The sequence below is a fragment of the Scyliorhinus torazame genome, chromosome 18 (genome assembly GCF_047496885.1).
Source record: "Scyliorhinus torazame isolate Kashiwa2021f chromosome 18, sScyTor2.1, whole genome shotgun sequence".
Taxonomy (NCBI): Eukaryota; Metazoa; Chordata; class Chondrichthyes; order Carcharhiniformes; family Scyliorhinidae; genus Scyliorhinus; species Scyliorhinus torazame.
The window spans coordinates 7,109,199-7,211,837 of record NC_092724.1 but is presented as its reverse complement, the minus strand read 5'-3'; the positions used below and the strand labels follow the sequence as shown (position 1 = coordinate 7,211,837).

The window sequence follows — 102,639 nt, the reverse complement described above, 5'->3', positions numbered from 1 at the left end:
GTGGCAACTAGGGGATTTTCACAGTAGCTTCATTGTAGTGTTAAGGTAAGCCTACTTGTGACACTAATAAAGATTATTATTATTATTCCTGAATGAACATGTTATATTAACACTTCTGCCTTAGAATGCTTACAAAGAGACGTAGTGCTGTCTTAGTAAACATTTTTGCTCATGAGTACTGACCTACATCGATAACCTTAACTTTAGTGACAAAGGCAGCTGTTGCTTTCAATATAGTCTGTATAAGAAATTGATATAGAAGTCACAGTTTCTACTTTGGAGACTCCTTAGTTATGTTTGGACAGCGACTTGACCATTTCCCATCGGTCAATTTCTGAAAGTACGAAAAGAAAAACATGCAAAGAAAAGAAAGAAGTAAATGAGTAAATCAATAGATAAATAAGTATATAATTGCATTGTGAACAGTGCTATGTGATCTGCAGCCCATACAGTATACAATGTTGGACGTCGTAATGCTTGGATTCAATCAGGCTCTGGGAAGAGAATTTTTCAATGCTTACCACCATCAGCTACTATATATATATCTGAACACATAAACAAGATGACCAGCATGCATATTTTGTCAAATTGCTTTAAACTAATTCCTATAACTTTCACTCTTGGTCTTCTATTGCCATTAATTATGCGGTTATTTTCCTAAATGCAAGCAAAAGTCTGCATTTGGCACACATGCCCATCGTCACAATGCCTCCAGTTTATTCACTGATATAATGAATTCTTGACAGACTCAAAATAATTCAAAAAACATGTCCTCAGCTCCATCGTCTAGTCTTCTTGTTGCTTGTTCATACTTCTGGTGACTGTCTCACACGCCTTGGGAAGTTTGGAAAGATGCTGAAAAAGTCCATTTGACCCCTGAAGCCCACTTTTGCAGTGGACAATGCGTGCTGTTGTTGATTTTTCTAATTTCTTTAATCCCATAAAGCGGGTGAGTAACCAGGCGTAGCTTGTTCAGGGGGAATATAAACTCTTCTTTGTCCTCAAAGTCAATCAGATGGGAAACTCCAGGATATTAGTTTGACCTTTTAGACGTTGAGCCATTGTATCCACAATTGACGCTCCCATCGACAGAGAATGTAGGTATTCAATATCCCATGCCTACATTCATCCCTATGACTCTCTTTCTGTTTCATAGTCAGTTATCAATCCTTTTAACTGAGTTGGTCAAAACAACACCAATTAGCTATCCTTTATACCTCAACTCCAGCAGGTTAACAGAAAGCCCAGTATAGAAAAGCATTAGTGATCATTATTTTTAAAGCACCTAATTCTATACCAATAATGAGATGCCTACTTGCCTGTGTTTTGGTTCAGGTAATGAAGATGTCTATGGGGGAAAATTAAACTTTAATCAATAGTGTATGGATTGATAATGGGTCAGGTGCATGTCTTACATCTCACTCTTTTAATTCCCATGACTGGTGTTAAACTCAGAGCCCAATAGTTACTTAGCTTGTCCTTTCCTCCTTCTTCAAGCAAAGTGTGATATTTGTTGCATTTGAATGCTTTGGTACTGTCACCTAATGCAATGAGTTTTGGAAGATTATAACTAATGCAGCCCCAATTTCCTTACCCTTTTAATATCATGTCAGGAAACCCTCTAAATCTGGGGATTGTCTATCCCAGTCTTAACTGTGTTCAACAATGGAGCATTCACAAGCCTCTAGGGTAGAAAATTGGAAAGGTTCACAACCCTTAGAGTAAAAGAATCCCCTATCTATCACATTTTTTCTGTTTGTACCACTGAAATTAAGATTCTTCCCTTCCCTAATCAATAGTCTTTCTTGAACTTGGATACTATATCTTCCTCCTCTATTGCAAAAATTAAAGCAAAAACGTTCATCTCGCAATTCTGCCACTTACTGACCATCTGCTATTGCTACATTTAATGTAGTTTTAAGAGGTCTACCTCTATTCTTTGTCATTACTTTTCTTGATGTATTCATAGAAATATTTGCTTGACATGTGGTGTATGTAGAAATTGTTACATATTATATTTTATGTTCTGTCACAGTAATGTTATTAAAAACCCTGGTTTAAAATACATACAAGCAGTATGTTTACTAAAGCTGTAATTAAAGAGTTGTAAAAGGTGAGGCAATCATTCATTCTACTCACTTCCTTAATTATAGATAAAAGGCTAATGGGATAATGTTATGATTTCTAGAGATACCCTAGAGAGTAGATAATTCATGAGGCATTATATTTAGTCCTAGCTTAGCAGTTCATGGAACTTAGTGGGATATATATATGACGTAATTAATGCGAGGAGCCAGGCCTGTCTGTATTTTTGCATGATGTGGAGATGCCAGCATTGAACTGCACATTAGGAAGTCTGACACCAGATTAAACAGGTTTGTTTCGAATCACTAGCTTTCGGAGCACTGCTCCTGCCTCAAGTATTTTTGCAGTCAGTAATAAGATTTTAAATTGAACAGCAAATATGACAAATGCTATTATGTTGTGAAGAAGTGTACTGGATCTACTCTAGAAAGGATCCCTCTCCAAAGGTCTCTATACAGGTAAGCGAGTAACGTGCTTTGTTAACTTTATTTATAAGTGGCATTTAAATTGCTTTGAGTTGTTTAATTAGAATTAGTGGCAGGTGTAGATTGTGCATGGTAGCACAGTGGGTAGCACTGTTGCTTCACAAAGCTAGGTCCCTCTGTTCAATTCCCTGCGTGGGTCACTGTCTGCGCGGAGTCTGCATGTTCTCCCCGTGGCTGCGTGGGTTTCCTCCGGGTGCTCCGGTTTCCTCCCACAAGTCCCAAAAGACGTGCTTGTTAGGTGAATTGGACATTCTGAATTCTCCCTCAGTGTACCCGAACAGGCGCCGGAGTGTGGCAACTAGGGGCTTTTCACAATAACTTCATTGCAGTGTTAATGTAAGCTGACTTGTGACAATGATAAAGATTATTATTATTGAGTTTACTTTCCTTTTGTTTAAAAACGGTTCAACTGATAATTGTAAAGCTACTTCTTTGATGTTAATGTGGTTAATTCTGTGTTTAAATTGAATTTTGTTTTAACATAAAAGATACCTGTTGTTCAGAGTCAATACTGCTGGGGTAAAGTATCCTTTCCATGTTTTACAGATAGGAACATTGTTTGGGGTTCCCATCTGGTATCCTAACAAACGTTGACGTCTGGTCGGTATACTAACAGACGGTTTATAAGCTAGGATTTTACGGATGGTGCATGATTGGAATAATGTAATGTAATATGGCAACGCTGACTCTTGGCAGTGGGCGGGACTTCCATCCACCCTGGGAATGACGTCCCGCCTCAGAGAGCAGTCGTGCATTCAGATTGGCCAACAACTCTCCAACCCAGCCAGGCACAGCGCTGCACTGGCCAGAAGTGGTACTGTAGCACTCGGCCTGGAACCAAGTCCTGGGACCGGGGGCAGGAGAGTAGGGGACACCCTGGGGGAAACGAGAGGGGAGCGATTGTGGCATCTGGGGTAGGCTAGGCGGAGGAAGGTAGGTCCGGAGCTCCAAGGTCCCAGAGGGGAGCCCGCTCCAACTCTGAAGTGGGCTCCCTCTGCCAGCCTCAGACCCCACCTTGGGGAGCGTAACATTTTGCCCATAGAGTTGGCCAAGTAGAATATCAACACGAGAACAAAAGGAATAGGAGCAGCCACACGGCCCATTGAGCCTGGTCCACCATTCAATACAATTATGGCTGACCTTAGACTTCAATTCCATTTCCCACCTCTTCCCCATATACGTTGATTCTCTGAGAGACCAAAAATCTATCTGTCCTAGTGCCATGTGAGAGTACCTTTAAGAAATGGGTGTTTACTACTGTAGTGATGTCAGAGAGTGGGTGGAGCCTGACTGTCTGTCAGCTTTTTACTTTCGTTTTAGACTGTTTGCTGCAGGGTGTGTTTTAGTTTCGTTTTCAGTGTTGGAGCTGAAGCCAGACAGAGCAGGTGTACTGCTGTTCTCTCTGCCATGAAAAGACTATCTCTTGATCATTTGGTGAATTCAGAATTATAAATGTTCTCAGTAGTGAAAGTAAACTTAATGTACATCTGTTGAAAGGTGTTTCTTCTGTCTTCTGGATGTTGTTTGGGAAGTTATTAAGGATTACTTAGTGTTGTATTCTTTGGGGGTTGTATCTGAATTAATGGTTGCTAAGATGTTCACTGTGTGTTTCAAAAAGGTTAACTTGAGTTCATAGAATAAACATTGTTTTGCTTTAAAAAATACCTTTCCATTTCTTCTGTACCACACCTGTAGAGTGGGCCGTGTGCCCCATACCCAGTGTGTTCCCCATACCACAATCTATTAAAGGTTGTGGGTCAGGTTAACTCCAGGATACACTTTGGGGTTCTCTAAACCCTGGCCCATAACCCTAGCCTTAACTGTATTCAACCATGGAGCATCGACATCCCTCTGGGGTAGAGAATTTCAAAGATTCACAACCCTTTGAGTAAAATACTTCCTCCTCATCTCAGTCCTAAATATTCGGCCCCTTTATCAGAAACTGTGCCCACCACCCTTCGGTGTTTTAGATTTCCCGACCAGCGGAAACAGTATCTCAGCGTCCATTCTACCGACCCCCTTCCGAATCTTGCCGGTTTCAATGCGGTCGCCTCTTTTTATCCAGAGCTTATTCACCCAAGAGCTTTATGGCACGATTCAGAATTACACTTGAACAGCTTTTCTTCAAATATGCCAATATTTGAATTCCGTTCATGAAAAATAAAGTACCTTCACATTGCAAGTAATTTCACGATTGGAGAACCATAGATTCCTGCTGTGATCATTGCTAGTGACAGCTGGGAATGGCACAAAATGATTTGACAACATATGTTTTGTTTTCCATGTTGTGAAGGTGCTGCAAATATGTAAAATGGTTCTTGTTACAGACGAGCAGAGTTCCTTTGCTAGTGATTCTGGGTAAATTGGAATATATCTAGACAGGTGGTAACTCGCAGCACATAATTCCCACTATCTTGCATGCCTTGATGTTGGGAAATGCTATACAGGATATCTCTGCCTTCAAATTAACATTTGGGCAGTAAGAGACGGGAGTCAAGAGACAGTTTGCCGATGGAAAACCACACCATTCTTCCAGCCCAAACTAATTAATTACGCAACGGGGGTTGTTTAGCGCTGTATTCTGCATCACGGCGAGCTTGTTTGTGCAAGCCCCTCTGTCATACCCTGGGTGCCATATTTAAAATGCGCTCAACAACACAGACCCACAGTTGAACAATGACGATGGATCTTAAGGAACACTCAACAGGCTGGATGACGGACCCCCTAGATGACACTGAAACTGATAGTCATTCCCCCCACCCACTGCTGTGTTGTTCCAGGGTGCATGGTTGCTGGCAGCCTCCATCCCGAACTCTGGAGGGCCCACCACCAAGTCTTCTTCAGGCAAGTTCCAACTTTTGCACGTCACATTGTTTTGGAGCGGCCTGATTTCCCATTGGGATGGCAGAGAATTGGGCGTGGCGAGCAGATTCCGGTCAGGTCATCGTCTCCATTCCATTAGCGGGATACAAATCAGTTTCACACCGGTCACCAGCGGGTTTCCCAATCCGCCATGGCAGGCACCAGCAGATGATCCAGTGGGAATTTCACACCAACATGAATTTGATGTTTGGGGCTCCCCGCCCATCATTGAACCTGCCAAATGGGGCATGGAAGAATTCCACTCATGGGTCGGGATTCTCCAACCCCCCGCCACTTCGACACTGACTGCCATATTCTCCGGCGCCGGTTTTCGGGCGGGGGCAGGGTTCACCCCATGCCAGTCGGGGGCCTTTGGCAGCGGCCCCCCCAGTAATTCTCCGGGCCCCGATGGGCTGAGCGGCCGCCCGTTTTTGGCCAGTCCTGCCGGTGTGAAAGGGACATGGTCCATCACAGCGGGACCTGGTTGGTAGGCCATCTACTGGGGTCCTCGGGGGGAGTGTGGGGGGGCATCCGGCCCCAGGAGGGGCCCCCACGGTGGCCTGGCCCGCGATCGGGGCCCACTGATCTGTGGGCGGGCCTGTGCCGTGGGGGCACTCTTTCACTCCGCGCCGGCCATGGCGGAGCCCGACAGAAGAAACCCCCTGCGCATGCGCAAGAACATGCCGGCGGTTCTGCGCATGCGCGGGACAACGGCAGCCCTCTGGCGCTGGTTGGCGAGGTTCCAACCCCTCCGCCACCTGCATCTTAGCAACCATTAATTCAGATACAACCCCCAAAGAATACAACACTAAGTAATCCTTAATAACTTCCCAAACAACACCCAGAAGACAGAAGAAACACCTTTCAACAGATGTACATTAAGTTTACTTTCACTACTGAGAACATTTATAATTCTGAATTCACCAAATGATCAAGAGATAGTCTTTTCATGGCAGAGAGAACAGCAGTACACCTGCTCTGTCTGGCTTCAGCTCCAACACTGAAAACGAAACTAAAACACACCCTGCCAGCTCTCTTGCTCCACCTGGTGCTCACTCATTCCCTTCCTGCCTGTGACCACCTCTCTATACGTATTATCCACGACATTCTCTGTCTCGTGGATGCTCCACAGTGTCCCCAGCCGTCGCTCCAGCTCTGAAACCCAGGCTTCCAGGAGCTGTAGCTGGAGAGAATTCCTGCACACATGCTGCTCCTGGGCACTCAACATGTTCCCAGCTTCCCACATGGAGCAAGAGGAGCAAACCAAGACTTTGAGCTCTCCTGCCATGACTTACCCCTTTAATTTAAACCTTTGGAAAATGCTTGATATTAAATTATACACTTCTTTCCTTGTCCTCATTACTATCAATTATAGCCCGTACAGATTATAAACCACTTTTCAAACTATATGCGTTAATAATTGTAAAAACCTACCAACCTTACACACTACTTACCAATCAGCGCTCTCCCTTGTAGCTTCAGCTGCAGCAGGGCAAGGCCACTCTCTGAAGATTTAAAAATTACAAAGGAATGAGAAAAAGCAAAAAAAACACCCCTTCCCACTCTGCACCAAATTCCCACTCTATTTCAAATTCCCGAGTTTCTAACTCACTCTGGTTTTGTCTCACTCTGGATGTGGACTCTCCCACTGCTCGTGCCAAAGCTCACTGTGAGAACGCTTTAAAGTCTCTTCCTTAAATAGAGCTGAGATGGGCGGAGATGACTCAGATGACTCCCACACCAGTTAAACTTTAATAGTATGGAATCAACACCTCCTGTCTCCAAATCAGGCTTCAGGTCATTGACAGATCACTGACTCTCAACTATCCAGGTGGGGCAGCTCATTATTAACTTTTAACTGGACTGCTAAACTTATAAAAAAGGAAAGAAGACTTACCAATTCAATTCCCACTCTGCTTCAAATTCCTGAGTATCAAACTCACTCTGCCTGTGTCTCACTCTGGATACAATCTCCCCCACTGCTCATGCGCAAAGCTCATCTCTCCCAAAGGGCAGCTGACCTCTTCCAAATGCATATCTGGACCTCTCCCGGAAGGTATCTCTCCAAATATCTCTGGCAGTTTTTGACTTTTGTTCTCAAATGAATCATGCTTTGGACATCCCACTGATGAAAATTGCACCTGCTTTAAAGGCAGCTGCTGACATGAACTATGGAGGTGCAGACTACAACCTGTCCCCATTCCACTTCAGCCTCGCATTGCACCATTCCATACTGACGGACAGGAGGGAGAAGGTAAAATTGGAATTGAGGAGAGAGCGGGCTAAACAACTAAATATTGAATTTGCCCTGTGACATTAGTGACATAATGGGACATTCAAACTTAAGGAGTGTGTAATATTATTTGCCAGTTTATTTTCCTGCTTAAAGTGTGACTGCCAAGGGAATTGCTTAAGTGTAGCTTCTTGGGGTACCTTGTACTAGCCGAATGTGTGGAAATTGGGTCACTCTCGAGGATGACAGGCCCGTGCAGTCCAGTCCTGCTGTTGCAGCATTTTGTCCTTTCGATGAAGCTTAAAACAAAACGTCCACCCACCTACCCTGATTCATGTGATTGTTAAACATCCCAATGCGCTATTAGTGGAAGAACGTGGAGCTCTCCAGGTGCCTTGGCCAACATTCCTCCCTAAATCAACAGCATCAGAAATCATCATCAACTTCACTGTTGTTTGTGGGATCTTGCTGTTACATGATGCTTGTCGTCTTTGCACGCATAATAATAGTCACTGAGGGCAGCACGGTGGCGCAGTAGGTTAGCACTGTGGCCTCACGCCGCCGAGGTCCCAGGTTCGATCCCGGCTCTGGGTAACTGTCTGTGTGGAGTTTGCACTTTCTCCCCGTGTCTGCGTGGGTTTCGCCCTCCACAACCCAAAAATGTGCAAGCTAGGTGGATTGGCCACGCTAAATTGCCCCTTAATTGGAAAAAATTAATTGGGTGCTCTAAAATTTTTAAAAAAAAATAAGTCACTGCACATCAGATTAATTCTTTGTATGTGAAGCACTTTGTGACATTTCTCAGAGTCATGACAAGATACGATGTAAATGCAAGATTTCCTCCCCATTGACTCTGGTAATCCCCTCACTTGAATTAAGTGTGGGTCAGTCCAGCTCAGTGGGAAAGCACACCAGCTCACTCTTGCGCATTGACTTTCAAGACCTCACTATGGTAGTAGAGCAGGTTTGGAAGTCAAGTCTCTCTGCCATTCATCACAGTGTGGCCAGCAAAAAATGAATAAATAATTGGAGCAAATAGAGGCAGATTATAACAGATAAAGAATAAGTCTTTAAACCTGCCTTTTATTTTGAATGTCTTGAGTATAAATACATTTCCAACGCATGACCAGCAGAGTCCTTCTGACTTGTAAAATCGAAGGTCTGATTACAGTTAGACATGCGTTATCCTTTTTTCCCAGCTTGACATTTTCAGTGTGGAAGTGTTATTTCATTTGAGTGAAAACTGCTTAAAGGGATCCACTGCAGCAAAGTAACACCCAAATGATATGCAATGTAACCTCACCATAGAAACCAAGTCAGCCGTTAGCCAGAAATGCTGTCAAGCCAATCTGTGGCTATCCTTCAGCATTGACAGCAATTCACTAAAACATGTCATTGTTCTTTATTGAAAAACAAAATACCGCCGATGTTGGAAATCAGAAATGGAAATAAAAGTTCTCACAGGGTAAGGCAGCATCTGTGGAGAGGGAAACGGAGTTAAGGGGGTGACAATTCAGTGTACAGCTCTGTGATTTGCCTTTTTAATGTGTATTGTATCACCTATCAACACATTGAAACAGGCGGTCCATACAGATGGCATCAAGTTGTGCACCTGAATCTGGTACCTATTCCATCCCTAAACGATATGCTGTGCCACTGACATCATCTGTGCATCCATGTTGAACCCTTGCCTCCCCATTCGCCCCACCCTGCCCGCTGCTTTACTCACTGTCCCACTCACCACCCACTTCCAACACTTGGCTTCTGTGCTCGCTGCCAAACTTGCTGCCTAGAGACGTCGAGGGGGCAGGTCTGTGGGTGAGAAAGGGACAGTCAGGGGTCGGGAACAGGGCAGCCAATGAGGCAGGAAGCAGAGCGGTGAGGAAATTGCAGTCGTGATTCCAGGAGTTTCAGCCGATGTTTTGGGCTTTAATAATGTGAAGGCTGAAATCCTTAACCGTGGTGGAAAGGGTAGCACATTTTATTGATGCTGAACTTGTTTAAATATCTTTATATTGCTCAGTATTATTGGTGCTCCTATTCTTTGATGCAGGCAGCTGTGGCTGGCTGTCATGTCACAGGAACTACGACCTCGTTTTCTAAAAATTAATTTACGGGGTGTGGGTTTCACTGGCTAGGCCAGCATTTATTGCCCATCCCATATTGCTCTTGAAAAGGAGGTGGTGAGTTGCCTTCTTGAACCACTGCGGTTCCTGTGGTGCATGTCGAGTGAATGTATCTCCCGCAGTTGTTGTGGCAGCAACTGCAGCTTTTAATGCAATCGGTGTATCGATGCACCATTACCCTCTTCTGCCATTAACACATCCTTTGCATTGCGACCTACATATCTTTGTTGCAATTTCTCCTAGCTCCCAGTGGTCACTGACCTTCTACCCTGCTCCAACTGTTGCACCCCCTCTTATGCAGTATAAAATCCATCACATTTCTATCTCTCTTCAGCTCTGAAGAAGAGTCCATATGGACTCGACACATTAACTCTATTTTCTCTCTCCACAGATGCTGCCAGACCTGATGGGTTTTTCCAGCAGTTTCTGTTTTTATTTCAGATTCCAGCATCCACAGTCATTTGCTTTTATTAAAATAGTTGTTTAATTGCTCTGCTATTTCCTTGTTCTTTATTATAAGTTCTCCCATTTTGGACTGTAAGGGGCCTACATTTGTCTTCACTCATTTTTTCTTTTTCATAGAAGCCTTTTCAGTCCGATATGTTACTTGCAGGTTTTTCTCATATTCTATTTTTCCCCTCTCAATCAAAATCCTGGACCTCCTTTGCTGAATTCTGAACTGCTCCCAATCCTCAGGCTTGCTACTTTTTGTAGCAACTTTATAAGACTCCTCTTTGGGTCGAATACTATCCTTAATTTATTTTGTCACCCATGGTTGAACCTGTACAAGATTACCACTCTAGTGAAGGAACAGCGATATATTTCCAAGCCAGGATGGTGAGTGGCTTGGAGGGGAATTTCCAGGTGGTGGGGTTCCCACATGTCTGCGGCTCTTGTCCTTCTAGATGGTAATGGTTGTGGATATGGAAGATTCTGCCTAATGAGCCTTGGTAAGTTCCTGCAGTGCATCTTGTAGATGGTACACACAGCTGCTACTATTTGTCGGTGGCGGAGGGTTTGAATGTTCGTGGAAGGGGGAGCAATCAAGTGGGCTGCTTTGTCCTGGATGGTGTTGAGCTTCTTGAATGTTGTTGGAGCTGCACTCATCCAGGCAAATGGAAAGTATTGCATCTCACTCCTGACTTGTGCCTTGCAGATGGTGGACACGTTTGGGGATTTAGGATGTGAATTACTTGCCGCAGGAATCCTAGCCTCTGACCTGCTCTGGTAGCCACAGTATTTATATGGCTTGTCCAGCTCAGTTTCTGGTCAATCCCTCATAGTGGGAGGTGGGGGTTGGGGTGGGGAGAGGCGGGGGGGGGGGGGGGGGGGGGGTGGTCAGTGGGGGGGGGGGATCAGTGTTGGTAATACCATTTAATGTCAAGAGGAGCTGATTAGATTTTCTCTTGTCATTCCCTGGCACTTGTGTGGCATGCCTGTTTCAGTATCTGAGGAGTCGTGAATGGTGCTGAACATTGTGCAGTCATCAGCTGAGATGGATCATCTGCTCGGCATTTTTGGCTGAAAATTGTTGCAAATCCTTCAGCCTAATCATTTGCACTGATGTGCTGGGCTGGTCAGGGGCAACATGTGCCCTGAGCCCCTTGCCTGATGTGTCTGCTGGGGGGGTGAATAAACAAAGGGGTAAGAGTTGCCCTCACTTTTTACCAGAGTGGATTGGGACATTAAATCTTTCTTCACACTCGATCTGATTTCTGTGCTCTCGCTTCTCCTGAATGTGTCAGCTGTTTCCATCCGGGCCTGCTTAGTCTGGTTGGGTGGCCTTCTCCTGGCACCCTCAGTAAAGAGGACCTCTCTCCTCTCGCTTGCTGTCTCTAGGAGGAACTGAATGGATGCATTCATAATCGAGGGGCTACCTCCCCCAGGTTCCAATCTTTTGGTCCCGGACATTCCAGGATCTTGCATGTACGGCAGCAAAATATAGTGCTGCTTCCGACCCCCCCCCCCCCCCCCCCCCACCCCAGCTCTACCACCAACAACACCCTCCCACAATTACCACCACCCCCAACAACCCCCTTTCCTATTGCATCGCAGCTGCTAATTGGCCACAAAATCCATCTCTAGGACAAATACAGTGGGAGCCTTCAGTGAAACCTAGGGCCAGTGACTATTTTCCCCTTTGAAGTGCTAGTTTGGGAGCTGGACATTGTCTTGACTTCTGTTTATCACCCCCCCCCACCCCCCCCCCCCCACCCCCCCCCCCCACCCCCCCCCCCCACCCCCCCCCCCCACCCCCCCCCCACCCCCCCCCCCACCCCCCCCCCCCACCCCCCCCCCCACCCCCCCCACCCCCCCCCCCCCCCCCCCCACCCCCCCCCACCCCCCCCCCCCCCCCCCACCCCCCAACATGAGGGAACTTCCTGCCCCAAGCACACTAACAGATCAGTTTGAGTAATCACGATCTGGAGCAGGAAATTGGACGTAATTTCTTTTCATGAACCTATTAGCAAACATGGGCAGGACAGGCACTCACTGCGAGTATTTATAAACTGACTTTCAGAAGTACAACAGAAGTTGAACACTGAACCTCATGCGTGTACATTCCTCACCGAGATGCAATACCTCTGAGCACCAGTGGGTTCTACATGAAAGGGTTCAAACTTGGTACAACCTGTTGCTGGGTAACGGTCTAATGGAGACTTTGATGGAGGAAGGAAAGATGTTCTCGGAAAGTGAAAGATCAACATTGAAGACATCTCACACAGGCCAATCAACAGTACAACTTTAGCTATTGGCTTTGGACAACTTGTAGCTCAGAGAGGTATTTTCATGCCTGATAAGAAACATTTCAATTCAGGATTTGTTGCTCAGAAAGGTATAACTTACATAATGAGACTTCTGATTCAACTTGGGAAGGTTTGCAGTAAGAATTCTACACTTGATAAGCCTCATTTCTATCCATCTCATTCACCTGATTTGAAGGATTAAACCTTGAATAAGTGAAACTTCTGAAGTGTGCACCCTCATTCAATGAACTAACCCAAGAGCAGTGAGATATCCAAGAGTGATAATACAAAGTACTAAATTAATCAAGATGAGAAACACTTAGGCAGGATGACTTTATCAAAGTTTCTTGCGCGTCACTTTTCGAGGGAGTGGAATAGCAAGTTTTTCAAGTCTTGAAGTTGCAACAGCATTTTTAGCAGCCTCTGAAATGACGAAAGGATCTTCAGCCTTGGCTGCTGCAATGCGGGACTTTGGTTTAGCAAGTTCTTCAATTCTTTCCGTGGCTGTGTAGCTCATAACAGTTTCTGATACAGGTTGATCCAATGGCCTACTAGGAACATAGCCAGCATAATCACCCTTCGGCTCTAGAAAATATAAAGTATTACTTCTGTTATGGCATAAGCACTGGAAAAATAACTACACACAGCTGATTGACTCAGTGTAAGTCTAGTATTTTGCCTTCTTTCATCCATTGTAAATAGGTATTTCAATTGCTAAACTCACTTAATGTATGTGGTTTAAGATACTAGCCCTGCTCTAGTTTGTCTGTAGAACCCTGGATGGAGCTGCCCTTTGCTTTGCAGATGCAGATCTGGAGGTCCTCCTTCAGGTAGTCATGGAGATGAGGGATGTCCCCTTTCCACAGGAGGAGGCCACCCTCCCAAACCAAGCAGGCCTGGATAGAGGTGGCTGAGACTGTTAGCAGATGGAGCGTGAGCAGGAAGAACTGACTGCAGTGCCAGAAAAGGCTCAATGACCGTGTTCGCTCTGGCAAGGTAAGCACAATGCCAGCCTCTCATATCAGGCCACTGGGTAGTTAAACTCCAGCAGGTACTCCAGCTGAGGAACCTCTGGACACAAACTGCTCCTGAGCATGGGAGGAATGTGTGCCAGAGTACATACTGACCCCTCAGCAAGGCTCAGAGCCGTAAGATGCTGAGGGCCTGCTTACACTGATAAATACAACTTATGACATAGGGCATTGCTGGCCTCCATGGCCAATGCCAATGTCCAAGGTAATACCTGATACTGGAGAAGGGGTACCCATCCTAACATCATCACCGCTATAGAGGACGGAGCGGTAGATTACCAGGATGGCTGACCATGAGCAAGCCATGGTAGGCGGGAATAGCATCCCTGGTGGAGACGATGAATAGAAACTGCAATGCAGAGATGACGTTCTCCTCCAAACCACCCACCATCCTGACTTGGAAACATATTGCTGTTTCTTCACTGCCGCTGGGTCAAAGTCCTGGCACTCCCTCCCTAACGACACTCTGGGCATACCTATACCACACGGATTGCAGTGGTTCAAGAAAGCAGCTCAACACCACCTTCCCAAGGGCAATTAGGAATGGGCAATAAATGCCAGTGATGGCCACATCACAAGAATTAATCTTTTTTTAAATTAAAGGGTGCAGTGCGCTCCACACTGTCCGACAGGATGTCAAGGACTCAGTCCAGCTTGGGGAGTCTCTACTTACCAAGGTTTGTTCTCCTGAGCTCTTCTTCTGTCCCCCACAAGGTTAAATGGCCAGTGGTAAGTACAGAACCATGTCTATTGAGGAGAACATTACCAGAAGAGACCTCAGAACAATCACCATCAGCTCTGACTTGTTACCTTCCAGCAGCTGAGATAAAGTCACCTCGATGAGCTGTTGTGTGTAATTAGATAGGGTGGTTTGGGTCATCAGCACAAACAGGAGAGAGGCCATAGCAACTGCAGACAGACGCAGCCCTGGACACAGATACAAGGCCTCAAGAGTCACACAAAGAGGCTTCTTTGTCTATTTTTGTTACATGTGATTGTTACTTGTCTGCAAGTTTTTAATCTGATTAGTTTGCATATGAATTTTTCAATGTAGGCCACACTGCAATTCAACCTTTGGGCTGTGAATGTGGTCCTTCAATTACACCTCAGCCGCTTTCAAACGATGAACTTTAAGTTGTAAAACTTAAATATTGTGTCCAGTTCTGGTTGTCTCATTATAGGAAGGATGTGGATGCTTTGGAGAGGTTGCAGAGGAGATTTACCAGGAGGCTGCCTGGATTGGAGGGCATGTCTTATGAAGAAAGGTTGAGGGAGCTAGGGCTTTTCTCACTGGAGCGAAGAAGGCAGAGATGTGACTTGATAGAGGTGTGCAAGGTGATGAGAGGCATGGATAGAGTGGATAGCCAGAGACTTTTCCCCAGGGTGGAAATGGCTGTCACGAGGGGACGTAATTTTAAGGTGATTGAAGGAAGGTATAGGGGAGATGTCAGAGGTAGGTTCTTTACACAGAGAGTGGTGGGTGTGGAATGCACGGCCAGCAGAGGTGGTGGAGTCAGAGTCATTAGGGGCATTTAAGAAACTGTTGGACAGGCACATGGACAGCAATAAATTGAAGGGGTGTAGGTTAGGTTGATCTTAGGTAGGATAAATGATTGACACAACATCGCAGGCCGAAGGGCCTATACTGTGCTGTACTGTTCTTATGTTCTATTAACTATACTTACTGTATTCAGTCCATCAAAACTGAGGTTGCACTGAGGCCTTGTTTGACACATTCTGCTTCACTATATTGTTACTGAGCCAACACTGTCCCAGGGCCTGGATTTTATGTCTTACCCCCCATCTGGTGTTTAGAGATGGGACGGGGAAGCGTGAAACTGCATGGACAGAATCCCACCAGAATCCCCCCTGCCATCATGGTTTTATGCTGGGGTGGGAATGGTCTTGCATGGGAAGCCAGCCCTTGCTCCTATGAAGGCTTTTCAGTGATAAATTGATGGCTACTTCAGGGCCTTTTCATGCCCAGCCTCAACTTTCAGGCTAGCTGAGGGTGAGAAATTGAAAATAATCTCTGGCCTTAATCTTGGGCGGGAAGTGGGGGGCCTCCATTGAGGTACCAGACACCTACTCACCTGTCCCCTTACTCACCTACTTTTCACGAATGCTATTGAGCCCTGGATAATTACACTGCGACCTGTGGAGATACATGGGGTATTATATGGGGTGGAGTCGAGCAGAAACTCTCCCTAAATTAGGCTTCCTCTCTCCCACACACTTTCTCTAATCTTGAGCGATTTGATTATCTTTCAGGTATGAAAATGAATTTGCAAAAGAGTGAAATATCTCCTATTAACTGTATTGCCAAGAATGATCTGCTTTCTCCCCCTCCCCTTCAAGGTCTCAGTGAACAGGTTTAAATGTAAATCTTTTTATTAAGGGGCTCTTTAATGTGACCGATCCACCTGCCCTGCACATCTTTGGGTTGTGGGGGGTGAGACTAATGCAGACACGGGGAGAATGTGCAAACTCCACACAGACAGTGACCTGGGGCCGGGATCAAACCCGGGACCTCGGCCCCGTGAGGCAGCAGTGCTAACCACTGCGCCACCGTGCCGCTCATCTCAGCAAACAGCTTTAAATATTTAGGAATTTTAATTGCTCGGTCCCTTGGAGACCTTTTTTAATCTCAACTTTGGCCGTTTGTTGGAGTGTATGAAAAAGGAATTAGCATGTTGGTCTAGTTTACCCCTTTATCAGGCCGTATAAATTCTGTTAAGGTTATGAATAATTTGCCAACATTTCTCCACTTATTTCAGTGCATTCCATTGTTTTTTCTTGCAATAGATCAATTAATTTCTTCCTTTATTTGGAATATGAAAACACTCAGAATTTGTAAAATGTTGCTACAAAACACCAAGCATTGAGGTGGATTGGCACTGCCAAATATTCCGTTTTATTATACATCTGCTAAAATCCATAATATTTTCTGTTGGCTTCATTTGGACTTGGCTGGTTTAGCATGGGGTGCAATTGAAGACAGCCTGCTGTCAATCCACATCTCTACCTCCTCTGGTGTGCTCCTGCACTCCTTTCTCAACCAGCCACTCTTCTTCAAACCCTATCGTTAACACAGTCCCTAAAGGTTTGGATCCAGCTCAGAGCACACTTTGGGTTACAATCTCTCTCTTTACGCAGCCCTATTGATGCACATCATTTATTTCTGTCTTCATTGGGAGATTCTGCCAAGTCTGGCACGATAGAGGCGTCCGAATCCTTGCTATCTTATATATTGGCCGGGATTTTCCTGCTGCCCCGCGGCAGGTTTTCCAGCATTGGAAGCGACTTGCCGGTGACCGTTGAAGGATCTACCATCCCGCCAAAATCTCTGGCATTTTGTACGGCCCGCCCACCGCACTGATGGGGAAGTTGCCTGGAGTTTCCTTTAGTGGCACCAGAAGATCCTGCCAGCCAGGCGGGCCGCAAAATCCCGCTCACTGAAAACAGTTTTGCTGCTTTTGACTCTCTCGGTTGGAAATATGATCTGCCCCACACGCACACTTCTGTCGTCACTTACAAAACAGATTTTGTGAGCAAAAATATCACTCAGTTTCCTTTATTTTTTTACCCAATCTTTTTTTCAAATTGAGGGGCAATTTAGCGTGGGGGTGGAACTCACGCAGACACGGGGAGAATGTGCAAACTCCACACGGACAGTGACCCAGGGCCGGGTATTGAACTGGGTCCTCGGCGCTGTGACACTTTCCTTTATTGCCCCAAAATCACTCATTGTTGTTGGGTGAAATTAAGCGGCTTTGTTGCATCCAAATTGGTGTGGGGGCGAGGCCATTGAATCACGCAAGGGGGGCCTCTCGCGAGATGAAGCTACAGAGGTACGCTGGAGACCTACTATATTTGCCGGGCAAAAACATAGTGATTGCGGATGCCCTTTCCAGAGCAACCGACAATAAGGAGTGGACAGACATCTCGGAAATATTACAGGGACAGGTCGATCTGGCGATGGAAACCCTTACTGTATCGGACAACACGTCCAAATTGATGAAGGCTTAGACTGAGAAGGATGAAACCTTGCAGAAGGTAGCCCATGATATGAGACAGGGATGGCCTACAGGCTCATGCTCCAAGTTCTGGAACGTCAAGCATGAACTGAGCTATATCAATCGCTTTGTGCTCAGAAAAAGCAGAAGAGTCATTCCACAATCACCACGGGACATGATCCTCGTGCAGATTCATGAAGGGCACTTGGGGATGGAGAAGTGCAAGAAGCGGGCCAGAGAATCAGTTTATTGGCCCAGGGATCAATCGGGACGTTCAACGAACAGTGGAACACTGTGAAACATGCCAGAGATATCAGAACCATCAACGCAAGCAACCCATGACTGAAAGTGAGTTAGTCAACAAACTATGGATGAAGGTCGGGGTTGATCGTTTTCACCTGGATGGCACTGAATACATGCTGCTAATTGATTACTACTCCAACTACCCGGAGGTAATGAAACTCCTGAATTACAGCAGTACCAGTGTGATTCTAGCTGTAAATTAAATTTTTGTACGTCATGGCACACCGCACATTGTCATGAGCGACAATGGTCACTGCTCTGACAGTTGGGAGTGGCAAGATTTAGCTAGAAGGTATGATTTCAAGCACATCACCTCCAGTCCGCACTACCCTCAATCCAATGGGCAAGCAGAAAAGGGGCCCACATCGCTAAGACTCTGCTCAAGGAGGCCATTGCTTCACACAGTGACCCGTAGCTAGCCTTGTTGGTGTACCGTACCACACCACTAAGTAGTGGATTAGCTCCGGACCAACTGCTAATGGGTTGGGAGCTGAGGACAACACTCCCCAACATTCCTGAAAGACTCCGTAATAAGTCCAATATGCAAAAGAACGCTGTTCAAGGACAGAAACAAGCGATTCCAACCGCTCCAGCAGAATGTTGGGCGGTTTGGGACCAGCTGATAACGTCAGGCTTGAGAAGGTCCATGACTGCTAAAGTCAGAAGACAGACAGGCCCCAACTCCTTTGTCGTTCTCACTGATCAAGACTCAATATTGAGATGCAATCGCAGAGCGTTGCTGATGCTCAAGGCGAATCACCAGTTTACTCTTCAATCAAGACTGGATGATGGGGTTGCTCCTCCCCATATGCCTGAGACTACACACACGGCTGTAGAAACGCGGAACATCCAAGCAGCCAATGGGCAAGTTGGTTGCCGGAGAATAACCAGACTACCTCATCTTCATCTCAAGCACGGCGACGATCCACCAGGATTCGAAGACAACCCGATAGACTCAATTTATGAACATAAACAGCCTGATCGATTGAATTGATGAACAGTCACGTTGCATGATGCAGTTTTACATGACTAAAATCACTGTATACTTGTATCGTTTGAATGTACACGATTATGATTCAAAATCATTTTGAAAGATAGGCGGATGTGATGATAGGTAGACTATCATCTGTATATAATATGAGTAGTTCATCATCTGCATCTGTATTATAAGTTCTATGTTTTACTGTTAAAGTTCTAGCATCCGACCAGCCGGTGGGGCAAGTATGCAGGTACGGGACCCGGATGCACCATGTGTTTCATCAGAAGGTGTTTGTGAGGAGTTGATAGCAGTCGCACATTAGAGTAGCTCTGTAGTATCTTAGTGTAAGTTAGTGTTAGACATTTATTTCCCACTGTATTCATCTTAGATATTTTAGTTATTTATTAGTGTAGTGTTAGTAAAAATAACTTTGTTTACAATACAAAGTCTAATGTTCTTTGTTCACATGGCAATATCGAGATTCCACATCAGCCCGATCAAAGAACATTACATCGGGAGGTTTTCTTTCTTTTTCCTTTTTATTCTTTCCTTTTTCTTGATCCTACTTCTATTTCCCTTTCTCTTCCAGGGGTGGGTACCAGAGCAATAGGTCAGAAGGTGAATAAATTGAGGGAGAGCTAGGGAATAGGCCCAGTATGGCTCTGAGGAAGAGCAGACAGGGAGATGTTGCTGAAAACAGCAGGTCTGGTGGCCTGAAGTGCATATGTTTTCATGCAAGAAGTACAACAGGTAAGGCAGATGAACTTAGAGCTTGGATTAGTACTTGGAACCATGATGTTGTTGCCATTACAGAGACCTGGTTGAGGGAAGGACAGGGTCGGCAGCAAACATTCCAGAATTTAGATGTTTCAGGCAGGATAGAGGGGGATGTAAAAGGAGTGGAGGAGTTGCGCTACTGGTTAGGGAGAATATCACAGCTGTACTGCGGGAAGACACCTCAGAGGGCAGCGAGGCTATATGGGTAGAGATCAGGAATAAGAAGGGTGCAGTCACAATGTTGGGGTTTACTACAGGCCACCCAACAGCCAGCGGGAGATAAAGAAGCAGATAGGTAGACAGATTTTGGAAAGGAGTAAAAGCAACAGGGTTGTTGTGATGGGAGACTTCAACTTCCCCAATATTGACTGGGACTCACTTAGTGCTAGGAGCTTGGACAGGGCAGAGTTTGTAAGGAACATCCAGGAGAGCTTCTTAAAACAATATGTAGATAGTCCAACTAGGGAAGGGGCTGTACTGGACCTGGTATTGGGGAATGAGCCCGGCCAGGTGGTAGAAGTTTCAGTAGGGGAGCATTTCGGGAACAGTGACCACAATTCAGTAAGTTTTAAAGTGCTGGTGGACAAGGATAAGAGTGGTCCTAGGGTGAATGTGCTAAATTGGGGGAAGGCTAATTATAATAATATTAGGCGGAAACTGAAGAACCTACATTGGGGGCGGATGTTTGAGGGTAAATCAACATCTGACATGTGGGAGGCTTTCAAATGTCAGTTGAAAGGAATTCAGGACCGACATGTTCCTGTGAGGAAGAAGGATAACTACGTCAAATTTCAGGAACCTTGGCTAACGAGAGATATTGTAGGCCTCGTCAAAAAGAAAAAGGAGGCATTTGTCAGGGCTAGAAGGCTGGGAACAGACGAAGCCTGTGTGGAATATAAGGAAAGTAGGAAGGAACTTAAGCAAGAAGTCAGGAGGGCTAAAAGGGGTGACGAAAAGTCATTGGCAAATAGTGTTAAGGAAAATGCCAAGGCTTTTTACAGGTACATAAAAAGCAAGAGGGTTGCCAGGGAAAGGGTTGACCCACTGAAGGACAGTGGAGGGAATCTATGTGTGGAGCCAGAGGAAATGGGCGAGGTACTAAATGAATACTTTGCATCAGTATTCACCAAAGAGAAGGAATTGGTGGATGTTCAGTCTGGAGAAGGGTGTGTAGATAGTCTGGGTCACATTGGGATCCAAAAAGACGAGGTGATGGGTTTCTTGAAAAATATTAAGGTAGATAAGTCCCCAGGGCCTGATGGCATCTACCCCAGAATACTGAAGGAGGCAAGAGAGGAAATTGCTGAGGTCTTGACAGAAATCTTTGGATCCTCACTGTCTCCAGGTGATGTCCCGGAGGATTGGAGAATAGCCAATGTTGTTCCTTTGTTTAAGAAGGAGAGCAAGGATAATCCAGGGAACTACAGGCCGGTGAGCCTTACGTCAGTGGTAGGGAAATTACTGGAGAGAATTCTTCGAGACAGGATCTACGCCCATTTGGAAGCAAGTGGACGTATTAGCGAGAGGCAGCACGGTTTTGTGAAGGGGAGATTGTGTCTCACTAACTTGATAGAGCTTTTCGAGGAGGTCACAAAGATGATTGATGCAGGTAGGGCAGTGGATGTTGTCTATATGGACTTCAGTAAGGCCTTTGGCAAGGTCCCTCATGGCAGACTGGTACAAAAGGTGAAGTCACACGGGATCAGAGGTGAGCTGGCAAGGTGGATACAGAACTGGCTGGGTCATAGAAGGCAGAGAGTAGCAATGGAAGGGTGCTTTTTTGATTGGAGTGCTGTGACTAGTAGTGTTCCGCAGGGATCAGTGCTGGGACCTTTGCTGTTCGTAGTATATATAAATGATTTGGAGGAAAATGTAACTGGTCTGATTAGTAAGTTTGTGGACGACACAAAGGTTAGTGGAATTGCGGATAGCGATGAGGACTGTCAGAGGATACAGCAAGATTTCGATCATTTGTGCGGAGAGATGGCAGATGGAGTTTAATCCAGACAAATGTGAGGTAATGCATTTTGGAAAGTCTAATGCAGGTAGGGAACATACAGTGAATGGTAGAACCCTCAAGCATTTTGACAGTCAGAGATCTAGGTGTACAGGTCCACAGGTCACTGAAAGGAGCAACACAGGTGGAGAAGATAGTCAAGAAGGCATACGGCATGCTTGCCTTCATTGGCCGGGGCATTGAGTATAAAAATTGTCAAGTCATGCTGCAGCTGAATAGAACCTTAGTTAGGCCACACTTGGAGTATTGTGTTCAATTCTGGTCGCCACACTATCAGAAGGATGTGGAGGCTTTAGAGAGGGTGCAGAAGAGATTTACCAGGATATTGCCTGGTATGGAGGGCATTAGCTATGAGGAGCGGTTGAATAAACTTGGTTTGTTCTCACTGGAACGACGGAGGTTGAGGGGCGACCTGATAGAGGTCTACAAAATTATGAGGGGCATAGACAGGGTGGATAGTCAGAGACTTTTTCCCAGGGTAGAGGGGTCAATTACTAGGGAGCATAGGTTTAAGGAGCGAAGGGCAAGGTTTAGAGGAGATGGACGAGGCAAGTTTTTTACACAGAGGGTAGTTTGTGCCTGGAACTCGCTGCCGGAGGAGGTGGTGGAAGCAGGGACGATAGTGATGTTTAAGGGGCATCTTGACAAATACATGAATAGGATGGTAATAGAGGGATACGGACCCCGGAAGTGTAGAAGATTTTAGTTTAGACGGGCAGCATGGTCGGCGCAGGCTTGTAGGGCCGAAGGGCCTGTTCCTGTGCTGTACTTTTCTTTGTTCTTTGTTAAACATCAGGTTGTTGATTTATTGCTGTACTGTAAACTATTTTCTGTACTGTTATTCATTACATTTGTTGTTAAAACTTAATAAACAGAAATAAGAAAAAGAAATTGATGACAGCTGCCTTTAATTGTTTGTGCAAAGTCTGCGCGTTCTCCCCGTGTCTGCGCGGGTTTCCTCCGGGTGTTCCATTTTCCTCCCACAAGACCCGAAAGACATGCTGTTAGGTGGATTGGACATTCTGAATTCTCCCTCAGTGTACCCGAGCAGGCGCTGGAGTGTGGCGACTTAGGGGCTTTTCACAGTAACTTCATGGCAGTGTTAATGTAAGCCTACTTGTGACACAAATAAAGATTATGATTATTATAATTCCTTCACTTGATAACTTTCTGATGTCAATTTATGACTTAAAAATCATGTTTGAAAACAGAATATCTCACCCAAGTGCAAATTAGCACTGTTGTGCACAGAATTCTGTCAAAGCTTTCAGGTAGGCAGGGTACCTGCTAACTTCATCTCTCATGATGCAATTTTGCAAAACCACTCGTACTGTAGAGGTCATCACTGAACACCAGGATAGCTACTGAGAGAGCTATTGGTCAGGAAGGTCCCTGTGGTGGCTGTGAACGTATTGGACAGAGTGCAGAAAGAATTGGTTTACAAGAATGCTTCCAGGGATGAGAAATAGTGATGAGGATAGATTGGAGAGGTTGGGACTGTTCTCCTTGGAGAGAAGAAGGCTGAGTGGAGATTTGATCGAGATCTCGAGGGGGCTGGGCAGAATGGATAGGGAGAAACTGTTCCCATCATAAAAGGATCAAGAACAAGAGGGCACAGATTTAAAGTGATTTGCAAAAGAAGCAATTGTAATGTGAGCAAAATCTTTGCCACACAATGAATGGTTAGGGTCTAGAATGCACTGCCTGGAAGTGTGGTAGAGGCAGGTTCAGTTCAAGAGGGTATTTGGTGATCACATGAACAGAAACAATGTGTAGGGGTACAGTAAAAAGTCTGGGGAATGGCATTAAGTCATAATGCTTCATAATGCAGACACGATAGGCCACATGGCCTCTTGCTGCACTGTAACATTTCTGTGATTCTGTTTAGGTCTGGTGGTGGCGAGTTGGTTACCTCGCAGCATGTAACCAGTACTATCCCATAAATTGTAGTATATTGTGTGCTTCAAAATTTTGCAATCTAGTAGATTTCTCAGAGGGATCTGGGAGTGCCTTCTCCTATTGAAGACCCAACCCATGAAGAACTTCAAATAGATGAAATAATTGGCAGCCGCTGTGAGGGAGCTGAGAGACTTCTCAGGATTTCTACAATTGGAGAGCCTCATGGATATTATCATTTTTACTGATATCAGGGCAGCACGGTGGCGCAGTGGGTTAGCCCTGCTGCCTCACGGCGTTGAGGTCCCAGGTTCGATCCCGGCTCTGGGTCACTGTCCGTGTGGAGTTTGCACATTCGCCCCGTGTTTGCGTGGGTTTCGCCCCCACAACCCAAAGATGTGCAGGATAGGTGGATTGAACACGCTAAATTGCCCCTTAATTGGAAACAAAATGATTTGGGTACACTAAATTTATAAACAAAAAAAAAACAAAAAAGTTTTTACTGGTATCAACTTTGTAGTCTTTTTTTATTCGTTCATGGGACGCTGGCATTGCAGGCTGTGCCAGCATTTATTGTCTAGCCCTAATTGTGGGTCTGCAGTCACATGTCGGCCAGACCAGGTAAGGACAGCAGATTTCCTTCCCTAAAGGACATCAGTGAAGCAGATGTGTTTTTCCGACAATCGACAACGATTTCATGGCCAACTTTTGATTCCAGATATTTTATTGAATTCAGATGTCACCATCTGCAGTGGTGGGATTTGAACCTGCGAACGGAGAGTACTCAGGATTACTAGTCCAGTGACAATACCACTAAACCACCCACCTCCCCTAGTGCTGGATTTCACTTTTATTGTACCAATTTCGAATTCGCAAACCGCCATAGTGAGAATTACTACAGTGCAATAACATAATCACCACACAAAGAAACTCCATGACTTGGAGGTTAGAGACAGGTGCTTCCACCTCCTTTCCCGAATGGCCCATGTCATTAGACGGGGTGGTTTTTCCACCCTGCTTTTATGATTCTGCTTTCTCTAATCTGGACAGATTGCATTTCAATATCATTCTTGTAGAACAATTAATGTTCATCTTATCCCTTTTTACAGCACCAGTCTTCTCAGCCCGTCTGCCAGGAGCCTGCCAGCCCTTCTACCTCATGTAGCATTTTAGGTGAGCACGCTGCACTCTTCCTTTAAACCCTTCCCAAATCTTCCACCCCTCTTTCCCACCCGGCCTGGAGCATGCAGCATTCTGCTGGAGGGGTGCCTGTCCTTGTCCCACCAACATTATTAAAATGATCTCATTTTTGAAATTGCAAAAATCCTGCACCTAAATCACCGATACGGATACAGGAATAATCCAGGAAAGTGTACTTAAATCTCAGGGTAAGAATGCTAGAAGCAGAGCCAAGACAATTCTACTCAAAACTACTGACTGCGCAGCCAGCCCCTTAACTGGATTTTAACTTTCTAATCCTCACAATTGACATATAGGTGACAGAAATTAGAAAGCCAGTATTTTTTTCCTTCCAATTGCTATGTCGATGCTGCGTTAGAAAGTTTCATTTTCACTGTTAATCATTACAATTACTATGACAAATAAAGATCTTTAGCATTTGCTCACACACATGAATTCAATCATTTCTTACTTGCTAATTGTACAATCCTTTCGGTTGGAGATACGGTTTTTGCTTCTTCGCTTATCTCATGGTCCCAGTACGGGTAGTCCCATAGATAGGATTTACGGGCAGGTGGATCACTGTGGATTTTATGCTCAGCGAGCTGGTCCGTTCGAGTTGAACTTACAGCAAATAGAATATCGTCATTGATCTGATTCAAAAATTGCAGAATAAAGTAAGACCAGAATGTAAACGCTCAGAATGCAATGCTAATGATAGTACATCATGAATAACTAAGACTATTGGAAAGATTGTGCATTATGTTTTGGAGCATGGAGTCAGGCTTCAAGACAGCAGGACCAAATGAGCTGCCTCATCTACACCACATGGGCCTGCAGTGGTTCAAGAAGGCAGCTCACCACCACCTTCTCAAGGGCAAGTAGGGATGGGTAATAATTGCTAGCTTGGCTGGCGATGCCCACATCCCAAGAGTGAATAAAATATGTCTACAATTTCTGTGATTCTGTGAGTTACCTGTGATCTTCAAAAACTGTTTGCACTCAGTAGAAGTCATTTTTACATGCACACGTATACTTTGCAGTCCCACCATATTATTGCAGAAATCGAGCTTCTGTCAATCATGTGACTTTTTATAAGCTTAATGAAGAAAACAAAGGCTGCTCTCCAAATGTTCCTGCCCCTCCTACGGTGATGCCCGCCAGTGTCGTGGTCAGGAGATCCCACACAAAGACCTCAGGATATCCCAAAGTGATTTACAGCCACTGAAATACTTTGAAGTGTAGTCACTGTTGCAATGCGGGAATTGCTCATTTACGCACAGCAAGTTCCGAATTACAAGAATTTAATAATATCAGACAATGTTTGAATGGTAGCTGAGGGATTAAATATGGTCAGGACCAATGTTTTCCTGTTTCTTCAGTGTAACGCATGGCTGAATTATTTAAGTGTTTGAATGTTTTAATGGAGCTGTGCATGCATGCTACCTTATAGGAACTGTCTTGTGTGTGGCTTGAATGGGAAATGTGCCTTGCCACATGGCCCCATCCCATACAGACGATAGGACCAGGGCATTCTGAGAACTTTCATGTTCTTTTTCAAGACAATGCGGTGGGAACTTTTACATCCACCCCACGGTGGATGGGATCTTCTCCAAAAGACATCTTTGGCATAATAGCACTCTCTTTTTACTCGAGACTAGATTATGCTCTCTAGTCTCGGGAGTGGGATTTGAACCCGCAACCTTCTTACTCAGAAGTGAGAGAGAGGACTACCACTGATCCCTGACTGGTACCTAATATTTTCTTGAGATACTGAGGTAAATAGCCCACGGCCTGTCATGTAAATGATCACCAGGGTTGAAAGAAGCAAAAGGGAGAACAAGGTAAATCAAAAACGAATGGCTCGGACCACCATTACTACGGTGTAATGTCTGGATAATGTGTGAAGAAGGAAAGGCTGACGAGGATCAGGAGTTCCCAGTTGCAATACCAGGGAAATAATGAATGAGACTGGGAGGATGTAGACACGGGCAATATTTCAATCATGTTAAACTGGCAGTCTAAATGCTTTAAAGCAGCAACCAAGCAGTTTAGGTCTCAGCTAAAGTGAGAAGATGCGGGCAACATTTAGTTAAAGAACGGTTCAGCCTTTAGAATTAGAAAACAACAAAATGTTGTAATCTCTGAAGAGGAATTTCAGGCTGCAGTTGAGTGACTGTGGTCGATGAGGTTCATCAGTCCCTTGAGATCTGATGTCTTCGTTTTTGATGTTATCAAAACGCTCCAACTGTGTTACAAACTTCAAACTCCCTCACCAGCTTCCATTAGTCACCAATTTCTCAATTCTGGCCTAGCAATGTTACTGCAATTTATTGCTGCATTCAACACTTTCACCCAAAATGAACTCAGCTTCTGACTAATTAAAAGCAAGGCTATTAAATAATTGAATAGTACAGGCATATGAACAGATAGCCACACACTTATTTGACCTGTATTATACCTCCCTTTCCTGACATACCGAACAGTTTGCGGCGGTAATGTGCAAAGCAGAATATTTAATTTAATTCTCAGACCCACTTTGGTTTCATTACATTAATGATATTTGGACTTCAGCATTGCACATCACAGTGAACTCTCTTGAGTCTATGACCTCAGCCCGCCTGCTGATTTCAACAAAATTATTAAGCCCGTCAACCATCATTGCTCCTCTGAACCCTCTCGAAGTAACTGTTTTAAACTTGGGTATCAGTTTTTGTAATTGTACTGGTCATTCATCAGTGATACAGGAAATGTAGATCTCTAAAATGCCTGTTTTCAGGATGTACTTTGAAAACAAGAGACCTGTTGTTGTCTGCTACAAGACGGGGAACAAAGGCATGTGATTATAAATGGCCCAGTGGGTAAAGATGCGACTCAGTTCTGGCACTGAGCTATACTAGACTAGGAAGATCCCAGGTTCTGGTGCAGAAGATGTCGAAAAGGATACCAAAACTGGCCTCAGTTTCTTTGGGCAGAGAAAAAGAGGGATTTGATGGAATCCCTTGAATTCCACATGCTTCTAATATCTGTGAGGGCAGGTTGTATTCTGCTGCAGCCTATACGAAACCAGAAAGGATATAATGTTGAGCATGTTGCCCAAAATCACATTACAATCCATTTTCATCTCCGACTTGTCCTAGTTTCATGGAAAAGTTTTTGGTTGTAAATCCCAGCTCATGAATTTAAATTTCGTAACACATTGGAAAAGACTTATTACTTTTTTTAAAATTTAGAGTACCCAATTAATTTTTTTTTTCCCAATCAAGGGGCAATTTAGCGTGGCCAATCCACCTACCCCGCAGATCTTTAGGTTGTGGGGGCGAAACCCACGCAGACACGGGGGAGAATGTGCAAACTCCACACGGACGGTGACCCAGAGCCGGGATCGAACCTGGGACCTCGGCGCCATGAGGCAGCAGTGCTAACCACTGCAGCAACGTGCTGCCTGTGGAAAAGATTATTACAACAATTTGTATTTGATGATCAAAGTCTCAGGCCCTCTGCATCCTAGGAAGGTAAACCCAGTCCTCAACCATCCAAAGCCTGCCACCATTCCTGGTGTAAAACTGGCCATGTGGTAAACCATGAGAACTTTCTCTGTATTCCACAGTATGGTTCCATTTTGCATTATTACCAGTGCCCTCGTTTTCGGTGGGAATATTGAAAACCCTTACCACCTTTCAGAGGAGCCATTTACAGGATATTTGCTGACAGAAGTATAAGCCAACAATTTCCGCTGGGTGGGAGGAGCGAGGCAAAGCAGTACAAATATCTGCACAGGTATGAAACCACCCTGAGCTGGAACTCAATTTAATTTCAGGTCGAGCAGGCCACAATGAGGTTGTTTCCATTGATTTATATTGTTTTCGACTGGACTGTAAAATGAGCTGCCGATTCTCTGTCACCCATTCTGCGCTATTGCCCAAAGCGAGTTTCATGCTAAAAATGAATGTGTTCACAATCTCCTGGTGGCTTTCAGAATAATTTTCTTTCCCCCTTTTTCTTCTATGGTCCCAACCACAAGCCATAATGATCTCTATGGTGCTTTTCTTTTAACTCTTGGCCTCAAGCTGTGTTATTCCCTGCAGAGAATTTAGAGAAAGGTGAACAGCCTGACTAATTTGCTTTTAAGAGGCAGACGATCTCCCATATCTGGCAACGGTTCTCAAGCTGGTGTAATAACACAAAGTTGATGCCTCTTTCACATAACCTGTCATATAAACTTGCTTACATGAATGTTAAAAGGCAGGAGCTTCGCATAAACATAGCCAAGAGTCTGCACACCCTCCACTGAATATTACAAATCTGTGTATGGGCTTTTCAAAGCAACCTAAATTCAGCATTCATTCATGTAATCTTTAAACAGAATGCCAATCTGTATTGGAGCTTTTGTGCATCCTCCTGGTGAACTTGTTGTTTCTACAAAGGTTTGTTAATAGTTCAAACCTTTTCAGAAATCTCTACTTTTCGAAAAACTGCAAATTTTCATTTGTAACTATTTCTTTACGAAAGCGGGTGGTGGGATATTGGCAGGGGAAGATGGGGGGGCGTGGAGAGTGCATGTAAGGTGGAGGACGAGCGAGATATTTAAGTATCGAGCTTACTGCTCATTTACCTCTGCCAGGTGTAATAAGATAGAAAGGATCAATGAAACTGTGAGTAAGATAAATATTCTGCCTGGATGGAGATAGAATGGAGGATCTCGATCGGAATGGATCAAACATCCTTTCCATCTCAGTTTGAGAATGTTCGTGCAGGTATAGTAATCTTTCCTTTTCCAGTATGTGGGGTTGAGGAGTGGAAGGGTCACCTTTGGTTATTTTATTATGGTAAGAAGTCTTACAACACCAGGTTAAAGTCCAACAGGTGAATCTGAGGAAGGGGCAGTGCTCCGAAAGCTAGTGATTTGAAACAAATCTGTTGGACTTTAACCTGGTGTTGTAAGACTTCTTACTGTGCTCACCCCAGTCCAATGCCGGCATCTCCACATCATATTTTATTGTGGGTGTGGGTGTCCTTTTTCATTCCCTCCTCCACAAAATTCCCACTTATATTTGCCGGTTTGCCATGAGGCTTGCTTTTTAGTGGCCCAGAGTAGGGTGCCACTGCTCTGTATTGCCTGTCTATTTTTAATAATAGCATTCTGTCCTCTCTATTTAACTCCTCAATCCTTCTATTCATTTGCTCTTCTCCTAGTTTCTGATAACCTTCTTTCTGCTTGCTGGGCTCGGCTGTAATATTTTAAATTGCTCCAAATGGACATATCTTGATAACTGATGAGAAAAATGCTGTGTCTTGATTGCTAATCTTTAAATGTTTCATTGCTTTCTTTGTTTACTTGAAATGATTGGCTTTTACGCATAATAATTTTAGCATTTTATTCCCGCACAATTCTGTGGAAGAAAGGAAAAGGCTTGCATTTAGTCAAACTAAAAGACCTGGAGAATGAATCTGCTTTATTTTACACATTCATTCTTCTTAACTCCTTCACTAGTTTACTACAGTAAGATCCTATTTGAACTTCCTTCCAATATAATTTTCACCACAGAAACTCTCTATTGTCCCACTGCCAATGTCTTGAACTGTATTTCCATTTATGGTGTTCATCCATCATCGTTAATGTTCTCAGTAGTTGTGCCAATGGTGTTCATAGCTCTTCATATTTCCATTCAGGACCTCACAGAAATGCTTCAAGCCATCCTTAATGGACAGGCTGTCAATATTACAAAAGAAAGAGGTTAGAGCAGTATTGATATTCTGCCAATAGAGGTCACTAGAACACTTTGTACAGAATATCTATGGGGTGAAATTACTCAAGAGTTAAGCATGCGCTAATGTGGGGTAATTTGGTCGGTTAGCATTGATAATGCATTCATGCATTTTTGCTAATTTTACCAAGATTTCTCCTGTGAGTAACTGCATTTATACACATTAACACATACACCTAATATTAACAGGTGTTTAAAAATGCAAACTTGTTAAGCATCAATTGAAGGGAAAGGTGTAAATTATTGCAGCCTTTCCCTCTAATTATTAGCATGGAGTATTAACAGGCATCGGGCCAGATCTTTGCTCCTGAGATAGGTAGCTTGAGATGGGAAATTTCCCAGCTTGGTACACTGACCTTGGGAAAACATACACTGAATGGCGCGATTTGTGCTCCGGGGAATAGGATGGAGTTGGACCTACTTCCCAGCGGCAGAGATTGGAGATGGCCACATGGGATGCCAGATGTTAAGGCAGGCTGGTTAAAATCCCCATCTCGGTTCCTGAGATTTTGTCCTAGTTTTTCTGATACATATTAGGCCCACTAACCCTTGCCATCTCCTCCCACCCTAAATTCCCCCCTCATAATCTTCCATGCCAACGCATGTGGTTCCGCCCCCCCCCCCATCCCCATGGCTTCTTATAGCCCAATGACAGCTTATTACCACTTCACAACCTCCAACTCATCCCCATGACCCCTTATAGCCCTACTTTGTACCAACTCATTCCTTTCACCCACCATTCATTGCCCTTACACCCTCCATGCCAACTCACCCAGTATCCACCATAGGCAGATCTCAGGAGCCAAGATGAGATGAAATAAAATAAAACGTTAAATATTTATTACGGAGTCCATTATAAACAAAAATTCCCAATCATGAAAGCCTATTCAATACATTTGAATCCCCTCAAGTGCTTAATCTTTTATAAAACAAACATTTGTATTCATAGCCCACCATCAAGGCCAGCTAATCCTTTAATGACTGATGATATCAATGAAATCGTGAATTTACAGCCCCCCACTGAGATAGTGATAGTTTGTGGAAAGCAGTCAAGCATTAATAATGCTATAAAGATCACACTTAGGATTATGTCAATAAATGGCTTTGAAATTGCATTAACAGGGGCAGCACGGTGGTGCAGTGGTTAGCATTGCTGCCTCACGGCGCCGAGGTCCCAGGTTTAATACCGGCCCTGGGCCACTGTCCATGTGGAGTTTGCACATTTTCCCCGTGTTCATCCGCACAACCCAAAGATTTGCAGGGAAGGTGGATTGGCCACGCTAAATTGCCCTTAATTGGAAAAAATGAATTGGGTACTCTAAATTTTTTTTAAAGCATTACAAAAAAAAAAAGAAATTGCAAGAACAAATTTTTTCAATTCACACGCACTGGCAAACACTTTTTTTCATTTTTAAAGGGAAGGGGATTTAAATAACTTGACAGTTTTGAAAGTTCTACATACCTTATCTGCCCTTCATGAACACCTACGATGCCACCTTTAAGTCACACACTGTGGGTTGAGGATATTCTTGGAGTGAAAATCGGGTCTGCTTGTCCTGTGTACTGAATTGAAATAGCCCAGCTGATTTGTAATTCAAGCCTGTATGCTTCACAACCCGCCCCTTTGCCCAATCACAAAAAATAAATCTGCTGGAAACAGGGGTAGGACTTCTGGATCTGGGTCCAATCCACTACTTTTAAAGATGATGTGGAGATGCCGGCGTTGGACTGGGGTGAGCACAGTACGAAGTCTTACAACACCAGGTTAAAGTCCAACAGGTTTGTTTCGATGTCACTAGCTTTCGGAGCGCTGCTCCTTCCTCAGGTGAATGCAGAGGTCTATTCCAGAAACACATATATAGACAAATTCAAAGATGCCAAACTATGCTAGGAATGCGAGCATTAGCAGGTGATTAAATCTTTACAGATCCAGAGATGGGGTAACCCCAGGTTAAAGAGGTGTGAATTGTAGCAAGCCAGGACAACGCCTTGGAGAACATGAGTGCGTGTTGAAGGCTGTGAAGAAGATGACTACACGATGACATTAATAAGTTCCATCCAACCATCAGACTCACCATGGACTACTCTCCAAAATCAGTTGCATTCTTGGACACACTCGTCTCCATCAAGGACGGTCACCTCAGCACTTCGCTTTACCGCAAACCCACGGATAACCTCATGATGCTCCACTTCTCCAGCTTCCACCCTAAACACATTAAAGAAGCCATCCCCTCTGGACAAGCGCTCCGTATACACAGGATCTGCTCAGACGAGGAGGAGCGTAACAGACATCTACAAACGTTGAAAGATGCCCTCGTACGAACGGGATATGGCACTCGACTCATCGATCGACAGTTCCAACGCTCCACAGCGAAAAACCGGACCGACCTCCTCAGAAGACAAACATGGGACACAACCGACAGAATACCCTTCGTCGTCCAGTACTTCCCCAGAGCAGAGAAACTACGTCATCCTCTTCACAGCCTTCAACACGTCATTGATGACGATGAACATCTTGCCAAGGTCATCCCCACACCCCCACTACTTGCCTTCAAACAACCGCGTAACCTCAAACGAACCATTGTTTGCAGCAAACTACCCAGTCTTCAGAACAGTGACCATGACGCCACACAACCCTGTCATGGCAATCTCTGCAAGACGTGCCAGATCATCAACATGGATACCACCATTACACGTGAGAACACCACCCACCAGGTACGCGGTACATACTCGTGCGACTCGGCCAACGTTGTCTACCTCATACGCTGCAGGAAAGGATGTCCCGAAGCGTGGTACATTGGCGAGACCACGCAGACGCTGCGACAACGAATGAATGGACATCGCGCGACAATCACCAGGCAGGAATGTTCCCTTCCAGTCGGGGAACACTTCAGCATTCAAGGGCATTCAGCCTCTGATCTCCGGGTAAGCGTTCTCCAAGGCGGCCTTCAGGACCCGCGACAACGCAGAATCGCTGAGCAGAAACTTATAGCCAATTTCCGCACACATGAGTGCGGCCTCAACCGGGACCTGGGATTCATGTCGCATTGTATTCATCCCCCACCATCTGGCCTGCGAAATCCTACCAACTGTCCTGGCTTGATACAATTCACACCTCTTTAACCTGGGGTTACCCCATCTCTGGATCTGTAAAGATTTAATCACCTGCTAATGCTCGCATTCCTAGCATAGTTTGGCATCTTTGAATTTGTCTATATATGTGTTTTTGGAACAGACCTCTGCATTCACCTGAGGAAGGAGCAGCGCTCCGAAAGCTAGTGACATCGAAACAAACCTGTTGGACTTTAACCTGGTGTTGTAAGACTTCGTACTCTACTTTTAAAGGTCAGCAGAGTCTCCATGACACCGCAAAGATCTGGTCCATCCTGTATGGAGCGCAGCAGGAGGACAATATCGCCAAGAACTTTAAGTTTCAGTATCTTTTTCCAAACAATCCAGATAGCCTCACTGACTCTCCTGATGTGCAGATTTAATTTTCTTTTTAAAATGTTTTAATTGGCGTTTTACAATTTTACAGAATGATATTTTTAACAAACGGTGTACCTGGTATTTACATGTTGTACAGTTTCTTATGTACATACATATTTCTTGACAAACATTCTCCCCGTCCTGCCCCCTCCCTGTTCCCTCATTGGTCGCCCCCTCTTCCGCCCTGGGTGTCCTACTGCTGAGCTCCGCTCCTCTTTTCTGCGACTTTTGTGGTTGACCTTGTTGGTTTGGGGGGGTGGGGAGGCTTCCTGCCTCCTCCCCTCCCCCCTTTTCCCCCCATGTTTCTCTCTGTGGCTCCCTCCTCATCTCCTCCCCCCTTCCCCCTTTGTACCTCCTCGGTATATGCGTTCTCGTCTGCTCTCCCCCGTCTCCCCCGCTTTCCCTAGTCGCTGTTGGTCTCGAACAGGTCTTGGAACAGGCCGGCGAATGGTGCCCACGCTTTGTGGAAGCCCTCGTCTGACCCTCGGATGGTGAACTTAATCATCTCCAGGTGGAGAAATTCCGCCAGGTCTGTCACTCGCCAGCCGAGCAGGATTCTCCGGCATGCGAGTAGGGATGCGAAAGTCAGGACATTGGCCCTCTTCCCCATATGTAACTCTGGCTGGTCCGATACCCCAAGACTGCCATTCTCGGGCATGGCTCATCCCCACAATCTTGGACATCGCCTCAAAGAAGGCTGTCCAGAACCCGACAAGTCTGGGGCAAGCCCAGAACATATGGGCGTGGTTGGCTGGGCCTCCCTGGCGCTGTTCCCATTTATTCTCCACCTGCGGGAAGAACCTGTTCATTCGGGTTCAGGTCAGGTGGGCCCTGCGTATCATTTTAAACTGCTGAGGCTAAGCTTTGCACAGGAGGACGTGGAGTTAGCCCTGCTCAGTGCTTCGCTCCAGAGTCCACAAACCCACTTCCGTCCCCAGTTCATCCTTCCATTTTCGTCTGGCTTCGTCCAGTGGTAGTCTTACCTGTCCAGTAACCGTCCATGTATGTTCCCACAGTTTCCCCCCTCCTTACTGTCCTTGTTGATTAGTTCCTCTAGTAGAGTGTCTCTCGGGGCCCTGGGGTATTTTGCCACCTCTTTGCGGAGAAAGTGTTTGATTTTGAGGTGCCGGAGTTCCTATCCTGTCGGTAGTTCCAGGTCTTCCGTCAGTTTGCCTAATGCCGCTAGTCTGTCCCCCATGTAAAAGTCCCTGACTCAGGCTAGGTGGATTGGGGTGGCTAGGTGGATTGGCCACGCTAAATTGCCCCTTAATTGGAATAAATGAATTGGGTACTCTAAATTTATTTTAAAAAGAAAAAGAAAGTCCCTGACTGTTAGCATCCACCCATCCTGTCTCCATTTTTTTAAGGTGGTGTTGAGCATGGCTGGTGGGATTTTGTGGTTTCTCCATTTAGGGGCCATGGAGGACATCTCGGTTAGAGTGGCTACCACCACTGGGCAGGATGAGTATTTCGTCGGGGTGGATGGGAGCACTGCAGTGGCAGGGGTCCAGAGGGTTGTTACCCTGCAGGATGATTCCTCCACCCTCACCCATTCCATATTGGTGTGGAGATGCCGGCATTGGACTGGGGTGAGCACAGTAAGAAGTCTTACAACACCAGGTTAAAGTCCAACAGGTTTGTTTCGATTCACTAGCTTTCGGAGCACAGCTCCTTCTCCTTTAAGCTCTCTTGGGCCGTCACTAACCTTTTGACTTCTGCTTCCAGAGCGACAATCCTGTCACTCTGGTTTTCGAGGCTCTCTCCAGGTTTTGGATTGCCCTCTTTTGTGCCTCCACTTTCTTCTCCAACCCGTGGATTGTTTTTTGTAAGGTGATCATCACCTCCAGCCAGGGTCCCAGGTTCGATTCCCGGCTTGGGTCACTGTCTGTGTGGAGTCTGCACGTTATCCCCGTGTCTGCGTGGGTTTCCTCCGGGTGCTCCAGTTTCCTTCCACAAGTCACGAAAGATGTGCTGTTCGGTAATTTGGATATTCTGAATTCTCCCTCTGGGTACCCGAGTGTGGTGACCAGGGGATTTTCATAGTAACTTCATTCCAGCGTTAATGTAAGCCTACTTGTGACAGTAATAAACATTATTATTATTACCTTGACCGCCACCTGGATTTCAATTCTGATCGCCTCCTTCATGGCAGCCAGCTCCTTCTTGAGGAAGGTCTTCCATCCATCTCCAGGTGGTGGTGGGGGGGGGGGGAGGCTGATACTCGGATTGATGGTCTCCCTCTCTCTTGGGTGGCTGGCGCCCCATCGCCTCGTGGGACCGCCGGCTTGTCCGCTTGCTGTTCGTGGCCCTTTCCGCCACTTCTGCCGTCACTTCGACCCCTCGGGCTCCTGTTTGCTGGCATTTCTTTTTGCGGTCGTTTTCTTTTCTCCATTAAGGCTGATTTGCCTTCGATGTTTCAGGCAAAATTCGCCTAAAAGTGCCTATCTGGCTCTGGTTGGGAGACGAGCCTCGTGATGTGTGTCACCAGAAGTCGCAGATTTCATTTTCGATGACACACTGTTTGCTTCATCCCCTCGATATTGTCGGGTGTACACATAACATTGACCCTGATCTGCAGATCTTCACCCTTAAATCTTGCTCTGAGCCTTTCTGTGCTTTCCCTCTATTTCTCACAAATGCTTGTGCACTCCACACATGGAATGGGCCACAGTGTGCCATTTATAATTGGTAAGTTGCTCTTTAGCTGGTTAAGCAGGACATTTTCAGCAACTTTTTGACTATCTACTTGGTTATGAAATTTATTATAACTTCATCCTAATGCATCTATGATGCACAGAGTAAAGTTAGGTATCCTGTCAACGCATTAATAAAGGCAAATGTTTCAATTCCCCAAATTCCCATTTAAAACATTGAGTAATTTCACCTCCATCACAGATATGACATCTGGCAAGCACACCATCATTGTTCCTTCATCAGCGTTTTCTGAACCTATAAAATTGGATAGCACTGAACTCTTGAGAGTTAATCATCGGAGTCTAAACAGACTCCCTTGTTTTAATATTCCAGATTCAGTCGTGAATTGTGGGACATGTTCGTGCACTTATCTGGTCTTGGCATCAATCTTCTGTTTATTTAGTACAGAAGTTAAAAGAACGTTATCAGCTGCACATCATTGGACGGGAAAAGTGCATCACCAAGCGTTCATAGATTATAAACTTGCTGCCAGCAAGCGATGAGATTCTGTTGGATCTTTAACTGATTGTTTCCTGTGAAGCAGGAAGAATATAGCAAAATACAAACAGAGGGAACATTGAAGTTTCCTCTCAGCAACTGGAGGATAAGGGTGAAGAATTATATTGGGCCTTGATGAGACCACATCTGTCGATTGTGTACACTTTGGCATCCATACCGAAGAAAAGATATATTTTCCTTGGAGGGAATGCAAAGAAGGTTCATTGGACCAATTCCCAGGATGGGAGCTTGTCCTACGAGGAGTAATTGTGCGGACTAGGCCTATATTTCCGGGCGTTTAGAAGAACGAGAAGTGATCTCACTGAAACATTTGAAATGTGAGGCACATGATGGGAGGATGTTTCCCCTGGCAGGGGTGTGCAGAACCAGGGATCACATTTTCAGAATAAGAGTTTGATCATTGAGGACTGAGAAACTCCATCACCCAAAAGATGTTGGATCTTTGGAATCCTCGATCCGACAATGCTGCAGATTCTGAATTTCTGAGTATTTTAAAGATAGAGATCGATAAACTTTTGAGTGCTAATGAGATTAAGAGATTGTTAATTGTATATTCATTGTATTTAATTGTATGCAGGTGCATTAACTGAGGATTCACATGTCTTCCCATATGTAGGAACAGATTGAAATTGTGGCAGTTGAGTTAGGGGATGTATGTTTGTAATGTGCATCTTTGTGAATAAAAACTTATACAATGTGTAAAGATTAGCGCCAGGTCTATCCTTCGTTGCCTGGCTTTCTGGAGTAGAATAGATATGGGGAGTGGGCAGGAAGGTGGAGTTGAGGTAAAAGCTCAGCCACGATTTCATTGAACGATGGGCTGAATGGCCTTTTCCTGTTCCTATCTCTTATTTTCTTATGCTGAGAGTATGGTTCTCAACCCATTACAGCTGCACATCTGGATGGAAAACCTCCGACTAGGTGTGAATGTTTCATGTGTACAGATGTGCTTTGTGCCAGCAATTGAAGCCATGGAGGTTCAATTTCCCCCAGTGTCCCTCAATATCCTGCCGCACGTTTGGCAGAATTTGCAGAGAAATGCCAGTTGCAGGGTTTCCCTGGGATTTCCGCCAGATTTCTGCTAAAATTACAATGAGAGATTGGGAGGAAACCCCCCCACCCCCCCATAACCTTTGTTGGAACAAACTGCTGATGGAATGCAAATCATGTGTCAAAATCCGATCTAACCGTGGGGCAACACCAGAGAGATTTGCTCCTTTTCACTCAAGTCTGGTTAGACCCTAGCACTAGATTCCAGATTTGTGCCAATGGTAAAAAGGTGTAAACCATAAAACTCTAGAATAAAGGCCATTCAGCCGATCGTGTCTTTGCCGGCTATGTAGCGTGAACGCAGTTTCAATCTAATTCATAATTCCTATAATTGTGGGTTTGATTAATTGCAAGTAGTTGCCGGGTTTAAAGAAACAAAAATAAACCACCTTCTGCATCAGGACCTGTGTCTCACCAATCTGGGTATAGCGCCCCTGCCTCTCACCAATCAACCCTCATAATAACTGATGAATGACCAGACATCCAGAGATTGAGAGCCAAGTTTAAAATTATTCAGCTGTAATTCTATTGAGAAAATGGACTTCCTTAGTTCCAGAATGAATGGCAAACTCAGTATCTTATTGTCTTCTTGGGCATGATTTTTGAATAATTATCTAAAAACTCACATCAGATTCTAAATCCAATCAGATACCACACAATCTAAATGCCCTTTAGGCACTTTAAATATTTTGGAAGCTGATACCACACAAACAGAGGCGGTCATGTGGTGAAGTGGGTATAGCGCCCCCTGCCTCTGAATCAGGAGTTCTGCTCTTGTGTCCCACTCATGGACTTGATGGCTAAGGAACAGGTTGAGCATCATAATGTGATAGAAAGAAAGTTGAAGCCTCCACCAGCACTATCCATAGTTGCAGACCAGAACATGCATAAAGGTGTATGCTACCATGGCAAATTGGTGACCAGGGAAGTATTGGGGTGGGGGTGCACGTATTGCACACCCCTCCCAGAAGTTGGTGCCGCTCCCACCAACGCTCAACAAGGCCACTCCACAGCAATAAAGCACTGCTGGTGGGGGGCATGAATTAGGGGGAGTGGGCTTTCTGCCACTCAGTAGTGGGCGTTGCTGGGACTGCAACTGAGCCCCGGGATGAGGAGAACTTGGACTTCAGAAGCCGAGGGTATTGGTGCAGAGGGATCGGGGACCCTGTGATGGGCGAATGTGGGTTGGGTTTTGGAGGCCACGTGGGTGGAACAAAGTGGGGAGGCTAACAGCTTGCGTGGGGGGGGGGGGGGGGGGGGGGGGGGGGGGAGGTTCCGTTTGGTAGAGCACCAATCAACATAGCCCCTTCCTTCCTCTCTATGATGCAGTTTGCTTGAAGAAAAGCCCACCCACTCCTGCCCACCTGCCATGCCATCTGTTTTATGGCATGGGCAGTGTAACATTTGGGTCATTTGGCATGGTAAGAAGCTCAGTTGCCCAGTAGCCATTTATTTAGGAGTGGCGGGCAGTCTGCCACTTTCTGCTCCCAACTGCATTATAGGGACTGAGCCGGGGGTGGGCAGGAAGGTGGGGGCTAGTCACCCATCATATTTTATGTACCCTCCCCCCAACTTTGCTGAAAAAATGTCTGACGGGGGAACCATAAAATCCGGGTTTACGAGTGAACTGTAATACACCACTAAAGAGCACTGAATCCTCTTCAAATTTAGTAGGCATATTTTAAGAAACAAATGATTAAAAAGCAATATTCTGGAAGACACTGTACCAGGTTATGGTCTCGTAACACATTCTTCATAATTTTAACAAAGATTCTAAACAGATCAACACTTCAGCTAAAATAATGGAGTGAGGAATTTCAGAAAAACACGTCAACATTCATACAGTTGTGTTTCACAGCATAATTTTGGGTCTGACATATAATAAACAGTGAATTAAGTGAAGATGTGCAAACCTACCAAAGGATAAACAGATTTGCTTGGCCGCCAATCCTTGTGCAGCTGCTTTGGCCTGGCTAGTTCCTGGATTCGAGAACTGGGTTTAGCTCTCATTGTTTTATGACTCACTGGCCACATGGGGGATGGCCTATAACACAAACACCCATGTTAGCATTGGATAGCTCTGAATATAATGCATTCACATATTGATAATCTCAGTCACAATACAATCGGAGCACAGCACCTCAATCACCAAGGAAATATTCGATGACCAAAGAATGTATGTTTGGCCATATTCATTCACATGCACTTGAACTCACATATAAATTTATGCATACATTGTCAATCTCGCTGTAAAGTACAGAATAAAGGTTTATTTAAGAAATTATCTGTTGTTGGTGTCCAGATGTATGCCTTACTTCTCAATACTCATCAAGGTTTAATCGTCAATTTTATTTGATGAGTTTATCAAATTTTTCTTCAGTCGTTTTACAAGTAGCCATCATACACTCAAGTTGCTATGTGTGTAGAATGTTTAATGAGGCTATTTTATTTATAAACATTTTCTCTGCCTGAAGGCAGGCCCTTGGCTCATTGTCTGCTGTTGCTTCATCCTGTTTCAATGTTGGATGCCCTTCACGGTGTTGATTTGCTATTGCCTTCCAATTCTATTCATTGTTCTTTGAAGTGCTGAGGGTTTTGGCAAAGGTTGATATCATGGCCGGTACTTGCTTGGAGGGCTGAATGACCTGTTACTGTGCTGTATTGTTCTTTGTTCTAGGGGCAGGGCGAGGAGGCAGACCCCAGCCTACCCCTGCAAGAATTGGAATTGAACTAGGACTGTTGGTATTACTTTGAACTATATGCTAGTCATCCATCCAACTCCAAGCAGAGATTCACAAGCATAACATGTGCCATAATATCATTGATGTGGTTGGCAGCTAACTGTTGGAGTGACCATGTGACCTATTTATAAGATCACTTGGACACCTAAGCTGCATCTTCTTTCCTGGGTATCCGTGTGGCTCACATCTGTCCTATTACCTTATAAGCATGTTGGGTTGATCCTTTTCTCAGGACATTTTGAAGCAAATTTATGCCACTGAAATTGCTGGAGTTGGGGGTAGGGAGTTATCGCTGCAACGGAGTGTGGGTTCGTCTGACAACATACCATCTGCTGATGCACAAGGATTTCCTTGAGGATTATGACAGCTTTACCATTCAGGCTGTTCCATGAGCTGCCAAAAAAGTATATATATTTCCCATGCCTAGAGAGGCTGTTGTATAGTTTCAGTCATGCATTCTTTGGCAGATGCAAGGAAAAGCTTATCAGCTGAGCGTCAATTCTTCTCCCACCTCTGGCTTCACAATCTTTCCTGTCTTTGTTTCACCTGTGCTGCTTTTGTCACTGTTCCTCGGATCTTTCTTTGCACATATCTCACATTCCATATATTTTGTATTTTCAATTTGGTATTTTCAATTTTTACACAGTTGCACTTTATGTTTAATATTGCCAGTATGCGTGGTTCTTATATACATCTCGACATCTTCGGGGTTGGTGTGCCTCCCTTTCCCCCTCCCTTCTCCCTTATCTTTTATCCTTTGCAGTGTTGATTTGGGCACTCATGGATTCTTACCCCCCCCCTCACAAACACCATGATCATTCTGTCTATGTTTTGGAAAAAGGCCTTGGTGACAAAGATTGGTATTGATCTGAACAGGAAGAGGAACCTTGGCATACTTTCATTTTGATCATCTGCACTCTCCCCGCCAAGGAGAGCGGGAGTGCATCCCATCTCTGCAGGTCCTTTTTGACTTCCTCCATCAGGCTGGTCAGATTCCACTTGTGGATCTGTGTCCAGTCGCTGGCTATTTGGATCCCCAGGTAGCAGAATTTGTTTTTCTATCGCTCTGGTCCGTCAAAGCTTTTTCGAGGTCCAGGATTGTTTTTTCCTGCGCCTGCACTTTCTTACGCAGGTCATTGATCGCGCACTGGAGGGAAACCATCGCCTCCGTCACCACCTCCTTCACCGCCACCTGGATCTCCGTTTTTATTGCCTCTTTCATGGCGGCCGGTTCCTTTTTGAGGAAGCTTCTCCACCCATCCCCTAGTGGGGAGGGGGAGGTTGTTGCTTGTGTCGGTACCAGTGCCCGGGTCGCCGGTCTTACCTGCTCTTAGGCGGCCGGGGCTTCCACCCCACCACGTGGGTCCACCGGCTCTTCCACCTGTTGTCATGTCCCTTTCTGCCACTTCTGCCCTCTCGTATGCCCCTCGAGCTACCATTCGTTGGCATCGCCTCCTCTTTGAGATGTTTTCCTGTTGGCTTTTCAGGACAACTTCCTCTGAAATTAACTTTTTTGGTTCTAGTTGGGAGGAGAGCCACCTGATGTGGTAATCATTGATTTTCAGGTGAAATGTTCTGCTAATCGATCTTGAGAAACATTTACTTGTTTACAGATTGCTAGCTGATGGAATATTGTTTAAATTTTAAGGACCCTGGGGTGTAGATAATTTATGAGAGGTATTGAGTTTGGTCCTGGCTAAACCAGTCAAGGCACATCTTTTAAGAAGAGACAAAATAATGCCTCAGCACATCACAGTCACCGGAAGTCCACGTCTCACATTCCATATATGATGACCTACACTCAGGTATTAGGATCCTGAACAAGAACCCAACTATTTTCAATTTGTAAAACTGTGAGGAATTAGTACTGCACCACATGAATGATCGCACTGACCAGTAGGCATCTTTTATATTAAAACAAACTGTAATTTAATCACAGAATTAACTACGTTAGCAACAAATAAATATATTTACAGTTAATAGTTACAACAGTTCTCAAGTAAAAAAAGAAACCTTAACTTACTTAACATCGTGGGCCGAAGGGCTTGTTCCGTGCTGTATTTTTCTATGTATTTTTCTAGATTCTATGTTACTTCCCAAACCTGTCACTATATTCCAATTAAGCAAACCAATATACATGAAATACCACTCACGAATAAAGGTAACAACCAGGTTTCTACTTGCTTTTCACTGTGCAGAAACTTTGGAGAGAGAACCTTTCAGGACAAACTGAAACACTTCTGTTCAGATTAGAGTCCTAGGACCTATTGACTCTTCAGACAGGCCTGGTTCCTCCCATTAACTGCATCACCTGCACCCAAAGCATAAGGCATTCTTTTGTCCCTTCTTAAAAGATGTGCCTTGACTTGTTTAGCCAGGACCAAACTCAATACCCCTCAAATTATCTACACCCAGGGTCCTTATAATCTAAACAATATTCCATCAGCTAGCAATCTGTAAACAAGTAAATGTTTCTCAAGATCGATTAGCAGAACACTTCACCTGAAAATCAATGATTACCCCACTTTTATGACACCTTAATGACCATTCTAGAAGTAATTTGCGTGTATGCATCTTCACCCAGGTTTTAACAACATTACTGCTAAAAAGATAAAATATGACAATTTCTTACATTTATCACACTGACCCAAGAATTTAAATCACCCATTTTAACTGGGAATAGAAATTGGTCAGGTGGGGTGTTAATGAATGCCCCAAGCCTTCCTTCTCCATGCCCTGACTTCAGTACTGTGAGGTTGGAGTGATCCTAAACCCAGGTCCCAATGTCATTCCACCAACACACGCAAATAAGATGCTTCCTCACTTAGATGCCTCTGAAGCTGCCAATACTTGGTCGGACCAATAAGCTAAGTGACTTATTTGTAAGCCTTCTGGTACTATACTGGAGAAACTAATCATGGCCATCTCCCTCACCAATGCTGCTGCCGTCCCCCCATCCCCTCCACTTCTAACCCCCAACTGACATTGCCAATTGTCACTGGTATCAGCCCTTATTTCCAATCTGTCCCATTCTTACAATAATAATAATCTTTATTATCACAAGTAGGCTAACATTAACACTGCAATGAAGTCACTGTGAAAATCCCCTAGTTGCCACACTCCGGCGCCTGTTCGGGTGCACAGGCAGAGAGTTCAGAATGTCCAAATTACATAATAGCACATCTTTCGGGAATTGTGGGAGGAAACCGACACAGACACAGGGCGAACGTGCAGACTCCGCACAGACAGTGACCCAAGCCGGGAATCGAAGCTGGGACCCTGGTGCTGTGAATACATAGTGCTAACCACTGTGCTACCGTGCTGCACATCTCCTGGGGCCAAATCCTAATGTCTACAATCCCTCTTCCTGACTAACCCGATTCACAGCTCTGTTCTTCTCGCTAGGCTCCCTCACCTGACCCTTGGCTCTGATCCGAAGGGTATACCCAAGTCGCAAAGGAGAACACTGCATCAGTTGTCACGACTAGGCAATGCTAAGATGTCAGCAGTACTGGACAAGAGTCCTGCTAAAAAAATTTCAATAGCAGTAAATGCAGAAATGATATACATAAGGAATTATTATTTCAATTTAAATTACTAAATGTATTTACCTGCTTGTCCTATAACCTTCAGCCAGCTTTTTGGGCTCACTGAGGTAAATGAATCTTGGAGTTTCAGCTGAAGGATACAAAATTGATCGAATAAGTGAAAACAGTAAATGATCGCTCCCACCCAACTGATTAATTTGGCATCATTTTTAAAAAAGCATGGGGTCAAACTGGCCTTGAGATTATTCTCAATGGAAAATAAAATTGGACAGGATGTAAAACCTACTGCTGATTCCATATGGCCCATTTTACCCTACAGACCAAGATAAATTTTATCCTACCAAGATTTTTCTTTCCTGGCTTATTCTAAGGCCATGGGGAACAATGTGTCTATTTCAGGTATCTTTGTGGGAGGCTTTTGACAGGAACTCTACTGAAAAATGCTTGTGTAGATTTCAGGTGCAAAACAGATTAGGTCCAGTCGCAATGGTCCCAATTGATGTACAGTTTGCCAAACGTGCTGGCCTGGATTTTGCATTTGTAATGACAGTGAAACTTCAATATTTGCCATCATTACTCCAACATGCTGTCAATGGTTCTATGCTTCTCCAGAGAGTGCACTATTGAGGCATTTCTAGACTACAATCAGCAGGAAAACAATGAATTGCACAATTACACAGTTAGTCTTGTTGCGAAACATTTGAAAAAGCTAAAACTTGTTGAATGGGTTTCCTTTTTTAAAAAATTTAGAGTACCCAACAATTTTTTTCCAATTAAGGGGAAATTTAGCGTGGCCAATCCACCTACCATGTACATCTTTGGTTTGTGGGGGTGAAACCCACACAGACACGAGGAAAATGTACAAACCCCACGTGGACAGTGACCCAGGGCCGGGATTGAACCCGGGTCCTCAGCGCCGTAGGCAGCAGTGTTAACCACTGCGCCACATGGCGCCCCCTTTGAATGGGTTTCTAACGGAGAATTGCTACTGCTTAACACCCTTACTGACTCTTAAAAAGCTGATATTATATTTGTGGCATTTCATGTTTCTTCATCATGAAATAAAAGACCTCATATATTAAAATACCTTTTCTTCTATCTTAATCCAATTATAGTCATTTATTTCAATATATGAAATACTGAAATAAAATAAAAAGAAATCAGAGTTTTAACTTCCTGGTTTTCTGTCTGTGTGAATATTTCAATGTGATTGGCTGCTTACTCTGCTTGCTGACATCACTGCTGCTGCATGCCCGGCGGTCCCTATGACATGCCAGGTTTAACCTGAAGGGGAAAAAACAAGGCACAGAGGGTTTTATGGGCAGCTTTCTTCGCGGTCCAGCAGTGAGCCGCTTTGCCATTTCCTGATCACCAACTGCAAAATCCAGTCCATCGCCTATGCCCAATATGAGGAAAGATCCCTTGGGTAAAATATTGAGCGAGTGGGAGACGAGAGGATTGCATCTTCCTTCTGTTATTTAGGGGCTTTTTATGGAAGCCTGATGCTCAGGTTCTTGTTAAGTCTTCATTTTCGTCAAGATGCAGCTGACTGGAAGTGAAGCCGGGTACTTTCCTCAGCTATCGAAATTCTGCATTTCCTTGGAATCTGACTGAGGTAACTAAGGGTCACCTAAGGAAAAACCTTAATAAAACCATAGCAGCACAATTTGGTTCACTGTGGTGAGCAGTCTAAAGCGAGCAAGTGTTCTGGTCTCTCCTCATAACACTGTAAATTTCTCTGCTTAAAATATTTAAATCAACTTCTCTCGAAAAATGAACTTATTTCTTCCTCAACTATTCCCTGCGGTAAAGCTAAAGCAGTACTCTGAAGTTTCTCTTTAGCTTTCTGCTTCTTCTCTTCATGCCTATTTTAAATGGTTCTCCCCTTGCAGTTCAACAAAATTATGAGGGGCAGAGGCAGAGTGGATAGTCAAGATGCTTTTCCCCGGTGTAGAAGGGTCAATTACTAGGGGGCATAGGTTTAAGATGTGAGGGTCAAGGTTTAGAGGAGATGTACGAGGCAAGTTTTTTTACACAGAGGGTAGTGGGTGCCTGGACCTCGCTGCCGGAGGAGGTGGTGGAAGCAGGGACAATAGTAACGTTTGAGGGGCATCTTGACAAATACATGAATAGGATGGGAATAGAGGGATACGGACCCAGGAAGTGCAGAAGATTTTAGTTTAGATGGGCAGCAGGGTCGGCACGGGCTTGGAGGGCCGAAGGGCCTGTTCCTGTGCTGTACTTTTCTTTGTTTTTTGTTCTTTTGCCCAACCAGATGAAATAACATTTTATTATTCACCACATCAAACTCCTTTATTGAATCATAGAATGATCACTGCACAGAGGCAGTTCAGCCGGTCATGTTAATGCTGGCTCCCTGCAAAAACAATTCAGCTAGCTCCACTCCCATGCCCTTTCTAATTTAAAAAAAATTCAATAAATCTTCTCTGATGGTGTGTCTATTACCGCAAGGGAAATAATCCCACAATCTCAGGTCAGTCTTCAGAATTACAGTTTCCTATTGCTGACATCATCTGGTTGAATGAGGGCAGCACGGCAGCATAGTGGTTAACACAATTGCTTCACAGCTCCAGAGTCCCAGGTTCGATTCCCGGCTTGGGTCACTGCCTGTGCGGAGTCTGCACGTTCTCCCCGTGTGTGCGTGGGTTTCCTCCGGGTGCTCCGGTTTCCTCCCATAGTCCAAAGACGTGCAGGTTAGGTGGATTGGCCATGCTAAATTGCCCTCAGTGTCCAAAATTGCCCTTAGTGTTGGGTGGGGTTACTGGGTAATGGGGATAGGGTGGAGATGTGGGCTTGGGTAAGGTGCTCTTTCCAAGAGCCAGTGCAGACTCACTGGGCCGAATGGCCTCCTTCTGCACTGTAAATTCTATGATTCTACGAATGTTCCCTCTGATTTTATTCTTTCCAAAATGGGACATTAAGCAATGAAAACAGTACTTTACCTGCGGTTTTAATCATTGCTTTGTTCAAATCTATCATTAATCTGCCCCAATTTAGAAAACCTGAAATTCTGCTGAAGAGGAATATTTTGATTTGAGAGCTCTGGTGAAAGAGTCGGTTATGTGATGGTTACATTATGAGAGGGGGCATGTCATTATCGCATTGAACAGCCTCACCACAGATTGGGCACTGAAGCTTTTCCCTAAATGTATTTAGTATCAAAAGATTGACGCCCGCTTTGAATTGAAGCAGTATCTTCTGAGGCTGAGGACCAAACAGTCAAAAGCATTTGTGTATCACTTAAACGCATTACTGCTTGCCTAGTACATGGAATCTCATGAAAACAAAGTGTAATATATAACCTCAAATTGGAAAGGTGGAACAGTTATCCCATGGGTAAAACTATCTACAAAAATAACTGTGGTTACTTGCTGTTTATTTACTCAGTTCGTCAACTCTACATATTTACTTCCCTCCTGCCCAGGCAAGAAATATGAGTGAATTCACCAATCTAGCTCGCAGCAGGGATTGATGCAAGAAGGGAGTGTGGCTTGAAGAATTGTTGCTGCAAAGCCATCCATATCTTTGTGGAGTTGAGGTTACAATCAAATCAACCACACTCGTTCTGAATGGCGGAGCAGGTTTGAGGGACCAGATGCCTACTCCTGCTCCGGGTTTGTATGTGCATACTGCCCTGAGGAACGCACAAAGCTGCTGAATTTACCCCACTGCCTCTCTGAGTTACTGACGAGCATCCTCTCATGAGGGACCTATTTTTAATTATACAATTTAAATAGCATCATTGGTTTAACATTCATTGAATCACTTAGCTTTTGGTTCTGCAGTGTACCAAGCAAGACCCCGTTTATCCTCCACCCACCTTCCCATCCTCCCCACCCACCTTCCCACCCTCCCCAGTTTCATTTTGCTAACGTACCGTAAACAATGGGTTCTTTTTTTCTCCTGGATCTTTTGCCTCTAGAATATTGGTTGTTGCAACAGGGTACATATTTTAGTGAAGAATGACAGTAAAAGAAAATATCATCGATCAGTAACATTCTGCTCAACGCAGATAATACATTTTATTAATTGCCACAACCTTTGCCATTGTATTCCATGGTCTAATGCCACTTTCTCTGTCGCATCCTTGGAATTGGTGGCACGTGAGATAGACAGAGAAATGGGAATCTTTTGGGAACCTAGGCCTCGCCCCCACCTTCCTGCCATCATTTGTATTTGGAGGGCCAAGGAAGGCAGTGACAACAGGGCAGGGGTGTCTTAGGGGTAGGTGAGCTGATTCTGGAGCTCATCTGCACTAATTTGTCCCCTTCTCTGCTGTGCTCTGTTAATATTTCATAGAATTTACAGTGCAGAAGGAGGCCATTTGGCCCATCAAATCTGCACCGGCTCTTGGAAAGAGCACCCAACTTAAGCCCACACCTCCACCCTATCCCTGTAACCCAGTAACCCCACCTAACCTCAGGGCAATTTAGTATGGCCAATCCACCTGACCTGCACATCGTTGGGACTGTGGGAGGAAACTGGAGCACCCGGAGGAAACTCACGCAGACACGGGGAGAACGTGCAGACTCCGCACAGACAGTGACCCAAGCCGAGAATCGAACTTGCGACCCTGACGCTGTGAAGCCACAGTGCTAACCACAATGCTACCGTGCAGCCCCCAACTGTCCATATTTGTCCCATAAATGCACTAAGGTGGACAGTACAAATAAAATAGGAACTTTTTTATTTGCAGTCTTAGCTTATCAAATCATTTGGAGTCAGGCAAACCTGGCAAATATCATCGAATGGGCGAGGAAACACTGGGGTGGTATTTGTCATACCTGCTGGAACAGCCTGCCCTGTCAATTGGATATAAATTGAGGGTGGGGTATAGTGGCAAGGAAAGCTCCCAAGGACTTTGCTCCTGTCTACCTCACTTGCATGGTAGGCAGTGCTAAACTCCAGAGAGCAATAGTAAATGCCCTGAGGCCCTCCTGTGGGGGAGATAGCATTGCTGCAGCCTCGTCTCCCTCCAATTGGCTCCCTAAGCTTACTTTCTGAAAGCTCTGGTCTCAGTTCATCGTTTAGTTGGAACCCTGGATCCAAACTTTAGGACGCTTCTTTCCTCTTAAGGTCCTTTGGTAGCAATCGCGTGGTTGCTACGTTGGTTGCCTCATTGCAGCATCATTAGATACTCTGTCCTCATACAGGTGGGATCTCTCTTGATGGCCCGAATCCCACCAGGAGCCCACTGTACAGACAAGATGGTTTAGAGTTGGGCTCACTGGATGGGTAGGTAGGTCAGCTACCTTGCTGGAATTCAGCTCATGGACAAAATGCTGGCAGATTGCATCTGATTGTTTTAACATTGACTCACTCACTCCTTCAGCATGCAAACAGCAATGGTATTACAAAAATAAACTCTTATTACAAAACGCATCAGTGCACTTCACTGCATCTGGACTTCAAACTCAGAATTACTTTTGCACAATTGGAAATATATATATAGCGCAACTCATTTCTGTAGCTTCATAACAGCTTTAATTATTTGAGTTCTCTCTTGCCTACAAGCACAAATGTCTCACATCAGTGTTGGATGGTGTCTCACGTCCAATGAAATGTTGGTTTCTCTTGGTATCTATTCTTCCCTGTTCCATTGGCTCCTATTAAAGTCTTGCATCCAGAGTAAATGATGCAGCAAACTGAGGCGCCTTTTCATTACAAGTTGATGACTGGATTATATATTAGTTCCTTATTTTAATATATTTCACTTTAACCGAACCTGTAACTTTCCTTATACTGTTGCCACCCCCTGGCCTCCTGCCCCACTTGACCCAGAATCGCAACACAATTGAAACTAATAAAGATTTCTTCAAATAACACCCAAAGCCATTGGCCCTTAGCTGCCCAATAACTACATTCACCAAGTTAGCACATTTAAACACAATTAAATGTCTTAATAACAGCAACTATAATTAAATATACAGCAAACATATTGGGCGGGATTCTCCAATAATGGGGCTATGTCTCCAACGCCGGCGTGACAACCGGTGCCGACCACTCCGGCATCAACGGCCCCCGAAGGTGAGGAATTCTCCCCTTTCTAGGGGGCTAGGTTGACGTCGGAGTGGTTCCCGCAGCTCCAGCCGGCGCCGAAGGGCCGGCGCGGGTTCGCGCATGTGCAGAACGGCCGGCGTATTTCCGCGCTTGCGCGGGGGTTCCCTTCTCCGTGCATGCAATATGGCGAAGCCCTACGGGGGCCCGGCGTGGAGGAATGAAGGCCCCCACGGAATCAGCTCGCCCACAGATTAGTAGGACCCGATCGCGGGCCAGGCCACTGTGGGGACCCCCCGGGGTCGGATACCCCCCTCCCCTCCCCCAGGATCGCCCCCGCCCACTTATCTGCCAGGTCCCGTCCAGTGTGAGGGGAGTAATCCACGCTGGCGGGACTTGGCAAAACATGTTGGCCACTCAGCCCATCGGGGCCCGGAGAATCGCCGGGGGGGCGGCTGTCAACGGCCCCCGCCCGGCGTGGCGGGAATCCCGCCGGTGCCCGAAAAACGGCGCCGGAGAATCGGGAAGCCGGCGGCGGGGCGGGATTCGCGCCTCCCCCCCGGGATTCTCAGACCCGGCGCACAGGGGAGAAGAGGGGTGTGAAGATAACAACGAAAGTAAAAAGGTACGAGTCGTTGTTTCAGGTGGTTGGTTCGAGCACACCTTTCTTCAAATTAGACTTTCAGTTCGAGGTTTTCTGTTTCTAGTCTGTAATGGTCGTCACTGGAGATTCATTCAGGTCTCTGCAGTTTCAGAAATACAACAGCTTTTCTGGAGAAACATGAGGGAGAGAGACAGAGAGAGAGAGACAGAGACATAGACAGAGAGAGACAGAGACAGAGAGAGAGACAGAGAGAGAGACAGAGACAGAGAGAGACAGAGACAGAGACAGAGAGAGAGACAGAGAGAGAGAGAGACAGAGACTGAGACAGAGACAGAGAGAGACAGAGAGAGAGACAGAGAGAGAGAGAGAGAGAGAGAGAGAGAGACAGAGAGAGACAGAGAGAGACAGAGAGACACAGAGAGACAGAGAGACAGAGAGACAGAGAGAGACAGAGAGAGAGAGAGAGACAGAGAGAGAGACAGAGAGAGAGACAGAGAGAGAGAGAGAGAGAGAGAGAGACAGAGAGAGAGAGAGAGAGACAGAGAGACAGAGAGAGACAGAGAGACAGAGAGAGAGAGAGACAGAGAGAGAGAGAGAGACAGAGAGAGAGAGAGAGACAGAGAGAGAGAGAGAGAGACAGAGAGAGACAGAGAGACAGTGACAGTGACAGAGACAGAGAGAGGAGAGAGACAGAGAGACAGTGACAGTGACAGAGACAGAGAGAGGAGAGAGACAGAGAGACAGAGAGAGAGACAGAGAGAGAGAGAGAGAGAGACAGAGAGACAGAGAGACAGAGAGAGAGACAGAGAGAGAGAGAGAGAGAGACAGAGACAGAGAGAGAGAGACAGAGAGAGAGACAGAGACAGAGAGAGACAGAGAGAGAGAGAGAGAGACAGAGAGACGAGAGAGAGAGAGAGAGAGACAGAGAGAGACAGAGAGAGAGAGAGAGAGACAGAGAGACAGAGAGACGAGAGAGAGAGAGAGAGAGAGAGAGACAGAGAGAGACAGAGAGAGAGAGACAGAGAGAGAGAGACAGAGAGAGAGAGAGAGAGAGAGACAGAGAGACAGAGAGAGAGCAGCTCGTTTTCGCCGAGTGTCCAGGTCTCCAATTGTGTTTTCTGGACCAATTTGCAGGCATGGGTTTCGCGCCGTATTGTTAACAGGCGGCCTCTGATCCATCTGCCCATCACCTCAGTGCTACAAAGATCCGGGCGGCGTATTTAAAGGCCATTCCTGCACACAGTTAACACACCTCGAGTCTGTGGCAGCTGCTGCCAAAGCTAAGAAGCATATTGCCCCACAATTCACCGCTGCCATCTGGCCTGGCACATGTCCTGCTCACACTTTCTCCATCGGTCTTCATGCAGAACAAGCTGGCACACAAAAGGAAGAGATCCCAGACTGGTGAAGAAATGACTGAACTAACAGTCCTGCCAGTCATTGAAGACAGAGCGCTTCAGCTGGCCGGTGTGGGCGTGGCACTCGAGCAAGTGAGGATCCAGCACTGCAACATGCATCAGACTACAAAGCTGTGAATGATGTCTCCTGTTTCTCAGGACCCTCCATGCACTATTGACCTCACCTTCAGGAACATCTGGGAAACAGCCGAAGGGGTCACTGAGCCAGGTCCTCGACTCCAGCTCCAACAGCAGCGCAGAACAGGTTTCACAAACCCTGAAATAGGCGACCGTCACAGCTTTCACCCACACACTCCGCCATTGCAGAGGATCACAGCTCCGTGGGACCCAGTTCTAGAGCATCCTCAGGGTCACAATCTGGTGAGCGCGTCACAATTTCTAATGCACAGTCAGGTGGAGGCAGGATGCCGGCACTTTGAGGATTGCTGGAGGCCAGGAATCTGCTGACGCCCAGTCAGATGACGAGCTCTGGACTTGGTCATGCTTCAGTTGCTGGATGTCCATCGGTAAACTTGGGAAATCAGGAAGGGATGTCAGTCTCCTCAGACTGCAAGGCTCCATGGAGGAGTTTGTCCACCTTCAGTCTGAATAGGTCAGTACTGGTTGCAGTAGAGACTTTGGTCCAAGTCTCCACGGCAGAGACACTTGCTGGCATCCATCTGTGTCTATGCCAGAGGGTGGGGGAATAGGACTTCTCAGGCCCACTCCAGTTGCCCCTCCCTCTGAAAGGAGGGAGCCAAGAGCCCTCTGGTACCCACAAGGAGGAGGATCAGTTGGTGCGCACCCTTGGGCCATTCACCCAGGTGAGTGGGAGTGCCCTGCACATCTGAGCCCCTCTTCCTGTGGCCACATCAGAATCAGCTCACTTTGCAGATCTTGGGCGAGCACCATTCAGTGCCGGTCTCCGCAAACAGGGACCAGACACAGCGGCACACGCGTGATCTACCCGGATGGGAACAGAGTTGCGGAGTGCACGATTAGGTCTCCCAGGTGCTTGCCCTCTGGGCGGGGTGGCACCCTGGCACTGCTCGTGTTACCCAGGCACCTTGGCACTGCCACCACCAAGCTGGTATTTTTCCCGCACATTAGGCCCGTGGTGCTTGGTGCAGGTGCGGGGATCTGGGGACCACCTTATGGGCGAGTTGGGGCTTGGGGGTTTTGTGGTTTGTCTTGGGAGGTCGAGAGATCGGGTCGGCGTTTGAAAATGGCGTCCTGATCTCATCCTGCACTGAGGAGTTCCAGTGAGCGGAGCTCGTCAGTGCGGATAATGGGACTAAGTGCAGCTCCGCTGCATGTTCCCTGCCAAGGGTCCCAATCTACCTAAATGACTGTTCGATTGTGTGGGGTTTCTCTCTTCCCTTTTGGGTAGATCGCACCCACAATGTGTGCCAGAATGTGCGGGGCTGGTATCACAGAGTTCAGTCATTCTCCGTGTGCTCTCTGCACCTTTGAGGTGGGGCTGGCCCCCATCCCATCAGTTTCTGTCTCCAGTGACACTGTGGTCGTCAAGGGTTCAATTCATGAAGGATGCTATACGGTAAGGAGAAGTTGAACTTTCCCCGCTGATTTGACCATGGTCACAGCGAGAGCAAGTGCGCTGCCATCAGCCCAATAGGAATCAAACAGTCACAACAAGATCTGTGATGATCTATGCACTTTCTCCAATGCAAGTCGCTATCATCCGCCTGGAATGTAGGGACTATAGACAACAGCTTCCACGTGACAAGTGTCCTATCACAGAGGATAGGTGCACTGCCAACATTTAGATGTGAGTGAAATACTCACAGATGCCATGTGAAGCAAAGGGGGTGCCCTCATCATTCTCTATGAATCTGGTGGCAATGAGGGCATCCCTAACTGGTCTGCTCATCTGGACATCGCTATGGCCTCATAACTGACATCCTCACTTTTAAGGACTTGCTCAATCTCATCCCCTAGAATGTCCTCATCGGAGGAAACGGGCCGCTCCTCCATTTCCTCCTCAGGCAGCTCCTCCCCTCGTTCCAGCGCCAGGGTGTACAGGGCACAGCAGGTGATGATGATGCATGACACTGTTGCTAACGTTTGGTTGGTTCAATTAGCTCTGTTTCATAACCTTTGCTCGTGAGTCGCCAGGTATCTTTATGATAACGCCACGAGGTTCCAGTTCAAGTAATGATTAATAACTCAAAACACCAATTAGTAAGATTCAAATCAAAGCACATTTATTATACACCGTGATCGCTACTCATGCATAAATTCTACTTCTAAGCTACTTCTACAACTAACAGGCCTATACTTAACTTCGGACTGGCCCACCAGGTCAGGGGAACAAATGGTCTTTCGTTCGGGTTCTGAGTCTGCGGGATTCAAAGTTGGTACGGACTGGTAGCTAGGAGCGAGTGTTGACTTAAGACTTACTGGATCTCGGTGGCAGCTGCACAGGTCACTGTCAAGGGTTGGTTCGCGTTACTGAGTGACCCTGTCAAGAAGAACGATTTGAACTTGGGGGCTTAACTTTATAGTCCCCAGGGGCTTCCCGCCTTTCGGGGCGGACCCTGTACCTGGTTCCATGTGATTGGACTTCGTTCCAATCGCTTGGTTCGATTTCTCCAATACTGGAGCGGTTCCCCGATCGATGGGCGGTCTTGAGGTGTCCGTTAACCTCTTTTGTGTTGGCTCCTGCTGGCGCCGAGGAGTCTGGCTTGGCTTTGTTTACCTTAAATATTTCGATTGTTCCCAGGGATCGCTCATTAGTATGTAGATGGCCGCTACATTATTATGCAGATGGCTGCTTGTATCGATGCTGTCTGGGCTTTTGCAGAGTTTAATACACAGTAAACTTGCACCTGCTAGCTTATGCCGGTGTTGGCTGAATTTCCCTTCGGCCTTTGCTGTTCTCCATTTTACATCGGGAATTGGCCAACCCAGGTGGCTACAACACCCTCTGCAGATTGTATTGCAGGGCTCCACCTGACTGGTCCAGGCTCCGGCACCTCACCTTCAGGATCCATATGGCTTGCTCAACCAAAGTGCGAGTTGCAGATTGAGCTTCATTGGCTTGTCTCAGCTGCACTCAGTGGCCTCTGCACAGGCGCCATCAGCCACCTCCTCAGTGGGGAGCCCTTGTCCTCGAGGAGCCAACCCTGTCGCCTGTATGCACCCTGAAAGATGTCCGGGACTGGGGAGTGGCTGAGAATGTGGGAGCCGTGCACACTCCCTGGGAATCGAGCACACACATGCAGAGTCCATTTGTTGCGGTCCCAGACCAGCTGAACATCAGCGAGTGGCAGCCTTGCCCTTCACGTTTTTGCCAGCTTTATGTGATAAAGCTCCGAGTACCACGTGAGTGCAATCGATGGCACCCTGCACCTCTCACAAACCAAGCATCTGCACAAATCCAACTGCTCTTGCTCCCTGGCTTGTCTGATCTGAAATGGTCAATGTTGCGCTCCCTCGTGAATATTGCATCCATTACGTCCTGGATGCATTGGTGTGTGGAGGCTTGTAAAGTCCCACATTGGTCAACTGTGGAGCGCTGGAAGGGACCACGGACGCAAAGACTGAGCAGCGCAGTCGCTTTCAGTAACACTGGCCGTGGTTGTCCTCCAAGTCCCTGTGACACCATATCCTGCAGATGGTGGTCGATGTGACCAACCAATTCACTGGACATGCCTTTGGCAACACTGATTCCCGGACATCTGCAGATATGTCAAGCGCCGTCTGTTGATCCTGGGTCTAGTGATGCACCTACGAGTGATGGCTCTCTGGCATTCATCCTCCTCCTCCTCTTGATAGTTCTGCCCCTCCCTTTGATGAGCCCAGCGTTAATGTTGGCATCTTTTTCTTCTCTCCTGCTTATGAGTGAGTAGATTGACAATGAGGTTGTGGTAAACCACTGTGTTCTGATATTAGGGGTTGTACGATAGAACCTGCACAACAGGCTCACCTGGGTCCCTGCATGCTAGCTCCGCCCAGGAGCCGGGTTATAAATATGCGTAGCCTCCAGCTCGCAGCCATTTCGCCAGCTGCTGTGGGAGGCCACACATCTGATAGTAATAAAGCCTCAGTTTGGATTCAACTGCGTCTCCAGTCAGATTGAACGGCAGCAAACGCAGCCCGCCACTCATGGACGGAGGGGCCGATCTCGTCCTGCATTTATCCCACCAGGAAATGTGTCTAGGGCCTTCTCACGGTATTTTCATTCCCGCTGCCAAACCTGTCCATCGCGAATTGGCGAGTAAAATCCCAGTTTACGTTTTAAAAGATAATTAATTTGATATATCTTCATGCACCTTACCTCTTAGCAGTCTTTGACTTGTCCTGCAAAGTAACCATGAAATTTGTTAACGATTCAAGCAAATCATGTGTTATACTTATGGCTGAAATTTGTAGATTTTATGCCATCATTTTTAGCCATGTTTTACCCCAGTGTGATTAAGATTACTCTTATCGGAGACTGAAGATCCTGCAGGAACGTCACCAAACAACATGGGGACAGAGAACTGAGAGCTACAAAAAGTCCTGTTTGCTTAGAAATAAAAGCCACAGATCTGGACATGCAAGCCTGTCATGCCCAACTGCACTGCATGATAATGCTAACATGCATCCCTAGTCGCATGCATTTTAAACAGTCAGATCCAATGAGCAATATTCTTAAAATCTTCAAATTTCATTTCCACTAACATCACCTTCACAAAAAGGCTATCGGCAAAACACAAGTGCATGTTTGCAAACACATGACATGGTGTTAGAAATCAATAGAACATTGATGTGACAAAATAACTGTCCACTGATATCATCACGTCCTCGTGTATCAGGATGCTTAAAGGAGAAAATACACAGTCAAGAGAAATAGTGTTGCCTAGCAAAAATCAATTCTCGAAATTGATTTCCTGTCTTGCAGGTCTGGTCACCATGTGCAATGATACTTTCAAGGGAGATTTGTGACAAAATTGTAAGCACTTTTTCTGAAAGCATTTATGTTCACACTCAAAATACCAATAAGGGGACATCTTCATGAACCACTTATGAGGGCAGCACAGTGGCGCAGTGGATTAGCCCTGCAGTCTCGCGGCGCCGAGGTCCCAGGTTCGATCCCGGCTCTGGGTCACTGTCCTGTGTGGAGTTTGCACATTCTCCCCGTGTCTGCGTGGGTTTCGTCCCCACAACCCAAAGATGTGCAGGCTAGGTGGATTGGCCACGCTAAATTATCCCTTAAATGGAAAAAAAATTAATTGGGTAGTCTAAATTTTTTTTTTTTTTAAAATGAACGCACTTATGATAGACGTGGTTGTTAGGCGAACTGGACATTCTGAATTCTCCCTCCGTGTACCCGAAGATGCGCCGGAATGTGGCGACGAGGGGCTTTTCAAGTAACGTCATTGCAGTGTTAATGTAAGCCTACTTGTGACACCAATACAGGGCAGTCACTCTCACCTCACCTCTGGAGTTCAGCTCTTTTGTCCATGTTTGAACCAAGGCTGTATCGGGATCAAGAGGCGAGTAGCCCAGGCAGAACCCAAACGGAGTGTCAGTTTGCAAGTTATTGCGAAGCGTGTGCCGCTTAATAGCAGTGTTGATGACCCCTTCCATCATGTTACCGATGATCAAATGTAGATTAATGGGGTGGAAATTGGTCAGGTTGGATTTGTCCTGCCTTTTCTGTACAGGACATACCTGGGCAATTTTCCACATTGTTGGGTAGATGCCAGTGCTGTAGCTGTTTTGGAACAGCTTGGCTGGGGGCACGGCAAGTTCTGGAGCACAAGCCTTCTAGTACTATTTCCGGAATATTGTGAGGGCCGATAGCCTTTGCAGATGAGACACAGAGAGAAAAATACTAAAGTTTAAATACTTATTGAATAAGTAAATTTAAAATACATGCGGGATAGCAATTGTAAACCAGAAGAGAGCTAAAATAATTGGACTTGTGCCTTCTTAATCATTTAGAACCTGGTGCTGTGGGAAGAAAAGAAGAGTATCTTTTCCTGAATTTAGCAGAGGTGTTCTCTGAAATAATAGCCAATAGTTGGTCAATAGTTTTTCTTTCACATGCTTAGTGGAAAGATTTAAGCAAGCAAATAAGTTAAACGTATCACATTTCTCATTAGTATTGTTAATTATTTTGGTGAAAATGAATGGTGTAAACCAGGCTAGCCTAGCAATTTACAATAAATTAAAGTCAAATCATACACATTTACCTCAACGTCAATTGGGTCTTTATGAATTGACTTTGGCTTGGCTAGTTCTTCGGTCCTGGGTGAGAGCTTAACTCTCATTGTACCAGATTTCACAGACCAAGCGGCTGGTCTATATAACAAGCAAAGATGTTAGTTTTAACTTTAAGAATAAAAAATAAAAAAAATCTTTATTGTCACAAGTAGGCTTACATTAACACTGTAACAAAGTTACTGTGAAAACCCCCTCGTCGCCACACTCCGGCGCCTGTTCGGGTACACCGAGGGAGAATTCAGAATGTCCAATTCACCTAACAAGCACGTGTTTCGGGACTTGTGGGAGGAAACCGGAGCACCCGGAGGAAACCCACGCAGACACGGGGAGAACGTGCAGACTCCGCAACAGACAGTGACCCAAGCCGGGAATCGAACCTGGGACCCTGGAGTTGTGAAGCAACAGTGCCAACCACTGTGTTACTGTGGCACCCCTTGTTGATTCCACAGCACAATACATGTATAGAAAGAATAAAATACAGACAGTGCCATTCCTCACACAAGCAAAGCATGGCTTCTGTTCTTCACCATGAAAATCTGAAACAAACACAGCGACGGATGGATAAAATAAATAAATACCAGGAGATTTAAATAATGGGTGAGGAAATGGCAAATTGAATTGTAATCTCAATTAAGTTTGAGCATGTGCATTGTTGGTAGAAAAGGTAAGGAGGCCACATTCTCCTTGAAAAGTAAGAGTTGAAATGCAGCAGAGGAACAGCACGGTGGGCAGCACGGTCGCACAAATGGATAGCACTGTGGCTTCACAGCTCCAGGGTCCCGGGTTCAATTCCCCGCTGGGTCACTGTCTGTGCGGAGTCTGCACATTCTCCCCGTGTGTGCGTGGGTTTCCTCCGGGCGCTCCAGTTTCCCCCCACAGTCCAAAGACGTGCAGGTTAGGTGGATTGGCCATGATAAATTGCCCTTAGTGACCAAAAAGGTTAGGAGGGGTTATTGGGTTCCGGGGATAGGGTGGAAGTGAGGGCTTAAGTGGGTCGGTGCAGACTCAATGGGCCGAATGGCCTCCTTCTGTACTGTATGTTCTATGTAATCCATGTAAGGAACAAAGAGTAACAGGTACAGGTAAACCTCTGAAAGCAACAATACAAGTTTACTGATAGAATATTTTTTTTACAATATGGTGCTGCACTGTTCTCCTTGAAAGTTGTACAAGACAAGTCAACTTGATTTATAAAAATATCATACAATATAAGGCAGCTGTCCACCATGGTGCCCTGTATTAAATGTTGACTGATTTGTTTAAGAGAGAAAACAAGAGAAATCAGTGAAATGGCTCTCACTGCGACCAAAGGCAGGAATAGGCTCCACCAGCTGTGGCACAAAAGAATCATCACAGCTTTACCAAACAGACTGTTTCACAAACGAGGTCTATGAGCATACCGCCACCCCAACAGAACATTCACACTGAGATACATATCTGGTTATGTTTTTGATCAATGAGGGAGAAAGTTAACGCCTCCATTGCGCAACTCAGAGTTCTACAGGAACGACAGCAATATCTTGTATTTACAGGAGCATTAACAAAGGAAACCACTCCAAAGTACTTCACAGAGGAATAATTTAAACAATGGACACTGAGCGAAATAATTAATTAGGGCAATTAATTAAGAAGAGCATTGAATTGATGTCTTAAAGTAGGAGGAGTTGAAGAGGCAGATTGATTTAGGAATGGAATTAGTTGGCAACTGAAGACATGGCCACCTATGATTGGCTAAAAGAATTGGATTGGATTGGATTTGTTTATTGTCACGTGTACCGAGGTACAGTGAGAAGTATTTTTCTGCGAGCAGCTCAACAGATCATTAAGTACATGAGAAGAAAAGGGAATAAAAGAAAATACATAATAGGGCAACACAACATATACAATGTAATTACATAAGTACTGGCATCGGATGAAGCGTACAGGGTGTAGTGTTAATGAAATCAGTCCATAAGAGGGTCATTTAGGAGTCTGGTGACAGTGGGGGAGAAGCGGTTTTTGAGTCTGTTTGTGCGTGTTTTCAGACTTCTGTATCTCCTGCCCGATGGAAGAAATTGGAAGAGTGAGTAAGCCGGGTGGGAGGGATCTTTGATTATACTGCCCGCTTTCCCCAGGCAGCGGGAGGTGTAGATGGAGTCAATGGATGGGAGGCAGGTTCGTGTGATGGACTGGGCGGTGTTCACGACTCTCTGAAGTTTCTTGCGGTCCTGGGCCGAGCAGTTGCCATACCAGGCTGAGATGCAGCCAAATAGGATGCTTTCTATGGTGCATCTGTAAAAGTTGGTAAGAGTCAATGTGGACATGCCAAATGTTCTTAGTTTCCTGAGGAAGTAGAGGCGCTGTTGTGCTTTCTTGGTGGTAGCGTCGACGTGGGTGGACCAGGACAGATTTTTGGAGATGTGCACCCCTAGGAATTTGAAACTGCTAACCATCTCCACCTCGGCCCCATTGATGCTGACAGGGGTGTGGACAGTACTTTGCTTCCTGAAGTCAATTACCAGCTCTTTAGTTTTGCCGGCATTGAGGGAGAGATTGTTGTCGCTACACCACTCCACTAGGTTCTCTATCTCCCTCCTGTATTCGAACTCATCGTTATTCGAGATCCGGCCCACTATGGTCGTATCGTCAGCAAACTTGTAGATGGAGTTGGAACCAAGTTTTGCCACGCAGTCGTGTGTGTACAGGGAGTAGAGTAGGGGGCTAAGTACGCAGCCTTGCGGGGCGCCGGTGTTGAGGACTATTGTGGAGGAGGTGTTGTTGTTCATTCTTACTGATTGTGGTCTGTTGGTCAGAAAATCGAGAATCCAGTTGCAGAGTGGGGAGCCAAGTCCTAGGTTTTGGAGCTTTGATAGGAGCTTGGCTGGGATTATGGTGTTGAAGGCGGAGCTGTAGTCAATAAATAGGAGTCTAATGTAGGAGTCCTTGTTTTCGAGATGCTCTAGGGATGAGTGTAGGGCCAGGGAAATGGTGTCTGATGTGGACCGGTTGCAGTGGTATGCGAATTGCAGTGGATCAAGGTGTTCTGGGAGTATGGAGGTGATGCGCTTCATGATCAACCTCTCAAAGCACTTCATTACGACTGAAGTCAGGGCCACTGGTCGGTAGTCATTGAGGCACGTTGCCTGGTTCTTCTTTGGTACCGGTATGAAGTTGGTCTTCTTGAAGCAGGTGGGGACCTCGGAGTGGAGTAGGGACAGGTTAAAGATGTCTGTGAATACCCCTGCCAGCTGGTCCGCGCAGGCTCTGAGTGCACGACCAGGGATCCCGTCACCTTCCAAGGGTTCACTTCCATGAAGGCCAATCTGACTTTGGAAGCTGTGATGGTGGGTATGGGTGAGTTATGGGCTGCTGGGGCATTCGACAGCGGATTGTTGGTTGCCTGCTCAAACCGGGCATAGAATGCATTGAGTTCATCGGGGAGGGGTGCGTGGGGAAGGGAGAACATGCAAGAATCCAGAGTCACGGTAATGCAGAGGCCAGGGAGGGAAATTATGTGGCTCACGGATGTCATGGAGATAAAAAGATGCAGGGCCATAGAAGGGTTTGAATTTTAAATTTGAAGTACAGTAGGCATGAGTGGGACTTGGTACAAAAAAGGATGTAGGCTTCAAAGCCAGTGCGGCAAAAATGTATTTTAATAATTGCTTCCAAGGTGATTTCATGAAGATTTGTAATTTTGTTGCTAACTTTTGGTTGGTTCAATTGGCTCTGTTTTATAACCTTTGCTCTAGTGTCGCCAGGTATCTTTATGATATCGCCACGAGGTTCAGGTTCAAGTAATGATCAATAACTCAATACACCAATTAGTAAGATTCAAATCAAAGCTCATTTATTTACACACAGTCAAATCTACTCATGCATAAACTCTACTTTCTAAGCTATTTCTATCACTAACAGGCCAATACGTAGCTTCGGACTGGCCCACCAGGTCAGGGGAACAAATGGCTTTTCGTTCGGGTTCTGAGTCTGCGGGATTCAAAGCTGGTATGGACTGGTATCTAGGAGCGCCTATCTCGTAGCGAGCGTTGACTTGAGACTTACGTTCTTTTGGCGGCAGCTTGGACAGGTCACATTCAAGGGTTGGTTCGCGTTGCTGAGTGACCCTGTCAAGAAGGACGATTTGAACTTGGGGGCTTCACTTTATAGTCCCCAGGGGCTTCCCGCCTTTCGGGGCAGACCCCGTACCTGGTTCCATGTGATTGGACTTCGTTCCAATCGCTTGGTTCGATTTCTCCAATACTGGAGCGGTTCCCTGATCGATGGGCGGTCTTGAGGTGTCCGTTAACCTCTTGTGTTGGCTCCTGCTGGCACCGGGGAGTCTGGCGTGGCCTTGTTTATCCCAAATGTTTCGATTGTTCCCAGGGATCGCTCATTAGTATGTAGATGGCCGCTACATTATTGTGCAGATGGTTGCTGATATCGATGCTGTCTGGGCTTTTGCAGAGTTTAATACACAGTAAACTTGCACCTGCTAGTTTCTGCCTGTGTTGGCTAGATTTCCCTTCAGCCTTTGCTGTCCTCCATTTCACATCGGGAATTGGCCAACCCAGGTGGCTACAACTTCATCTGGAGTAATAGTCGACAACTATGAGGAATGCCTTCCCCTAGAGTTTGAAACGATCTATTCTGAAATGTTCTAAAGGTCTGGATGACAGTGAGGATACCATCAGTGGTTCGAGGCAATGGATTGCACCTATATGACCCTTGGCCCTAAGTTGACAGTGGGTAGTCAGCGTTGTGCGCAGCTGCATGGCTGACTTTCCGGCTGCGGCAATGGTGTTCCATGCTCGTCCACCCGACCTCGTAGCCCGCCTCCTGGCCGCCCACTGCTACCGCCCCCCCCCCCCCCCCCCCCCAGCCTTGGCAGAAGCCCCCGGGCCAACGGCACAGTTGTCAGCAAACTATGGCGATGTTGGCCACTTTCCGGAACCATCTCTCTCCCTCATCAGCGACCGCATCTGTTTCACGATTTTTAAAACCCACAAGTGAAAGTCACCATCGGGACTTCCCCTCAGTGGAGGTGGAGGATCGCGGTGGACCCGAAGAATACCGTTTCAGGCCCATTAGTGATGTGCCAACGATCTTTACTGTACATGCGGAGTGGAACACATTGACGCCACTGTCGAAGCACCGGAGAATTGCAATTTTGCATGAAACCGACGCCTGTCACATTTTAGGCGTCAAAACTGATTCTCCGCCCTGTCATGATATTCAGGTAAACATCATGGTGCAAACATACATACATACTGATGGACAGATCAACGGACCAATCAATACACACGCAACACCACAGCCAATCACAGGCAAGAGCATACACACTATAAAACGGGGAACACGACACTTCCCGCTCATTCCAGCAGGAGACAGCTCAGGGCACAGAGCTCACAGCAAGCCACTCAGACATTCACCATGTGCTGAGTGCCACTCCAAGATAGTGTTAGGGATAGGTCCACAGATTCAAGGGTAATGAACGACCCACAGTAACCAGTTTATCATTGTAAATATTGTTAGTAATAAAACTGAGTTGTACCATCCGCAACCGTGTTGGTTCGTCTGTGTAACAGAGCATCCAACACGACACGCCCAATCGCATTTCCCGATTTTAGTGTCGGCCGATGGAAAATCCCGCCCGCAGTCTTTTGAGCAAGGGTTCTATTCCGGGATCTTTCCGTTCAGTTACAACATCAACTGGGATCATAATACTTTAATAAAAAAATTAACTAACAAAATTTAAATAACAAATCTGACTGAATTTTCCGAGGTGATTCGATGTGTAGATGAGGATAGTGCAGTTGATGTAGTTTATGTGGATTTCAGCAAAGCCTTTAACAAGGTCCCACATAAGACCATAAGACATAGGAGCAGAATTAGGCCACTCGGCCCATCGAGTCTGCTCCACCATTCAATCATGGCTGATATTTTTCTCATCCCCATTCTCCTGCCTTCTCCCCATAACCCCCGATCCCCTTATTAATCAATCTATCTCTGTCTTAAAGACACTCAATGGTTTGGCCTCCACAGCCTTCTGCGGCAAAGAGTTCCACAGATTCACCACCCTCTGGATGAAAAAGTTCCTCCTCATCTCTGTTTTAAAGGATCATCCCTTTAGTCTGAGATTGTGTCCTCTGCTTCAAGTTTTTCCTACAAGTGGAAACATCCTCTCCACGTCCACTCTATCCAGGCCACGCAGTATCCTGTAAGTTTCAATAAGATCCCCCCTCATCCTGCTAAACTCCAATGAGTACAGACCCAGAGTCCTCAACCGTTCCTCATACGGCAAGCTCTTCATTCCAGGGATCATTCTTGTGAAGCTCCTCTGGACCCTTTCCAAGGCCAGCACATCCTTCCTTAGATACGTGGCCCAAAACTGCTCACAATACTCCAAATGGGGCCTGATGTGTTTGGTTTCAAATTGTATACAGAACTCCACTCCAACCACTATCTTGAAAAAAAGCATTGCATTAGAAGTCCGTAGGGCTCAAGGAATGAATGGTCCTGGGCAAGATTGGAAACGATGAATATGTGCAACTTTGCAGGAATTCTGGATTAACTGTATTACTGGATTAGCATTCAAGAAGTCCAGTTTTTGTGATAGTCGAAGGCTGAATTCTTTACAGTTCAGTGGATATTACTACAGGCATTGGGAATGCATAATTATACACCTGCAAAAGCTGTTAATTCACTAGGTGTCAAAGTACTAATCACACACTAATTATATGGTATCAAAATAGGATATTTCTACATAGAGACCACTTAATATTGATAAGAACATGACTTTGTTTGAAGTGAGTATATCAATGGTAATAGAAAAATGACACCAGCTTAATTACACTGATAAATATTTCTATGAAATGCCAACAGTCACAAGTTGTTATTGTGTCAGCCATGCACATCACACCACACGTTGTGATCACACAGACATACCCACATTACCAAGCAACTCACGCATAAAAAGCACAAGTCATCTTACGGGTCTTGTTTGGCACAGGATGCCGAAAGACTGCTTTTAGTGCAGCCATGTAGCCAGAACTCTGAATTAATTAATTAACCTTACTGTGGAAAGTGACACAAATGGAGAGTGTGTTGCATAAAAAAATAATGGGGTGGTGAAGTGGGCAGTACTGTTGCCTCACAGCGCCAGGGACCTGGGTTCAATTCTGGCCTTGGGTGATTGCCTGTGTGGAGTTTGCACATTCCCCCTGTGATTGCCTGGGTTTCCTCCAGGTGCTCAGCTTTCCTCTGTCAGTCTAAAGATGTGCAGGTTAGATGGATTAGCCATAAATTGCCCCTTAGTGTGCAGAAGATGTGCACATCTTGGGTTACGGGGATAGGGCGGGGGAGTGAGCCTAGACAGGGTGCTCTTTCAGAGGGTCAGTGCAGACTCGATGGGCTGAATGGCCTCCTTCTGCACTGTAGGAATCCTATGGTTCTATTGTTCGAACTATGGAAATAAATATGGTGACCTATGGTGTACCTGATTTGTAACCATTCTCAAAAAGAGTAGAGGCAAAACTTATCTGTTTCAGTATTACCCGTAAAAGGTATTGAAATACTCCAACTATAACATTGTATTGGGATAGAAATCTTCAATTAAAGCATCAGAAATGCTTAAAAGATTTGTTTAAGATTCTCAAATGAAATTAATTGCAAGCTACTAATCCCAGTTCATTGACTATGGTTGATACACATGTCAGTCAACCTTCAAATGTGAGTTCTAGGCCGTGATCAATCGGACGGGCCTGACTCGGGACACGACAAGGCCAATAAATCTCGCGAGAGGCTTTGTCGCGCCTCGCGAGATGTAACAAGAGCTCACGAGGCATCGCGATCTGGATCTCGCTCACAATGGGCAGGGCCTATATTTGCATATTCAAGTGTACAGCCAGGCCCACATGAATATGCTCTCGCCAGAGTTACCCAAGGCGTGGGATCTAACCCTCATGCTGTGGAGACCCCAAGTAAGCGTTGTTTAGCACTGGTCTCCACCGACGTGGACAAGACATGTCGGGGGGGCCTGGGTGGTCGGGCTCTGGGCTCGGTACCCTGGCACCCTAATGCTACCTGAGCACTCCCAACCTGACAGGGGCACTGCCGGGCAGCCAAGCTGGCACTGCCATGGTGCCCGTGTGGCATTTTGCACACACTGAGGATCGGCCCAGGGGCACCCTGCACTTATGATGGGTGTGGGCGGGGCTTGATGACCCTCATAGGCCAGTTGGGGCATTGAAATGGGGTCCGGAGGCTGCGGTGTGATAGTCTAGACGTCGGGGCACCGCAATCTCTTCCTGCACTGGCGAGCGGGGCTCATAATGCAGGAAATGGGACAAATGCTTCCTCGGTGGGTCTTTGCTGAGGCCCCGAAATGAAGCAGACTCACGTTGAATAGCAGGGTAGTTCTTATCATATGTCATAGAATTTACAGTGCAGAAGGAGGCCATTCGGCCCATCGTATCTGCACCGGCTCTTGGAAAGAGCACCCCACCCAAGGTCAACACCTCCACCCTATCCCCATAACCCAGTAACCCCACCCAATACAAAGGGCAATTTTGGACACTAAGGGCAATTTATCATGGCCAATCCACCTAACCTGCACATCTTTAGACTGTGGGAGGAAACCGGAGCACCCGGAGGAAACCCACGCACACACGGGGAGGATGTGCTGACTCCGCACAGACAGTGACCCAAGCCGGAATCGAACCTGGGACCCTGGAGCTGTGAAGCAATTGTGCTATCCACAATGCTACCATGCTGCCCTTTCTTGGCACGCCCAGTGTCGGGAAACACCCTGGCTAACCACGCTCGAAACGGGACTCTGTTTAATTTCCATTAAATCAATCCCCTATTGACTGGTACTTTGTCGTAAAGGTATGTCAACACTCATATTTTGTTATTTTGTTGAGCTTATCTGTTATGAACATTCTCTCCCACACAATGGATGGAAAACTGTCAGCCTGCATATTGGATTTGCGTCTGAATTGCAATATGATCCCGCCACAAATACTATTGGTGAAAATTTATCCCATTGCTAACTTACACAAGTGAAACCCTACTTGTGCTATATGATACTGAACAAATTTTAATAGAGCTTGCAAAAGTTGTTTTTTCATTCATCTGAGCACCACCTAAATGCTCGAGTGTCCTGGAAAAATGCAAAGTTAAATAATGAAATAGACAATGCTTTATGTGTAATGAATATAGCTTCGCACCTTGTGGTGACAAAGGAATTTTTTCCCCACATCAATGCAAGGGGAACCTTCGGGTGAAACCTCGGCAGAGGTTCCCCTGCTCCCACATTGGCGGAAGATTCGTAGAAATCCCAGAGAAATGGCGTAAATGGTCACTTGCACTGGGATTTATGCTGAAGCTGTGAAATGAAATGAAGTGAAAATCACTTATTGTCATAATAAGTAGGCTTCAAATGAAGTTACTGTGAAAAGCCCCTAGTCGCCACATTCCGGCGCCTGTTCGGGGGGGGCTGGTACGGGAATTGAACCGTGCTGCTGGCCTGCCTTGGTCTGCTTTCAAAGCCAGCTCTTTAGCCCTGTGCTAAACCAGCCCCTATGGCAGGGAATTGAGAGAATGCAAATTGAAATCCGACCCACACACTATCAAATGCTTCTACAAAAAAAGACTTAACTGGATGCGAGGCCTGACACATTTCTCAGATGAAAAACAAACAGAAAGAAATGGTGCAAAGAATGGGATAGGACTGCAAAATCGCCTATACTTCCTCAGGAAACTAAGGAAATTTGGCATGTCCACATTAACCCTTACCAACTTTTACAGATGCACCATAGAAAGCATCCTATCGGGCTGCATCACAGCCTGGTATGGCAACTGCTCGGCCCAGACTGCAAGAAACTTCAGAGAGTCGTGAACACCGCCCAGTCCATCACACAAACCTGCCTCCCATCCATTGACTCCATCTACACCTCCCGCTGCCTGGGGAAAGCGGACAGCATAATCAAAGATCCCTCCCACCCGGCTTACTCACTCTTCCAACTTCTTCCATCGGGCAGGAGATACAGAAGTCCGAGAACACGCACGAACAGACTCAAAAACAGCTTCTTCCCCACTGTCACCAGACTCCCAAATGACCCTCTTATGGACTGACCTCATTAACACTACACCCTGTATGCTTCATCCGATGCCAGTGCTTATGTAGTTACATTGTGTACCTTGTGTTGCCCTATTATGTATTTTCTTTTCTTCCCTTTTCTTCCCATGTGTTGCCCTATTATGTATTTTCTTTTCTTCCGTTTTCTTCCCATGTGTTGCCCTATTATGTATTTTCTTTTCTTCCCTTTTCTTCCCATGTATTTAATGATCTGTTGAGCTGCTCGCAGAAAAATACTTTTCACTGTACCTCGGTACACGTGACAATAAACAAATCCAATCCAATTTGCCGGCTCACAGTTTCTTTACCATTGTATGGTACGATGTGGATAAAGAAAAGGACAGGGTTGAATTCTTGTTCAGGCCAAAATTATAACCACAAGTTGATGCCCCAGAAGAGTTGCTTTGGGTCACACTTTTCATATTGCGATAGGAACACAATAAAATAATTTCCACATTGAAAAATGAAAATCGATTATTGTCACAAGTAGGCTTCAAATGAAGTGACTGTGAAAAGCCCCGAGTCGCCACATTCCGGCGCCTGTTCGGGGAGACTGTTACGGGAATTGAACCGTGCTGCTGGCCTGCCTTGGTCTGCTTTAAAAGCCAGCGATTTAGCCCAGTGTGCTAAACCCGCCCCATTGCGTTAACGATTACCATACCTTTAAGAACAAAAGAAATTGGTGACCAATGCTGTACATCTATCTGCAATTTGCTGAGCAGCTTAAGCATTTACCTGGGTATTCCGCTAAAAGGTTACAAACCTGTTCCTCTCTCCATAGCCTGACCTGTGGAGTATTTCCAGCATTTTCTGTTTATACTTAAGCATTTACCTGTTTGGTTGGAATCGCTTATCGAGCCGTTTGTGTTCGCTGAGCTTGATGAACCTTGGTACATTGCCTGAAGTAAATGAAAATTGTTGAAGTGAATACAACCCTGACTGATGTAGAACCTAATAAATACGACCAACTTTTCAATTAATTTGTGGGGTTTTGACAATGACAACATCTGAACAGAAATGTCCCCAATATCTTTTTGAAGGCAAAATCAGGAAGTCACTCTTCAAATGGGCCAGACGGAAACCCTTAACCCTGCATTCCTTTCCTTTTCTCTCTGGGGTAGCTGCAATGTCAATCAGGCAGATGAGATGTTGAGAAAAGTTACAATATAATTTAGGTTTTAATACATTTAAATAGCTATTCTGATGACTCTCTAGTCTCCAAGTGCCTCACGACAAGCAGAACAGGCTTGATTCAGGCTGATTTGAGGGAGCTGAACAGAGCTGGCATATCAATGGGGCTAGTATATGTGACCTTAACTCTACCACCCTCACCCCTCGGTCTGGGAGAATGGGCAAACAGCTAATGTTCTCACCTATGGGAGAGGGATCTCCTTGGATCGCCTCCCACAGCTTTGATATAAGGCAGGTAATCTGTGTTAAATGTGTAAATATGACCCCCACCACACTTTGAGGAAATGAAGGCAGGAGGTAGGGGTGGCACAGTGGTTAGCACTGCTGCTCACAGAGCCGGGGAACCGGGTTTGATTCCGGCCTTGGGTGACTGTGGGGCGTTTGTACTTTCTCCCAGTGTCTGCCCACAGTCCAACAAAGTGCAGGTTAGGCGGATTGGTCATGCTAAATTGGCCCTTAATATTCAAAGATAGGTCCAACCCTCGGATGGTGTACCTGATTTTCTCCAAGTGGAGGAAATTCCGCCAGGTCTGCAGCTATGAGTGGTGCTGCTGATCGCCAGCCGAGCGGGATTCTCCTCCGGGCGATTAGGAAAGCGAAAGCCGGGGCGTCGGCCCTCTTCCCCATATGAAGGTCTGGCTGGTCCGATACCTTGAAGACTGCCACTCTCGGGCACGGCTCTACCCTCACTCCCACAACCTTCGGTATCACCTTGAAGAAGGCTGTCCAGAACCCGACAAGTTCGGGGCAGGCCCAGAGCGTGTGGGTGTGGTTGGTCGGGCCTCCCTGGCACCGTTCACATTTGTCCACCTCTGGGAAGCACCTGCATATTCGTGTTCTGGTCAGGTGGGCTCTGTGCATCACTTTAAACTCCATAAGGCTTAGCCTAGAGCAGGAGGAGGTGGAGTTGGCCCTGCTCAGTGCTTCGCTCCAGAGTTTCCAACCCACTTCCGTTCCCAATTTGTCCCCCCATTTTGGTCTTGTCTCCATTTTTTAAAAGTGGCATCAAGCATGGCTGGCGAGAATTTGTGGTTGCCACAGATGGGGGCCATGGAGGACAACTTGGTTAAACTGAAAAGTTGCCTCATTTGGTTCCACATCTTCAATGTGGCTACCGCCACTGGGCTGAATGTGTGTCTTGAGGGAGGGGGGAAATGGGAGCGCTGCCATGGCGAGGGTCGGAGGGTCGTTCCCTTGCAGGAGGACTCCTCCAGCCTCACCCATTCCGTGTTTGGCTCTCGTATCCAACCCCTCACCCTCTCAGCTGTGGCCGCTCAGTGTTAGTACTGTAGATTCGGCAATGCTAGACTGCCCATGTTTTTCCTCTTTTGCAGTGTCAGCTTTCTTGCGCCCCCCCCCCCCACCCCCACCCCCCCTCCACACACACACACACACAGACACAATGATCATTATATCTACTTTGTGGAGTAGGCCTTGGGGGTGAAGATCGGTATGGATCTCAACAGGAAGAGGAACCTCGGCAGTACATTCATATTGATTGTCTGCACCCTCCCCGCCAGGGAGAGCGGGAGTGCATCCCATTTCTGCAGGTCATTTTTTACTTCCTCTGCCAGACTGGTCTGGTTGCACTTGTGGATCCATGTCCAGTCCCGGGATATCTGGATCCCGGGGTAGCGGAATTTGTTTTGGGCTAGTTTGAATGGTAGTCCCTCCAGCTCTGTCCCTCCCCCGTTCAGGAATGCCTCGGTCTTGCCCAGGTTGAGTTTGTAGTCTTGAGAAGGATCTGAACCCTTCCAGGAGCTGCGTGATTGCTTTCAGGCCTTTCTGTGGGTCCGAGATGTAGCGGAGCAGGTCATCCGCATAGAATGAAACTCTCTGTCTCCTCTTTGGATGCCCTTCCAGCTTTTCGTGTCTCGCAGAGTGATCGCCAGTGGTTCAATTGTCAGGGTGAACAGGAGCGGGGACAGTGGGCATCCCTGTCTTCTGCCTCTGTGTAGCTGGAAGTATTCCGAGCTGGTGGTATTGGTCCGAACGCTCGCCTTGGGGGCATTGTAGAAGAGTTTCACCCAGGAGGTGAATCCTGTTTCTAGCCCGAAGCGCTCCAGTACCTCGAGGAGATACTTCCACTCGACCGAGGAGATACCTCCACTCGGCCTCGAGGAGATACCTCCACTCGACCTCGAGGAGATCCTTCCACTCAACCTCGAGGAGATCCTTCCACTCAACCTCGAGGAGATCCTTCCACTCGACCTCGAGGAGATCCTTCCACTCGACCTCGAGGAGATACTTCCACTCGACCTCGAGGAGATACTTCCATTCGACCTCGAGGAGATACTTCCATTCGACTCTTGTCGAAGGTCATTTCCGCATCCAGGGAGACAATCACCTCTGGTGTTCTCTCCCCACAAAGGGTCATTATTACATTCAGCATCCGCCTGATGTTCGCAGTTAGCTGCCTACCCTTGACAACGTCCGCCATCTCCCCCGCCTGCTGGGCACGGCTCTTTCCGTCGCTTCTGCCGTCTCTTCGGCCCCTCGAGCTCCCGTTTGCTGGCATTTTTTCCTGGTTACCCTCCTCTAGCTGTGGAGGGATTTTTCCTTTTGAAATTTGGACAAATTTCAAGTAAAAGTGCTTTCTTTTGTCCTGGTTCAGGGGAGAACCACCTGATGGACGTCTGCTCAGCACATCACCGTCACCGGAAGTCGGGTCGGTGCAGACTCGATGGGCGCAATGGCCTCCTTCTGATCTGTAGGAATTCTATGTTCTCATTCTATGAAGTGGAAGGAGCTTGATGGAAATTCCTGCCCTTCATCACCACCCGGAGATCCCTCATGGGAAATGTGTGTGCGCTGACATTGGTTCAGGACGAGATGAATGCTTTCAGTGCCCTCCTTGTATAAAATCACCTGTAAATTAAGCTAGAAACAAGCAGGTAAAGTTTGGGACTCCTCGAAGCTCTCCACCCTGCCAATGTTTTACCTGGGCCTACCTTTCCCAAGGTGTAGCACTGGCGTAAAAACAGGAAATTCCCAGGCACAGCGCCACCAGGTGTTTGATGCAAGCAAGCCCGTCTGGCTAGATCATCAAAGCTGACGAAAAGATCGAGAGAACTCACGGGCGAAATTCTCCCCCAACGGCGGGATGCCCGCCGACTGGCGCCAAAGCTGGCGCAAATCAGACGGGCATCGCGCCGGCAAAAAGGTGCGGAAGTCTCCGCATCTTTGGCGGCCTAGCCCCAACATTGAGGGGCTAGGCCGACGCCGGAGGGATTTCCGCCCCGCCAGCTGGCGGAAATGGCGTTTGTTGCCCCGCCAGCTGGCGCGGAAATGCGGCGCATGCGCGGGAGCGTCAGCGGCCGCTGTCAGTTTCTCCGCGCATGCGCGGGAGCGTCAGCGGCCGCCGAAAGTTTCCCGCGCATGCGCAGTGGGGAGAGTCTCTTCCGCCTCCGCCATGGTGGAGGCCGTAGCGGAGGCGGAAGGGAAAGAGTGCCCCCACGGCACAGGCCCGCCCGCGGATCGGTGGGCCCCGATCGCGGGCCAGGCCACCGTGGGGGCACCCCCCGGGGTCAGATCGCCCCGCGCCCCCCCCCAGGACCCCGGAGCCCGCCCACGCCGCCTGGTCCCGCCGGTAAATACCAGGTTTGATTTACGCCGGCGGGACAGGCAGTTTCTGGGCGGGACTTCGGCCCATCCGGGCCGGAGAATCCAGCGGGGGGTCCCGCCAACCGGCGCGGCTGGATTCCCGCCCCCGCCCAATCTCCGGGAGCGGAGACTTCGGCGGGGGCGGGGGCGGGATTCACGGCGGCCAACGGCCATTCTCCGACCCGGCGGGGGGTCGGAGAATGACGCCCCACGTCTTGCACATTTACATCCTAATGTGCTAAGCACAAATTTCCTCATCTGTTCTAGTATGTTAATGACACAAGTGCGGAAGATAGTAAGGACAGTCACAGCCATGGCCATGTTGTAGTTACACTTAATGGGAAGAATCATTCTTCCCATTACACTGGAATAGAATTTCTGTTTGGTTTCTCCATTGTAGTTCTGGTAGAAAAACTCAGGGAAATACTTAAGTAGTAGCATAAATTGCTTGTAGCAAGGCATGTAGTACCCTGAAGGGTGAACATAAAGTACCATTAAGTACAGAACTGATTTTGCCACTTCACGGATTCCTAATTTCAGTAGTGCTCATGTATGACAGTATCAAGCACAGGACAAGGTATCTCTTGCAGGATGTGGGAATGATTTTGTAAGATACACTTAGTGGTCTGTCAGTTGTTTCTAGACGATGGGACAAAATTCTCCGGTATCAGCGCGATGTCCGCCGACCGGCGCCAAAAACGGCGCAAATCAGTCGGGCATCGTGCCGCCCCAAAGGTGCGGAATCCTTCGCATCTTGGGGGGCCCAGCCCCAACCTTGAGGGGCTAGGCCCGCGCCGGACTAATTTCCGCCCCGCCAGCTGGCGGGAAAGGCCTTTGGTGCCCCGCCAGCTGCCGCGGAAATGACATCTCCGGGCGGCGCATGCGCGGGAGCGTTAGCGGCCGCTGACGGCATTCCCGCGCATGCGCAGTGGAGGGAGTCTCTTCCGCCTCCGCCATGGTGGAGACCGTGGCGAAGGCGGAAGGAAAAGAGTGCCCCCACGGCACAGGCCCGCCCGCGGATCGATGGGCCACGATCGCGGGCCAGGCCACCGTGGGGGCACTCCCCGGGGCCAGATCGTCCCGCACCCCCCCCCCCCCCCCCAGGACCCCGGAGCCCGCCCGCGCCGCCTTGTCCCGCCGGTAAGGTAGGTGGTTTAATCCACGCCGGCGGGACAGGCATTCTAGCAGCGGGACTTCGGCCCATCCGGGCCGGAGAATCGCGCGGGGGGGGGGGGGGGTGCGAAAACCGGCGCGGCGCGATTCCCACCCCCGCCGAATCTCCGGTGCCGGAGAATTCGGCAACCGGCGGGGGCGGGATTCACGCCAGCCCCCGGCGATTCACCGACCCGGCGGGGAATCGGAGAATCTCGCCCAATGAAAGTGCCAATGGCCCAGGTGAAGGCTGCTCAGTAACCTAAATGACTGCAAGAAATGTATTGACTGGGAGGGGTAGATAAAGGGGTAAAGAGAGTTACCACATACACTGATATACTTAGACAGCTATGCTCCAGGCAGAGAGGTTCACAGTATACTGCATTGTACATTGAGCCAGTTGCAAAATGTCCCACCTTTTCCAGTTGGTGTCTCACATTCTACATAGGTGTCTGTAATAAAAATAACAATATAGTTACTTCTGATCTTGAACATTCTATTTGACATAAGCAGACCAGGGTCTGGATTCTCCGTTATTGGGACTTTGTCCCCCACGTCGTCGTAAAAACTGTGGATTTTCATGCCAGACAAACTGGTGTGAAAGGACCACATATTCCTAGCCCTGCAGGGGGCTAGCAGTGAACCAGCGTAAAACTAGCAGCTTCTGCTGCAGATACGGGCCCTCGCACTTCGGGGTCGGAGGCCGCACATGTGCACGGCGGCGGCCTCCTGCGGCCGCACCATGCTCCATGGCGGACTCAGGCCGCGGAGCTGGACCCTAAACGTAGTGCTCCCGTGGGCAGCACGGTGGCGCAGCGGTTAGCACTGCTGCCTCACGGCGACGAGGTCCCAGGTTCGATCCGGGCACTGTCCGTGTGGAGTTTGCACATTTTCCCTGTGTTTGCGTGGGTTTCACCCCCACAACCCAAAGATGTGCAGGGTAGGTGGATTGGCCACGCTAAATTGCCCCTTAATTGGAAAAAGATGAATTGGGTACTCTAACATTTTTTAAAAACATAGTGCGATTGGCCGCATGCCCGACACTGACCGCCCGCCCAAAAATTGCCCGGCTGCGTATAAGGCCCCCCTGCCCTCCGATCAGCTCGCCCCCGACCAGGGCGGCCGCGGACTGAGTCCACAGCCGCCATGCTTGCATCCCACCCGGCAGGACCACGTTAGATCCACTCCGTCGGGATATCGGCCGGTCGGGGGCGGGGTGGGCCTCCAGCAATGGCCGCAGGTCGGGGATATGCGGCGCGGCGTACTCTGAGTAAGCCACTTTTCAGGGCCCGGAGAATCGGGGCATTGGCGCCAGCCGCGATTTCGGTGTCAGGTTGCAGAGAATCCAGCCCCTTGTTTTTCTATGAAGACTCTGGGGGCCTAATTTTTTGTGCTTGATTTTACAAAGGATGTGATAAAATTTGTAAAAGCAGCAATTGCTGTGCCAGGCCCTTTACAGACATAAATAACTGATTTTTGAAGAGTGCATTAGGCAGGATTTGTTTTCCTGCTGCTCTACAGACATTGATGGGGCTGGAAAAGATCATCCTTGGTATCATTGGTAGAGGGAAGTTTCACATATCAGAGATGACCAAGTAGGATGCCAAACTCTGCCATATGTTTGCACATCTCCCCTTTGGCTTCTCTTTCTGCTTAACTATCTAACTCTCAAACTGTAACAACTCGCTGCTGCATTGCTCTGCCAGTCATCTGCAAATGCTTAATATCGCCACTACATCCCAACACTTATTCCAATTCTCCTTTCCCTTGGTCTCCTGCAGGTATCCCACAGATTGGGGAGGGGAAGGGAGGAGAGACCACTCTCTGGAAGGTGAATTGTCACTCACTTTTATCGTTTTCAGTAACAGCACAGAAGTCAAACTCCAAAAGGCACAGAGATGAGTTAGAAGAGTTTACACTGGGTAATTCACCCAGACAGCAAGGTTAGGAAACTATGGTCAAGGCAGCAGTTCTCCATGGGGCCAGTGCATGTCCCAGAGCAGTTGTAGAGGCCAGTGAGGAAGACAAAGACAAATTACTTCTTTGGACCAGCAAATTGTTCAGCACATTGGGTTGCCTGTCAGGGGGTTTTGACAACATTTCAGAATGTGGAGAGGTTCACCTCACCGCCAAATTTTGAGGGGTTCGTACACATGGCATTGACACTCTGCTGTCAACGATGATGCATCTGTTCACTATGCTACAGCTTAGCCCTTCCTGTTGGAGCTTGTTTCGCCAGCCTTAGCATCATGCAAGGACGCTCATTTTCGGGCTGCGTGGGCTCTGAGCTTAACCATTTCCTCCCAAATGGCCAGGCTGAAAAGATAAAGGTTTCAACTGGATCACGGATATTCACTGTCTACCCTTCTGCAGGTGAATGGGTGTTCGGAGTTACAGGCCAGATAGGAGGGCCGTCACGCAATAGAATTGCAATGTGTTGCCGCTCTCCTCTGTCAATGCCTGTTCAGGTACCAGAAAACCAGTTGAGCCAGTCTGCCCCAAGACATGCTGGGTTTGCAATCAGGGCCTCTCAGGTTCCAAAAGGTTACCACTGACTCTGAGCAATGGTAGGTTAACCTCCCATAGTGCTTCAACATGTTTACAATCAGGTAAACCTAATAAACTTCAACTGATTGTATCACCTTTTCAATTACAGACCTTTAACATCATTTACTTTAGCAACAGAATTTTCTTTTTTAAATTTAGAGTACCCAATTCATTATTTCCAATTGAGGGGAAATTTAGCGTGGCCAATCCACCTACCCTGCACATCTTTGGGTTGTGGGGGCGAAACCCACGCAAATACGGGCAGGATGTGCAAACTCTGCACGGACAGTGACCCAGGGCCGGGATCGAATCTGGGACCTCGGCGCTGTGAGGCAGTAGTGCTAACCACTGCGCCACTGTTGCCCAGCAACAGAAGTTTTATTAATAATAATAATAATAATAACTTATTGTCACAAGTAGGCTTCAATGAAGTTGCTGTGAAAAGCCCCTGGTCGCCACATTCCGGCACCTGTTCGGGGAGGCCGGTACGGGAATTAAAGATTCTGAATCATTTATATAGTCTTCAGATACAAACTGAGTTTTTTTCTGATGCATACCAGTATTTCTAGATGATTTGCTCCTGCCTTTGCGGTTTGATCGTCTGTCAAAAGACAATACAGGTTTCATACGGGTAAGAATAATGATGTTAACAAGTATTGCTTCCACAGCCTAAAAAATAATATTGGTGATAAGTTCTTGATGTGCTTGCATGCCTCACCAATATATTAAAAAGGATGTTAACTTATTAATGATGTTCTGTTGAATCATTACACAATGAATGTCATATATGTGTGTTGTGTATTCATCTGCCATTATCACCAAAAGTATTTGCCAGGCTTATTTCTTTCGCACATGCCTTCATGTGTGCTATTAATTGAAATCTGTTCTCTGACTTCAATAATCTGGGCGACATTGCAAATTAAGTTTATTTTTAAAGCTGATTATATCCTTCACAATAGTGACAGCAATATACAATAGAATAGAATTCCTACAGTGCAGAAGGTGGCCTTTCGGCCCGTTGAGTCTACGCTGACCCTCCGGAAGAGCACCCTACCTAGCCCCCCTCGCCCCTACTATCCCCATAACTCCAGCTAATCTGCATATTTTTGGACACTAAGGGGCAATTTGGCATTGCCAATCCACCTAATCTGCAATTCTTTGGGCTGTGGGAGGAAACCCACGCAGACACGGGGCGAAAGTGCAAACTCCACACGGACAGTCACCCAAGGCCAGAATTGAATCCGGGTGCCTGGCGCTGTGAGGCAGCAGTGCTAACCACTGTGCCTCCGTGCCGCCCCATACATTCATATATCGGCTTTAACATAATGAAACATCCCAAGGTGCTTCACAAGAGCATTATAAAGCAATGTATAATGTTGAACTCTAAAGGGAATGTTAGGGCAATGAGCAAAGCCTTGGTCAAAGAGGTACGTTTTAAGAAGCGCTTTAAGAGAGACCATTCGGCCCATTGAGTCTGCTCCACCATTCGGGGCTGTTTCGCACAGGGCTAAATCGCTGTCTTTGAAAGCAGGTCAAGGCAGGCCAGCAGCACGGTTCAATTCCCGTACCAGCCTCCCCGAACAGGCGCCGGAATGTGGCGACTAGGGGCTTTTCACAGTAACTTCATTTGAAGTCTACTTGTGACAATAAGCGATTTTAAAAAAAATATATTTTAAAATATGTTTCACATCCCCATTTTTCTGCCTTCTCCCCATAACCCCTGATCACCTTTTTAAAAAAATACATTTAGAGTACCCAATAATTACTTTTCCAATTAAGGGGCAATTTAGTGTGGCCAATCCACCGACCCTGCACATCTTTGGGTTGTGGGGGCGAAACCCACGCAAACACGGGGAGGATGTGCAAACTCCACACGGACAGTGACACAGATTCAAACCCGGGTCCTCAACGCCAAAGGCGAACCACTGTTCCACGTGCCGCCCTTATACTCCCCTTATTGATCAAGAACCTATCTATCTCTGCCTTAAAGACACTCAGTGATTTGGCCTCCACAGCCTTCTGCGGCAATGAGTTCCACAATTCACACCCTCTGGATGAAGACATTTCTCCTCATCTCAGTTTTAAGGATCATCCCTTCAGTCTGAGGCTGTACCCTTGGTTTTAGTCTCTCCTTCTAGTGGAAACATCTTCCCCACGTCCACTCTATCCAGGCCTCTCAGTATTCTGTCAGTTTCATAAGTTCCCCCCTCATACATCTAAACTCCATTGAGTACAGACCCAGAGTCCTCAACTGTTCCTCATAAGGCAAGCGGTTCACTCCTGGCATCATTCTTGTGAACCTCCTCTGGACTCTTTTCAAGGCCAGCACATCTTTCCTTAGATATGGGGCCCAAAATTGCTCACAATACTCCAAATGGGGTCTGAATAGAGCCTTATACTGCCTCAACAGTACATCCCTGCTCTTGCATTCTAGCCCTCTCGACATGAATGCTAACATTGCATTTGCCTTCCTAACTGCCAACTGAACCTGCACGTTAACCTTAAGAGAATCGTGAACTAGAACTCTTAAGTCCCTTTGTGTTTCAGATTGCCAAAGTCTTTCCCCATTTAGAAAATAGTCTATGCTTCTATTCGTCCTACTTTAGTGCATGACCTCACACTTTTCCACATTGTATTCCACCTGCCACTTCTTTGCCCACTCTCCTAGCCTGTCCAAGTCCTGCTGCAGCCCCCCTGCTTCCTCAATACTACCTGTTCCTCTAAATAGCTTTGTATCATCTGCAAACTTAGCAACAATGCCCTCAGTTCCTTCTTCCAGATCGTTAGTGTATACCGTGAATAGTTGTGGTCCCAACACTGACCCCTGTGGGACACCACGAGTGCTCACTGCCAGCCTGAAAAATACCCCTTTAGCCCCACTCTCTGCCTCCTGCCAGTCAGCCAATCCTCTATCCAAGCCAGTACCTTGCCCCCAAAGCTATGGGCTCGTATTTAGCATCCTCCTGTATGGCACCTTGTCAAAGGCCTTCTGGAAATCCAAATAGATCATGCCTTAATGATCTGTTGAGCTGCTCGCAGAAAAATACTTTTCACCGTACCTCGGTACACGTGACAATAAACAAATCCAACCTAATCCAAGTCCAGTGGCTCTTCTTTCTGTAACTTCCTCATTACCTCTTCAAAGAATTCAAACACATTTGTCAGGATTGATCTCCCCTTGACGAAGCCGTGCTGATTCAGTCCAATTTTCAGCCCTATTTTACCGTGCACTTCCAAGTAATCCGCAATCTCATCCTTAATAATGGACTCGAAAACCTTACCAATGACCGAAGTCAGGCTAACTGGCCTATAATTTCTCGTTTCCTGCCTCCCTCCCCTCCTAAACAGGGATGTTACATTAACTATTTTCCGATCCTCTGGGACACTCCCTGCCTCCAATGATTCCTGAAAGATCCTCACCAATGCTTCCATAATCTCCTCAGTTATCTCCTTCAGAACCCTGGGGTGTAGTCCAGGTGACTTATCCACTTTCAGACCTTTCAGCTTCCCCAGAACCTTCTCCTTAGTGATGGCCACTGCACTCACCTCTGCCCCCTGACTCTGTTTATTTAAAATTTAGAGTACCCAATTCATTTTTTCCAATCAAGGGGCAACTTAGCGAGGCCAATCCACATCTTTGTGTCGCAGGGGGCGAAACAAACGCAAACATGGGTAGAATGGGCAAACTCCACACGGACGGTGACCCAGAGCCGGGATTGAGCCTGGGACCTCGGCGCCGTGAGACAATAGTGCTAACGACTGCACCACCGTGCCCCCCCCCCCGACTCTCTTGAAGTTCTGCTATGCCACTGGTATCTTCCACCATGAAGATTGATGCGAAGTACCTACACATTTCCTCTACCATTTCTTTGTTGCCCATTACTACTTCTCCAGTCTCATTTTCCAGTGGCCCAATGTCTATTCGTGCCTCTGTCTTACCTCTCCTATATCGAAAAAAAAAATTGCAATCTTTTATATTACAAGCTAACTTCTACTCATGTTTCATCTTTTCCCCCCTTACTGCTTTTTTAATTGTCCTCTGGTTTTAAAGGCTTCCCAATCCTCTAGCTTCCCACTAACCCGTGCCATATTGTCTGCTTTTTCTTTTGATTTTATGCTGTCCCTGACTTAAATGTCAGCCATGGATGCCTTGTCCTGCCCTCAGCATGTTTCCTCCTCTTTGGGATGAATTTCTGTTGTGCCTCCCGAATAACCCCCCAAAACTCTGGGTCTGTCATTGTTGAACTTTAGAAGGATGAGGGGGGATCTTATTGAAACTAAAGGGACTATCGTTTAAAACAGAGATGAGGAGGAATTTCTTCAGCCAGAGGGTGGTGAATCTGTGGAACTCTTTGCCGCAGAAGACTGTGGAGGCCAAATCACTGAGTGTCTTTAAAACAGCGATACATAGGTTTTTGATCAATAAGGGGATCAGGGGTTATGGGGAGAAGGCAGGAGAATGGGGATGAGAAAAATATCAGCCATGATTGAATGGCGGCGCAGACTCGATGGGCCGAGCGGCCTAATTTTGCTCCTATGACTTATGGTCTTAAAATTTGATTTTTTAATTTTCCGTACAACTGAATCCTCCCCCCCTCCCCTCCACCACACTATTTAGTTTAAAGCTCCATCTACAGTCCTAGTCATGCAATTCACCAGGACTCTGGTCCCAGCTTGATTCAGATGGAAACTGTCCCATCAGAATACTACCCTCCTTCCCCAGTACTGGTGCCAATGTTTCATGAATTCAAACCCATTCCTCCCACAGCAACCTTTGAGCCACGCATTTACATCTTTAATCTTATTGACCCTGTGCCAATTAGAGAGGGAAGTGAGGTTATGGAGGTGGAGAGGTGTAGGGGGCTTGGCGTCTCGAAAACCGAGGCACGACCATCAGTAGTGCAACAATCATGGTGGGGATGCACAAGAGGCCAGACAGAGGGGTGCAGCCAGCTTGGAAGGTTGCAGACGACACAGAAATAGCTGGGACTGTGAGTTGCAATGAGGAAATAAGAACCTTATGAATGGACACAGATAGGTTAGGAGAGTAGGCCCAAATGTGGCAGCTGGAGTTTAATATGGATAATTCTGAGGCCATGCATTTTGGTTGGAAAATGGGAAGGCAATTTATTATCCAAATGAGGAGAGACTTCGGGATGCTCCGATGCAGAGGGGTCTGGGGGTCTTCGTTCAAAACATGCAGGTACAACAGATAATAAAGAAAGCGAATGGAATGTTGGCATTCATAGTAAAAGGTATAGAGTATAAAGGTAGCAAAGTGTTGTTGCAACTATACAATGAAAATTGCTTATTGTCACAAGTAGGCTTCAAATGAAGTTACTGTGAAAAGCCCCTAGTCGCCACATTCCGGCGCCTGTTCGGGGAGGCCGGTACGGGAATTGAACCTGTGCTGCTGGCCTTTGGTCTGCTTTAAAAGCCAGCTATTTAGCCCTGTGCTAAACCAGTTCCTTTGGTGAGACCACACTTGGAGTATTGTGCACAGTTTTGGTCTGTTTATTTGAGGAAAGATGTAGTGTCATTGGAGGCAGTTCAGAGGGGGTTCACTAGATTTATTCCGGAGATGAGGGGTTTGTCGTATGAGGAGAGATCGAGCAGTTTAGGCCTATACTCTCTGGAGTTTAGAAGAGTGAGGGAAGATTACATTGAAGTATACAAGATGACAAAAGGTATGGATGAAATAGACGTGGAGCTGATGCTTCCTCTTGTGGAGCAGGTCTAGAACGAGAGGTCATAGTCTTAGGGGATAAGAGGTAACAAATTTAAACAGAGTTGAGGAGAAACTACTTCTCCCAAAGGATTGTGAATCTGTGGAATTCTTTACCCCAGAGTGCGGTGGATGCTGGGACAGTGAGTAAATTTAAGGAGGAGTTAGACGGTGGAGTTAAGGCCAGGATGAGATCAGCCACGATCGAATGGCGGAGCAGACTCGATGGGCCAAATAGCCTAATTCTGCTCTGTTATCTTGTGAACTCATGAACTTGCAGGGTTGGAGGCGATTACAGAGATAGGGAGGGGGAAGGCCATAGGGGCATTTGAAAACAAGGATGATAATTTTTAAATTATGACAATGCTTGATCAGGAGCCAATGTAGGGCAGCGAGGACAGGGATGATGGACGAATGTGACTTGCTGTGAGTGACGATAGGCACGACGAAATTTCAGATGACGTCAAATTTACAGAGGGCAGAATGTAGTGTTCAGGAGCCCGTTGGAACAGTCACGTCCAGAGGGTAAAGAAGGCATGTATGCGGGTTTCAGCTGCAGACGAGGTGAGGCAGGGCTGAAGTCGAGTGATGTTATGGAGGTGGAAAAAAGGAAGTCTTTGAGTTGGCATGAACATGAGGTCGGAAGATGATCTTCCCAAGGTGACACGAAGGTTGTGAACATAAGTGGCTTAATCTCCGACTGTTGCCAGGGAGATGGATGGAGCCACTCGGGAATAGAGTTTGGAGCTGAGCCCCAACACAATGGCTTCGGTCTCATCAATATTTAATTGGAGGAAATTCCAACTCATTAATATTGGATATTGGATCAGCACACTAGAGTAGCAACTCACTTGTAAGGTTCCACAGCTACATTAACAATCAGCTCACAACAGCATCAGTTCTTTTGGCTGAATAGGGTGCTAGATGATGTAACTTGCATCAGAATGCAGGCACTTGTTGCAGTGGAACCCAGAATATAATGGTTTACATCACACATCATTGCTCAGTCCCCACATCTTTCGTTTTACGTGTCTTTAAAACTTCCGGAGCTTTAAAGCATATCTTGGACAGTAGCTGTAGGGAAATGCACGGACAATAGAGAAAGCAGAGAGCACCGATTAATGGCCATTAGTGACCCAAGTGAGGCGCCCTCAAGATCCATTCTTCCCGATGACCTTGGACGCTGGACAGATGCTATCACCCTTGTTAAAAGATCCCGCTAATTAATTTCTCTTTCGGGGTGGCACGGCGGCAAGGTGGGTTAGCACTGCTGCCTCATGGCGCCGAGGTCCCGGGTTCGCCCCCGGCCCTGGGTCACTGTCTGTGTGGAATTTGCACATTTACATAGAATTTACAGTGCAGAAGGAGGCCATTCGGCCCATCGAGTCTGCACCGGCTCTTGGAAAGAGCACCCTACCCAAGGTCCACACCTCCACCCTATCCCCATAACCCAGTAACCCCACTCAACACTAAGGGCAATTTTGGACACTAAGGGCAATTTAGCATGGCCAATCCACCTAACCTGCACATCTTTGGACTGTGGGAGGAAACCGGAGCACCCGGAGGAAACCCACGCACACACGGGGAGAATGTGCAGACTCCGCACAGACAGTGACCCAAGCCGGGAATCGAACCTGGGACCCTGGAGCTGTGAAGCAATTGTGCTATCCACAATGCTACCGTGCTGCCCGGGAAACATTCTCCCCGTGTTTGCATGGGTCTCACCCCCACAATCCAAAAGATGGGCAGGCAAGGTGGATTGGCCATGCTAAATTGCCCCTTAATTGGAAAAAAAAATGAATTGGGTGCTCTAAAGTTAAAAAAAATAATAACAATTTCTCTTTCGCACATGATAACCCAATTCGAAGAGAGGAGAGGGAGCTGTAAATACACCCCCCCCCCCTCCCCCAACAAAAAAAACTAAAGAAAAGGTTAAAAAAAGAAATTAGTTGTCCAATGCCAGCAGACTGGATTACAGTTAACAGCACAAGTTTACTCTGAAATCCATGCACAGGTGTTGTTTAGGAGGGGAAATAAGCAGAGTTAATTTGTCACATTTCTACTTATCTCACCGATCGCCAGGCTTGGGGCAAACGGAGGGATCTCTCTTCGGGGCCATTGGCTGATGGAGTGAGCGCAGGGAAGCAGCACCGCCAGCGCGGTCCTCTCGCTGATGCCAGTCACCCTGCTCTGGGTTACACTGCGCCGATCCTCATTGCTGGGTCCGCCGCCTGGCCGCCGCTGGGCAAAGTGGCTACACACACTGCGGGCGCAACATCATCGTGTTGCCCGGCAACAGACAGACGCACCCAGGGAAGTTGCTAGGTAATGAAGGCTGGAAAAGATGTCACGTCAAATGTAATCAGCCCCCTGAGGGGGGGGGAGGGTTATTTGTTGTTTCCGTGGTCTGCAAAGGTCTCTCATTTCCAGCAACATATTCGATGGGGATGAGATGCTCTTTTGGGTTTATATTAAATACCCAGGTCAGACCCACAGCACAATTCCACGCTTTAAGTTTCACTCCCAATAACACTCAGTTTAAAAGCCATTGTCCAGGGGTGATCAATGGGTGATCAGTCTCACTTTCGTAACCTCCCGGCGTCCCCAAAGCGCTTGTGCAGCGCCATTGAGAACATTGTTAAAATCTCGGAAATACGAAGGCCAGTTTGCCCCCTGCAGTGCAATAATGATGAGATAATCTGATTCAGTGATGTTGGGGGGGGGGGGGGGATGGGGGATAACTCGCCTTTCTTCCTTCAAGGGTGCTGAAGTCTGTTTACCTCTGCCTGACTGGGAAGACAGGGTTATTGGAAGATCATAATAGGGGCAGGAATAGGCCATCTAAATGAGGGGTGCGAATTGATGGCGTGAATGCAAGCGGGCTGGATAGATCGCGGGAGAGTCCGACATCGGGAACCACGCCAGACGCCGATTAGTCTCCGATCTAACCGGCCCACTCCTGTTGGTGCGATCCAGATCCCACCGCAATGATTACCAATTAAGGCCAATCTCCATCCCATTAACAGGGAGAACCCCCCCTATCGAATGCCCCCCCCCCCCACACCCCCGTCCGCATGTATATCCATACCAGGGCAACTTCAGCTGCTGCCTGTCCATCCCACCGAATACCCCCAGGACAGACCCCCACCAATGTAATATGGTGCATGTCACTTCAACCCCCACTGACCATGGTGGCGTCTGGCCACACGGCTGAAGGCTATTACAAATAGGGAATAGGAAATGTCAGTAAGAGATATCAGACAGTATGCCTGCAGGAGGCTCCACCTCAAGAGGATGTGGTTCAAGCCTAGACCTGAGACTTGAGCACATAATCAACACTGGCAGTACTGAGCGTAGTGGTTATTTTGCAGGATCAGTAGTCCAGGGACAAGAGCTCAAATTTCACCATGGCAGCTGGGAAATTTTAATCCAATTAATTAAATAAATCTGGAAAAAGGGTAGTATCGGCCTAAAGCATAGAGAATTCCAACCAAGCTCAAGCTGTTCTCGGATTTCTCTTCAGTACAGATCCGTTAGTAATTCTTCCAAACTGAGTGCTAGGCCAAACTGAACCCTAGAAAACGTGAATGAACAGTCATAAAACTTAACCAATTTAAAACCAATTAGCTTTTAACAACAAGAAAAAATATTCAACAGGAAAAGTTTGACAATTATGCAATAATCCTTCACTCCCACTCATCTTCACAAATGCACACAGATTTTAAGGATAACACCAATTACAAAATATACCTTATGCTATAATGTTCTCAGTAAACAAACAGTCCCTTTAGGCTGACTGTGGTCAGACACACTCCACTCTGAAACCAGTAAACATCTGTGGATTTCTCCTTTAATCCCCCCCAGATGAATCTTACACTATGGAACTTATCTCACTGGGCTCCAGCTTCCATATGAATGATTCAAAACTCCACTCTCAAGAAGACATGCCTTAGAAACTTCATTCACAATTCTTTCCCTCAATTGTTCCCAACAAGGATCCACTTCCAGGTTTTACAACTCTCCTCTCAGTGTTCCTTTGTCTTGAATGCTTCCAAGCTTTCACACAAACTCTCAGAGATCCAGCTATTAATTGCTTCACATTTATTTCAGCTTCACTAGCTGTAGTAAAATATCACAAACCTTAGGATCACTTCAGATATCTTGGCTTCTCACCAGCCAACTTAACCAATTGGTTCACTTTTCAGCTCTGTCTTTAACTGCCATGAACACTGCCCTGTTCCAAATCCATTTTCTGTTTGTTCCTTTGATTTCAAACTCCCTGGAACATCTATTTTCATTCTCTAGTTTTCAGAACTAGATTTTCTTCACTTTCTGGTGTTCTTTTTGGGACGTCTGCCTTTTGCAGCTTGTTTGTCCTTTTGGCAGAGCTGAGAGGACTGTCCTCTCTCTCTAGCTTTCTAGTTCCACCTGCTATAAATTCAAGTAAAATACAGTCACAAGGTCTGTCTCACATAAAGTGAGTCACCTGGTTGCTAAACAACATCTCGTTCTTTCCCCAAGCACGTGTTTACTTTTCCCGTCATAAACTCTCTCAGCCACAATTTTAACTGAAATCAAAAACCCTCATACATGCAAACACGTTTTTAAACATGTATCTAACTAGAGTTTTTTCCGACCTTGCACAGAAACACTATATTAAACTCACTTAAATCTATACCTTGTTTTGAATAACGGTAAAGTAGCCATAGTTCCAGATGACCATAGGCTGCTTTCCCCTTTGAGGGGGGGAGCTGACTGGTGGTGATTTACCCTGAGGGTCACCACACCTCAGGTGAGGGGCAAGGTTGAGAAGGCGGGGCCTTCATAAATAACCTTAGCTGGTACGGGAATTGAATCTATGCTGCTGGCCTTACACTCCATCACCAGGTGTCTAGCCAAGTGAGCTAAACCGGCTCCCAGTTAGACATTATTTCCAATATCTAACAATACATAGATTACTGAAAACTACCTCTGCTTCTTGACACTGTGCATTGCTCAGTAGCGCCACTGAGGGTATGGCTGTTGCTCCTGGTAGGACACCAGTGAGTGATGGCTTGATACGAATTTTGGGAAAGGGATCGCAGGGGAAGGGGGTCGTTAGTAAGAGAAGATGATGTCTCTAATGCTTGGTCCCTGGATCAGGCACCGATTGCCTCTAAATGATGGAATCCCCCCCCCCCCCATTTCCCCAACCTGAAAACCTGTAAGCAACCCTGACAAGATTTCTGTGTATTCCATGTGGCCAGTCCCCCTCTCACTATTGGATGAAGACCAGCGATGTCCTGTTGTACGAGGGAACACTTCACTCAAGCAACAACTGTGTAGCAGCAATTTTAGCCTGAATATGCTTCAATCAAATAACTGGAGAGAGACGCAACAAATTTTACAAATGCCTTCCTCAGGTTCCCTAACTGTTTTATCTGAAAACACAACAGATGAAAAAAATGTGTGTGCTCTCAGCTGTCCTGTCAAGATAAGGTATGAAAAACCTGCTTAAAATACTTGCTGTGCAGAAATAGGATTGACATTTTAGATTAGTTTTGAAATTCAGTTAAATCAAAGCAACTGTGGTGACATCAGCAAAACTGCTGTCAAGATAATTGCCATGGCAGTGTGTGAACCTTGTGAGGAACCATTTCTCGGGCCTGTGGGGGTTTTACCTGTGGCTGACTTTTGAATGATACACACCAATAGACTGATAAATGCATCTTGACTGAGGCAAAAGGCAACAGCAACAGGTCACGAGGTTAGATAACTCTGCAAGCCCATCACTTAACAGTGAAGAGATTTCATCCTTTACACAAGGAATTTTTAACCCATCACTTTACTGAGATAAGAGGGAATCTGAAGAGATAGAGCCGGGGTAAAAATACTGCTAACCGGTGATTAAAAATAAAAGACAGATTCAGTTAGAAGATGTAAAGAAATTAATTTACTAGTCAAAGATGTGTCATGACGTTTATATCTAATTCTCTACTACAGGCTCCCAATGAGCAATGTTGCATGGTAGCACAGTGGCACAGTGGTTAGCACTGCTGCCTCACAATGCCAGGGACTGGGGTTCAATTCCGACCTTGAGGGACTGTCAGTGTGGAGTTTGCACTTTCTCCCCATGTCTGTGCGGATTTCCTCCGGTGCTCCGGTTTCCTCCCAAAGATGTGCAGGTTAGATGGATTGTCCGTGCTAAATTGCCCCTTAGTGTTGAAAGGTTAGGTGGGATTACAGTGATTGGGCCTACATGGGGTGCTCTTTCGCAAGGTTGGTGCAGACTTGATGGGCTGAATGGTCTCCTTCTGCACTGTAGGGATTCTCTGATTTGCAGCTTCCGCTCTCCAAATTTAATCTACATTATATAATGTATTGACTACTTACACATGTCGTACCATATTTCCATTCATATTTCAAAATTAACCAAAGTTTTCTTGGTTTAAACCGGGGTGGGGGGGGGGCATGTGGGGGGTGCGGGGGGGGCTGCGGAGATCAACTCTTTGACTATCAATCTACTCCAGACGGGCAGGTACCAATTACATTCATGGGCCCTCACACCAAGACTAATAGCTAATATTTGCAACGACCGCGATCCAAATGCCACGCTGCGCCCGGAAAGCATCTCACCGCGGCACAGCATGGCTGATAGAAGCCGGGAGACCCCGATCCCGGGATCTGCCCGGCTCGCAATGCCTCGTGAGATCTAACACAATCTCGCGAGATGTGCGATACAAATCCCGCTCACTGTGAGCGGTGTGGTAGTCAGTATTAGAGGTATTACGGTACTCTGTAATGCCGGAAGACCATTGATGTAGAAGGCACTCTGTTCTCATTGGTTAAGCCTGTCTGCTGGCTCCGCCCAGCAAGGTGGGGTATCAGAGCCCGTGTCGCCCCAGCAGCTGCCTTCTGTACCTGTGCTGCTGGGGGAAACATCTAGTGTAATAAAGCCTTCAATTGTCTCCAATCTCACTTCTGGAGTTATTGATCGAGCATCAAGCGGGATCACTTTTTAGCAAATCTACATTTTAGAGCCAGACAGCTAGTCTGACTTTAATGTGCAGAGTCCCGAGGTACCCAAGACGTTGGGATTTAATCCCTTTGCCTTAGAGACCTCCGGCGAGCGCCATACAGTACTGCTCTCCATAAACGGGGACCAGACGGAATGGCACCTGTAGGGGTCGCCCAGGGGATTGGAGTCCCCCAGGTGCATGCCTTTTGGCTAGGCTGGTACCCTGGCACTGCTGGTGTCACCTGGGCAATCTGGGCAGTGTCACCTGGGTGCCAGCCTGGATTTGCCAAGGTGCCAAGTTGGCATTTTTTGTGTACTGGCAATCGGGCCGTGGATGCCCTGTGTGGGTGGTGGGAGTCCGGGGGGGGTGAAGGTGTGTGGCCAGGGATTCTCCCAAACTCCGATGGGGCTTGGGGGTGGGGGTCGGTTGTCATGTCGGAGATCTGAACTTCATTTAAAAATGACGTCTCAATCTCTCGCTATACTGAGGAGTTTCAGTGAGCGGAGCTCCACGGTGTAGAAAACGGGGCAATGTGCATCCTCGGCATAGCTCCGAGGCTATGTCCCCGGGGAGTGGAGTTTAATAGACATGTGGGGCTGGATTCTCCAATCCCGCGGCAGAGTGTCCACGTCATCGTAAACGGCGTCACATTTTACGACGGTGTGAACGGGCCGCTGGGAGTACCGATTCTGGCCCCTACAGGGGGCCAACACGGCGCTGGAGCGGTTCGCGCCGCTCCAGCTGCAGATCCCGGCACGAACTGTGCGCCGCGGGATCCATGCATGCGCAGTTGCGCTGGCGCCAATGAGGACATGTGCAGTGGCACCAGCGCCAACGCGTGCATGCGCAGTGGCCACCTTCAACGCGCCGGCCCCGACGCAACATGGTGTAGGACTACAGGAGCCGGCGCGTAGGAAAGGAGGCCCCCAGCCATAGAGGCCGGCCCGTCGATTGGCGGGCCCCGATCGCGGGCCAGGCCACATCGGAGGCCCCCCCCAAAGGCTGCCACCTGACCCTTCAACGGCGAGGTCCCGCCAGTCCAGAACAGGTTAGAACGGCGCCGGCGGGTCTCGGCTCTTTTCTTACGGTCGCTTGGCCCATCCGGGCCGGAGAATCGATGGGTAGGCCGCGTAGAGCGGCCCGCGACCGGCGCCACGCCAACCACGCCAGCGTCAATGGCACCGGGGTGGCGTGACGCGGTTCGCGCTGCCCGCCGGTGATTCTCCGACCCGGCGCGGGGCCGGAGAATCCCGCCCATGTTTCTTGGCACTGCGAGCGCTGCGAATCGTGCGGCTAATCGCACTCTCTATGGGACTTTGTTTCCATTTAGTTGAATTGCGCCCAGCAATATTCATGATTTCCCAGTCCCTAGATGTAGCTATAAACTTGCATAAAAGTATACAGTACAGAAATGGATATAGTTTGGAAATTAGCAGACCTTCGCATCACCATTGTGCTTTGAGTGTATAATGTATTTATTTGACAATCCTAGATATAAACCCATTTATTTGAAACAGTATTTTAAGATAATGGACAGAGGGGATGCCATTTGACTACGTTAAGCACTTTCCCACTGATATTGTCAGCAGTCGTTTCTAAATTCAGGTGTTGAAAAGAGTGTGCAAATTTATCAAGCTGCTGGGAACACATGTTCAATTGATTAGGTGAACTGACTTGTTACATGTGATGGATCTGTGGCCCTTGACAACTGGAATTTTATTTTACAGTTTGCAACGTGGTTAGTGGAAATGCATTCAACCTGAAATGCAACATCAGGGAGCATTTACTGGAAACTAATGTAATCCTCACATACTGTGGCGGGGGCGGGGGGTATAGTCCAGGATTGTACCTTGGGCTTGTCAGCAAGGTGTAATGAAGTAACACAACAGCATTAAAGCAATGAGTGAATGATTCCATATTTGCAAAACAAGGACAGGTGTGAAAGTGACAGCACAAGAAGCCTCTTGAGAGGGGGAGGTTTGTTTGTAATGTATCACACCTTAAAGCTTCTCTAGTGAGTGAACAAACAATGTTCTTCTCTTCAATTATTTAAACTATCTTAAGTTTCATTTAAAAGGCTGGTATCCATTTTCTGGGGTGTTTTACCATTGTTGCATTACTTCAGGTAATATTATTATTAAAGAGAAGAGACCTCTGTTGCTTTAACAATTTGAATTGATCTCGAGAAGGCAAACCTCCAGCAGCATTTTGCCCCATTTATAGTGAGTCACCAGAGGCCGCTGGGTGCTGATGCAAAACAAGGGGGTCAGTTCTAATATGCAATGGAGGGGCTGAATTTCAGCGAGCTCGAGGAGAATGGGTGTCAATTGGCAACTTACTGAGCCTCATTGACATCCTGCTGTGGGTAGCCTGAAATTCCACATCTACATCGATGCCATCTGTCCAAGGACTTAATCGGGGAGGTTTTGCCTTGGGAGACTGATGTGGGGCCCAAGCCGCATGGCTTCTACCATGACTTGCTGTATTAAACCCAGGTCAGAAGACCAAAAGCTTTGCCAAAGAGGAAAGTTTTAGGAATGTCTTAAAGGAGGAGAGCAAGTGAGACTGAGGTGTCAATGAGTGAACACATAGCACACTGGTTAAAAACATGTAAAAAAACAATTAAGTTGAGCGCCAAGGCTTTTACTTTTCTGTTCACAAAGGAGGAAAGGGCCTCTTCATTATTTTCACTTCATGGCTGATAGATGGCCATTTTATCCTTGTTAAATTGATCGTATGCACTGGAAACGCGTAAACATTGTGTCCTATTGATTCTGTTACACACAATGATGCTCCACACCACTGATTTATGAACACACTTGCTCAATACCATTGCACATAAATGTGCGCCAAGTCACGGTGGGTGCAAATGCACGATTGTACTTTTGCTGTAAAGTTTCTAATTGAATGATAATCAGCAGACAATGTGAGGAAACTTGGTGTTATCCTTGCAGTCAGAAATTTGTTCAGTAAAGCAGCTATCCCTCGTCATTTAATTCACTGAGGCAACCTTCAACACAATGAATCACACCACCAGCAGAAGGGACATCATCATTGATTCTCTCACACGCACTAGAAAGATAGGGCGGGATTCTCTCAGCTCGGGGCTGGGCCGGAGAACCCCTACGACCGGCGCGAATCACACCACGCCGCACCGCGCCGGCACGCGATTCTCCACAGAGCGGAGAATCGGCACCATTGGCACCGGCGTGGTTAGCGCGGCGCCAGTCAGCGGCCGGCCCGCCGATTCTCGGCCCGGGATGGGCCGAGCGGCCGTTGTAAAAAAGCCGAGTCCCACCGGCCCCGTCCACACCTGCTCTCAGCCGGCGGGAACTCGGCGTGGAAAGGTCGGAGGGCGGCCTGTGCGGGGTGGGAGGGGGGGGCCTCCGATGTGGCCTGGCCCGCGATCGGGGCCTACCGATCGGCGGACCAGCCTCTCTGGCTGGGGGCCTACTTTCTTCCACGCCGGCCCCTGTAGCCCTGCGCCATGTTGCGTCGGGGCCGGCACGTTGAAGGGAGCAACTGCACATGCGCGGGTTGGCACCGGGGCCACTGCGTATGCGCGGACCCTGAGGTGCCCAGTTGACGCCGTGATCAGCAGCTGGAGCGGCGTGAACCGCTCCAGTGCCGTGCTGGCCCCCTGAGGCCATGTTGATGCCATCGCGAAACCCGGCGTCAACACTTAGCCTCAGGATCACAGAATCCCGCCCGTCGAAGCTACGAACAGGAATAGGCCATCTTCACCTCGTGTAACATCTTGCACAAGTCGAGTCTTCAGCCCTTACACAGGTCCCCTCAGCGCACAAAGAAAGCAGGCATGCTAATCATCTACTTTGGAATCGATTCTGCTCACTGTCTGCCCATTTGTCTTTCTGCAGGAGCAGGTCGCCTACAACAAGAGGGAGGCTTTCCAGATGAGAGGTGGTTACCGAAGCTCAGGACACTCACCCCCTTTGAGGAGCACACGGCAAAGCTGGTTGATGAGGTTGCGGACCATTCCTGTACCAAAGCGAGATCGGCATCTCCCAACAAGCCAGCGAGGGTCCAAATAGCACCCACTGTCTGAAACAGGGAGCGCTCTTTAACGGAGATGATTATCCAGCCAATCATTAATTATCTCTTCTTTTTATTGCAGCCACCAGCAGGATAAGGCAGAGATGCACCCCAGCCAGTCCATCAGCCAGAGCCCTAGATCACCTCAGATAAGGATCCTAAGGATCCACTAAATGTCGAGCTGTCGCTGCGTTCACCTAGACCCCCAACAATGCAGAGATACACACCTGGCATGACAACCCATCCTGCTGGCCAGCAGGAGTCATGCCAACCTTCTTGCCCGCCACTGCACTTAGTCTCCAGAGCGGAAAATTCTGCCCTAAGTCTTTGTAGGCGAAGTCCTCTGAGAATTTCCTGAATATATATTGCTCAAGTGTTGGTGAAGCCTTGCCAAAGAGTCGATGGAAGTTTCTAGATGTGTTTCCAAGGTCACCAACACTTGGAAAACTGCTGGAGACCAGACTCCAGCTGAATCCAAGTCTGATGATGACCCTCTGGAATCAGCCCTCAGAGAGATGTTGGATCTCCAAAGACAGGCAGGGATACAGCGGGTAGGGTTGTCAGAGGCCATCACCAGATGAGAACAGAGGAACGAGAAGTCTGTCCACATTTTGTCTGATGTCATTGCAGCAACATGTGAGCACATCAAGGTCACCACTGGAATGTTAGTTACCACAATAGAGACTCTGGTCCAGCAGTTTGTGTCAGATATGCGCTCTGACTTGCACACCATTGCTCTAGCCATGAGCAGGAAACATCTGTGGCTGTGCAAGAGGAAGGTGGGGCACCATGATCTTCCCCCAGGAACTCGTTCTTCTCAAGGAGTCAGGGAGGGGTCCCACAGAAAGGTTGAGTGCCAGCCAGACACTGCATGACAATCCATGCAGGACTTTATGTACAAGTCTGTGTCTAGCCTCATGATATCTGTCTATTACATGGGAGGATGATTGTTTGGTCTTGAAGGTCTGGCTAACATTCCTTGACAGAATCGCTGAGCCAGCTCTCTGAAGGGCAATTGACATGGCGTTCTGATCATGACGGTGACATCAGTGCACCGGGCGTCCTCCTATTTATCTTATACAGCTGGGATGGAGGCTTCAAATCGGATCAGAGTAGAGCTCCAATACATCTGATACGTGTTCTTTGTTATCAAAGAAGTTACTAGGTAATACTTAAATTCTGTGCCTAGATTGATTGGCCCACCTCACTCCCAGGTGCCAAGGCAATGCTGGACAGGCACTTGGGAAGCTCCCGATGAAGGCTGGGTCAAGAGTGCTTGTCGATGATCAGGGAATAGTGCTGTTGAATCTCTCTTTGTGCACAGAAAGGCATGCATGACTGAGAGTGACAGATCACTGCCTCCTAAAGAATCATCTCAGCATGAGGATGGCTGGTAGACAGATGCCGCAGTTGGCATTGGGATCAGCTGGTTAGGTAAAAGCCAAAGATTGACGATTGTCCTCCTTGAGGTGACTTGCGATGCTCCAGGCTTTTGCCAAGAGTGCACTGAGCTTTGCAGTGCTCCCCCTGCCTCTTGAAGGCTGCCAAAGGCAGTGAAGTGTTGGTGTGATGCTTGAAAAGGCTGCACCACGCATACTTGCCTTCACAGTGAGTGAAGCAAACCATGGTAATATGGGACACTCTCTGGGGAGAGTACTGAGTGCTGCCTGGCCTGTGCAGACAACGGAAATGCATCTTCAACTTGAGACTAGCTTCCAAATCCCACCGTCACCGCTCAAGTTCCTCCTATCGTCCTGCAAGAGCATCATGTACAACTGTCCCTCCCTCCAATCACTCTCCTGCCTCTCCCTTTAACCCTGGAGCCAATTGTTATTCTTGTAAATATCCCTGTTCTTCCCCCGGAACCGTTTTCTGTGGATTTTCCCCATGCCCCATGTCAACCTCACCCCTCCTCACCTTGAGGCCCTCTGCACAGTGATCTACCAAAACCACCCCATCATGCGATCACTGAGTCCCCCTCTTTTGGTTACCAGTTCCCTCTTTACAGGCTGCTGATGACTCCCCTGACCGTGACTGTGCAATCAGCCACCCAGAATCAACCCGTCAACCCCCAGGACTCGAATGAGGAACTGGCCATGCCCTGCACACGATGCTGTGCATGACCGACACATCACAGCCCTCCTCCTTGGAATGGGTCAAACACATACACGCCAGACCATAAGACCAGAAGACATAGGAGCAGAATTAGGCCACTCGGCCCATCGAGTCTGCTCCCCCATTCAATCATGGCTGATATTTTCTCATCCCCATTTTCCTGCCTTCTCCCCATAACTCCTGATCCCCTTAATGATCAAAAACCTATCTATCATTGTCCTAAAGACACTCAGTGATTTGGCCCCCACAGCCTTCTGCGGCAAAGAGTTCCACAGATTCACCACCCTCTGGCTGAAGAAATTCCTCCTCATCTCTGTTTTAAAGGACTGTACCTTTAGTCTGAGATTGTGTTCTCTGCTTCTAGTTTTTACGACAAGTGGAAAATCCTCTCCATGTCCACTCTATCCAGGCTTAAATAAGATCTCCCCTCATCCTTCTAAACTCCAACGAGTACAGACCCAGAGTTCTTAACCGTTCCTCATACGACAAGTTCTTCATTCCAGGGATCATTCTTGTGAACCTCCTCTGGACCCTTTCCAAGGCCAGCACATCTTTTCTTAGATACGGGGCCCAAAACTGCTCACAATCGCCTTATAGCAGGGAGCACACTGCCCCAGGACTGACTTTGCTTTCTGGGCCCGACTACATGGTGCACACTGCCCCAGACTGCCTCAAACGTATCCACTCCCTCTTCCTTTAACTCCCCCAGTCTTGTGGCTCTGTCCAACCCTTTTCTCCTGTGCTCTGGTGAACCACACCCCACCCACCTCACAATGTGCCTTCCAGCCAATCTTTCCTTTCTGCTGGTCTTGCCTGAGCAGCTATGGCAATGGAATTGGAGCAGCCACGAGAGCAACACGGTGAGAAATAGGCGAAAGCTGCACAAGCAAATGAAGTGTAGTTCACCAGGTGCATGTTATATTCAGTTGTGATTAACACTGGTCTAATTAGCCATTAGTTTTGGAGTGGGTGTGATTCCAACGAGACAGGTGTTTAATGATGGCCGACGCATTGTATTCTCGGAATAGTGGTCTAGAAAATACTAGATAGAATAATTATGTAGAGCGAATGTGGGATTTAATGTCACAGTGAATAATGAATTGAAGCTAATGGACTGTAGCGATAGACAAAGTTAGAAAATGTTCTGATACATCACATGCAATAAGTACTGGAACATGCTGAACTTTCAGAAAACAGCAAATTTGATTTAAAGAACTGAAGCATTTACGACATTAAAATATACATTTGCGTGTGCTTTTCTGCCCACTTTTTCTGTACACAAATCTTTGTCCATATTAATTACAGAAAGTGCCTAAGTAAACTTTCTGCAATGCAATATTTTTCCCCAAAAGGTAGTTGGAGCAAGGTCAACATAGTATCATAGAATTTACAGTGCAGAAGGAGGCCATTCGGCCCATCGAGTCTGCACCGGCTCTTGGAAAGAGCACCCTACCCAAGGTCCACACCTCCACCCCATCCCCATAACCCAGTAACCCCACCCTACACTAAGGGCAATTTTGGACACTATGGGCAATTTAGCATGGCCAATCCACCTAACCCGCACATCTTTGGACTGTGGGAGGAAACCGGAGCACCCGGAGGAAACCCACGCACACACGGGGAGGATGTGCAGACTCCGCACAGGCAGTGACCCAAGCCGGAATCGAACCTGGGACCCTGGAGCTGTGAAGCATTTGTGCTATCCACAATGCTACCGTGCTGCCCCAAACAAAAGTTTGAAAAGTTGAGATAGATATATTCTTGTCAGGGAAGGACGTTCTGGATTATGGAACCAAGGTGGGTTATTGGATTTAAGATACAGATAAACTAGAACCTAAATGAATGGTAGAATAGGCTCAAGAGGCTGAATGGCCTGCTCCTGTGTGAAGAGTTATCTCCTTCAGAGCATCATACTATATTGAAAACGTTTTCTTGTAAATGATATGCTAATATGAGTCAATTATATTTGCAACCATTGTAATTGAACAATTGACAAGGATATAGCCACACTTAAAAGAGCTTGCAAAATATCAGTTAGATTGGGCCAGTTTATATGCATCCAAGTAGGTAATGGTTATGGAACAAATAATAAATTTCATAATTATATTTTTTAACTGGATTCAGACAGTGGATGTGCTTGAATGGCTTGGGACAGGTTGGGCAAAGAAGCTAATAATGTTTAAGTGAACAGAGTTGCACAGACAAGCAAATGAGAAAAAATAGCATCAGTGTACATATGTCTTAGAGGTTGAGGGTTTGACTTTTATAAAGACACTCTGCCGTAACTGATGAGCTAAGCTCAACTGAACAGGTTCTTCATGTTATCAGGATCCTTTATTAATAAAGTGGCACCATATTAGTAACGTCTGCTGCTGGCCTGCTCACATTTATTAACAGCTGACTTGATCTTGGCAAAAGTCAATTGTGGGAAGAAGCAATTAGCAGAACATTTCCCTTGAGTACGTGCTGTGTCAAGAGTACAGAAAGTCTGCCCCTCCCCATGCATCTAAAGGCAGAATTTATTTCAAAGGTACAGCTCCCCCAAGATAGCAACTGGTTGTAGTGAGTGGTGCAGCAGATATATGAATTGTTCTTGATAAGATCACAGATCCCTGCAGTTTGAGGATAAAAATCATCTTCAGATTATTCCTCTGAGGAGCAACATTCACCAAAAATGGTTATAATAAACTTTTGTCTCGCAGTAAATTTTCTGCTTTATTTTTCAAATGTAAAAACAACATTTATTTATTCTTCTTGAGTTCTCTGCCAAAGGCAGGTGATTAATTTGCCTTACCAGGGGAACAGTGCTGCGATTTTTCTTTCCCATGATGTGGAGATGTCGGCGTTGGACTGGGGTAGGCACAGTAAGAAGTCTTAATAATAATAATAATCATCATCGCTTATTGTCCCAAGTAGGCTTCAATGAAGTAACTGTGAAAATCACCTAGTTGCCACATTCCGGCGCCTGTTCGGGGAGGCCAGTACAGGAATTGAATCCGCGCTGCTGGCATTGTTCTGCATTACAAGCCAGCTGTTTAGCCCACTGTGCTAAACCAGCCCCTACAACACCAGGTTAAAGTCCAACAGGTTTGTTTCGAATCACTAGCTTTCGGAGCGCAGCTCCTTCCTCAGGTGAGTGAAGGGGCGGGTTCCACAAACACATATATATAGACAAAGTCAAAGATGCAAGATAATACTTTGAATGCGAGTCTTTGCAGGTTATTAAGGCTTTACAGGTCCAGACGGAGCGACTGGAAAGGGGAGGGTGAGGAGGCAGGCCCTGAGTTTACCTTGGCTAGAACGGGCCTCATGCTGTTGGTGGTACTCTAGTCCACACACTAGCTGTTTAGCCAACTGAGTTAATGGGCCCCAAGGCCACACAAAACTGAAGGTCTAACTGAATTTACAAGGAACACATTTCTGTGAACCAAAATGTGAACCCTTGTATGAAGTAAGCCACAAGGTGACATCTCCTGGGTGAAGAATAACCTGTTCACCACCAATGTGCACATCAGAAATTAAAAAAGGAGTCCCATTTTGGACATGAACAGTGGGGTGTTTCTCAGAGCCCGCAGCACAGGGAACGACCCGGCTATGAATCGGGACTCTGTTTTTTTTGGGGGGGGGGGACCGCGGCGGGGAACGCTCCGCAGAGGCCACAGTTACTCACTTTTTAAATGCCGCCCCGATTTCCCCGATCTCTAGACCCGTCCACCATGTGAGGTGGATCCAGGTTGAGAGCCCTCTTGCGAGATTTAATGGCCTCGTTGCATCACCGAATCGGGCGCGACAAGGCTGTTCGATCGCGCCCATTGGCTGTGATGCTTCTCTGCAAACGTGCCCAAAAAATGCAAGCGTAACAACGGTGAAGTCTATTGCTACAATGTGTGAGATTAAGTGGAAAATTAATGTGGGTAAACATGGAAACAGCTCCTGATCTGCCATTGCCTTGACCTTGACAAGCACTGAGTTACAATGAATGTTCCTCCCTTCATCTTTCTCCTTTACAAAACTTTAGCAACAAATTCTTCACCAAAATTATAATTCAGCATCCAGCGTTAATGAAATTGATTTAATAATCAGTGACAGGGTTGTGAGTGGAGGAGGACATATACTGTGTCCCTAACGCTGTCAGATGTGGCACTTCTAATTCAAGTAATTAAAAGAAGCTTGATTCACCTCTCAGAGAATGATAAATATATATGCTGATCAGACGGAGGGATATGCCCAACAATTTGTTCCAATCTTTAATATACACACTCTTCCCTTCCCACTTTGCCTAATACAAATGAGACCAAACAATGAAGGCGTGTTTTAATTTGCTAGGCATATAAAACTTTGTATTATATATGTATGTTAATCAGTTTACTGGAATGATTATTTTTATCTGTCAGATGTAAAGACATCTAGTTGAGTAGAATTCTTGATTTACATTTTCAGCAGTGGGCAACTGCAGATCATAATGGAACATCCTGAAATGAAGTGGGAGGAACTCACTTTCTTAACTTTCACTGAGTTGAGAATTAAACTTGAGCATGCCTTGTCCTTGCTTAAAAAATAAAATCAATAAAGCAGATTCCGACAGTTTGATAATTCAAGCAAAATCTTAAAACGTTCCTTTTAAAAGGTATCCAAATTTCGATATAGTATCAAAGGAAATCTTTATGATATTGCTACACATGGTGATCAGAGAATTTCCATCCCCTCAATTCGGTTACTAAAAGTCCTGGTTAGGCTTGTGGTTTTCATTTGACATATTCTTACCTTGTTTCTTTTGACAACTCTTCTTCTCTGACCATCCCTCTCTCCAGAGTGATGGCATGTGCTGTGATATGGCTCCATGGAAACTTGATAGCCCTCAGTTACCTGGTCAATGGGCCATTCTTTCATTTGCAACTAGTTACTGAGTATCGATATACGACTCAACCATTGGACAGTGCTGCCAAGCACACTCCTGCCCCCATCAGACATCCAGAAATGTATTCCTTCCAGTGGATGGCATAGGGTAATGACAGTCTTTTTCTTCCGTGGCCAAGTGATACAGAGGTTAATTGAAGCTCCCTCATCGCTTCCCCCAGATGAAATTAGCTGACTCAACACGGAATCTGGAATATTTTATGATGTGCCTCTAGCCCCATATAGAAATCAATTCTAAATGCAACATTTCAGGGTTTCAGTTCAGTAGCTTACTCATTCGCTTAATTTATCTTTTGTCATGTGAGTGTACCTTTAAGAAATGGGTGTTTAAGAAATGTATCTTGAAGAAATGGGTGTTTACTACTGCAGTGATGTCAGAGAGTGGGTGGGCTGTCTGTCTTTCATTTTAGGCTGTTTGCTGCAGGGTGTGTTTTAGTTTCGTTTTCAGTGTTGGAGCTGAAGCCAGACAGAGCAGCTGTACTGTTGATCTCTCTGCCATCAAAAGACTATCTCTTGATCATTTGTTGAATTCAGAATTGTAAATGTTCTCAGTAGTGAATGTAAACCTAATGTGCTTCTGTTGAAAGGTGTTTTAAGTCTTATGGATGTTAAAAGGAAAGCTTAAAGGATTACTTAGTGTTGTAGTTTTTGGGGGTTGTATTTGAATTGATGGTTGCTAAGATGTTCACTGTAAGTTTTAAAAAAGTTAACTTAGGTTCATAGAATAAACATTGTTTTGCTTTTAAAAAATACTTTTCCATTTCTGCTGTACCACCTGTAGAGTGGGCCGTGTGCTCCCCATACCACAATCTATTAAAAGTTGTGGATCAGGTGAACTCCATGATACACTTTGGGGTTCTCTAAACCCTGGCCCATAACACTTTCCTGCCACCATCACATGCCAGAATTGAGATGTCAAACGGAGATTGGTCTACCGGCTGTGCTGATGCAAGTGCCACATTGAGAATTCTGTGGCTCTATCAAAGACGAGCACAAATCCAACTGGTATCGTGGACAACTTCCTAGATCAACCAAAACCAAACCCAAGAGTTCAGCTTACAATCTGGGGCGGACACTTCAGTGCGGTACTGAGGCAGTAGTGCACGGTCGGAGGAGCCGCCTTTCAAATGAAACATTAAACCATCGTCCTGCTGTGTTCATGTGGAAGTAAAAAAAAATGTCATTGTTCACTTAGGAGCAGAGAATTTTTCTAGTGTCCTAACGAGCATTTACCTCTCAATCAACTCCATCACAAATAGATCAACTGGTTGTTCGTGAGAACTTGTGATATGAAAATTAACCACTGTTGACTACAGAACAACACTTCGAAAAGTAATTAGTTGAAGTGCTTAGGGATGTCCTGGAGGCTCCTTATTTCCTTAAACTGCCGAGGAGCACCAGATCATACAACAATTACAGAAGG

General features: G+C 46.6%; 1 protein-coding gene across 2 annotated transcripts; it reads right to left on the bottom strand.

Moving 5' to 3' along the window:
- Positions 1 to 12,857: 12,857 nt before the first annotated feature.
- LOC140394917 (uncharacterized) lies at positions 12,858 to 85,371 on the bottom strand. Of its 2 annotated transcripts, none has more exons than XM_072482101.1 (11): positions 85,206 to 85,371; positions 77,966 to 78,009; positions 75,278 to 75,313; positions 69,748 to 69,814; positions 58,768 to 58,876; positions 56,865 to 56,887; positions 48,444 to 48,484; positions 44,609 to 44,675; positions 40,174 to 40,300; positions 25,209 to 25,389; positions 12,858 to 13,123 (listed from the first exon to the last, which is right to left on the bottom strand). In XM_072482101.1, exons 1-11 carry the CDS (start codon positions 85,250 to 85,252, stop codon positions 12,876 to 12,878), a joined length of 990 nt encoding a protein of 329 aa, XP_072338202.1. In that variant the 5' UTR covers positions 85,253 to 85,371; the 3' UTR covers positions 12,858 to 12,875. The 2 variants fall into 2 exon arrangements, with proteins under 2 accessions (XP_072338202.1, XP_072338203.1); XM_072482102.1 differs by lacking the exon at positions 12,858 to 13,123 and adding an exon at positions 24,128 to 24,324.
- Positions 85,372 to 102,639: the final 17,268 nt, after the last annotated feature.

Coding starts and splice junctions, on each gene's coding strand:
- LOC140394917 (XM_072482101.1), bottom strand. CDS start 85,252: ATGGCCCCGAAGAGAGATCCCTCCGTTTGCCCCAAGCCTGGCGATCG. Junction 69,815..75,277: donor TGAGACACCAACTGGAAAAG/GTGGGACATTTT, acceptor CATTTACTTCAG/GCAATGTACCAAGGTTCATC. Junction 56,888..58,767: donor AAGACCCAATTGACGTTGAG/GTAAATGTGTAT, acceptor GTTACTTTGCAG/GACAAGTCAAAGACTGCTAA.